General features: G+C 47.5%; 1 protein-coding gene and 1 long non-coding RNA gene across 2 annotated transcripts; one reads left to right on the top strand and one right to left on the bottom strand.

Annotated features, from left to right (window-relative positions):
- Positions 1-67,119: 67,119 nt before the first annotated feature.
- Positions 67,120-69,367, bottom strand: CHST2 (carbohydrate sulfotransferase 2). Its single transcript, XM_075338602.1, has one exon. It carries the CDS (start codon positions 68,876-68,878, stop codon positions 67,610-67,612), a length of 1,269 nt encoding a protein of 422 aa, XP_075194717.1. The 5' UTR covers positions 68,879-69,367; the 3' UTR covers positions 67,120-67,609.
- A 5,643-nt stretch (positions 69,368-75,010) lies between these two features.
- LOC142295499 (uncharacterized) lies at positions 75,011-140,977 on the top strand. Its single transcript, XR_012751474.1, has 3 exons — positions 75,011-75,114; positions 124,202-124,288; positions 140,443-140,977. It is a non-coding gene; the product is annotated as an uncharacterized LOC142295499 (long non-coding RNA).
- Positions 140,978-144,179: the final 3,202 nt, after the last annotated feature.

Below are 144,179 nucleotides of genomic sequence, written 5' to 3'. Positions count from 1 at the left end.
CATGGGTGTCACACAGTGCGTACGGATGTGACCCGTGTGCATCAGTGTGACACATACCGGAGAAAACTACATTTCTGTGAAATAAAATGAATTTCTATACTCACCTTCTCTAGCCTTGCTGTCTCTGGCGCTGCTATCATTTGCTTCCGACTCCCGTTTCATTATGCTCATCGCATATTCACTGCACCGAGGACCAGAAGCAGCAGCAGCAGGGAGTCAGCAGGGCCGGAGACCTTAGAGCGTAAGAAATTAGCAGTGCACCATGGACAGCAGCACCAGGAACAGGTGAGCATAAAGTTCTTGTTCTCCGTGTGTATTATCACAGATAGCACACGGAGAACACTCATGTGCCAAAATCATGGCACACAGAGGGCCATACACACCTTTTAAACGTCTGTGCAAAACGTGTGTAATTTTTTGCGGACATGTGAAAGAGGCCTAAAAAATAGAGGTTTCTGTGCCACAAAGATCAACACAACTAACTGATAGAGGTTCCTCTGCCACAAAGGTCAACACAACTAACTGATAGAGGTTCCTCTGCCACAAAGGTCAACACAATTAACTGTTAGTTGGGTTGACCTTTGTGGCAGAGGAACCTCTATCTGTTAGTTGTGTTAACCTTTCTGAGAGAGGAACCTCTATCTGTTAATGGAAAGGATACTCGATCACACCCGCTTACAATGTAAACTTACCTAAAATAATCTAACATCAAGTAAGGTTCTTGTGATCCAAAGCTTTGATAGGTTAAAAAAAATCTAAGTTTGTTTTTGGCATGAGTGAAGAAATTGAACCTGCATGAACATAAAAACAAAGCTCAATACGTATGGTACGTAGGCTAGAGTGAAGCCTTTGGCATCGATGTTGCAAGTCTGCAGTACTAACCGCTGAGCGAGCTATGAATAGTCCAGTAATGTGCGGCATCCCCACATGCTCTTGTGAATAAATATGGAGCTTAGTGCTTTGAAGCCTGAGAAGAAGTATAGTCACAGCTCTTTTATAGGTCTCCATTGTGGAATATCATGACAGTGAGTAAAAAGCAGTAAAATAAATCTATATTGATAAATGCTATGACTCAATGCCCAGCAAAAAATCCAGCTTTAGCTTAGCATTGTAATTACATTACACCAGATATCTTGCTGGCTGTATACAATACATGAATACACAATGAAGACAACAATGCTAAACAAGTATTTTCCATTCTGCACATCAGCCGGTCTACAGGGATAATCCCTTAATACTGTAGTTTTGCAAAGTTGTAGCCATAAGATAAACATTGTTATCACAACCAGCGGTAACATTACTGCCATTATTCACGCATGTTTTAGCATTTCTGAATATGCAGAAGTGGAGAAAAAAAATCACATCTGTTGTTCTGCTTTTCTCGCCAACTCAAACACAAATATCTTCTGGTGCTAATGAATTAACTTAGTCTAGAATTTCATTATTACAGATTTCAGCAGTAAAATGTAACGGTGCATTTAGATCAAAACAGCTCATGTAAATGCAAACGTTTGAGTCACTCGTTATAGGTGCAGGCACCAAGGGCTGCAAAAATAGCACAAAAATTATTTGTGGGAAATCAGGCAAAACAATGTTATTAAGACTGACTGGTGTCAGCCCTCACGTACCTGTGTTCCTGCATGGCCGAGAGTAAGGTTTCCCTAATTCCCTTCCAGTTTATGGCATGTTCAAGGCCATCATCGTGTGTGAGCACGCTACAGTTGTGTGATCTGTATCCTGAACTCGCCAACATCCTTTTGTGTGAATTATTTCACAGCAGATATGCAGCATAGTAGGTAGTTTTGAGGATTCCTACCATGCCCCCATTAAAGGGAACCTGTCAGGTGTAAGATGAACCACGAGCAGTTCTGGGTGCATATTGCTAATCCATGCCTAACTGTCCCTGTTTCTAGTAGCATAGATAAAGAGATCTTTAGAAAAAGTATTTCTAAAGATCTTTTATCGTATGCTAATGAGCGAGGGGACTAGTCCCAAGGGCGTTATACCCCCGGACTAGTCCTCCATCCTCTTAGCCCACAGGGACGTTCTAACATGCTATTCAATTCAGCATCATCAGCAGTGACGCGCGTACCTGTGTTCCAGTGACTGCGCTTCTGAATGCCCGGTACTTCCAGGCATGCACAGTACACCACTCTGAAGCCGCATGTCCAGAAGTGCCCGGCATTCAGAAGCACGGTCACAGCAAACACAGGTACGTACGTCACTGCTGGTGATGCTGAATTGAATAACATACTAACATGCTAAGAGAGCGGACTAGTCAGTGAACCTGTCAGTTGTAAAAGCACTATTAACCTGCAGATATGGGGTTAATCTGCAGGTTAATAGCTTTCTGAACCTGCCCAGCGTCTGCATATTGAACCCTATTGCTGGGAGGAAATTAACTTAATCCCTCCCAGAAGCATTCAGGTTTCATTCATGGAGCTTGCGTCGGCACAGGTTCAGTTTTTGCTCTGTGTATGGAGAGTGTCAGCTGTAACGACGCCCCTCGCACTGATTGACAGCTGGTTCTAATGCTGAGTGGCTGTCAGTCAGTGCAGGGGGTGGTTGCAGACGGCGATCTCCATATACAGTGCGGTGGCTGAACCCGCACCAGAGCCCAGGAGGAATAAAGTTTTTTTAACAGGATTCAATGTGTAGACACCAGGCAGGTTCTAATGCAATTAACCTGCAGATTAACCCTACATCTGCAGGTTAATAGCGTTGTTACACATGAACGGTTCCCTTTAAAGGGTAAATAAAAAGTGTTACCAACATTACATCCAATAGAATACAGGACTATTTACTGATCAATGGAGTCAAACTACTTAGACCCTGATAAATCTTAGGAATGAGGCTTTACAAAGACCCCTTTTGAATGGCGTAGTGGTCAAGTATGTGCACCTCTGCTCTCATCATTCTTTGTAGGATTGCCGGATGTAGCTGACCTCAGCTTCTTCCAGAGAGGGCCCTGCAGAGCCCCATACTCGGGATTGGTGGTGTCTCAGCAATCATTAAATTATCCCCTACACTGGCAGGTTTCCTGCCTCAACAAGTGCCCATTGATGATATAACAAGTCGATTGTTTCCTGTTTTATGGTGACAAATAATGATATGATCATTCGGTCCCATACAGATTGTATATTGGCAGCACCACTTACTCTTTACATGGCGGGGATATGCTGCATGTGACGGCTCATTTATTTAGCTGATTGCTGCCATATTTACATGGGACAATAATGAAGAAAAAAAAAGTTGTTACAGATGCTAATTCTGATTCAGCCCATGTAAAAAGGACTATTAGACGTCATGCATTAACACTTGACCAACTATAGATTTTAATCCACTAATTAATGCAGTCCACTAAAGCCTGCTTTACACCATACGATCCAGCATACGATATCGTATGCGATCGTACCCCACCCATCGTATGTGTGGGACGTTCAATTTGTTGAACGTGTCGCACAAGCGAATAACCCCCTGTCACACGTACTACTACTTACCCGTCCATACGATCTCGATGTGGGCGGTGAACATCCACTTCCTGAAGTGGGAGGGACGTTCGGCGTCACAGTGACGTCACGCGGCAGCTGGCCAATAGAAGCGGAGAGGCGGAGATGAGTGGGACGTAAACATCTCGCCCACCTCCTTCCTTCCGCATTGCCGGCGGGAGCCGCAGGACGTAGGTAAGACCTGTTCATCGTTCCCGGGGTGTCACACACTGCGATGTGTGCTACCCCGGGTACAATGAACAACCTCACGTTCAATTTTTAGGAATTGAACAACGTGCATGCGATGAACGTTTTACCGTTCAATCACACGTAGCTGTTACATGCTACAATGTACCTTACAATGCCGGATGTGCGTCACTTACGACGTAACCCCGCCGACACATCGTAAGATATATTGTAGCGTGTAAAGCGCCCTTAAGAAATGCAGATTCTACAACCGGAAAGAAGGATAGTGACAAAATGTCGGATTGTGATGGGATACGGACAATACAGGATAATGTATTAATTATATATCGCTTTCATATTTCCATAATATGAATTTTAAGAAATACTATTTGCCTAACAATTATGTTCATACACCCACAGAATAAATCGTTTTTGCAAGAAAATTCCTTATCCTGTTCCAATCCTTACCACGGTGAGTGGGCGCTGAGTGCACATTCGCATGTACCTGCTTGCTAGGCCAGGGAGGGTGGAAGAATTACAATGGGGCAATGTTGCTGATGTTGTTAGAGCACTGTGGTATTAAAGAGGAAATATTTATTTAATGACATAAAACAGAATCTGCGAAGGCAAAAAATTAGATATGAGGTTGTTTATTGTATCTGCTGATAAGTAGCATTTTTCCTAATTTTAAGTAGTTTCATATGAATTATTAATCGACTGAAATATTTTTCTTCTTTTCTAAACAAAATATCACTCTGCAATTCCCTTCATGCTAATTAATCAATTGTCAATTAACCCCTTCACCCCCCTGCCTGTTTTCACCTTCCTGACCAGAGCAAGTTTTACATTTCTGACCTGTGTCACTTTATGAAGTTATAACTCTAGAACGTTTCAACGGATCCCGGTGATTCTTAGGCTATGTGCACACGCTACGAATTTACCGCAGATTTGCCGAAGAAAATGTGTCTAACATTGGTGCAGTCATTCCCCAGCAAAACCTATGGGTATAAAAAAATGTTGTGCGCACACTGCGTTTTTTTATACCTGCGGATTTACCCGTGGAATTTCCGCTGCGGAATTAATGAGCATGTCACTTCTTTTCCGCAGGTACCTGCAATTTTTGCCATAGATAATGGTAAAAATCCGCAGGGACCAACCTGCAGAAAAAATGCGGCAAATCCGCACATGCCCTTAGAATGTTTTTTTCGTGACTCATTGTACTTTATGATAGTGATAAATTTAGAATTTTTTTTTATTTTTTGCATTTATTTGTGAAAATATCGGAAATTTGCTGAAAATGTTGCAATTTACAAACTTTGTACTTTTATACGCTTAAACCAGAGATTTATGTCACGCAAAATACTTAATAAATAACATTTCCACATGTCTACTTTACATCAGCATCATTTTTAAAACAATTTTTTTTGTGCTAGGAACTTAAAATGCTTAACCCCTTAACGACCGCGGGCAGTAAAGTTACGTTCTAGCGGTCACAGTGTTAATCCCGGGGTGATCTGCACACATGTCAGCTGATTTGTACAGCCAACATGTGCATCTAGCATCTAGCAGGCACGACCAGATCCGCGATCTGCCCGTACCTGTTAACCCCTTAACTGACGCTGTCAAAATGTAACAGCGCAATTATAATAGCGGTCGCGGTAGAAGTTTACTTACCACCCGACACCAGAAGTCACGTGACATGATCAGTGGATCCAATGGTTGTCATGGTAGCACAGGGTCATGTGATGACTCCTGTAGCTCACATGACTCCTGTCAGCAGCCAAGTACTGCAGATTACAAGAGATGAGCTTTTCTCCCGATCTGAGTGGTGCTACTCTGATTGGGAGAAAATAAGGAGCGATCAAACTGCTGATCCCTATAGCCCCCTAGGGGGACTATTAAAATAAAAAAAGTAAAAAAAAAAAAAAAAGGTTTTGAAAAATTAAAACAAATAAAAAACCTAAAAGTTCAAATCACCCCCTCTTTGCCCCATTGAAAATTTAAGGGTTAAAAAAATAAAAAATATACACACATTTAGTATCGCTGTGTTCAGAAATGCCCGATCTAATAAAACATGTAATCAATTAATCTGATCAGTAAACTGCGTAGTGGCAAAAAAATTCCAAATGCCAAAATTACATTTTTTTGGTTGCCACAAATTATGCGCAAAATTCAATAAGTGGCGATCAAAACGTAGCATTTGTGCAAATATGGTACCATTAAAAATGTCAGCTCGAGACGCAAAAAATAAGCCATCACTGAGCTATACATCCAGAAAAATGAGAATGCTACGTGTCACGGAAAATGAGGCAAAACATGCTCCACTTTTTTTGGACAAAATTCTGGTTATTTTTAACCCCCTTAGATAAAAGTAAACCTATACATGTTTTGTGTCTATAAACTCACACCAACCTGATGCATCACACCAACACATCAGTTATACCATATAGTGAACACAGTGAATGAAATATCTCAAAAACAATTGTGCAATTACAGTTTTAGCAATTTTCCACATTTTGAATTTTTTTGCTATTTTCCAGTACACTATATGATAAAACTCATCGTTTCTTTTAAAATTACAACTCGTTCCACAAAAAACATGCTCTCACATGGCTATATTGATGGAAAAAAAAAAGGTACGGCTCTGGGAAGAAGGGTGGTGAAAAAAAACGGAAAGCGCAAAATCGGCCAGTCAAGAAGGGGTTAAAGGGATCCTTTCAGGTGCAATATGCACCAAGAACCATGAGCAGTTTTCTAATCCCTGCCTAACCGTCCCTGTATCTAGTAGCATACATAAACAGAGGTTTAGAAAAAGTATTCCTGAAGATTCTTTAGAATATGCTAATGAGGCCAAAGACTAGTCACAAGGGTGTTACTTCCCTGGCTAGTTGGCCCCCTTAGCATGTAAGCACGCCTCTGTGGGCGTGCTTAAGCCTCTGTGGGCGTGCACAGCGTAAGAGGCATGGTTGCGTTCACCACTCTCCGTTGCCACTGCGCCTCAAACTGGTGAAGTGCGCATGACCGGAAGTCCGGGGACATACTGATCATGTGCACTGAGCCGAAATCCAGCGGTGGCAGCCGAGGGAAGCGCAACCATGCCTGATTGGTGTACCCTTGCTCAATATACAAGCATTGAGCAAAGCTGTGCCCCTCTATTCGGATTCTTCCCTGCAGTCTACATATCACATACGTGTGGCCACGTGACCAGCAATTCCGGCTATGATGCCAGTGAATCCTCAAAGCAGACAGTGCGGTGCATGTAACGATTCACAAGTCTTCAGTCACATAGAGTGACTGCAGACTTGTAGATTTAGAACGAACAACCCCTTTAAAGCGCACCAATCACCAGGATTTTCCTATATAACCTAAAGTCAGTGCTATACTAGCACTATCATGCTGATTCTATACATACATTTAGTTGTCAGCTAGGATGTAGTGTTTTAGAAACACAAGCAAGTAAAGTTTGTGAAATGTACAGCTTTCTGATTGGCAGCAGCTGCTGATCAGCTAATGCTGGGGTGGGTTTTCATAGTGATTCCTGCTCCCCTGTCTGTTGCTCCTCCCCATATCTGTTATTTATGCTAATTTTATTACAGAAGCGTTTTACTAAGTGGCTAGAAGGACTTTTGCTGATGTCATACCCATGTGACCAGAAGGGGTGGGGTCTCAGCCAACAGAAAAATAATGTTGCTTCCGGGTATCAACTATGTTGTCTGTTGCCAGCTGTTTTCTCCCGCACCTCTTTCATGTGAGCCACCACTGAAGGTATGTCATTTCCTGTTCAGTTTTTGACCACTCACCGTGTAACATACACCCACAGAGATTATTCTGTATTTTCACAGGCACATTCCGCATCCTCCATGTGGGCACTCACCCTTCCGTCACAATATTCCGTCACAATATCATATGGTATGTCAGGGATTAAGGTGGTCTGTCTTTTCCTTTTGGAGAGGCCTGTGTTGAATTTGTTATTTGCTATTTCTTCACCATAAAAACTATTTTTGACTTACCTGATGTAGAGATTCATATGCGATTTTAGTATCCCCTCTCTTTTGCATTGTATTAGAAGGGATTTTTTGTTTACTCCTCCACAAAAAATCATGATGTTTATCTGTTTCATATACCCATATGTGAAATGAGATTAATCTATGACCATTGTATTTATTTCTTACGACAAGATAATGAAACCACAGAGAGGAGATTGAATTCTTTCTACCCCAATAGGTGTTTTAACTAGACTGTAACCCCTTGGTAGGTGAATCTCCTTTCTCCTTGTATCACACACACACAGTGTCGGACTGGCTACTGGAGGCACCTCCAGTAATACCAGGCCTGGCTGCGGTTAGCCGGATTGAACTCCGGAGCTCTCACCTCAGCTCTGGAGTGCAGCCTGGACTGAACTCTGGGTTTTCAGGACTGAACCGCGAGTGTCGACTGATTCCCCTGCGATTGCGGTTCAGTTTATGTTCAGCTGCGGTCAGGCCAGGCTTAACTCCGGAGCTCAGGGGTGAGCTCCGGAGTTCAATGCAGGTAACCGCAGCCAGGCCTGGTATTACTGGCGTTTCCTCCGGTAGCCAGTCCGACACTGCACATAGACACAATCTATGGGCATCTAAAGGTGGTGTCACATATAGCGACGCAGCAGCGATCACGACCAGCGATCTGACCTTATCAGGATTGCTGCTGCGTCGTTACATGGTCGCTGGTGTGCTGTCAAACAGGCAGATCTCACCAGCGACCAGTGACCAGTCCCCAGCTAGCAGCGACGCGTGGAAGCGTAACTAAGGTAAATATCGGGTAACCAAGGAAAGCACTTCTCTTGGTTACCCGATATTTACCTTAGTTACTAGCGTCCGCCGCTCTCATGCTGCCAGTGCCGGCTCCCTGTTCCCTGCACTCCTAGCCAGAGTACACATCGGGTTAATTACCCGATGTGTACTCCAGCTACGTGTGCAGGGAGCAGGGAGCCGGCACTGGCAGCGTGAGAGCACACCGCTTAGCGCTGGCTCCCTGCACTCCTAGCCAGAGTGCACATCGGGTTAATTACCCGATGTGTACTCCAGCTACATATGCAGGGAGCAGGGAGCCGGCACTGGCAGCGTGAGAGCGGCGGATGCTAGTAACTAAGGTAAATATCGGATAACCAAGGAAAGGGCTTCTTGGTTACCCGATGTTTACCTTGGTTACAGCTTACCGCAGGCTGCCAGACGTCGGCTCCCTGCTCCCTGCTCGCTTCAGTTTGTCGCTCTCTCACTGTCACACACAGCGATGTGTGCTTCACAGCAGGAGAGCAACGTCCAAAACATGAAGCAAGACATTCAGCAACGACCGGCAACCTCACAGCAGGGGCCAGGTCGTTGCTGGATGTCACACACAGCGACAGCGATGGGACGTCGCTGCTACGTCACAGAAAATGGTGACTTAGCAGCGACGTCGTTGTCGTCGTCGCTATGTGTGACACCACCTTTAGTCCTTAATATTCCATATTCCTCTTTATAGGCCATTACTCGTTGGATCCGCAAATAAACAAGAGGAACCTGAATTGTACAGGCCACCAACATATATTGACGGCCGCAGCCCTGTATACATAGCCAAGCGACGATTACATAATGGACTACTGAGATCGATAGTTCCCTTTTTTATCTTAAAACCGTCACTCAGTAAACCGACTGATTAATTACAGACACATAACAAAGGTATGCCTATGGGGTGCTTCACACACAGCGAGCTCGCTGCCGAGATCGCTGCTGAGTCACGCTTTTTGTGACGCAGCAGTGACCTCATTAGCGATCTCACTGTGTGTGACACTGAGCAGCGATCTGGCCCCTGCTGCGAGATCGCTGCTCGTTACACACAGCCCTGGTTCGTTTTCTTCAAAGGCGCTCTCCCACTGTGACACACAGATCGCTGTGTGTGACAGCGAGAGAGCGACAAATGAAGCGAGCAGGGGAGCAGGAGCCGGCGTCTGGCAGCTGCGGTAAGCTGTAACCAGGGTAAATATCGGGTAACCAAGGTGGTTACCCGATATTTACCTTAGTTACCAGCTTCCGCAGCTCTCACGCTGCCTGTGCTGCCGGCTCCGGCTCTCTGCACATTTAGCTGCATTACACATGGGGTTAATTAACCCGATGTGTACTGTAGCTAGGAGAGCAAGGAGCCAGCGCTAAACAGTGTGCGCGGCTCCCTTCTCTCTGCACATGTAGCTGCATTACACATCGGGGTAATTAACCCGATGTGTACTGTAGCTAGGAGAGCAAAGCTAAGCGGTGTGCGCTGGTAACTAATGTAAACATCGGGTAACCATACCCGATGTTTACCTTAGTTACCAGTGTCCGCAGCTTCCAGACGCCGGCTCCGTGCAAGCGCAGCGTCGCTTGCACGTCGCTGCTGGCTGGGGGCTGGTCACTGGTCGCTGGTGAGATCTGCCTGTTTGACAGCTCACCAGCGACCATGTAGCGATGCAGCAGCGATCCTGACCAGGTCAGATCGCTGGTCGGATCGCTGCTGCATCGCTAAGTGTGAAGGCACCTTAAGTACCAACTATACAATCTAATGTAAAACTCACAGTATGGATCCCACAAAGTTATTCATTGTCTACATTTATTGTTCTATTTGCCAGCTCCATCATATATTTTAACAGATATTTGTTTATTAGGGAATTGGTCCTACACACTTATTCCAGTATATTCTATAAAAAAGGTACGCACCCCTAATTGGGAGATTATATACACATAGCAACAGCATGGCACACAGATATATAGTTTGTTTTTTTCATGATATCATACTTACCCTGTCATAAAGAAATTCCTTTTTTCCATTTGCCTTAGGCATGTAACAACGACATTCGTCTCATCCTATCACATGCAGACGGATTATCCCTTGCTTCTATAGGTACCTCCTATTTCTTCTTGTTGCCCTTTATTATCAATGTGTTCTTGTGTTCCCTTAGATTCCTACTCCATGGAAGAATCTGATATAACATTCTATCCAAGCATCACAAAATTGAAAAATGTATGTACCTGTATACATTTCATTTTTTACACAAGTGTTTTTCTTTTGGTAGAAGACAGTCCGTCATTGAATACTGCATCACGTCATTATTTCGTGATTTTTTTTATTTGTATGTTTAGTTAGGGTTGAAATGTTGGACTTTATTGAATCACATACCTATACACACACGCACAAAGAGACTTAAGTTTTGAGCATCACCAATCTCTTTACCTTTTTTTGAGTGACAAAGCTTCTTTTTAAATCCAATGAAATTGGTGGACTATTTGTGGAAGTGCTCATTGGAATGGGATCTCTTCCATCTCTGCTCAACATTCCTGGAAGCCCGCCTCAATCCTTTATCCAGGTTGGTGTGTCAGGGTTGCCTGTTTATTGTGCAAATTTTGATATGTGTGAGGTGGGTGGTAGATTAAAAAGCTGCAGCTATTGTGGTGTTACAGAAAGTGGCAGCAGCATCTGCATCATGTAAGGAACCTATGTCTGAAAGAGGGAGAAGATAATCAGAAAGTGTGTGTAAATCAAAGTATTTGAGATTTCTGCGAGGGTGTGTAAGTTTATGGAGTAGGGATTGTGCTCTTGGAACGGAGAGGGAAGAGAATGTAAGTAGGTTGTGGTCGGATGGGGAGAGGTGAGTTAGAGAGGTTAGATAGTGAACTGAGGCGGGTGAAGATGAGTTCCAATGTCTGGCCTCCCATGATGATAGTGGGGATGTCAGTGGAAAGGAAATGAAGTAGCCAGGTGATGAAGTAGATAAAAAACTGGTGGTGGCTCACTCTGGAGGGCGGTAAATGACAGCCGGTTGGAGGGGGAGTAGATGCGGACAGGGTGCACCTAAAAAGAAGGGAGAGTAACAGAGGCTAACAGTGGCATTGGAGTGAAGGAGCAGTTCTCTGACAGGAGAAAACAAACTCCTCCATCATATTTGTTGCTGGGGCGGGGTGTGTGAGAAAGATGGATTTCACCATATGGAAGTGCAGCTGGGGAGGTTGTGTCAGAGGGGGTGAGCCAGGTTTTGGAGATGCGGACAATGGAAAGTTTGTTAGTGATGAAAAAACATGGATGTATGAAAGTTTGTTGCAAACAGAGTGCGTTCTATAGAGCTCCTGTTAGAGGGACTGGGGAAGCAGGGGTTGGGTGAATGGGTATGAGGTTAGAAAGCGTGCGGCAATTTGTGATAGATCGCGGATGGGGGGTAGAAGTTACTGTGTGGATGTGGTGAGGAGGTGCCCAGATTTGGAGAGATATCACCAGCAATGAGGAGAAGCAGAGAGAGTGTTAGTAAGTGGGGGCAGGAGAGGGTATTGCAGACAGGGGCCGGGCCACTGCAGGGGCTGCTCGGACCCGGGTTCGTTACTGCGGCTCGAGTGGTAGCCGGACCCGATCTCGTACAGGCATCCATCCTCACAACCGTAGGAGGGAGGTATTTACAGGGGATTGATTTGTCAGTGACACCACCCGTGGGTTGCAGTGACAGTTGGTAGCACCACCACTGCCTGGTGATGGGACGCCCGGGGCCGATGGAGCGGGGCAGCAGGATGGAATCCCCTCCACGGGTAGAGGAGGTGTAGTCCCGGGGACCAGGTGAACGAGAGTTGTGGTTGCAGAGAGGGTCATGCAGGGTTGGACCGGGGATGGATGGTGTACTCACAGTTCCAAAGAATTGCACACAAAGTCCAGTGGTAAACCCAATTGCCAGTGACCGGTCGCCTCCGGCGTGTCTATTCGGGTCCCACACCCAGGTGTAGCAAGCAGGGGTCCCTTCCTCCTGCACTCAGTGTTTGTGTCTTCACTGGGACAATTCCGCTTGGAACGGGGAAGTCCACTCCCGGTACTGTGTATGTTGGGAGCTGTGGCCCGCAAAATCTGACCCTTGGGAGCTCTGTGGGTTCTGACGGACACCCTATCCCCCGCGTTTCGCTCTCTGGGCTTCTGTAGAACAAGGCCTGAAACCTCATCCCCGGCTGGTCAATTGACAAGGGGCTTGCAACCTTCCTTGCCTTAGGGTCCAGGTACCCTGACTGTGCACGGCCTCCGTACCGAATTCCCGCTGTCTGCACCGGCGGGCTACAACCCTGCCCTGGTCCACTCTAGGTCTCCTGTGACCGGATCTCTGTCGCCTGTGGTCCTGCTTGCCATCTGCCACCTAGTCCAGTAGTCCAGCGGCCCCAACCCCTGACTCCACTGCACTTCACACTCCTCCGCTGTCAACAGTCAGCACTGTTCTGTTGTGTTCCCGCCCCTGACACCTCAGGACCCCTAGGTGGGCGCTCCCATCCACATGGTCCCGCCCACTGGTGTGTCCCTATTGTCATGGGGGGGTGACTAGGCTTTACTGGCTGGTGTTGTGCACCTGGGTGTGGGTTTTGTAATGGACTGCCAAGGAGGATGCAGCTTTGTACCTGAGATATTTGTACAACCTCTGTGACTACCTGGTTTTGCCAGGGCGTCACAAGGGCATAAGATGTGCCAAACTGAGAGAGACATACCCAAAAAGTTTTGCAGCAGTAATTGCGCGAAAGGGGGTCTTACAAAATATTGACTCAAGCTAGCAGAATACAAATGCACATCATAATTTTCAGATTTATATTTTTAAACTATTGAGAAAACCATGTATAATTTCCTTTACACTTCATAAATACTTGATACTTTCTGCTGGTATATCAGATAAAATACATTTAAGTTTGAGGGTGTAATGTGACAAAAATGTGCAAAAGTTCCTGTTCTATGAATAGTTTTTCAAGTCACTGTAAAAACATCTTCAGTGACATGCAGCTGTTTCCACTGCACGTACTGTATATATTGGCAATCGATGTATTGGGGTGATCATGGGGGTTTCCTGCCTGTGGTTTCCTGCCACATTCTATACAGACATCAGATACATTTATGTATGTACATTCCACTCATATTTGGTTATGCATTTACACTCAATACAAAAGTATTCACAAGTCAGTATTCTTGAATTAAACGCTGGAAATGAGTTCAGACGGCTGCAGACACCTGTTAATCTACTTATTTTTAGATGAGCATCTGTTTTTTACATGTAATTTCTAAAATTGAGATTTCTCACATATATTTCAATCATTTTCAAATATGAGTGGCTTAGAAAATTTTCTTCACTTAAAAACTGGCTGGACGATTTACAACCATCATCATTTATTGGCACCTGTTTGCTAAGAAGTTTAAAGGGGGTTTTCGGCTTTTGTACTTAAGTTAGTGTTTGTTATGACTCAGGAATATTCCGATCACTAAAATATAGTCCCCCTAAAGCATATCCTAACTATTGGGGTGGCGTGATTAGTAGGCAAACTGCAGTTTGTCCCAATACTGGAACCCCCCAAGCAATCAAAGAAGTGTCTAATTTTGCTGTAGCACCCCCAGAGGTGACAATAATGTTTACACTTTTCTCATTGTGTACAATAGGCTGACATGGTAATAAACGTGTCAGGTCCTCCAGGGAAAGAAATGCACTTTATAGACACCTTTATCTCTGGTTAATATATAAGTTTTCTGAACTAGGGATGCCGCTTTATTTAACTGCTTATGGCCAAATGTTTGGTTTTTTTTCTTTATAACCACTCAGCCCTTTGAATGTAGCCCACAAATAGTGTAGCTCTGCTAATATTTATACGCTATATGGATAGCACGGCTGCCGCAGTACTAAGTGAATGAGTGTCATGTTATGCCAAGGCTATAACACACTTGTTTTACCAGTAAGTGCACATAGTAACATATTCTATTAATATTTTTTCCAGGGGACCATGGCTGCAGTTTTAATACAGGACCAGGTAAAGTAAAATAGATTTACAGTAAAGGGTTCTTCCAAATATGTAAGTTGTATACAAAGTCTAGTAATGTACACTGCTATTTCTGACTTCAGGGTAAAAATAATGATCGTTGGCACTGCTATATAGTTAATACAGAATATCAGCGAAGGCTTTGGCCTACAGTCCCCACAGCTACTCCTCATAACCACGCAGCCCTCTTTCTCCAAAATCATCTTCTCGGCCATTGTAAAAGCAAAACTTTCCTCTACTCTCCAGATTACATCTCACCACCTGTGCACTTGACATTTATCCTGAAAGATCTCATCCCAAACCTCACCTCAGTCTTCATCCCAAACTTAACTTATCTCTTCAACCTATCACTAACAATTGGTGTATTTCCCTCATGTTTTCAACCTGCCTCTGTCACACCCATCCTCAAAAAGCCTTCCCTAGACCCATCCTGTGTCTAGGTATCGCCCTGTATCACTTCATCCCTATGCCTCAAAACTACTAGAAACTACTAGAACAGCATGTCCATTTTGAACTGTCCTCCCACCTTTCCTCCCGCTCCCTTTTTGACCGGTTACAATCTGGTTTCAGGGTGCATCATTGAAACGAAAATGCCCAAACTAAAGTCACCTATGACCTACTAACTGCCAAAGCCAAGAGATATAACTCTGTCCTTTCCCTCCTAGACCTGTCCTCTGCCTTCGACACAGTGGATCTTTCCCTCCTACTACAGATTCTTTCATCTCTTGGCATCACAGACTTGGTCCTATCTTGGATCTTTTCATAATTGCTCACATACTACCTCCTTATCTCACCTTCTATATGTTTGTGTAATCCAAAGTTCAGTTGTTGGATCCCTGCTCTTCGCCAACTACACCTTCAGCCTGGGACAGCTCATAGAGCCCATGACTTTCGGTATCATCTCTATGCTGACGATATGCAGATCTACCTTTCTGGACCTGACATCACCTTTTTACTAACCAGAATCCCACAATGTCTGTTCGTTATTTTATCTTTCTTCTCTGATCGATTTCTAAAATTTAATCCCACAATGTCTGTCTGCTATTTTATCCACTGCTTGATTTCTAAAATTTAACATGGACAAAACAGAATTCATCATCTTTCCCCCATCTCACTCAACTCCCCCAACAGATTTATTCATCAACGTATATGGCTGATAACTCACCCCAGTCCAGCAAGCTTGCTGCCTGGGACTAACTCTTTACTCTGCTCTCTCTTACAAGCCCCATATCCAAGAACTTTCAACCTCCTGTTGACTCTGACTCAAAAATATTTCCCAGATCCGTATATTTTTTAACCAAGAATCTGCAAAAACACTAGCGCATGCCCTCATCACTACTGCATCCTCCTGCTCTGCGGCCTACCTTCTAAAGGCCCTGTCACACACAGAGATAAATCTTTGGCAGATCTGTGGTTGCAGTGAAATCATGGACATATTGTTCCATTTGTACAGAGCCACAAACCTGTCACTGATTGTCCACAATTTCACTGCAACCACAGATCTGCCGCAGAATTATCTCTGTATGTAACAGGGCCTTTACACTCTTGCACCCCTACAATCTATCCTAAACTCTGCTGTCCAACTAATCCACCTGTCCCAAAGCTATTCCTCTCCTCTCTGCTAATCCCTTCACTGGCTCTTCTATGCCCAAAAACTCCCGTTCAAAAATATAACCATGACATACAAAGCCATTTGCACCATGCCTCCTCCATACATCTGCCACCTAGTCGACTGTAGACTGTGAGCCCTCACAGGCAGGGTCCTCTCTCCTTCTGTAACAGTCAGTGACTTGTATTGTTACTGTGTATTGTATTTGTTTTTTATTATGTATACCATTTTCACATGTAAAGTGCCGTGGAATAAATGGTGTTATGATAATAATCTAGAGGCTGAAATTTTTAGCCATTCTTCTTTAAAAAATATCTCTAGCTGAGTGACATTGGAGGGAGAGTGCCTGTGAACAGCGATTTTGTAAATCTTGCCACCGATTCTCAATCAGATATAGATCTGAACTGTGACTGGGCCATTCAAACACATGAATAAGCTTTGATCTAAACCATTTCATTTTAGCTCTGACAGTATGGTAAGAGTCAATGTCCTGCTGTAAAGTGAACCTATGCACCAGTTTTATGTCTTTTACAGCCTATAACAAGTTGTCCTCCAGGTTTGCCCTTGTATTCAGTTCCATCCATCTTTCCATAAACACTGAACAGCTTCGCTATTCCTGCTGAAGAAAAACCTCCCCGTAGTATGATGTTGCCACCACCATGTTTGATGGTGGGGATGCTGTGTTTAGGGTAATGTGCAGTGTTAGTTTTCCACCTTACATAGCACTTTGCATTTAGCCCAAAAAGTTCTTCTTTGTTCTCATCTGACCAGAGCACCTTCTTCTACATGCTGTGTCCCCTACATGGCTTTTTCAAACAGCAAACAAGACTTCTTATGGCTTGCTTTAAAAATATGGTTTTCTTCTTTGCACTGCTCCATAAGAACCAGATTTGTGGTGTATACGATTAATAGTTATCCTGTCCTGTAGACAGATTCTCCCGTCTGAGCTGTGGATCTCTGCAGCTCCTCCAGAGTGACCATTGACCTCTTGGCTGCTTCTCTAATTAGTGTTTTCCTTGCTTGGGATGTCAGTTTAGGTGGATAGCCATGTCTTTGTAGGTTTGCAGTTGTGATATATTCTTTCCATTTTTGGATGATGGATTCAACAGTGCTCTGAGAGATGTTCAGAGCTCAGTCTATTTTTGATCACCTGAGCCTGCTTTACTCTTCTTCACAACTTTATCCCTGACCCGTCTGTTGTATTCCTTTGCTTTTATGATGCTGTTTAATCCCTAATGTTCTGAGGCAAACCTCTGAGGCCTTCACAGAACAGCTGTAGTTAAACTGACAATAATCACACACAGGTGGACTCAATTTACTAATTAGGTGACTTCTGGAGGCAATTGGTCATTCAGGATTTTATTTAGGGTGTTATCAGATTACAGGGGGCTAAATACAAACGCGTATAAACATTTAGAAAACCATGTATCATTTCCTTTCCTTTTCACAAATACTTACTACTTAGGGTTGGTATGTCACATAACATCCCTGTATAACATGAAAACAATGTGGAAAAGTTCACGAAAATCCGGAATCATGTGAACTGAGCCGAAATCCAGGACCTGGATGTGATGGTAGCAGAGAGGTGAGCGCGATCATCCACAGGGGCGTACTAACATGCTAAAAGGCCGACTAGCCAGGGGAAATCACGCCCTTGCGACTAGTCCCTGGCCTCATTAGCATACGATAAAAGATGTTTAGAAATACTTTTTCTAAAGATCCCTTTATCTATGCTAGTGTATACAGGGACGATTAGGCAGGGATTAGCAATATGCACCCAGAACTGCTCGTGGTCCTGGGTGCATATTGCACCTGACAGGTTCACTTTAATTTTAGGTGAAAACCAGTACAGCCTCTAAACTTCTAGTACAGCGTCCATGGGTGGTGTCTTTTAGTTGTCTGAGAAATCTTTATAACATATCTGGTTGCAAATATACAAAATAAGGATTCTCTCACTGCATAAAAAGGCAGATTTCAGGAATTAGGAATATGGGAAGTTTTGCAATTATGTCTGTAGATGAGGAGACTGACCATATTAATCAGCATGCTTTATTCAAAGGTAGTCATTTATTGCAAACCTCCAAACTTAAGAAATAAATTCAGGCATAGAGTAATTGTGACAAAACAACAAAGATTAGGCTCAAATTAAGGCAGTAAGCTCCAAGTTGTGTCCAAACTATACAGTATCTCCTCTCCATGTGTGTATGTTATGCTCTAGAATTGTGGCTCGTCTAATAGGCAGTATGTAGTAGATCTGGGATGTAGTTAGGGCAAATACGATATAAGGTCTGAGAAGTAGACACCATTGATGTAACCAAACATATATTAGTGTGTAGCCTGGGGAAGCAGTTATCCTGCAAGAGACTGAGGTCTAATTGGTAGCTAGACCTAGCCTGGAGACTGGAATGCTAGCCTTCGTCTGCCTAATTAGCAGCATTCGTTGAATAAGCTGCTGCCAAACAGACTGGGCACAGAATCTGACCCGCAGACATCACTTTACGCCTGTAATTAACCGTAACCTGTTTAAAATCTGTGTCTCATCTAACTATGTATCATGTCTTAATTGAGCTGCAACCATTTTGATTTGTGTCTAAAAGAAAAAAAATAAAAAGTGATCTTCCATGGTTTTTCTATTACATTCTGTTGAGGGATCTACACCTTAAGGCCCGTTTCACACGTCAGTGAAAAACACAGACGTTTTTCACTGGCGTGTAAAACACGCACATGTCCCTGTGTGTGCCGAAAATCACGGCACACGTGGGTTGTCTAAGTGCAATCCGGGCTCCGTTCTCCGTGGCCCATGATTGCACTTAGAGATTCACTCACCTGCGCCCGCTCCCGCTCTCCATGGTCCTGATCGCTCCTGCGGTGCAGCATCCGGCCGGCGCTGACCCCCGCAGCAGCTGCTTCCGGGTCGGCTGTGTCGCGCATAATGAATATGCGCGACAGTAATCAGCCGGCTCAGAAGGAGCAGGGAGAACGGGCTGCAGAGGACATCGCTGGACGCCGGGTGAGTTAAAATGTTTATTATTTTAAAAGCACGTTTTTTTCTGGCACGTGTTTCACGGACCACACCACTGCGTTGTCCGTGGAACATCAGTGATGCCAGAAAAAAATGGACATGTCTCCGTGCAGCAATCACGCACACGCGGGTACGCTGCACGGAGACACGTGCAGTGACAAATCACTGACGTGTGAGCAGACCCATTCATTAGAATGGGTCTGCGTATGTCAGTGATTCTGGTACGTTTAAAAAAAAGCACAAATGTACCAGAATCACTGACGTGTGAAAGGGGCCTTAGGGTGCTTTACACGCTGCGACATCGCTTACAATATATCGTCGGGGTCATGTCATTAGTGACGCACATCCGGCGCCATTAGCGACATCGCAGCGTGTGACACCAAGGAGCGACGATCAACGAACGCAAAAATGGCAAAAATCGTTGACACGTCGCTCCTTTTCATAATATCGTTGGTGGTGCATGCTGCTGGTTGTTCGTCGTTCCTGCGGCAGGACCACCGCAGGAACGACGAACATCTCCTTACCTGCGTCCACCGGCAACGAAGAAGGAAGGAGGTGGGCGGCATGTTCCGGCCGCTTATCTCCGCCCCTCCTCTGCTATTGGGCGGCCGCTTAGTGACGCCGCAGTGACGTCGCTATGACGTCGAACGCACCTCCCCCTTGAAGAAGGGATTGTTCGGCGGTCACAGCGACGTCGCTGAAAAGGTATGTGCATGTGACGCTGCCATAGCGAGAATGTTCGCTACAGCAGCGATCACAAAATGTTGCACGAACGACGGGGCGGGTGCTATCGTGCACGATATCGCTAGCGATGTCGCAGCATGTAAAGCACCCTTTACACTCCTCAACTACAGGGGACAAGATGGCCTCATTACTACAGGGGACAAGATGAGCATTAGGATGGGCACATTACTATAAGATGTTGGCCAAAATTACTATATGGTGCTGATTGTAAAATTACATTACCTACAAGAAAATGATACAGTGGAAAAAAAATAAAAAATAAAAGAACTCAAAAGAAAGCAAGAGATTATTTTTTTACCATTAAAAATGCTATTTTAGATATAAACAAAAATAAAAAAGTGCAGATTTGTTATAATAAACAAGGAAAAAAATATAGGAAAAAACATAAATCAAAGATGTATAGAAAAAATATGATATCACTAAAAATGTCACTTTGTCCTGCAAAGAATGCGGCCTCCCAAATCATTTTTGTTTCAATGTGCGGCCCTTATACTCGGCTGAGTTTGGGACCCCTGCTCTAGACTATACCTTCCAAAGGATTAAAGCTAAAATAGTCAATGTTCCTCGAAACAATAAATACTGATGACACAATGATTCTCCCACATTTCTATCCATTTCTTAACTCCTTGATCATCTGAGATTTCCAGAGGAGTGTCCATCTATTGATGTCGTTTTGTGAGAAGCTACTTGCCATCCTGACTGTCCATACATGTCTGGGCGAGTTGCCCTCCTCGGGAAGCCGTGTTTGCTAGGAAATTCTGCCAGACATCTTAGAAATTCTTAGGTTTATTATTTAGCACCAGTACTATAAAAGCAAATCTTTTTTTTCTATAGGAAGCCACAAGTGTATTTCAACCCAAGATGTAAAAATATTTCTGCAAAATCTTTCTAAATGAATAATCTATAATGGAATTTGTCAAAATTGCTGCTGAAAATCAACAACAAAAAATACACTATGCATACAAGCCTAATGCAAATAAAATGCTCCGGCGCCTGCTGTGTGATCAAGTGCAGGATTAGGTTTTGGGCTATTTCCCGCTGCTTTGCAGACACATTTGAATATTGGTTATTTATTTTAGCATGGAAATCTAATACAGAAATATTGAGAGAAGACCATACTCTATCTCTTCACAGCTGCAAACAAATTTTGTTCTCTGACCTTCCATGTCTTTCTAGGAAGGTGTGTGCCTGAAGCTTCATTATAGATGCCAGCTGCCTAAATTAAATAGAACACCAATAATCTCATTTTTTGAGGAGTATAAACTAGTATAGCATACCGTATAGTGGTTATTTTTATTTATGCATGTATCTCTCCTGAGGAACGCATTAGAAATATTTCTTAAAGGGCTGTTATGTTCATAGTTCTGGAGCACACCGCTCCTCTGCCTCCCGACTTCCTGCTTCCTGTTGGGCTATACGCTCCTGATAAGTCCCAGTTCACACCAGCGTCATAGCCAATTTGCCGTGTGCGTGCACCCATGCTACAGCATTAGAAAAATGCCGGGACACTGAAGATGGTCAGATCCAGAGATCCCGTCAGCTTCAGAGCAGGGCTTGCAACTTCTAAAGCTGCTTGCTTGCAAGCGCATGCTCCTTACTCAGGAAACTAGCCACCTCTGATAGACTTCAGCAGTGACTAGTTTACTGCGCATTGCCTAGGTTACCTTAGAGTTAAAAATCCCTACTTTCTTGAGAACAGAGAATTATTTTTCCAAGAACTTTGCAATGTGACCTATTTAATAAGTTGAGTAGAAAAACACCAAAAAAGTAAATATTCCAGCTTACCAATCTGTAGATCTAGATGTCCATTTGGGCCAGTGCACGGTGTCTGTGGTTGGCTTCCACAGGTGTAGCAATCATTGAAGGGAGGAAGGGGTAGAAACAAATCCAGCACTGATGTCCATAAAAAATTATTTTTCTTTATTTCAAATTCATCATAAAAATTAGAATGGATCAATCCTTCCAAAAGCCCTGATTACACCTTACGCGTTTCAGAGAAAATACTCCTTAATCATAGGCAAATGTAGAGAAATAAAATATGCAGTGGCTTAAATAAATCCCATGACCAGCCGGAACTACATAAATAAGTGCCATAAATTACATATCCATACTTAAGTGAACAAGTTAAAAAAAACACACATTTCAAGCGGACATTAGATTATACAAAAAATTACATACATCTAAATACATGTCAACATAGATTAATAGATATAAGACAAATCGGACCGATAATTCAAGCCATTAGGATAACGTTCCTTTAGTTTGAGTATCCAAAAAGCTTCCCTGGCCAAACCAAGGCTATGCCAGTCCCCTCCTCTGTAAGGCCTATTAACTCTTTCAACACCTTGTACTTTTATTGAACTTACATTCCCCTGATGCATATCTCTGAAATGTTTAGCGAGTCCTGAAGTAGTACGTCCCACCAGAGATTCTGCAGATGCGGAGGAAACATGTTCACTGATACGTTTCTTCAAAGTACGAATAGTGCACCCAATGTAATATTTACAGCAAGTATCACAACTAGCCATATATATTACATGTATCGTGTTTTGAGATGGGTGTACTTGATGCCAAATTGAGAGACTATATTCTGGTAGAGGATCCAATTTGTCCTATTTTACATGCTTTACCAAAGACCCACAAAGGGGTTTTTCCCCCACCAATGTGCCTGATAGTAGCGGAGATTGGGTCTCTGGGGGAAAAAACTATCAAATTGGTTAGATTATTATCTCTAGCCGATTGTAGCAAGGATTGTAGGATTAATTAAAGATACTAAGTCTCTTTTGGGGAATCTAAAGCAAATTAATTGGAATGATAGATCAAAGTGGATAACTTGGGGGGTGATGGATGGCAGCTTGAGATGGGACGGCTCCCCACAGGTAGAGCCTTCTCCCCGGGGCAGTGTGATAGTCTATGGGGGAGTGCAAGACACGAGCACAATAAACAAGCAGACTCACGGTTTTTGCAGTTTCTTTTGTCCTTTACTGATGATAGTATTCAGCAGAGTACTGTCCACGGAGTCTGTGCAGGGTTCAGGGTTTCTCCCACCCAGCCGCGCCGTTTTGGCTTCCTTTTCTGCACTGTGCTTGTGTGGCCCTGCTGCTGTGTAAACTAGGCAGCCGGCCCTGTTCTCCTCCCGGGTACTGACCTGACAGGCAACTTGAGTCCTTACTTGTATGTTCCTGAACTCTGCGGTGTTGCTGTGTCTGTGGTACAGATGAACAATGTGTAATTTTAACTTCTCCGGTGTTAGCTGTGCGGTGTGTAATCTACACAGCATCGGATCCGGTATCCGTTTTGTGTGCTCCACTGGGGTGAGTTCAGCAATACTCTGTCTCTCAGGTATGTTCCTCTGTGTTATTTGTCTCCTTTCCTCAGACCCTCGGCTTAGGCCTGGAATTGGTCAGCGGACCCCGTGGTGAGCTTGAGCCAGCTCCAACCTGCAGATCCTTCTTCCTCAGTCCTCCCAGGAACTGAACTGAACTGAATGACTGACCACTTCCTCTCCACACCAGAATATATAGGGAAGCAAGTTGGTCTCCCCCTTCTGGCCAGGAGGTGCTAGTACTGTGTGGGGAGTTAACCATTTGTGTTGTTACTGTGGCAACCCTGGGGTGCTACATATTTAATTTAGGCAGCTGGCAGCTATAATGAAGCTTCAGGCACACACCTTCCTAGAAAGACATGGAAGGTCAGAGAACAAAATTTGTTTGCAGCTGTGAAGAGATAGAGTATGGTCTTCTCTCAATATTTCTGTATTAGATTTCCATGCTAAAATAAATAACCAATATTCAAATGTGTCTGCAAAGCAGCGGGAAATAGCCCAAAACCTAATCCTGCACTTGATCACACAGCAGGCGCCGGAGCATTTTATTTGCATTAGGCTTGTATGCATAGTGTATTTTTTGTTGTTGGTTTTCAGCAGCAATTTTGACGAATTCCATTATGGATTATTCACTTAGAAAGATTTTGCAGAAATATTTTTACATCTTGGGTTGAAATACACTTGTGGCTTCCTATAGAAAAAAAAGATTTGCTTTTATAGTACTGGTGCTAAATAATAAACCTAAGAATTTCTAAGATGTCTGGCAGAATTTCCTTGCAAACACGGCTTCCCGAGGAGGACAACTCGCCCAGACATGTATGGACAGTCAGGATGGCAAGTAGCTTCTCACAAAATGACATCAATAGATGGACACTCATCTGGAAATCTCAGATGATCAAGGAGTTAAGAAATGGATAGAAATGTGGGAGAATCATTGTGTCATCAGTATTTATTGTTTCGAGGAACATTGACTATTTTAGCTTTAATCCTTTGGAAGGTATAGTCTAGAGCAGGGGTCTCAAACTCAGATGAGTATAAGGGCCGCACATTGAAACAAAAATTATTTGGGAGGCCGCATTCTTTGCAGGGCAAAGTGACATTTTTAGTGATATCATTTTTTTCTATACATCTTTGATTTATGTTTTTTTTCTATATTTTTTCCTTGTTTATTATAACAAATGTGCACTTTTTTATTTTTGTTTATATCTAAAATAACATTTTTAATGGTAAAAAAAATGTTCTTGCTTTCTTTTGAATTCTTTTATTTTTTTACTTTTTTTCCATTGTATCATTTTTTTGTAGGTAATGTAATTTTACAATCAGCACCATATAGTAATTTTGGCCAAATCTTATAGGAATGTTCTCATCCTAATGCTCATCTTATCCCCTGTAGTAATAATGAGGCCATCTTGTCCCCTGTAGTTGTGTGCTCATTCTTGTCCCCTGTAGTAATGTGACCCCTGTAATATGCCCATCCTTTTGCCCATCTTGTCCCTGTAGTAATGTGCCCTATCCTTGTCACCTGTAGCAATGTGCCCCATCCTTGTGCCCATCTTGTCACCTCTAGTAATGTGCCCATCCTTGTCCCCTGTAGTAATGTGCCCATCTTGTCCTCTGTAGTCATGTGCCCATCTTTTCTCTGTAGTAGTGTTCCCCATCCTTGTCCCTGTAGTAATGTGCCCCATCTGTGTCCCCTGTAGTAATGTGCCCCAACCTTGTCCCCTGTAGTAATGTGCACATACTTGTCCCCTGTAGAAATGTGCCACTCCTTGTCCCCTTGTAGTAATGTGACCATCCTTGTGCCCATCTTGTTCCCTGCATTGGGCTGCGCTCCTCACAGGGTATGCGTGCCTGCGGGCTGCAAAAAGCAACCTCAATAATAATAATAATAATAATAGTAATAATCATATTATTATGAGTAATGCAGAAAAGCAGCACATACAATCATATATAGGGACCACTATCTATGTTATAATTATTAGTGATGAGCGAGCATGCTTGTTACTACTCGGTACTCGCACGAGTATCACTGTACTCGGGCTACTCGGCGGGGACCGAGTAATCTCGCGATACTCGTGCTGTACTCGTGGTCTTCATCCCTGCATGTTGGCACTCTTTTGAGAGCCAGCCCTCATGCAGGGATTGGCTGGCAGACCACTGCAATGCCACAGCCCTGTTAGTTGTGGAATTGCAGTGATTGGCCGGCCTGCACAGCGTGACCGAGCCTTTATACCGGCGGGCGCGCTGTGCTCTGCTCACAGCCATCCAGACAGTCAGTGCAGGGAGAGTGTTGCTGCTTCAGGGAAAGGTTTGCGGCCCTTTATAGTTAGTTCCGGAGCAGGGCTGCAAACAGTGTGACCAGAAGTCCTTCTCAGGACTATTCTAGTTGTATACAGGCAGGCAGGGTATAGCCAGGTCGGAGTACAGTAGCAGAGTCCTTCTCAGGACTATTGTTGCTATATACAGGCAGGGTATAGCCAGGTCGGAATACAGGCTAGTGACCAGAAGAGTCCTTGTCAGGACTATTGTAGCAGTATACAGGCAGGCAGGCAGGCAGGGTATATAGCCATTCCTAGTGGTGACCGTATACCAGCCTTCATCATATCTGGGTCTGGTGTACACAGTCTAAAACAGTCCAGATAGTGTCAGACTTCTCAGTAATTGTCGCTCCTAAAAACCTGTTAGGTTCTTATTGCGTCCGTGCTTGCATTTAAAAACCGCACGTGTGTGCCTGTCGGTGGCAGCGTACAGGTGCACGTTTTTCACAAACTATTATATAACGCACAAGTCTAGTGAATAATACACGTCAGTCAGCAGTGTCTGATAGTGTCAGACTTCTCCGTAATTGTCGCTCCTAAAAACCTGTTAGGTTCTTATTGCGTCCGTGCTTGCATTTAAAAACCGCACGTGTGTGCCGGTCGGTGGCAGCGTACAGGTGCACGTTTTTCACAAACTATTATATAACGCACAAGTCTAGTGAATAATACACGTCAGTCAGCAGTGTCTGATAGTGTCAGACTTCTCAGTAATTGTCGCTCCTAAAAACCTGTTAGGTTCTTATTGCGTCCGTGCTTGCATTTAAAAACCGCACGTGTGTGCCTGTCGGTGGCAGCGTACAGGTGCACGTTTTGCACAAACTATTATATAACGCACAAGTCTAGTGAATAATACACGTCAGTCAGCAGTGTCTGATAGTGTCAGACTTCTCAGTAATTGTCGCTCCTAAAAACGTGTTAGGTTCTTATTGCGTCCGTGCTTGCATTTAAAAACCGCACGTGTGTGCCTGTCGGTGGCAGCGTCAGGCTCCATATTGTCCCTGGATAGAGATGTGCATGAGGGCCTCAAAACATTGTTCCCATTGCAAAGGAGCGGGTCTCCTGTCGTTGTAATGCCCATTCTGAAAGAATGGGCGAAAAAATTTACCACTGGGGGTATACCTGAAAAAACAGCCTAACTATTGTAACGGTCATCATGATGGCGCATGAGGAGAAGGAGGAGCAGTCCAGCGATTAGCCAAAGTCCAGAAGTGTGTTACCATGGGTGAGTGGAGGTACATGGCAAAATCCCGTTACAAACTTTAAATTCCGCTGTCATTTGCTGGTGGTGTGGTGAAGTCTGGCCCAATCCAACCCTTGTTCATCTTGATCAGAGTCAGCCTGTCAGCATTTACAGTTGACAGGCAGGTGCGTTTATCTGTAATGATTCCACCTGCGGCACTAAAAAAACGCTCTGACAAAACGCTAGCGGCAGGGCAGGCCAGGACTTCCAAGGCGTAGAGAGCCAATTCATGCCACGTGTCCAGCTTGGATACCCATTAATTGTAAGGCACAGAGGAATGTCGGAGTACAGTTGTTTGATCTGCAAGGTACTCCTTGAGCATCTGGGCAAACTTAGGATTTCTTGTGGTACTACCCCGCACCTCAGGGGCTGTGGTATGTGAGGGGCTGAGAAAACTGTCCCACATCTTAAAGACTGTTCCCCTACCTCTGGCGGATTGGACTTGTGCCCCTCTCGGCTGTACGCCTTGGTTGTCCACTGATTCCTGACCTATGCCGCTAGCGTTTTGTGAGGGGAATGCTTTGCCTACTTCCGTGACTATGGCCTTCTGGAACTGCTGCATTTTGCCTGACCTCTCCGCCTCGGGAATAAGAGACATAAAGTTCTCCTTTTAGCGTGGGTCTAACAGTGTTACCAACCAGTAATGATTGTCGGCCAAGATGTTCTTAACGCGAGGGTCACGAGACAGGCAGCTTACCATAAAGTCAGCCATGTGTGCCAGACTCTTAACAGCCATCACTTCAGTATCCTGACCAACACGATGACTGAACATGCTGTCCTCCTCCTCCTCCTCCTCCTCCTCCTCATCATCATCTACCCTGTCCTCTGGCCAGCCACGCTGAACCGAGGATATGACTGCATGTCATATCCTCAATGTGGCCAGAGAGTTGCTCCATGTCTTCATCCTCCTCCTCGTCATAGTCCTCCACTCCACGTTGTGATGAGACGAGGCTGGGCTGTGTGTTATCACCCACACCCACTACTGTTTCTTGCTCAAACTCATCGCGCTCCGCCTGCAATGCATCATGGTTGTTTTTTGAGCAGAGACCATTTTAGAAGGCAGAGAAGCGGTATGGTGACGCTAATAATGTCGTCATCGCCGCTCACCATCTTGGTGGAGTCCTCAAAGTTTTGGCGGATGGTACATAGGTCGGACATCCATCTCCACTCCTCAGGTGTTATGTGTGGAGTTTGACCCATTTCCCGACGGCTTAGGTGATGCAGGTACTCAACAACTGCCCTCTTCTGCTCACATATCCTGACCAACATGTGCAGAGTTGAATTCCAACGCGTGGGGACATCACACACCAGTCTGTGAGCTGGAAGATGCAAATGGCGCTGAAAGCCGGCAAGGCCGGCTGAAGCAGTAGGTGACTTTTGAAAATGTGCAGACAGGCGGCGAACGTTTACCAGCAGATCAGACAGCTCTGGGTATGACTTTAGAAACCGCTGAAACACGAGGTTGAGCACATGGGCCACGCATGGAACATGTGTCAGCTGGCCTCGCCTCAAAGCCGCCACCAGGTTCCGGCCAATTGTCACACACAACCTTTCCTGGCTTTAGGTTCAGAGGTGTGAGCCAGTGATCTGCCTGCTGTTTCAGAGCTGTCCACACCTCTTCTGCATTGTGGGGTTTGTCACCTATGCAGATTAGCTTCAGCACAGCCTGTTGCCGCTTCGCCGAGGCAGTGCTGCAGTGCTTCTGTGTCGCCCTGGACAAGCCAGGGGCCACAGAGCACAACACTTACACACCCCACACTCCCTGCAGGCATATCATAGTCAAAACACAAAATCCTTGTTGCCTTTCCCAGGGGCTGTTGTCGACACCAGGGGGTGGAGCCAGGCGGTTGGTCTCCACCCACCAAGGAGGAGGGAAAACACAGGCAGTGAGAGTTAAGCTAAGGAAGTGGAAGGAGGAAAGTAGTAGAGAGGAGAAAAGTGACAGCAAAGAGCCTGAAGTTGGTCCGGGTGTGTGGCCCGGACAGGACAGCAAGGTTGGCAGGATGTCGTGACCGTCTGCAGTGGAGGCCGATTGGAGTCTGCCGTAAGGACCGTGGACGGGTGGTGACCCGGCCGTACCGGACCGGTATACAAAGAGAAGCCAGCACCATTGGCAGGGGCCTTTCGGATCCCGGCAAGGCTTGGTGTCGCCGTGAATTTGCCAAATCCGTTAGTGAAGGGGACCTCAGGGTTTCCAAACAGCCAAGTCACGATAGAAGGCAACCGTCCAACCGTGAAGGGGAGACACCGCCACCGCCAAGGGCAACCGTCTCCCAGGGCCAGCGCCTGTGGGCAAAAGGGGCTCCTCCGGCCCATATCCAGGTCGGGGAGCGGGTTACCGGTGGGAAACCATCACTACCAACACTGAACTTAGGTGCAGGGAGAGACAGTCATCACTAACCTGCAGGGAGGAACAACCGCAGCCGTCCGAGGGACCCGTCCATCCAGCCACTTGTTTTACCGTGAACTGTGTCATCATCATTGGGCTGAGTGAGTACCTCCGTGCCGTGTGGCACAGCGCTGCCCCTGCGACCCTGCACCTCATCAGGTCCCGCAACCCGCCTGTCATCCATCTCTACCCCATCACCGGGCCCTGGGACAACCAACCCCCCTACCCACGGAGGGGAGAAATAACAACAAAGCTGCTCCCTGTCACAGGCTCCCGGGATCCCCGTCCAGAGCAGCGGTGGTGTCCACACAATCACCACAACCGTGGGTGGCATCACGGACAATATCCCCAAAACCCAAACGACCCCTTTTCACTCACGGGCGATGAGCGCCGCTCGAGTCCCCGGGATCCGGCCATCGCTCGAGCCACCGAGCAGCAGCAGCCGTAGAGCAGCGGCAGCCGGACCCGAGCAGTGGGAGAGCGCAGCGTCCCCTCCTCCGCCCGCGACACTTCCAGCTTGGGACTGGTGTGTAGGGTAAAGTGGATGAGGATGCGCAGGAGGAGGAGGAGGCTGAGGAGCATGACATTCCGGAGCTGTAGAGTGTGGGTGAAACCCTGACTGAGGTAGGGCCTGCAAAACTTGGTGTGTGAAGGATGTGTTCCGTCCCTCGCTCAGACTGGGTCCCAGCTTCCACAATATTAACCCAGTGTGACGTCAACAAGATGTAGCGGCCTTGCCCACATGCACTTGTCCACGTGTCTGTGGTTAGGTGGACTTTGGCTGAAACAGCGTTGTTCAGGGCACGTGTGATGTTTTGTGACACGTGGTTATGCAATGCGTGGACGGCACACAGGGAGAAATAGTGGTGGCTGGGGACCGAGTAATGTGGGACAGCTGCCACCATCAGGTCGCGGAATGCTTCTGTCTCAACCAGCCTAAAAGGCAACATTTCCAGCGCAAGCAGTCGCGAAATGTTAGCATTTAGAAGTGTGGCATGTGGGGCGTTGGCAGTGTATTTGCGCCTGCGTTCAAAGGTTTGCTGAATGGATAACTGAACGCTGCGCTGGGACAAGGACGTGCTTGATGATGGTGTTATTTCTGCGTGGGCAACTGCAGGTGCAGGGCCGGAGGAGGCTTGTTCGCGGGCAGCATGGACAGGGGATTGGCTCGCATGCACAACAAGCGAAGACGTAGCAGTGACATCAGCAAGCACTGCTCCTCGACTCTGTTGTACATCCCACAAAGTCGGGTGCTTGGCTGACATGTGCCTGATCATGCTGGTGGTGGTCAGGCTGCTAGTTTTGGTACCCCTGCTGATGCTGGCACGGCAGGTGTTGCAAATGGCCTTTTTAGAATCATTTGGAGCCAACTTAAAAAACTGCCAGACTCGGGAAGACCTAACATTTGTACAGGCACCTTGTGTCGTGTTGTTCCGGGGAACAGTTGCCTGACGTCTGCCTGGGGCCACCACCCTGCTTCTTACTGCCTGTTGGGATGCTACGCCTCCCTCCCCCTGTGCACTGCTGTCCTCTCTCTGCATATCCTCCTGCCAGGTTGGGTCAGTTACTGGATCATCCACCACGTCGTCTTCCTCTTCCGCACCCTGCTCCTCCTCCTGACTTCCTGACAATTGTGTCTCATCATCGTCCACCCCTTGTTGAGACACGTTGCCAACTTCGTGAGAACGTGGCTGCTCAAATATTTGGGCATCTGTACATACGATCTCCTCATGACCCACTTCAACATGAGCTGGCGAGAGGCCAGAATGTGCGAATTGAAACGTGAACAGCTCTTCCGAGTGTCCAAGTGTGGGATCATTAATGTCCGAGGACGTGTACTCAGCCTTGTGGTAGGAAGGAGGATCAGGTTCTGAAATGTGCGATGCAGTATCACGGCTACTGACACTTGACCGTGTGGAAGACAGAGTGTTTGTGGTGGTGCCAATCTGACTGGAAGCATTATCCGCTATCCAACTAACAACCTGTTGACACTGGTCTTGGTTCAAGAGCGGTGTACTGCTGCGGTCCCCAAGAATTTGGGACAGGACGTGCGAGCGACTAGATGTGGCCCTTTGTTGTGGCGAAATTAGAGCTTGCCCACGACCTCGGCCTCTGCCTGCACCACCATCACGTCCACTTCCTTGTTCCTTGCCAATGCCCTTGCGCATTTTGCAATGCTGTGCTGACGTGTATTCACTAGACTTGTGCGTTATATAATTGTGCTTCTTACTGCCTGTTGGGATGCTACGCCTCCCTCCCCCTGTGCACTGCTGTCCTCGCTCTGCATATCCTCCTGCCAGGTTGGGTCAGTTACTGGATCATCCACCACGTCGTCTTCCTCTTCCGCACCCTGCTCCTCCTCCTGACTTCCTGACAATTGTGTCTCATCATCGTCAACCCCTTGTTGAGACACGTTGCCAACTTTGTGAGAACGTGGCTGCTCAAATATTTGGGCATCTGTACATACAATCTCGTCATGGCCCACTTCATCAGGAGCTGGCGAGAGGCCAGAATGTGTCAATGGAAACGTGAACGAACAGCTCTTCCGAGTGTCCAAGTGTGGGATCAGTAATGTCCGTGGACGTGTACTCGGCCTGGTGGTAGGAAGGAGGTTCTGAAATGTGCGGTGCAGTATCACGGCTACTGACACTTGACCGTGTGGAAGACAGAGTGTTTGTGGTGGTGCCAATCTGACTGGAAGCATTATCCGCTATCCAACTAACAACCTGTTGACACTGGTCTTGGTTCAAGAGCGGTGTACTGCTGCGGTCCCCAAGAATTTGGGACAGGACGTGCGAGCGACTAGATGTGGCCCTTTGTTGTGGCGAAATTAGAGCTTGCACACGACCTCGGTCTCTGCCTGCACCACCATCACGTCCACTTTCTTGTTCGTTGACAACGCCCTTGCGCATTTTGCAATGCTGTGCTGATGTGTATTCACTAGACTTGTGCGTTATATCCAAGTTTTTGCAAAACGCACACAAGTGCAGCGGAAAGCTGCCACCAACAGGCACACACGTGCGGTTTTTAAATGCAAGCACGGAGGCACTAAGAACCTAACAGGTCTCTATCCAGGGACAACGTGGAGCCTCCCAATTTTTGGCTGCCCTGCCAAAGGGCTATACTACATTAGACCCACTTCCTTACAATGGGCACTTCAGGTTTACAGGCCCTCATGCACGTCTCTATCCAGGGATAACATGGAGCCTCCCAATTTTTGGCTGCCCTGCCAAAGGGCTATACTACAATAGACCCACTTCCTTACAATGGGCACTTCAGGTTTACAGGCCATCATGCACCTCTCTATCCAGGGACAACGTGGAGCCTCCCAATTTTTGGCTGCCCTGCCTAAGGGCTATACTATAATACACCCACTTCCTGACAATGGACACTTAATGTTTTGAGGCCCTCATGCATGTCTGTATGCAGGGGCATTGGTGAACCTCACAATTTTGGACTGCCCTGGCAAAGGAAAATACTACAAAGACTCACTTCCTCAAAATGGGCACATTAGACTCAGAGGCCTTTATGTACGTCTCTTCTCAGGGACATCGGAGTGCCACACAATGTTTTACGTAAAATCTTTCATGTATTAATCTCAAAAAGTAACATACATTAGCTCTATCTCACTATTGGGTATGTGCCCTTAACATTTCCGCCATGAAAATTCATTTTGGTGTCATTTTGGAAGGTTTTCTGGTGAGTCCGTAAAAATGGCGTAAAACGCGGACAAAATTGTTCACAGCTGTGACTTTTGAGTGATAAATGCTTCAAGGGGTCTTCCCCATGCTGTTGCCATGTCATTTGAGCACTCTTCTGAGACTTTTGTGCCATTTTTAGGGTTTCTACATGCTGCCGGGGGTCATTTCACAAAAATACTCGGGTCTCCCATAGGATAACATTGGGCTCGGTGCTCGGGCCGAGTACACGAGTATCTTGGGAAGCTCGGCCCGAGCCTCGAGCACCCAAGCTTTTTAGTACTCGCTCATCACTAATAATTATATCTAAAAAAGAGGTATTCAGGGTTAGCAAGTGAATACCTTGTGTGTTTAGTGGTGGACAGAATAAAAAGGATTTCATTGAGGATTGCAGCTTAGGGCTACGTTCCACAATGAGATTTTGGTGACTTTTTGATGTTACAGAATGTCTGCATCTATTATTTAACCCCTTCACCCCTGGCCGATTTTCTGTTTTTAGGGATTTTTTGCTCCCCTTCTTCCAAGAGCTGTATCTTTTTTTATTTTTCCGTCAATCTTGCCATATAAGGGCTTATTTTTTGTGGGATAAGTTGTACTTTTGTACTTTAAATGAAATTAGTTTTACCATACAGCTTACTGGAAAACAGCAAAAAAATTCTATGTGCGATAAAATTGCAAAAAAAGTGCGATTGTACAATTGATTTTGGGATACACCGTGTTCACTCTATAGTAAAACTGATAGGTCGGTGTCATGCCTCAGGTCGGTACAAGTTAGAAGATGCCAAACATGTATATGGTTACTTTTATCTACGGGGTTAAAAAAAATTCACAAGTTTGTCCACAAAAAGTGCGGCACTTTTTGCGTCATTTTCCAAAACGTAGTATTCTCATTTTTCAGGATCTGGGGCTCAGTGATGCCTTTTTTTTTTTTGCATCTCAAGCTGACGTTTTTAACTGTTTCATTTTTGCGCAGATGCTAAGTTTTGATCGCCTGTTATCGCATTTTGCTTAAAATTTGCAGTGACCAAAAAATGTAATTTTGACATTTGGAATTTTTTTGCCCTTACGCCGTTTACCGACCAGATTAATTGATTTTATATTTTGATAGATCGGGCATTTCTGAACGCGGTGATACCAAATTTGTGCATATTTTTTTAATTTTTTTAATCCATTAATTTTCAAGTGGGCGAATAGGGGTGATTTGAACTTTTAGGGTTTTTTTTAAATTTTTAAAAACTTTTTTAACTTTTATTTTAATTTTTTACTAGTCCCTTTAGGGGGCTATAAGAATCAGCCTGATCGCTTGTTCATTTCTGTAGATTAGAGCAGCATTTCTCTGATCTGCAGAAAAGTTGCTCTCCTCTCACACTTGGCCCTCTGCTGGCTGTAAGAGGAACTGATTCATGATAGCTACAGGTGTCATCACATGACCCTGTGCTACCATGGCAACCATCGACTCCACGTGATCACGTCACGACTTCTGATGACGCCGTGTACGTGAATGTTTACCGTGGCGCACTGTTACATGGCGCTGTCAGATTTTGACAGCAAGATGTAAGGGGTTAAAAGGCGCGAGTGGATCGCGGATCCACTTGTGCTTGGGTGGCACACGTCAGCTGTTCAAATTAGCTAACATGTGCAGGGAACGCCGCTGACTGCCCGCGGGGATTACAGTGACACGATCCATGACATAACCAGTATGTCATGTATCGTGAAGAGGTTTAAATTACCGTATTTTTCGCTTTATAAGACGCACTTTTCCTCCCCAAATTTTGGGAGGAAAATGGGGGGTGCGTCTTATAAAGCGGTAGCGGGGGGGGGGGGGGTCCTGTCTGAGGCGATCGGGCGGGTGCCTGTGGCTGCATGCAAGCGGCCGGGTACCTGTACTTGCATGCAGCGGCAGCCGGGTACCCGTGGCTGTGTACGGGCGGCAGCGGGTGCTGTGTGGGGTCGGCAGCCAGGTACCTGTGCTTGCATGCGGTGGCAGACGGGTACCCATGGCTGTGTGCGGGCGGCAGCCGGGTGCTGTGTGCGAGCGGCAGTCGGGTGCCCGTGCAGGTACCCGGCTGCCGCCCTCACACAGTCACCCATCTGCCGCCCGCACACAGCCATGGGTACCCGGCTGCCACCGCACGCAAGCACAGGTACCCGGCGGCTTGTACGCAGAGTGGGCGGGCAGCCTGCTGGCTGCCACTCTGTGCATGCGGGGCGGGCGGCTGTGCAGCTTACCAGTTGTCCGCGGTCCCACTTTCAAATGATGGCGCCGGTGGAGCTCTTGGATGAGAGCTCCATCTGCGCACGCGCTGCTCCGGGAGTCAGCGCGTGCGCAGATGGAGCCCTTGGATGAGAGCTCCATCTGCGCATGCGTCGCTCCGGGCGCCATTACTTGAATCGGGACCGCGGACACACTCCACCACTGAGCCGTCGCCGCCGCTCCCACCACTGAGCCGCCGCCGCTGCCACCACTGAACCGGGACCGCGGACACACGCCACCACTGAGCAGTCCCTGCCGCTGCCACCACTGAGCAGTTGCCGCCGCTCCCACCACTGAGCCGCTGCCACCACTGAACCGGGACCGCGGACACACGCCACCACTGAGCAGTCCCTGCCGCTGCCACCACTGAGCAGTTGCCGCCGCTCCCACCACTGAGCCGCCGCCGCTGCCACCACTGAACCGGGACCGCGGACACACGCCACCACTGAGCAGTCCCTGCCGCTGCCACCACTGAGCAGTTACCGCCGCTCCCACCACTGAGCCGTCGCCGCCACTCCCACCACTGAGCCGTCGCCGCCACTGCCACCACTGAACCGGGACCGCGGACACACTCCACCACTGAGCAGTCCCTGCCACCACTGAGCAGTCGCCGCCGCCGCTGCCACCACTGAACCGGGACCGCGGACACTCACTGCACCGGCCTGCTGCACGGCTCACACGCCACGGCTGCTGCCGCCACCACGGACCCCACGGATCCTGCCACCGCGGATGCCACCGCGCCTGCAACCACGGACGCCACGGCACCTGCAACCACGGACCCCGCTGCCACTGACCTGCCGCGCCTGCCAGCACAACCTGTGCCTCCTGTGACCCCGCTTCACCACCACTGCTGCCCCCCTCCGGTAAGAGAACACCGGAGTATAAGACGGACCCCATTTTTCTTTTTTTTACCTTTTTTTATGTCTAAGTTTGGGGTGCGTCTTATATTCCAGTGCGTCTTATAAAGCGAAAAATACGGTATGTTACTTGTACTTTTTCATTGCATTTTTGTGTTTTGTGTTTTTTTAACATGCATAATATTACGTTTTTTTGTCCTTTGTTAGGGTGACATGCTTTAAATAAAGCTGCTTTGTTTCTAATACTTTCTGGTATTTTGACATTCATAGCTGTGGATCACATGCTTTTTTGATGTGTTTCTGCAGCAGAAACAAACTAAAAATGTATCAAGCACAAGAATATGGCAGTGCTCATTGATCACTACTAGCTATGTGCTCTATATAGCAGAAGCAATCGGCAGATCACAGCCCCATGTGCCCTAAGGGGACTAGTAAATACATTAAAAAGTAAAAGAAAAAGATTAAAAAAAAAAATAATATATATATTATTATTATTATTTATTATTATAGCGCCATTTATTCCATGGCGCTTTACAAGTGAAAGAGGGTATACAAATAACAATCATTAACAGTACAAAACAGACTGGTATAGGAGGAGAGAGGACCCTGCCCACGAGGGCTCACAGTCTACAGGGAATGGGTGATGGTACAATAGGTGAGGACAGAGCTGGTTGCGCAGTGGTGTACTAGACTGAGGGCTATTGTAGGTTGCAGGCTTGTTGGAAGAGGTGGGTCTTGAGGTTCCTCTTGAAGCTTTCCACGGTAGGGGAGAGTCTGATATGCTGAGGTAGAGCGTTCCAGAGTATGGGGGGAGGCACGGGAGAAATCTTGTACACGATTGTGGGAAGAGGAGATAAGAGAGGAGTAGAGAAGGAGATCTTGTGAGGATCTGAGGTTGCGTGCAGGTAGGTACCGGGAGACTAGGTCACAGATGTAGGGAGGAGACAGGTTGTGGATGGCTTTGTATGTCATGGTTAATGTTTTGAACTGGAGTCGTTGGGCGATGAGAAGCCAGTGAAGGGATTGGCAGAGTGGCGAGGCTGGGGAATAGCGGGGGGAGAGGTGGATTAAGCGGGCCGCAGAGTTTAGGATAGATTGGAGGGATGCAAGAGTGTTGGAAGAGAGGCCAGAGAGCAGGAGGTTGCAGTAGTCGAGGCGGGAGATGATGAGGGCATGCACTAATGTAGTATATACAGTATACATACTGTGTGTATATTATATATATATATATATATATATATATATATACAGTGCCTACAAGTAGTATTCAACCCCCTGCAGATTTAGCAGGTTTACACATTCGGAATTAACTTGGCATTGTGACATTTGGACTGTAGATCAGCCTGGAAGTGTGAAATGCACTGCAGCAAAAAAGAATGTTATTTCTTTTTTTATTTTTTTTTTTTAAATTGTGAAAAGTTTATTCAGAGGGTCATTTATTATTCAACCCCTCAAACCACAAGAATTCTGTTTGGTTCCCCTAAAGTATTAAGAAGTATTTTATTTCACAAAGAACAATGAGCTTCACATGTTTGGATTAATTATCTCTTTTTCCAGCCTTTTCTGACTAATTAAGACCCTCCCCAAACTTGTGAACAGCACTCATACTTGGTCAACATGGGAAAGGCAAAGGAGCATTCCAAGGCCATCAGAGACAAGATCGTGGAGGGTCACAAGGCTGGCAAGGGGTACAAAACCCTTTCCAAGGAGTTGGGCCTACCTGTCTCCACTGTTGGGAGCATCATCCGGAAGTGGAAGGCTTATGGAACTACTGTTAGCCTTCCACGGCCTGGACAGCCTTTGAAAGTTTCCACCCGTGCCGAGGCCAGGCTTGTCCGAAGAGTCAAGGCTAACCCAAGGATAACAAGGAAGGAGCTCCGGGATGATCTCATGGCAGTGGGGACATTGGTTTCAGTCAATACCATAAGTAACGTACTCCACCGCAATGGTCTCCGTTCCAGACGAGCCCGTAAGGTACCTTTACTTTCAAAGTGTCATGTCAAGGCTCGTCTACAGTTTGCTCATGATCACTTGGAGGACTCTGAGACAGACTGGTTCAAGGTTCTCTGGTCTTATGAGACCAAGATCGAGATCTTTGGTGCCAACCACACACGTGACGTTTGGAGACTGGATGGCACTGCATACGACCCCAAGAATACCATCCCTACAGTCAAGCATGGTGGTGGCAGCATCATGCTGTGGGGCTGTTTCTCAGCCAAGGGGCCTGGCCATCTGGTCCGCATCCATGGGAAGATGGATAGCACGACCTACCTGGAGATTTTGGCCAAGAACCTCCGCTCCTCAATCAAGGATCTTAAGATGGGTCGTCATTTCATCTTCCAACAAGACAACGACCCAAAGCACACAGCCAAGAAAACCAAGGTCTGGTTCAAGAGGGAAAAAAATCAAGGTGTTGCAGTGGCCTAGTCAGTCTCCTGATCTTAACCCAATTGAAAACTTGTGGAAGGAGCTCAAGATTAAAGTCCACATGAGACACCCAAAGAACCTAGATAACTTGGAGAAGATCTGCATGGAGGAGTGGGCCAAGATAACTCCAGAGACCTGTGCCGGCCCGATCAGGTCTTATAAAAGATGATTATTAGCTGTAATTGCAAACAAGGGTTATTCCACAAAATATGAAACCTAGGGGTTGAATAATAATTGACCCACACTTTTATGTTGAAAATGTATTAACATTTAACTGAGCAACATAACTTGTTGGTTTGTAAGATTTATGCATCTGTTAATAAATCCTGCTCTTGTTTGAAGTTTGCAGGCTCTAACTTATATGCATCTTATCAAACCTGCTAAATCTGCAGGGGGTGAAGACTACTTGTAGGCACTGTATATACATATATATATATATATATATATATATATATATATATATATATATATATATATATATATATACATATACACACACACACTGTGTGTGTGTATATATATTTTATATATATATATATAAATATAAATATATATACATACACTGTTTATATATATATATATACAATATATATATATATATATATATAGATATATATATAGTGCCTTCCGAAAGTATTCGGCCCCCTTGAATTTATCAACCTTTTCCCACATTTCATGCTTCAAACATAAAGATAAAAATTTTAATGTTATGGTGAAGAATCAACAACAAGTGGGACACAATTGTGAAGTTGAACGAAATGTATTCCTCATTTTAAACTTTTTAAAAAAATAAAAACTGAAAATTGGGGCGTGCAATATTATTCAGCCCCTTTAAGTTAATGCTTTGTAGCGCCACCTTTTGCTGCGATTACAGTTGCAAGTTGTTTGGGCTATGTCTCTATCAGTTTTGCACATTGCGAGACTGAAATTCTTGCCCATTCTTCCTTTGCAAACAGCTTGAGCTGAGTGAGGTTGGATGGAGAGCGTTTGTGAACAGCAGTTTTCAGCTCTTTCCACAGATTCTCGATTGGATTCAGGACTGGACTTGGCCATTCTAACACCCAGATACATTTATTTGTGAACCATTCCATTGTAGATTTTGCTTTATGTTTGGGATCATTGTCTTGTTGGAAGACAAATCTCAGTTCAAGTCTCAAGTCTTTTGCAGACTCCAACAGGTTTTCTTCAAGAATGGTCCTGTATTTGGCTCCATGGGTGACTTCAACATCCACACTGACAACTGCCAGTCAGCAGCCTCCAAACGCCTGTCCCTCGCTTCGTCTTTTGGTCTAACTCAATTCTAGCAATGTTCCTGTTGTTTATGTGCCCCCTTTCTGACCAAAATAAAGACTTTATAAAGGGGTACCTTTTTGTATTCAGATCTTGATAATGGTACACGGGGGCGGGCTGTCTGGTGGCCGTTAGTCTGCCTCCTGACGCTTTAGGCCATCCCCCATCGCTCCATTCCATACTTCAGGACGCCGCCCACTGCGCCCGAGGTCCCGTGCACGTGAGGACTGCTGGTCACGTGTGTCGCAGGCATGAGACTATGGGCGGCGCTGTGATTGCATCGCAAGTGCCCGCCCATCATCTCGTGCCCGCCCTTTCCCCTCTGCCTCCAGCATTCTGCGCAGAACGTTCCAACGTCGTGTCATCTAGCCAGCGCTTGCGCAGAACGCTGGAGGCAGAGGGGAGAGTGTGGCCACGAGATGATGGGCGGGCACTTACGATACAATCACAGCACCGCCCATAACCTTGTGCCTGCGCACACGTGACCAGCAGTCCTCGCATGCACGGGACCTCGGACGCAGTGGGCGGCGTCCTGAAGTATGGAATGGAGCGATGGGGACGGCCTAAAGCGACAGGAGGCAGACTAACGGCCACCAGAGAGCCCGCCCCCATGTACCAGTATCAAGATCTGAATACAAAAAGGTACCCCTTTACAAAGTCTTTATTTTGGTAAGAAAGGGGGCACATAAACAACAGGAACATTGCTAGAATGCAGCCCAGGAGCTGCAGAGGGGGAAACGTTTAAGTTTCAAGCTAAATTTCTGATGACAGGTTCCCTTTAACGACTGGTACCTTCCCTTCTGCCTTTAAAACATGCATCAGTCACACCTATCTTAAAGAAACCTTCCTTCGAACCAACCTCTACTAACAGCTACCGCCCCATATCACTACTCCCGTTCACCTCAAAACTCCTGGAACAGCACGTCCATGCTGAACTTTCCTCCCACCTCTCATCTAACTCTTTCTTTGACAACCTACAGTCCGACTTCCGTCTTCATCATTCTACCGAAACTGCCCTGACTAAAATCACGAATGACTTATTGCCAAAGCTAACAAGCACTTCTCCATACTCCTACTTCTAGACCTGTCCTCAGCCTTCGATACTGTCGACCACTCCCTCCTATTACAGATTCTCTCTTCCCTTGGTGTCAGAGATCTCGCCCTCTCTTGGATCTCTTCATACCTTTCCAACCGCACTTTTAGTGTCTCCCACTCACACACAACCTCTTCATCCCGCCATCACTCTGTTGGCGTCCCTCAAGGCTCTGTCCTGGGACCCTTACTTTTTTCTATCTATACATTTGGCCTGGGACAACTCATAAAGTCCCATTGCTTCCAGTACCACCTATATGCCGATGACACTCAGATGTACCTCTCTGGCCCAGATGTCACATCTCTGCTGTCCAGAATCCCAAAGTGTCTATCTGCTATATCCTCCTTTTTCTCCTCTCACTTCCTAAAGCTCAATGTGGCCAAAACTGAACTAATCATCTTTCCTCCATCTCACCTACACTCTCCACCTGATCTATCTATTACAATAACTAACACCAGGCTCTCGCCAGTACCCAAAGTTCGCTGCCTCGGAGTGACCTTTGACTCTGCTTTGTCCTTTATACCACACATCCAATCCCTCACCACCTCCAGCTGTCTTCAACTCAAAAATATTTCCAGAATCCATCCTTTCCTCAACTCGCAATCTACAAAAATGCTAGTGCATGCCCTCATAATCTCCCGCCTCGATTACTGTAACATCCTCCTCTGTGGCCTCCCTGCTAACACGCTCCAGTCCATCCTTAATTCTGCTGCTCGACTGATCCACCTCTCTCCTCAATACCACCCCGCTTCTCCTCTCTGCAAGTCCCTCCACTGGCTCCCAATCTTCTAACTACTAACACTGACTTACAAAGCCATCCATAATCTGTCTCCTCCGTATACCTCTGAACTAATCTCCCACTACACTCCAACACTTCACCTCCGGTCCTCCCAAGATCTCCTTTTCTCCTCCTCTCTCATTCGCTCCTCACGTAACCGACTCAAAGACTTCTCCCGAACATCCCCAGTCTTCTGGAACTCGCTGCCTCAGCACATCAAACTATCTGCTACCCTTGCAAGCTTCTAACGGAACCTGAAAACCCATCTGTTCAGAAATGCCTATAATCTACAATGACCTCACTGCTTCACTACCGTGCGGAGCTGCCGCTCGACCACCGAGGGGAGCTGCCTCCTGGCCACCGTGCGGAGCTGCCACTCAATCTACACCCCACCTACTGTCTCCTCCCCAAAATCCTATAGAATGTAAGCCCACAAGGGTAGGGCCCTCTTCCCTCTGTACTAGTCTGTCTACTGTAACTTGTGTATGTATTCTGTATGTAACCCCTTCTCATGTACAGCACCATGGAATTAATGGTGCTCTATAAATAAATAATAACAATAATAATAAAAATAATAATAATAGTTTAAACGTAATAGTACCAAATACTAATGAAATTAATCTAAACTTTTGACTTTGCAGAAAGTAATAAAAATGCCTTAAAACATTCTCACTCGCTCATTATTCTGGCATTTGGCAAATATAAATAATATTGGTTCCTAATTGACCTAAAACGGGAAAGGTTTATTCTGATTTCATATCAGATAGTGAGAAAAACATGCAAAAGTGTCTTTTTAGATGTATGTAGTGTACGTAAACTTGTGCTTTAAACTGTATTTGGTATTGCCGAGTTCAAAAATGTCCGATCAAATAATAATCTGATTGGTAAATGATGCAACAGGAAAAACCAGAATTATATTTTTTTGGTCGCTGCAACATTGCAATAAAATTTAATATGATGTTAACAAAACATTATATCTTCGCCAAAATTGTATCAGTTATAACATCAAAAACTCAATGAAATCTCGTGACGTTGCCCTAAGCTGCAATCCTCAATGAAATCATTTTTATTCTGTCCACCACTAAATACTCAAGTTATTCACTTACTAACATGTTACTACCTGAATACTTCAGTTTCAGATATAATTACAATTATTATTCCTTACTCATAGACAGTGGTCCCTATATATGATGGTATGTGCTGCCTCTCTGCATTATTAATGGAGAATGCCTCATGTCATGTTTCTGCTTGTAATGCTCTATACCTACCAAAGGATGAAAGCTAAAAAAGTCAATGTTCCTCAAAACCAGACCTGGGCAAGGGGCGGCCCGCGGGCCGGATGCGGCCCGCCTACTGTCTGTGACCGGCCCGCCCGTCTTGCTGAGAGTTAGAGGCGTGTCCTGATCTATGCCTCAGCCTCGCTCACTGCCGGGAGCTGTGATTCCCGCAGTGCAGTGATAAGCAGCTGCCACGCCCCCACTCTGCAGGTCATGCCCCCTCTGGTTGCTGATCACACTCCTCGGATAGCTCCCTTGTCCCCTCCTCCTGCTTTGTCGATGCTGGCAGCGCCCCCTTTGCCTGCCCCTTCTACCCTGGGATCCTTACATGACCGGCTTATATCCACAGCGGCCACTTCAAAAAGTTTGGTCTACAAACTGAGGTAATGTGCACTTGTGCAGCAGTAGCAGCAGGGAGAGAGCAAAGTGGCTGCAGGAGGGGGGAGCAGGGGAGCAGCACTTGTGCCTTCTCAGGTCCCCCTGTGCCTGCAATAGAGGAAGCAGACACACAGGGGACTCAGAGAGCGCAGCCAGAGGAGCCCTCAGGCTCTGCTGCTGTGCTGCTTGCCTGTGCCCTCAGCGTCCCCAGGGCGAGTGTGCATGCCCCACTGGCCACCACTGTCAGTATGCATGCCCCACTAGCCACCACTGTGAGAGTGCATGCCCCACTACCACCACTGTGAGAGTGCATGCCCCACTAGCCACCACTGTCAGTATGCATGCCCCACTGACGACCACTGTCAGTATGCATGGCCCACTGACCACCACTGTCAGTATGCATGGCCCACTAGCCACCACTGTGAGAGTGCATGCCCCACTAGCCACCACTGTCAGTATGCATGCCCCACTAGCCACCACTGTCAGTATGCATTCCCCACTAGCCACCACTGTCAGTATGCATGCCCCACTAGCCACCTCTGTCAGTATGCATGCCCCACTGGCCACCACTGTCAGTATGCTTGCCCCACTGGCCACCACTGTCAGTATGCTTGCCCCACTGGCCACCACTGTCAGTATGCATGCTCCACTGGCCACCACTGTCAGTGTGCATGCTCCACTGGCCACCACTGTCAGTATGCATGCTCCACTGGCCACCAGGGCCAGTGTGTATGCTTCACAGTCCCCAGTAATGTCTGCCACTTACTGACCCCAGTAATGTGTATGCCCCTCGCTGACCCCAGTAATGTGTGTGCCCCCCCACCCCAGTAATGTCTATGCCCCCCCACTGACCCCAGTAATGTCTATGCCCCCCCACTGACCCCAGTAATGTCTGTGCCCCCCCACTGACCCCAGTAATGTCTGTGCCCCCCACATTTTCATTGAATCTTAATGTTGTTTAACTTACTGTTTGTTTATGAAGGGATAGTATATATACTATATACAGTATTGGGTAGAACTGAGCTAATTACCTTAGTCCAGCCCTCTAAAACCATCCCAATTTCTCATGCGGCCCCATGGGAAAATTAATTGCCCACCCCTGCTCAAAACACTACATACTGATGACAATGATTCTGCCACATTTCTATCCATTTCTTAACCCCTTGATTATCTGAGGATTTCCAGATGAGTGTCCATCTATTGATGCCGTTTTGTGAGAAGCTACTTGCCATCCTGACTGTCCATCCATGTCTGGGCGAGTTGCCCTCCTCGGGAAGCCGTGTTTGCAAAGAAATTCTACCAGACATCTTAGAAATTCTTAGGTTTATTATTTAGCATCAGTACTCTAAAAGCAAATCTTTTTTTTTTTTCTATCTTTATTTCTGCCTAGGATGTAAAAATATTTCTGCAAAATTTTTTTAACTTAATAATCCATAATGAATTGGTCAAAATTGCTGGTGTAAAACAACAGTCACTGAGCCCCAGAGGGGACCGTTACGGGTTGTGGAAAATGGCGACAAAGCGCCATTATTTTTATGAATTTATGAATTTGTTTTCACCAATTAAATACACGTTTGGTATCAACAAACTCATACTGACCTGGGGAATCATAATACCAGGTCACTTTTACCAGATAGTGAACATGGGAAATAAAAAACATAAAAAAAATATTGTGGAATCGTCCCTTTTTCAGTATCTGATTTTAATTCTAAAATATGTCTGGCTGTTTGGAAACCATGGTACGAATAGAAATGCAAAGGATTCACCAAGGGACAATCACTGAGGTTTAATAAGTAGACATGTTTTGCTTGTTTTGATTACATTTATCTCAGAAAATTCAAGGGTCATAGAGAATGGTGTAAAGAACAGGCGCACGCTATGTGAATGCTCTCCTGTTTTGTGGGAAACATGTGGCTGTTTGAGGTCACCCAGGATTATAGACAAAGGATTTGCTTTTTCTCCCAGAAACAGACATATTTTTCCCATGTGCTGTTGGTGTATTGCTGAAAATGAATGTCACTGAACTGCAATAGTAGATACGGCCCATTTTACAACCTTGCCAATCTCTTTACCATATTGCACTAAACTGCACTTACAGGTAGCGGGCATCATAGGAACTGACTACAACAAAACAAAATAATTGGAATTAAAAGGAGAACCTTTATTAGTACATGTATCAATATAGTTTATAAAGGGAATCCGTTACCAGGTTTTGCTAATTACTCTGAGAGCAGCATAACAGAGACTAGTGATGAGCAAGCACTACCATGCGCGGGCGCTCGGTACACTTATCGAGTAGTGAAGAGCGAGCACTACCATGCGCAGGTGCTCGGTACACTTATCGAGTAGTGAAGAGCGAGCACTACCATGCGCAGGTGCTCGGTACACTTATCGAGTAGTGAAGAGCGAGCACTACCATGCGCAGGTGCTCGGTACACTTATCGAGTAGTGAAGAGCGAGCGCTACCATGCGCAGGTGCTCGGTACATCTAAGGCTAGGTTCACATTTCCGTTGTTTTAAATCCGTCAGGTCTGTCAGCAACGGATCAGTTGTTTTTTAGATGTCAACTGACGCAATGGATGTGTTTTTCACAGGATTCCTTTCACAGGAATCCTGTGAAAAAACTGATCCATCGCGTCCGTTACATGGGTTCGTTTTTTGACGGATCAGTCATGATTCGTTTGTGTTTGGGACAGCCCAGTGGGTGTGCCAAACATGCTGGGCATGCTCTGTAGAGCATGACTGATGCGTTAATTTTGACGGCAAGAAAAACGTTACATTCTGCGTTGCTCCCACCCGGCGGTCAGTCACAAAACGACTGATCGTGACGCAGCGGATGCAACGCAAGGTCATCAGTCGCAATCCGCCACTAATACAAGTCTATGAGACACAACGGAATCCGCTAAACGGATGCCGTTGTTTACCAGAGCCGCGGATTGTGACTGATACAACAGAAATGTGAACCTAGCCTAACAAGTAGTAATGAGCGAGCACTACCATGCACGGGTGCTTGGTACACCTAATAGTAATGAGTGAGCACTACCATATTCAGGTGTTCAGTACTCGTTACAAGCCGTGACGAGCGAGCACTATGATGTTTCGATGATCAGTACTCCTAACTAGCAATTGGATACTCATACAGGCTCAACTTATGTGCTGAGTATAACGGAAGATCTTCCGGAAAAATTCTCGAGTTCCCTATTAACATCCATTATACTCTGGTATTCGAGCTGCACCAATCCGAGCATCTAACTGCTCGTTACAACTACCAAGAACCAGAGCATGTAATACTCGCTCATCACTAGTAGAGACTGAATCCAATGATGTATCACTTACTGGGCTGCTTGCTGTAATTTGAAAAAAATCAGGATAGTTAGCAACAGATTATCACTAACATACTAGTAATATAGCTGCTATGTAGTCCTCCACATATATTATCATACAATAATAATATTATATGGACGTATATTAGATGTATAGTTTTGTGAGTGCCAAGTATTTGTCTACTACTAATTATCGGGCGATATGTCGTCAGGGTCACGTCGTTAGTGACGCACATCCGGCATTGTCAGACATATAGTACCGTGTGACACCTCGGAACGACTGTGAACGAGCAAAAATACTCACCTTATCGTTGTTCGTTGACACGTCATTCATTTTCAAAAAGTCGGTCCTTCGTCTGTGCTCCGGTTGTTCATCGTTCCCGTGGCAGCACACATCGCTCCGTGTGACACCACGGGAACGACAAACACAGCTTACTTGCGTCCCGCCGGCAATGCGGAACAAAGGAGGTGGGCGGGATGTTACGTCCCGCTCATCTCCGCCCCTCCGCTTCTATTGGCCGGCTGCCGTGTGACGTCGCTGTGACGCCGAATGTCCCTCCCACTTCAGGAAGAGGATGTTCGCCGCCCACAGCGACGACGCCTGGGAGGTAAGTACGTGTGACGGGGGTTCACGACTTTGTGTGACATGGGCAACAAATTGCCCGTGACGCACAAACGACGGGGGCAGGTACGATCGCTCGTGCGCTCACACGATAGATCGTCCCGTGTGATGCCGGCATAACTGTAGGGAACACCAGTGAGGCTAAGACATCACTCATGTAGGAGTGTAAATTACTTTTTAAAAGGGAATCTGTCACCAGGTTTTTTCTACCTCGATCTTGGGCTCCACACAAGATCTCACCCTGTGGGGTCAAAATGATCACAAGAACGGTTAGGAAAAATTCCAGAACCACACGGGGGGACCTAGTGAATGATGTGCATAGAGCTGGGACCACCATAACAAAGGCTACCATCAGTAACACACTATGCCGCCAGGGCCTCAGATCATTTAGTGCCAGACGTGTTCCCCTGCTTAAGCCAGTACATGTCCGGGCTTGTCTGAAGTTTGTTAGAGAGCATTTGGATTATCCAGAAGAGTATTGGGAGGATGTCATATGGTCTGATGAAACCAAAGTAGAACTGTTTGGTAGAAACACAACTCGTCGTTTTTAGAGGAGACAGAATGCTGAATTGCATTCAAAGAACACCATACCTACTGTAAAGCATGGGGGTGGCAACATCATGCTTTGGGGCTGTTTCTCCGCAAAGGTACCAGGACGACTGATCCATGTACAGGAAAGAATGAATGGGGTCATGTATTGTGAGATTTTCAGTGCAAACCTTCTTCAATCAGCAATGGCATTGAAGATGAAATATGGCTGTCTTTCAGCATGATAATAATAACAAGCACACTACCAGGGAAACTAAAGCGTGGCTTCGTAAGAAGCATATGAAAGTCCTGGAGTGGCCTAGCCAGTCTCCAGAACTGAACCCCATAGAAAACTTTTGGAGGGAGTTGAAAGTTCGTGTTGCCTAGCGACAGGCCCAAAACATCACTGCTCTAGAGATCTGCATGGAGGAATGGGCCAACATACCACCAACAGTGTTTGCCAACCTTATGAAGACTTAAGGGTACTTTACACGCTGCGATATCGGTACCGATATTGCTAGCGAGCGTACCCGCCCCCGTCGGTTGTGCGTTACGGGCAAATTGCTGCCCGTGGCGCACAACATCGCTTACACCCGTCACACGGACTTACCTTCCCTGCGACGTCACTCTAGCCGGCGAGCCGCCTCCTTTCTAAGGGGGCGGTTCGTGCGGCGTCACAGCGATGTCACACGGCAGCCGTCCTATAGCAGAGGAGGGGCGGAGATGAGCGGCCGAAACATGCCACCCACCTCCTCCCTTATTGCCGGTGAACGCAGGTAAGGAGAGGTTCGTCGTTTCTGCGGTGTCACACATAGCGATGTGTGCTGCCGCAGGAACGACGAGCAATATCGTACCTGCAGCAGCGATATTTGGAAAAGGAGCAACGTGTCAATGAGCAACGATTTTTCACGTTTTTGCGCTCATTGATAGTCGCTCCTTGGTGTCACACGTTGCGATGACGGTAACGGCGCCGGATGTGCATCACTAACGACGTGACCCCGACGATATATGGTTAGCGACGTCGCAGCGTGTAAAGCACCCTTTACAGAAAACATTTGACCTCTGTCATTATTGAGATGAACTTTTGTTATTGACCAAATACTAATTTTCCACCATAATTTGCAAAAAAAAGAAAAATCTTGACAAGGTGATTTTCTGGATTTGTTTCCTCATCTTGTCTCTCATAGTTGTGGTCTATCTATGATGTCAATTACAGGCAGACCTCATCTTTTTAAGTGGGAGAACTTGCACTGGTCACTGAGCTGTGGCTGACTAAATACTTTTATTTTCCCCGTTGTGAGTCCGGTTCACTGCAGAAACAAATAAATAATAATAAAAATATATATGTATATATATATATATATATATATATATATATATATATATATATATATATTTGTACACACACACACATTTTTTTTTTTTTACAAACAACGTTTTTCATGTATGGGGAAAAAAAATCTGAAATGCAACACTCGCCTAAGGATTTCCATCCGCTGAGAGGCACCAAACCCACCACTTGGATCTCCTAAGATATGTTTTCTAGCAGCTCATGACTGAGGTGCCCAATTATACATCTAACAATACTAGATTAGTGAGTGCAGGAGATTATCTCAATGGGTGTAGAAGAGGGTTTGACGTTAAAGAAATAGAAAAGCCATTTCCTAGTCAAAACTACACTGTGAATTTGTACCTGGAAGGCAAAAAAATACAACAAATGCCCCATTCAGATTGCTAGGCTATATGCGACTGCTACATTTTTTGCCGCGTTTTTGGTGCAGTTTTTTTGTCCGCAAGTTCTGACTTTTGACTTCCCAGGGAAGTCTATGAGAATTCAAATTTGCTGTACGCACGTTGCAGTTTTTTTTGTCTGCAGTTTGTCAAAACCGTCTGGGAAAAAAAAGCAGCAGCATGTTCATTCTTTTTGCGTTCTGGTCACCCAATGAAATCAATGAGGGCATGAAAAATGCATGCTATCAAATTGGTGCGTTTTGCATGTGTTTTCCTTCGGTTTTTGTCACAAAAAAATGCAGGTCACCCACATTGTTCCAGGATAAATTCATTCCCTTTCTTTCTTTTTCTCTCTCCAAGCGCTTCATACTCACTGATCACCAGTACTGTTGTCCAGGGCCGCCATCAGGGCATTACTACTATGCCTGGTGTAGGGGGCCCGGTGAAGAGAGGGGGCCCGGCCACGCCCAGGGTAAATACTTATCTTTATTAAGGCCCAGGCAGGACGGGCCCCTTCTCTTCACCAGGCCCCAGTCACAGCAGCAGCAGAGGGGCCCCGCAGTGTCGCTTCACTACCAGACATGACTAATTTGTATGCGAAGGGGCGGCACATGCAAATTAGCCATGTTCTGGAGTGGAGGCAGGGTGATTGGAGCAGAGCAGGGCGCGTCATCGCTGGGCCGTGCAGCAAGGTAGTGAGGTCATCACTCTGAGACCTCATTACACTCCTGCAACAGCGGCTGAGGTGGCGAGGACGCGGCCGCCAGTGGGGACAGGTAAGCGCTGTGAGCTGAAGATGATCGCCGGGGGGCCCGCTGATCTCTGCTGGGGGGAGCCGCTGATCTCTGCCTGGGCCTGCTGATCTCTGCTGCTGGTGGGGGGGCGGCGATGATCTCCGCCCGGGCCCGCTGATATCTGCTGGGGGCAGCCACTGATCTCTAATGGGAGGGGCGCTGATCTCTAATGGGGGGAGCCGCTGATCTCTGAGGGGGTAGCCGCTGATCTCTGCTGGGGGGAGCCACTAATCTCTGCCTAGGCCTTCTGATCTCTGCTGGGGGGGGGCGCTGATCTCTGTCCGGGCCCGCTGATCTCTGATGGGGGGGGTAGGCACTGATCTCTGCCCGGGCCTGCAGATCCAGGAATTCCTAGTGGCGGCCCTGCTGTTGTCACACTGCTCCCGCAGCCTCTTATTCTTCTCCTGGAGCTACTCATTAGGCTCATACACATTCACTGCTTCCCCCGACTGCGGACATCTGTGATTGGTTGCAGTGAGATGCGGCCCCACGCTAAGTGACAGCTGTTTGACTGCAACCAATCCCAGCCGCTGGTGGGTGGGTCTATATCATAAAATGAGAAAAATGATGACTGTTGACTACCATCACTAATCTAGGACTTACTAGCAGCTATGAGCTGCTATTAACTCCTTATTACCCTGATTGCCACCGCACCAGGACTATCAGGAAAAGCTGGGTCCAGTGCCAGAATTGGCGCATCTTATTGAAGCGCCATTTCTGGGGCAGCTGTAGGCTGCTATTGTTAGGCTGGAAAGAGTCAAATAACGATGGTCCTTACACCCCCTAATAATATCAGTCCCCAGTTGTCTGCTGTACCTTAGCTGGTTTTAAAAAAAAAATGGGGGGACCCCACATCTTTTTTTAAATAAATAATTAAAAAAAAAAAACAAAAACGTGGGATCTGGGATCACATTTTTCATAACCAACTAAGGTACAGCAGACAGCTAATGGTTGCGGACCGCAGTTGCTGCTGTTCCTGTGCTAGATATGAAAAACTGGGGTAGAACTCACATCATGTTTTTTTCCCCAAAAAAACAAACAAAAAAACCCCAAACCAACAACTGGTAAAGCTAGCTAACCCTCTATCGAGCTATTTTTTCTTTCTATCCTTGCTATCTATCAATTATCTTATCCTACCATATTTTGTTTCTCCTTTAAAAAACAGATTAACAAAACTGTGGCAAAAACACACCATCATTACAAGCATTTTTTTTTTTACATTTCCAGGCTCTCTGTGACAAGGTGCAGTTTTGGTTGCAGCTTGCGAGCAGAAAAAACTGCGTGTCCATATAGCCTTAAGCTTCAGAAGTCCATACTTCATCAGGGGGATCTATGACAACAGGCAGATAACAACATGTCCCCAATCTGGGACCTGCAGTGATCAGCTCTTCTATTTGGGGAACTCTGGCAGCCATTGTCATTTCCCAGCAGTGCCCACCACAAGGAAAGCAAAGTATTACACAATAAATAATTACATCAATTAGTGGTCTGTGCAGCAAACAAGAGATGTTATTTCATATCCGCCCTCCCTCGGGCTAAGATGAGATCCTGAACCGAGGATTGCCTCCCAGAATACTTTAATAGGGTATATGGAAAGGAGTAAGCTAAACTTGGCAACTCCTTTAGGGTATGTGCGCACGTTGCTTTTTACCTGCTTTTTACCTGCTTTTTTGCTGCTTTTTCTTCTGCGCTGTTTAATGCCAAAATAGATGTGTTCTTCTATTCAAGCAAAGTCTATGGGAATTTGGGTTTCTTGTTCACACTATGTTGTTCAAAATGCTGCCTTTTTGTGGCAGAACTTTGGTCAAAAACTCAGCTTTTCAAAGAAGCAACATGTCAATTGTTTTTGCCATTTGGGTTTTGCACTGCAAAGCTGAGTTTTTGACCAAAGTTCTGCCACAAAAAGGCAGCATTTTGAACAACATAGTGTGAACAAGAAACCCAAATTCCCATAGACTTTGCTTGAATAGAAGAACACATCTATTTTGGCATTAAACAGCGCAGAAGAAAAAGCAGCAAAAAAGCAGGTAAAAAGCAACGTGCGCACATACCCTTAGGCCACGTGCACACTGAATATTTGATGAGTTTTTTACCTCAGTAATTGTAAGTCAAAACCAGAATGAACAGTCAGAGGAAAGTATAAGGCCAAGTTCACATTTCCGTTGTTTTGCAGTCAGTCACAATCCGTAGCCTTGAGGAATTACGGTATCCTGCAAAATATTTTGCAGAAATCCTGTTTTTCCCCATAGGCTTCTATTAGTGACGGATTGTGACTGATGATGCTGCGTTGCATCCGCTGCGTCGCGGTCAGTCGTTTTTTAACTGACCGCCGGGCGGGTGCAACGCAGCCTGTAACGTTTTTTGAGCAGCGCGATCCGTAGGATTTCGCTGTGCATGCGCTCTCTGGCTCCCCGCCCCCGTAACCAGGATAAACATCGGTTAACCAAGCAATGCGCTTTGGTTAGTTACTCGATATTTACAGTGGTTACGGGTGCAGGGAGCCCGCGCTTAGCGGTGTATGCTGGTAACCAAGATACATATCGGGTAACCAAGCAAAAAGTGCTTTGCTTTTAGTTACCCGATATTTACCCTGGATACAGTGTGCAAGGAGGCCGACACTTCCCCACTCGGCTCCGCCCCCTCCCGCACTCCGCATGTGTACACACACACACACACACACACACACACTTGTCCCCAGCCCTGCAGTCCCCGCGGCACTGACGTCCTCAGCTCCACAGCCCCGCTTGGCTCCGCCCCCTCCCGCACTCCGCATGTACACACGCATGTAGACACACACACCTGTCCCCAGCCATGCAGACCACGGCACTGATGTCCTCAGCTACGCCCCCCGAACTCCGCCCCCTGCACACAACGGAGTCCGACAAAGAAATTATTTTCTTTGTCACCGTTGTCATCCGTTGTACAACGCATCAGTCACATGGGTCAAGCAACGCATGTGACTGATGCAAAACAATGGAAGTGTGAACTTCGCCTAATAGAAACATGGGCACCACTTCTGCATTTATTACGCACTCCTGGATTTGGCTTACAAATTCTGAGGTAAAAAAAACCCTCACAAAATCCTGAACATGTGCACGTGGCCTTACGGTATGTGTATGGGTTGAGTATTCCCTGCATATTCTTCTGCATAAAACACATGCGGTTCTTGTGTATGTTAGGCCTCATTCACACATCCGTGTCTGCAGGACATGCGGTCTCTATTCACACATACTGGAGACACAGATTTACGCAGACCCATTAAAATCAATGTGCTTGATCACACGTACGTGTTTTGGATATGTCCATTTTCTGTCAGCAGCACAGGTGTCTGGTGTGATCCGTGTGACAAGTAGCAAAGAAAACACAGGTGCCATAAAAATAAAGACTTTTCTATACTTACCTGTCTCAGCTGCTGCTGTTTCTGCCTCCGCGCCTGCTCATTGTGCTCATGCATATTCACTGCTCTCAGCGCGAACCTGGAAATAAGAGCAGCGCCAGAGACAGCAGAGCCTACCACCTCATGTTGTCCATGTGCTATCCATATGTTACACCGATAGCACAGAGACAGCACTACTGAGCAAAACAGTGTTTTGCACGGATGTGTGAAGGAGGCCTTACGGTGAAAACCACTGACAGAATGGACATGCTGCAGACATGAATCTGCAAGGAAAAAAAAAACAAAAAAAAAAACAGGCACCTTTAGGATAAGTCATCGATTTCTGATGGATGTAGGTTTGACACTGGGTGCCCTTCCGATCATCTGTCCTTGGTGCTGGTGGCAGCAGCAAGGGTTGGGGCTGTTAGCGGCCGGATACTGCACATCCCCCTGCCATTTAAGTCAATAGAAAGCATATGTACAGTACTCTGCTGTTATCAGAAGACGGGGCAGCTCTGAAACTGAGCATTTCTGTCTGCCTGCTGCTGCCGGCAGCACCGGGGCCAGGGGTTCGGCAGGGGTGTAGAGTAGCGCAGCCCCACCGATTAGACTCTGATGAGCTATCCTGTAAAAGTAGTGGACAACCCCTTTAACAAATCTCACTTACTTTGCTGGTACTGTAAAACTCAGTATTTTTCCTCCGCAGAATGCAGCGTGTGAACAAGCACGTACACCTCCTTACAAGCAAGCATTGCACAGTATATCTATGCAGACAGCATTGTGAATTGGTGAATCAGATAGTATTTCCTCTGTGTAATGTTAAATTTACCATCGTCACATAGACCTGGAGCACTGGCATGAGAGTATCCCCAGATCATCCCAATTATCCAAGGTTTGCAGTGTAATGTTCTTGAGATGGGCAGCTTTCTACCTAACGGAGTCAATATTGGGTCTGAAGCAATACTGGTAGGTCTCAGGCGCTGCTGCCAATCATCCTGGGCTGGTGAAGTGTTAATAGACTTAGTCTCAAGTGCAGCTTTAGGGAACCAGTCTCCGGAAAAGGGTTAAATGAGGCCATGTTACCTATCTGTGCAGGAGATCTGGAACTCTGTAGCAGAACTCCAATCTCCATAAAACATATCAGGACAGACTTTTGGAAAATGGTTCAGACATTAACCTGCTCCAGTCTCGCAGTATGCTGGACCGCAAAAACTCAACAGATGACTGGACATTAAGGTACGGGACGCAGCGTCAGCAACATTACTGCAGATGCTAATGCTGCACAACATGGTGAGACCTTTGCTATGAATTAGGCTGCTTTCACACATCCAGTTTTTCCTGTGCGGCACAATCCTGCGCTTTGCAGAAAAAAAAAAACACAACCGGTTTTTTTTTTGCCGCCGGTTGTGGGTTTTTTGCATGGACTTTCATTAGTGCCGAATTGTGCCGCATCGGCTTGCGTTCGGTCCGTTTTTTTGCCACATGCGGGCAGATTTAGTCGATGCGGTGGCCGAATGGAACGTTGCCTGGCACGCTTTTTTGTCCGGCAAAAAAACCCGCATCGCGCCACATCCTGCCGATGCGGCGCAATTTGCAATGCATGCCTATAGACGCCGGATGAAGCGTTCTACGGCAAACACCGCATCCGGCCGCCGCATGCGTTTTTTTTCCACTGCGCATGCTCAGTAGCGTGCCGCAAGCGGCAAAAACCGGACGGGCCGCATGTCAAAAACTTATGCAAAGGATGAGGTTTTGTCGCCGCATCCGTTGCATAGGTTTTAGAGCCGGATTGGCCGACTCTGCTAAAACCGGAGGTGTGAAAGCAGCCTTACGCTGCAAATATCATACAGGTTTAAACCATACTTCACCGTGAATAGCCACATAAAGGGTGAGCTCAACTGAGCCCTCAGATCAATGTTAGTCAATGGCAGTGCAAGATGTGTGATTTATTTCCTATCTGCTTGGGTGAAAGAAAAAAAATATATAAAAAAATTGGAGGGGAAAATTAAATATACTGCTCAAAAAAAAAATAAAGGAAACACTTAAATAACAAAATGGTATTTTAGTGTTTCCTTTAATTTTTTTGAACAGTATTTATGCACTAGTATCCGTATGTCACGTCAGACTCGTCCATTGAAGTCTGTGGGTGATCAGAAAAAAAAAAAAGCGGATCCCACGCAGCATATATTTTTTATGGATACATTGCAATTCTTTCACAAAGGAAACGGTAAATGGTCTTTTCATTTATTACTATGGCTTCTGTAAAAAGAAAAAAAAAAAAAGGATTACATACAGAAGGCAAATGAGAGAAAAAAAATAAATTGTCTGAGTTTTCTAGATGACATCTCAGACAACTTTTTATATGCTAGTGTGAACCCAGCCAAAAAATTCACACGTCGTAAATGTCAAATCTGTAGCGTCACTCAGTTTACTCTGCGAAGTTCATAAAACTTCGTCCATGATACTGGTACTGTAAAACACTGCAGAGATTCCCACTGGAAAATCTGACGCATATCTGACAAATGTGAACAAGCCTTAAAAAGGGGGTTGTCCACTAACAGGACAATGCCTTCTGATTACACATTTCCCCCCAAAGTAAAATAAAAAAAGCTTATTGAGTATCACCTCAGCGACCAACATGGTTCCAGCGGTGCCGAGGCTTGCACGACGTCACACAAGCCCAGAGTCCAATCAGCGCCGGCTTCTGTCTCCCTGCCTTTATACACAGGAGAGATCAACAGGAAAAGAGCGTCAGCCGCAGCTTTCACTATTCGTTGATTAATGAGGGAGTGAAGGAACGGCATCTTCTAAGGAGCGATGAGTAAAATAAAAAAAAAAAAAAAAACCAACTCACAGCATTTTAAAAACACAAAAAAAACTGTAGCATGTAAACACTGACGCGTTTCTGGCGCACAAAAAAAAAAAAAAAAAAAAAAAAAGACACCCTTAGTCACAGGAAACTTTGACTAAGGGAGTCTTTCTGCGCCAGAAATGCGTCAGGTGTTAACTTGCTGCAGTTTTTTTTAGTGTTTTTAAAATGCTTTGAATAAAGATTTTTTTTTATTTTATTCACTCATTGGGATAGGTCGTTCCTTCACGCCTTCATTTCTACCTTTCTGGTCGACGCCTTACCAGAGGATCTGGCACCCATTTCCCATCTCATGGACTGAAACTGCTACATTCAGCGTGGTGAGCTTCCACTTTTTACTTCTGGTTTACTTGTTGATAAAGTTGTTTGTGCGAAGGTGAGGAGACAGAAGCCGCTGCTGATTGGATGAGGGACTCGCTTCACGTGAGCCCTGGCACCTCCACAATTGGCATTGCGCCAGCTGCGGAGCTGAGTACAAGAGCTTTTTTTTATTTTACCTGGGGGAAACGTGGAATCAGAAGGGGTTGTCCTAGTAGTGGGGCCCATTACTATGTATGGAGGACTATGGGGGGGGGCATTATTATGTAAGGAGGACTATGGGGGGGCATTATTATGTAAGGAGGACTATGGGGGGGGGCCCATTATTATGTAAGGAGGACTATGGGCGGGGCATTATTATGTAAGGAGGACTATGGGCGGGGCATTATTATGTAAGGAGGACTATGGGAGGCCCCATTATTATGTAAGGAGGACTATGGGGGGCCCCATTATTATGTAAGGAGGACTATGGGGGGCCCCATTATTATGCAAGTAGGACTATGGGGGGCCCATTATTATGTAAGGAGGACTATGGGGGGGGCCCATTATTATGTAAGGAGGACTATGGGGGGCATTATTATGTAAGGAGGACTATGGGCGGGGCATTATTATGTAAGGAGGACTATGGGCGGGGCATTATTATGTAAGGAGGACTATGGGAGGCCCCATTATTATGTAAGGAGGACTATGGGGGGCCACATTATTATGCAAGTAGGACTATGGGGGGCCCATTATTATGTAAGGAGGACTATGGGGGGCTCATTATTATGTAAGGGAGACTATGGGTGGGCATTATGTATGGAGGACTATGTGGGGGCCCATTATGTAAGGAAGACTATGGGGGGGGGGCATTATTATGTATGGAGGACTATGTGGGGCCAATGTAATTGCGAGTCCCACACAGTCCTCCATACAGAATAATTGGCCGCACACAGCACAGCATACAGACTAATTGGCCCCACATAGCCTTCCATACAAAATAATGGGCACTTGGCATCCTGGGTCAAATAAAAAGCAGGTGGTGGGCCAGAGTTTGACATATGTGGTCTAAGTGGTCAAGCCTCTAACTGCAGATAAATATATCCTATTGAGATTCTAATGCTTGAAAACAAATCCTCCTAGTGGCATCTTGAGATGGCAGAGTTGGAAAACTTGGTCTAGTCTGGACTGTAATTTACAGACGTGAAACTGTGTGCAGATCCGTATACCCGACCTCAGCGGATGGGTACAGGAACTAGTCTAATCTGTAATATGACCAGATTAAAGCAGGGTGTGAGTATTTTCACAAGAACCTGAAGTTAGAGTTGAGAATAACTAGGTGCACCAGCACACGGGCTAACATTTAGGCTATGTGCGCACTGGGAAATGGAATTTTCTTGAGAAAATTCCGCATGCTCTCAAAGATTACCGCACCCGCGGTAAAAAACCACCACCACCATTAACCCCTTGTATTACCCTGCTGCCACTGCTACACGGCGGCAGGAAGAGCCGGGGACACTCCGGTAGTGCCGCATAATGCATGCGACATTCCCGGGGCAGCTGCGGCTGATATTCCCGGCTGCGGGAGGTGGGAGTGAGGCGGGGGACATTAACCCTGCCCCTCTCCCTCTCCAGCCTGAGAATACCGGGCCGCCGCTGTGTGCTTACCTCGGCTGGAAGGTAAATATGCAGCGGAGCCCACGTTCTTTGTTTTCTACATTTCCGTTTTCTTTCTATGTGTGTTCTATGTGTCTGTGTTCTATGTCTGTGTGAGTGTGATCTGTGTGTGTGATGTGTCTGTGTGTGTGATGTGTGTGTGATGTGTCTGTGTGTGTGATGTGTGTGTGATGTGTCTGTGTGTGTGATGTGTGTGTGATGTGTCTGTGTGTGGGTGTGTGTGATGTGTGTGTGTGTGTGGGTGTGTGTGATGTGTCTGTGTGTGTGGGTGTCTGTGATGTGTGTGTTTACTCTGCTCCGCTTCCTCTTCCTGTAATGACATCACTTCCCTGCAAAACCGCAGACAGGCAATGTACATTACCGGAGGTAAACCGCAAAATACTGCAGGGAATAACGCAGGAAAACGCAATGAACCGCACAGAATTTGCTGCCTGCGTTATTCCCTGCGGGATTTCACGATTAACATTGGAGCCAATGTAGTGAAATCCCGCAGCGACGTGCGGAAAAGAAGTGACATGCAATTGTTTTTGCTGTGGGAATCCCACAGCAAAACATGCAGCTGTCAAATTCCGCCTAGTGTGCACAGGATTTTTTTTGCCCATAGGTTTTGCTGGTGATTCACTGCAGAGATGTTATGAACATTTTCTGCAGCGAAACATGCAGCAAAACCGCAAAAAATCTGCGGCAAAATCCGGTAAGTGCGCACATAGCCTAAGTGTGTATGCTATCCGGTTTACAGACAGTATATGGGCAAACCACCAGTGGACAGTCAGATAAATGTACTTTTGGTCCGAGACTTAGGAAAAAGCAACCAACCACTCAATGTATGACAATCCTATAATATAGCCACAATGTTGAATTCTGGTGCTGGCAAAAAGCATGCACTAACTGCAGATGTCCATACGTGTCACACATAGCGGCAGTAGAAGTGTGCACATACAACATTGTGAGCACCACAGAGCTATAGAAACTGCTCTGCTGCAACAATAAAGAGGCCGCGCACTGCATCTACATCACCATAGAGATCCGTCACGTCAAACAGAACTAATATTAGTGGGATCATATGCAACAATGTATTATAGCCTGCAGAGAAGCATCTATATATATAATTGCCTTATTCTGTCTGTCTGTCTGTCATGCTCCGAAATTGTGTCCTTACGGTGACACAAAGCTGATTGGCCGCTGGGCTCGCCATGGCCCCGCCCCCCCACACGGATTGGCCTCTCGCCCCGGCTCTCTGCAGGCCCCGCCCCCCTCACGCAATGCACGCTCGCTGTGGCCCAACTGACACGGGGCTCCGATTCCCAGGTGAGTACACACACATCAGATCACACTCACTCTCACACACACACCTCACACATCACATCCACACATCACAACATGCTGGGATATCTCTTGCTTCTACACCGGCTCCGTCAGGATCCCAGCAGCGCCAGACATAACCTTGCGATGCTGGGATCTTAACGGAGGCCGTGAAAGCTGGTAACCATTATACACATCGGGTAACTAAGGTCCCTTAGTTACCCGATGTGTATCATAGTTACCAGTGTACACCGGCTCACACTCACTCTCACACACACCTCACACACACATCACATCGCATCCACACATCAAGGTCCTGCAGCTGCGGAACATACATAACATAACAGCACACACACACACACAAATCAGATCACACTCACTCACACACACACATCACATCGCATCCAAATACTCACAACATCCTGGGATATCGCTTGCTTCTCGGCGGCGATATTGTGCTGTGAGCTTCCAGGACCTGACGGAGGATCACATGGCCAGAAGCATGTGATATCCCCGGATGTTGTGAGTATCAGCGCGTATGTGCAATATCGTCAGTGTCTGTGTGTGTGAGTGTATGCGATCGGGTGTGTGTGAGTGGATGCGATCGGTTGTGTGTGTGAGTGGATGCGATCGGTTGTGTGTGTGAGTGGATGCGATCGGGTGTGTGTGAGTGGATGCGATCGGTTGTGTGTGTGAGTGGATGCGATCGGTTGTGTGGGTGAGTGGATGCGATCGGTTGTGTGGGTGAGTGGATGCGATCGGTTGTGTGGGTGAGTGGATGCGATCGGTTGTGTGGGTGAGTGGATGCGATCGGTTGTGTGGGTGAGTGGATGCGATCGGTTGTGTGGGTGAGTGGATGCGATCGGTTGTGTGGGTGAGTGGATGCGATCGGTTGTGTGGGTGAGTGGATGCGATCGGTTGTGTGGGTGAGTGGATGCGATCGGGTGTGGGTGAGTGTCGGCAGAGGAGCACGGCGTGCTGGAGGAGGCTGGGAGCAGAGAGGCTGATCTTGGGGAAGGCTGGGAGGGGGAGGCTGATGCTGAGGGAGGCTGAAGGAGAGAGGCTGAGCAAACGTGCTCCATCCGCCATACTGCGCACTCCCCATCGTGCTGCATCCCCCATGCTGCGCACTCCCAAACGTGGTCCATCCGCCATGCTGCGCACTCCCAAACGTGGTCCATCCGCCATGCTGCGCACTCCCAAACGTGCTCCATCCGCCATACTGCGCACTCCCAAACGTGCTCCATCCGCCATACTGCGCACTCCCAAACGTGCTCCATCCGCCATACTGCGCACTCCCAAACGTGCTCCATCCGCCATACTGCGCACTCCCCATCGTGCACCATCCGGCATGCTGCGCACTCCCAAGCGGATGGAGCATGATGCGGGGTGCGCAGCATGGCGGATGGAGCACGTTTGGGAGTGCGCAGCATGGCGGATGGAGCACGTTTGGGAGTGCGCAGCATGACGGATGGAGCACGTTTGGGAGTGCGCAGCATGACGGATGGAGCACGTTTGGGAGTGCGCAGCATGACGGATGGAGCACGTTTGGGAGTGCGCAGCATGCCGGATGGTGCACGATGGGGAGTGCGCAGTATGGCGGATGGAGCACGTTTGGGAGTGCGCAGAATGGCGGATGGAGCACGTTTGGGAGTGCGCAGCATGGCGGATGGACCACGTTTGGGAGTGCGCAGCATGGCGGATGGACCACGTTTGGGAGTGCGCAGCATGGCGGATGGAGCACGTTTGGGAGTGCGCAGCATGGCGGATGGAGCACGTTTGGGAGTGCGCAGCATGGCGGATGGAGCACGTTTGGGAGTGCGCAGCATGGCGGATGGAGCACGTTTGGGAGTGCGCAGCATGCCGGATGGTGCACGATGGGGAGTGCGCAGTATGGCGGATGGAGCACGATGTGGAGTGCGCAGCATGGCGGATGGACCACGTTTGGGAGTGCGCAGCATGGCGGATGGACCACGTTTGGGAGTGCGCAGCATGGCGGATGGACCACGTTTGGGAGTGCGCAGCATGGCGGATGGAGCACGTTTGGGAGTGCGCAGCATGGCGGATGGAGCACGTTTGGGAGTGCGCAGCATGGCGGATGGAGCACGTTTGGGAGTGCGCAGCATGGCGGATGGAGCATGATAGGGGGTGTGCAGCATGGCGGATGGAGCACGTTTGGGAGTGCGCAGCATGGCGGATGGAGCACGTTTGGGAGTGTGCAGCATGGCGGATGGAGCACGATGGGGAGTGCGCAGCATGGCGGATGGAGCACGTTTGGGAGTGCGCAGCATGGGGGATGCAGCACGATGGGGAGTGCGCAGTATGGCGGATGGAGCACGTTTGGGAGTGCGCAGCATGGCGGATGGACCACGTTTGGGAGTGCGCAGCATGGCAGATGGAGCACGTTTGGGAGTGCGCAGCATGGGGGATGCAGCACGATGGGGGGTGCGCAGCATGGGGGATGGAGCACGATGGGAGGTGCACACCTCCCCCCAACACACACGCGCACTGCACAACACACACACCACTAGGAATCACAAACAACGCCCTACACAGACACCCACACACACACAGACAACGCTGCACACACAAATATACGCACATACTGCACAACACACACATTGCTCAAAACATACCTCCCCCCAAAACACACCACACCCACACAAACCGCACAACACACACACACAACGCTACAGACACACAGCGCTCCACAAACAACGCAACACACGCAACACACATACAACACCGCTCTCACCCCCCGCGACACTCAGAACATGTACAGCGCCCTACACAAACACTTGGTAACTACACACAACAACATCTATATATATATATATATATATATATATATATATATATATATATATATATATATATATATATATATATATATATATATATATATATATATATAACAAAAATCATACATGAACTACACAATACGTAAATTCTAGAATACCCGATGCGTAGAATCGGGCCACCTTCTAGTAGTTTATATTTATCTACACCGCAATGTCAGGCTGAAGAGGGACTGATGGAACTGGTCATACAAGGGCCACAAAAATCCATCTCATCTCACGTCTGGTTTTGGAATACAGTATTTGTAAGCAGATTTTTATATTTGCCTAAGGAAGCCAGTTAACGGAATACACATCCACAGCTACCGAGCCAAAACACAACCACAAGCAGTCTAAGGGTATGTGCACATATTTTTGCAGGGGGGGGGGGTAAGCAAATTAATCGCAGCCTTGCATTTTTCTGCCTTTTTGGTGAATAAACCTAAATTAAAAACATATACTAATAAATTAAACAAATAACACAATCTGTACCAAAAACTAACAAAAGCTAAAAATATGTAACAAAACCTGCCTGGCATTTACAGTTCTCATTGTTCTGGAATCCACCCTTGACTTTGGCTCAAAAAACTCAATCAAAACTGCTAGAAAAGTCAGCATGTGCGATTCAAGCCTACAAAAGACGTATAGTGCAAACAGGTCGGAACGGAACAGCGCAGTAGTGATGAGCGAGCACAACCATGCTCGGGTGCTCAGTATTTGTAACAAGCATGCTCGTACGGGGGTAGACTCATGTATAATGGAAGTCGCCGGGGGACTCGAGCATTTTTCCGAATTTTCTAGAGAAGTGCTAGAGATCCCCTTTAACCTCCATTACTCTGTTAAAGGGAACCTGTCCGCAGAATTTTCGCAATTAAACGAAAAGATTCCCCTTTAATTAAACGAAAAGAGGGAAACGCGCGGGCACGAGATTATGGGCGGGTACTTGGATGACGCTGCTGATGACAATCACAGCGCCGCCCATAATCTCGCACCTGCACAATCACCTCACCAGCGTTCACACTGCACAGTGCTGCCCCGCGATAGTGCCACTGCGCATGCGCGAGACATCGGGAGCACTGGGCGGCGTCCTCATGTACGGAAATGAGCAATGGGGGACGGCGTAAAGCATCAGGAGGCGAATAATGGATGCAAGACAGCCCGCCTCCGTGACCATAAAAAAAATATGTGCATACAAAAAGGTAAGACTTTATAAAGTATTTATTTAGGTCTCAAAGGGGGCACAATAACAACAGGAACCTTTCTAGAATGCAGCCCAGGAGCTGCAGAAGGGGAATCTTTAAGGTTTATTGCGAAATTTCTGCTGACAGGTTCCCTTTAATGAGTCAAGCCTGTCCGAGCATCAGACTGCTTGTTACGAGTACTGGGCACCCGAGCATGGTAGTACTCACTCATCACTACTAGTTACGAGTATAGAGCACCCGAGCATGGCAGTGCTCGCTCATCACCAGTTGTTACTAATACAGAGAACCAGAGCACGGTAATGCTCGCTCATCACTACTTGTTACGAGTACAGGTAGTCCACGACTTACGACGTTGATCCGTTCTTACGCGGCAGCGTAAACCGAATTTTGACGCAAGTTCATACAGTACTGTACCATAATAACAGTACTACACTTAGCCTATCCCTACACCAATTCTAACACAGTACCATAATCATCAATAAACACAGGTACTGTAAAATATTGTGCAGTACGTTTAATAAAGAAATACTGTACTGTAACTGCTGTAACAGTAATAAACAGTGTACAGTACTGTAATAAACAAAGATAATTCCAAAAAGAGAACAGGCTTATTGTTATGGCGTGCAGAAGAGCCGTTTTCCTGTGTAACCAGGTACAGTACTGCACTAATCTTCAGCTGCTGCACGTAGTTTGACTTACGTCGCAAAACCGCGTAAGTAGGAATGAAGCGTCGTATAACGCGTCGTAACCACGTAACTCGAGACCATCGTAACCCAAGGACTACCTGTACTTAGCACCTGAGAATGATAGTGCTCACTCATCGCTACTTGTTACGAGTACTGAGCACCGGAGCATGGTAGTGCTCACTCATCACTACTTGTTACGAGTACTGAACACCTGAGAATGGTAGTGCTCACTCATCACTACTTGTTACGAGTACTGAGCACCTGAGCATGGTAGTGCTCACTCATCACTACTTGTTACGAGTACTGAGCACCTGAGCATGGTAGTGCTCGCTCATCACTACTTGTTACGAGTACTGAGCACCAGAGCATGGTTGTGCTCACTCATCACTACTTGTTACGAGTACTGAGCACCAGAGCATGGTAGTGCTCACTCATCACTACTTGTTACGAGTACTGAGCACCTGAGCATGGTAGTGCTCACTCATCACTACTTGTTACGAGTACTGAGCACGGTAGTGCTCACTCATCACTACTTGTTACGAGTACTGAACACCTGAGAATGGTAGTGCTCACTCATCACTACTTGTTACGAGTACTGAACACCTGAGAATGGTAGTGCTCACTCATCACTACTTGTTACAAGTACTGAGCATCTGAGCATGGTAGTGCTCACTCATCACTACTTGTTACGAGTACTGAGCACCTGAGCATGGTAGTGCTCACTCATCACTACTTGTTACGAGTACTGAACACCTGAGAATGGTAGTGCTCACTCATCACTACTTGTTACAAGTACTGAGCATCTGAGCATGGTAGTGCTCACTCATCACTACTTGTTACGAGTACTGAGCACCTGAGCATGGTAGTGCTCACTCATCACTACTTGTTACGAGTACTGAGCACCTGAGCATGGTAGTGCTCGCTCATCACTACTTGTTACGAGTACTGAGCACCTGAGCATGGTAGTGCTCACTCATCACTACTTGTTACGAGTACTGAGCACCTGAGCATGGTAGTGCTCACTCATCACTACTTGTTACGAGTACTGAGCACGGTAGTGCTCACTCATCACTACTTGTTACGAGTACTGAACACCTGAGAATGGTAGTGCTCACTCATCGCTACTTGTTACGAGTACTGAGCACCTGAGCATGGTAGTGCTCACTCATCGCTACTTGTTACGAGTACTGAGCACGGTAGTGCTCACTCATCACTACTTGTTACGAGTACTGAACACCTGAGAATGGTAGTGCTCACTCATCACTACTTGTTACGAGTACTGAGCACCTGAGCATGGTAGTGCTCACTCATCACTACTTGTTACGAGTACTGCGCACAGTAGTGCTAGCTCATCACTACGCACCAGTACTATCACTTGTGTGAGAGCTCAATAATCCCTTACCACGGAAAAAGTTGTGGCGATCAAAGCGATTGTAATAATGTTACAAGGTTTACTGTGACTTCAGGTGATCAAATTTCTAAACTAACCACTTGCCATGTGCTTATAAAGATAAATGTTATAATGTCCTTTGCGCAGAGCATTTCATGACTACCTGGCCAAGTAAAATATTATCTTTGCATGACCATCAATTACAACAGACTCCACCAATAATTTGATGTTTAAGGGGTCTACAAGTCAAAGGACACAAGAATTCCTACCAACTGGGTCTTTATGTCTGATAAGTGGCAACACAGCAGAATCCAAGAGCCACTTATCACCTTCTTTCCTAAACATATGCCTTTAGCCTTACCATACATGATGGCCAGAAACTGCTCAGCCTGTCCCGGCTAGAGTATTCACAGTAATGGGAAGTCTGAATTCACGCCTGGATTCCACTTAAGGATTTACAGTAACATGTCTGGGAATAATATGGAGCAGGAAAGTGAGGAATAAAACGAGCGTGGTGCATCCTGGTCACCACTATGGACAGCACAGTATAGATCGGAATCTTGTCCAAAACCTAATAAAGAAATCTATACGTAAATCCATTATCCATGTTGGGTACCAGTAAAGCTTCCCGCAGACTGATATATTCCACACAGGATTACCAATAAAGAAAACAAGTCAGAACAATGAAACTGACGTTGTACAAGCTGGATCGATAGAAGACCAGTAAGGTAACCCCGAGCGTGCCGAACAAGCACAAAGCACACACATCGGATCATACCTGCCAATGCCTCAATGAATACAGATGCCACTTATGAAAATGATTGGGTACAGCAGCGATGGTCACTAACAACTGTCATTTTGGGGAAAATCTGGGACACGTTAACCCTCTCAGCACATGTAAACAGAAGGCAAAACACAAAGGTAAAATAGAGCAGCAGTTTATGTAATCTGTTCTCAATCTGTCAGGGCAGCAGTCGCATGGCATGTAGATCCAGCGAATAATGCCACGCAGACTGGCACCGACCCCCAGACGATACACGCTATGGTTACGTTGTTTTCATAACACGAACATATCAAAATTAAGGTCGGCTTCGCTTCATCTAACAGTTCATTGCACCAACATCAGTCGGCTCCGAGAAAGCAATTACTCTTACATGACTACATTTACTGTTCTTTGGAGTATTAATAAAAGGTAATAAACCATAATTTAGGGATAGGTTAAAGCCCAGAGATATCAGGAGTCTGAAGAACGCTCAGAATAAAGGGAACCAAACATGGAAACAATAAATCAAAGACACACAAGTCTCCGCTTTCCAAAAATCATAAATTATTGACTTTTATTTACAGTAACATTTGCGAGTTCTCCCCCGGATCACACAGTCCTGCAGACACCGCAGCTTCATGCAACGTGTGGTGCTCATATCAGACAACAGAGAAAGTGTTTACTGAAGGTAAAGACACCTGCAAACTATAAACCAAAGATGGGGGTCCGCAGCAGAAACAGCCTGGCAGCTGCCACAAGATCATCACCAAGGGATCATTATTTTATGGGCCACATACAGCAGACAACTCCACACATGGTCCTCAGGACCCTCCGCCTGAATATGTGACACGTCAGGGGGTCCTGAGGACACGTTAAATAGAATGCAAGCAACAAAGGTACCCAGAAGATACATTGTAGGAGAGAACCCATCATTTACCGTAAGGAAATACAGTAATGTACAGTAACAGACTTTTGGTACAGTAGTTGTCAGATATGGTTTCTGCAGGCAACATGTCAATCAATCCTATAGATTGTCTTCACAACATGGGCTTCCGAAGCAAGGACTTGGTAAAGTCTTTGATGTCTTGTTGACTGCTAATTGTCTGGTAACCCAAAAGGTCCATTGGGACCTGGCAATACTCCTCCACCTGCTTTATCTGCAGGAAGGTAAGTAATGTCCTCCAAGCACTGACGGCCTGGGTGGCATTGCGAGCAGATACCACAAATGGTTTAGACGAGTAGCCCGAGCCACTGGTCATGTTTAGGGAGAACTTCTCTATCTCAGGGCTTACAGACAGGTTAACAAATCCATACACCTGCCTTAGGGTCTTAATGGGATCCATAACCAGGTCCTCATAGCGAACTACCATGTAGTTACCCTTCAGCCAGCTCGGGGGGCTGAGCGCAGTCCTTAGGGTCTTGCCCATGCTGCTACATATTACCTCCATGGCACCTATGGCATGATAGTCAGAACCATCCTTCTTGTTAAGTTTGTGTCCAGGGTCTATGAAGGGAACCCTGCGAATCCTGGGGTCTCTGCTACGAACCACCTGAAGGCTCTCCCGAATCAATCCATGTCTGGACTTTATCCTGGAGTTGGCCACCGCCCGGGGGTCCCTAACTAAATGAATGACCTTCAGGTCCAAGGAAGGGTCCACCATCAGTGGGGCCAGCACGTTGATGTCAAAAATCCTCACCCCTTTAATGACTATGGTGTTGTATTTGTGGCACTCTTCCTCCAGCATGCTCAGGCTCTGCGGGGGGCATTTCTTGCACACTTTATCATCCACTAAGCCCACCACATCCTTTCTGTAGGCCGAACATATAGGGGAGGAGCAGATGACCTTGTTGGTGGAGGCCCCGAAGATGCCCAAGGTGCTGATGTTCTTGGCCCCCGCCGTGTTGTACAGCTGCAGGGCGGACAGGTCGCACCTGTAGAGGGCGCTCAGGAGGTCCCGGGCCGCCCCCTGCAGAGACATGGCATCCCCGGGGTACAGCTTCTGCCACACGTGCCACACCGGCTCATACAGGAAGAACACCTCGGGGTTCTGGTTGAAGAGCTCCCCGAAGAAGGAGGAGCCGGACCTCCAGGTGGTGAAGACGTAGACGAGCTGCCTCTTGCGCGGGGGGGACGGCCGGTACAGGTAGCGGATGTCGGAGCGGGTCTGGTAGGGGGTGAAGCGCACCTGGTCATTGCACTGCTGCGGCTCCTTGTGCCACTTGTCCAGCAGGTTGAGCATGGTGAGGACCAGCAGTAGGATGTAGCCCAGGCACAGGATCAGCGCCTTCCTGCGGAACACTTTCATCCTGGCCGCGGGGGGAGGGGGCGGCTGCAGGCGATTATCGCGGAGAACTGTTGCTCACGAATCCCCTCCGGCTGCAGCATGCGAGGCCATCAGGAAAGTTTGGGCACTTGAGTGTCATGTCAGCGGCGGCCGCTCCATGGCCCGTCCTCGGCAGTGCGCGGCCGATCGCGATCTGTCGTGACTGCATGCGGCGATTATGACGCACAATCTGCTCCTTCTGGAAGGAAATCCCACTAATCACCTTCCGGCCGGATGATGCAGGAACAGCGCAAAGTTCTCCTCAGACCCCTACAAGGCTGGGACATGGCATCGCCCGGGGACTGCTGCCCGCACCGCTATGTAAGGCTCCGGAGGATGCCATCAGTGCACGGAGGGGGAACCGTGCAGCCCTCCGCCTTATATAACGGCTCGGTCCTCCTGAGGGCTCCGGCAGCCGCTGTCTCCTCCGTGCAGTGGGCGCACAGACTGCTCGGCTCCAGCAGGACATGGGGATACAGATGCTTACATGCCTGCTGCAGGCGGCACGCCTATTGGCTGATAGCGCTGTCACTCCGGTAGCCACACCTCCTAGACTATAACGGCCACGCCCCCTCTCTGCAGCTCTGATGGAGCCGCCTCGGGAGCAGTGCGGGCAGATCGTGGGCTGCAGCGACCACAGCGAGCTCACAACATACCACTACAGATTGGGGGGATGTAGGGTTCAGGGTCCACATAGCCCTGTCACAGAGCAGGGGCTCATAGCCATTCCCACCAGATTTCACTATGTGGACTGTACGTGATTAAATAGATGGCTTAGACCTGATGAGATTGGTGTACTTGCTATAACGCTCCAATCCACAATGGCTGTACAATCCCTCTTCTCGGTGTGGGCTGGATGTGTTGTGTTGCCAAAGTGCACAGCGCCATCAGAGGTATACTGACTGCGACTGGGAAAAAGTGATTGGCGGTGTGGCCTATGGACATACCCTAATAATATATATAGTATAGATAATATCCTAAAGATAGGACATCAATATAAAAGTCCCAACAACCCCCTTAGGCTGCTTTCACACTTGCGTTGTGTGACGCATGTAACGGATGCGTTGCAAATAGTGTGCTAATAAAGGTAACGGATTCCTGTGAAAGAACGTTTTGCGTTTTTTGGGTTTTTTTGTTTTTATTTTTAATGTTTCGCCGGGAAAGGAGATTTGTGGTCGGGAGGAGAGAGAGAGAGCGAGGTGACCGCAAATCCCCTGAGTGACCGCAGTGAGCCGTGCGATCAGCGGTGCCGTCAGGTGACTCGCGGCCACAGCTGAAGTCCTCCACCTGAGAGCGGTGGCCGCGGGTCACCTGAATGAGGGCACAGCTGATCGCGCGGCTCACTTCAGTTGCTGCGTGGAGCTGACAGAGAGCGGCGGTGTTCTACGACCGCTTCTGTCAGCTTCATGTAGCAGAGCTGGATGAAGCTGACAGAGAGCGGTGGTGTTCTACGACCGCTTCTGTCAGCTTCATGTAGCAGAGCTGGATGCGTTGTGGGACATCGTATGGATTACGCTGGACTCGGAGGGGTATTTAGTGATTAATAAAATGGTGAAAGCGGGCGGGTTTTTTTGTCTTTTATTCCAAATAAAGGATTTTTTCGGGTGTTTGTGTTTATTTACTTTCACATACAGGTTAATCGTGGGGGAGTCTCATAGACGCCTGTCATGATCAACCTAGGACTTAGTGGCAGCTATGGGCTGCTGCCATTAACTCCTTATTACCCCGATTGCCACCGCACCAGGGCAATTCGGGATGAGCCAGGTAGAGTCCCGAGACTGTTGCATCCAATGGATGCGTCAATTCCGGGCGGCTGCTGGCTGATATTTTTAGACTGGGGGGCTCCCCATCCTGAGAATCCAATCCTTCAGCCGTGTGGCTTTATCTTGGCTGGTATCAAAATTAGGGAGGACCGCACGCCGTTTTTTTTAATTATTTATTTATTGTACTGCACTACATAGACCCGGCCACCGGCGGCTGTGATTGGTTGCAGTGAGACAGCTGTCACTCATCATGGGGGCAGGTCTGACTGCAACCAATCATAGGCCCCGGTGGGTGGGGGAAGCAGGGAATACGAGATGGAATAATGAGCGGCCGGCATTTTCAAAAGCAGGAGAAGCCGCCAGAGCAGTGTGACAGCTGTGTAGCGCCGCGTCGGTGATTGGTGAGTATGAGAGAGGGGGTGAGAGGGAGAGAGACCAACAGACGGAGAGATAGAGAGACCAGGAGTGATTTGAAACAATTTAGATCGTTCTGCTGGACATGCTGAGCATGCTCAGTAGATTGTGACGGAATCCGTCAGTGGATTCCACCGCTTAGTGCATTGCGGCGGAATACGCCACCATAGACAATTATTAGACACTTTGGCGGATTCTAACGGATAGCGGATTCTACGTTATTTTAACAACCCTAAAAACGCTACATGTAGCGTTCCCTCCGCCCGACGCTGCATCAAAATAACGACTCAGCGTCGTCCAGCGGATGCAACGCAGACACTTGCGTTACAGTGCGTCGTCAATACAAGTCTATGGAGAATAGCGCAGTGCGTTAACGGACTGCGCTATTCTCCATAGCGGCAGATTGCGCTGAACGCAAGTGTGAAAGCATCCGTAAAGGGAACCTGTCCGGTCCCCTCTGCCCTCCAGGCCAGCAGCATTCCTACCTGTATGCCCAAATTCCCTCCCTAACTATTCCTGTGTAACGCTATTCACTAATATGAATGTTTAAAATAAGGACTTCTAATCCTCGCTGTCCCTATGCTAATTAGGCCTGTAACTAGTCGCTGGGGTGTTCTTTCCTTGATTAGTTGGCCCTTTGTCCATGTTATCTTGGAAGTGATATGATTTCCACGAGACGGCGTCACCACCAGCTCCTCGCGCAGGCACGTAGCTCATTTTGGCCTTGTTAGTGCACCAATAAGAAGCCAGCTGTAAGCTCCCCTGCTTCATTAGGCGCACTGCGCATGACCGGACGTTCAGGAGACGGCTCACTTACACGTCTTCTGAAAAAGTGCTACATAAAAGTTCAAATGAACGAACTTACGCACTGCAATGTAAAAATTACTTTATTCAGTTGTGGTTAGTGACCTGGTCATTCCTTGGGGCTTCTGCTCGGAAGCCGCTCGAAATTTTATACCTACAAGTAAAAAGAATTGCTGACTAGCACAAAAACTGACCGAAAAGACGCTTCAGAAAAACTACGGGCGGCATTATCCTGAAGGGTGAATAACATACATTCTCAGTCAGAGCAATAAGACTTGGAGACCCTTGTAGTGACCTGGCAATCACAAGTCGCCCAGGATGCCGGCCTTCAAGTGCCATCTAATTAAGTTTGCACTGTCCTGGTCCAGCTGCCATTGTAGTACCAACATGGATGCCGAACCAGGGTCTGGCAAATTTTTTGGGTCAGCCTTATTACTTTTCCGCCTTATTCATCTCTTTCTAACTTTGACTTGAACCTACACCAAAAGCGCATGTGTCACTCCAGCCCACTGCGTTGTCTGACTGTTTTTCCACTACTTCTACACCCCTTCTCATTCCCCATGTTTGACCTCGCTAAGATATAAAAGCCCATACTCCCCGCCCGAACTGGCGCTGTTCCAGCTGTGCCAGTGCTCGCGTTCCTGGGGCTCACATGAGATTGTGACGTGACGCGAGCCCCACATCCAATCACCGCCGGCTTCTCTCTCCTCGCAATCCAATCACCGATGGCTTCTCTCTACCCGCATCCAATCACCGCTGGCTTCTCTCTGCCAACATCCAATCACTGCCGCCTTCTCTCTCCCTGCAACCAATCACCGCCGGCTTCTCTCTGTAACGCCTGCCTGGATCCACAGACTCAGACAGGCTGTAATGGACAGGCTAGAGGGAAGCCACTCGCTAAGCAGGACCGCCAGAACCCTGAAACCCTTTAACCCCTATACAGGGATTTGGAATTACACAGGGCCCTGGAGGTCACTACCTGTGGAAGGCTGCAGTCTGATGAGAGTAGTCGTCAGGCAGGGTTAAACCAGGAATTGCAAAACAGGGATAAAATCGTCAGGCAAAGACGTAATCAGAAACAAGCAGAGGTCAAAACCGGATCAGGCAGCGAGGTACAAAAACAGCAGGCAGGAGGGTAGTCAAGAAACAAGTGGTAATCAGCACACGAAATCACAGGACGAAACAGGAGCCAGAATTCTCAGAACTATCTCTGGCAGAGGTCAGAAGACAGGAGGGGAATTAAAAAGGGTGTGGTGTCTTCCCATAGGCTGTAGCTGAATGATGGTACCTCAGCTGGGAGACACCCGCCACCTACAGTCAGCCAGTAGCACTGCAGATCCCCAGGTCACCCAGACCAGTGGATGAACGGAGCCTGCACCCACCGGCGCCGCTGGCATCGACTCCTCTCCCATCACCAGCACCATCCACGGCAGGAACACGGCGTCACCTGGTGATCGGAGCAGAAGTCGATGGAGCGGACTCCGGTGGTGACGTAACACTCTCTCCCCGCATCCAATCACCGCCGGCTTCTCTCTCCCCGCATCCAATCACGCCAGCTTCTCCCATCCAATCACACCACCTTCTCCCATCCAATCACCGCTGGCTTCTCTCTCCTATTCAGTGATTGACAGTTTTCCCTGTATTATTGGGCATGCAGATATAGCTGTCAATCACTTGAATAGGACCGCCTCCTGCACTAACACAAAAAAAAAAAGGATTTCAATGAAGGAGATGCAAGTTGTAAGGAATCTTTCTAACAAATCTATATATACTGTAAAAGTCCTGATCCGCGCAGGTTCAAAAGAACCCAAACACCGACCCCGGAGTTCTGATGGAACAGACACGCTGTCACACAGGGTGGGGATGCAGTCTGACTGCAACCAACCAGAGACCCAGGGACTTCCTGTGGGCGGGGCAAGCAGTGCATGTGCATAAGGATAATGAGGGGCCCCGGAAGTAGAGTGAGTGGCTCGGACCCATTGTACAGTGGCACGGATACTTGTAAGTATGAAGCACTTGCTCCATCCCGCTATCCATTCTACTAGCATTTTTAATCGTCTGATTTAGGTCCCCATAGACTTATATGGGGTCTGGCGTCCAGACAGATATCTGGGATCAATACCAGGCCCGAACCAGGTTTTAATTTTAAACCCGGTTGGACCCACTGATCCCGGATATCTGCAGGTCTGCCCATCACCATCTCTATATCTTTCTGCACCACTTCTTTACTGTTCCATGATGTCCACACATCGGATTGCAGACACAACAGACAGGTTCCCTTTAAGGCTACTTTCACACATCCGGTTTGAGCACTGCGGCTCAATCCGGCTGTGAAACCTATGCAACGGATGTGGCGAAAACACTGCATCCTTTGCATAAGTTTTTAAATGCGGCCCGTCCGTTTTTTTCCGGTTGAGACACGCTACTGAGCATGCGCAGTGGAAGAAACCGCATGCGGCGGCCGGATGCGTTTTTTGCCGCATCCGGCGTTTATAGGCATGCATTGAAAAATGCGCCACAGCGGCGCAATAAAGTTTTTTTGCCGGAGCAAAAAACGTGCCAGGGAACATTCCATCCGGCCGCTGCATCGGCTAAATCTGCCGCATGCGGCAAAAACCGGACGGAACGCAAGCCCATGCGGCACAATGTGGCTGCAATGCAAGTCAATGCTGGAAAAACGAAACCTGCGGCAAAAAAAACGTTTTGTTTTTTCAGCAGAGCGCCGGATTGTGCCGCACTGCTACAGCCGGATGTGTGAAAGTAGCCTGAGGCATATCCTGGTGTTAGGTTGCTCATTTCTATGTGTTTTCTGTCCTCTCCATGAAGATGTGGTCACATGTCCATGATATCACCCATTTACTGTTTAACTACTGGATGGAGAAATAGCAGTGATCAATATGAAGTAGTTCGGACACATTTGGCATTGAATACGATGAAGAACTTTTGTTTTTAGTTATATTATAAAGTGATTGGGAAGTGGAGGATACAAATAGATTTTTTTTGTTTTTAAACCTTCCTTTTTCCAAAACGTTGATCTCAGAATGAAATCTGTGAATCCACATCTGTTTACTGTTCAGATTGTAATGAATTCATGCCGGCTAATGATTGGGATCATTTTTTATAGTTTATACACCAGGATGACGAGTGGAGAATACAGACGACACAAGGTCTCCAGGGCTCCGGTCCCAAGTGTTTGTCATGCTGGGATTGACATACGGTACACACGTGAAACACAAGGTAATTGGCATAATTAACATGCCGGGCAGTGTCCCATATGTCCTGGGGTTTGTATACGCCATATGTTATAGCATAGCATTAGTTTGGTGATGGTGCAGTGTTCTAGGTGCCTCTTAGGACTCTTATAGGAAAGTGTGCTGGGAGTAGAAATTCATTAGCCAGTGATGATACATTAAGACAAGGTAAAGAATGAATACAAGCCTAATGATTGTCACTACAGATCTCCTTAATTCCTTAAGGACAGGGTGATTTTTTTTTTCTATGCTTTTGTGTTTTCCTCCCCTTATTCCAGGAGATGAGTTGTACTACTTAGTGTGGTGGGCTAACAAAAAAAGTCCAATTCTCCAAATGTTTTTTGGGCTTTTTAATTATAGCATTGATTTTACGGTAAAAATGACCTAGCAGTATGATTCCCCAGGTCAGTACAATTACTCCGATACCAAACATGTATAGTGTTTGTTTTATTAAAGGGAACCTGTCACCAGTTTTTGGCCTATAAGCTGCAGCCACCACCAGTGGGCTCTTATATACAGCATTCTAACATGCTGTATATAAGAGCTCAGGACGCTGTGTAGAACATGAAAATTATTTTATAATACTTACCTAACGGTCACGCTGCGGTGACGGCTGGAGCCGTGTTAAGTTCGTGACACCACCCACGGGATGTGGTGAAGGTGGACACCACCGCTGCAGTTACGGGGCACCCGGGGGAGGTGTTGCGCAGCAAGTTGTTAACCCCTCTGTGGGCAGGGATGGTGGCCCCTGGACCTGTTGGGGGTGTTTGGCGGTGCAGGGAAATGGGCGACCAGAGGGTGCTGATATACTCACTATTAGTAAACACACGAGTCTCTGGTAAACCAAGGTGATGGTGGTTGGTGCCTGCAGCCGGCTGCGGTCTGGTCCCCAACACGGCTTGTGGTCTCTGTCTTTCTCCCACACCTGTGTTGGATGGTGGACTGCCTGTGCTTGCAACTTCAGGAGGCTGCTCCCGCCTTGTTGTTGCCTAAGGAGCCCTTTGCCCGCAGACGCTGGCCCGTGGGATCTCTGAGCCGTGGCGGTGGCCGTTTATCCCCCTCATTGGGCTGTTGCCTTCAGTCGGTACTTTGGGTTGGATAGGACCTCTAGTCCTGGCTGCAATCAGTTAATTAGCTAGCCCCCAGTAGCTTTTGGACCTAGCTTCAGGGTCTGAGTACCCCCCCTTTGTGCTCCGGTTTCCGAGTCGGTTCCCCGGGTCGGTACCGGCGGGCTACAACCCTGTCCCAGTCCACCTCGGTTCCACCGAGCCGTGTTCCTGGCTCCTGCAGACATAGACCGCCGTCTGCCTCCTAGCCAAAGGTACCAGGGCTCCTACCCCGTCACCTGCTCAAATTGGTTTCTCTCCTCTGCTGGAGCTGCACACAGCTCCAGCCCACACACCTCTCCAACTTGAACTCCACACTTGTTCTGACTACTCTTTACTTTCCCGCCCCAGGCTATGTGAGACTCCTCGGTTGGCGTCTTCCAACCGCCTGGTTCCACCCACTGGTGTGTCCATCAAGCTCTGAGGGGGTGACTAGGGTTTTAATCTTTGGCTGTATGTTATCTATGAAGGACAGGTGTAATGTGGGGCCCTATTTGTGACTACCTGGCCCGGCCAGGGCGTCACACTCCCCCTTGGTTAACCACAGACCGTCCGCGGGCTGTCCGACCACCACCGGTTTATTTTGCTTTTTGAACTGTAAAAGATAAAACACATGTACAATTATACTAACATATTTACATTCATGAAGGCTTTGTTTCATCTGTGATGGGAGGCATATTACTTAAACGTTACATAATCAAACATTTTTTTTTATTAACCGGAAACGGGATGGGACCGGGTCCTTTTCACTTTTGCCCACCCAAGCAAACCTAGCCCTGATGCTGCCTCTAAAAACCAGGTCAGCACCCCTTTTCCCCAGTCCAGGAAACAGGTTCGGGTCCGGGTGTTGCCCAACGAGCCGGGTAATAAGTTATTTACCCGGCAGTCTCTCTCAGAGGCCCCACGTCCAGGAGACCCCTGACCCGGAGGTTGGTCACCAGTTTCCATGGTGACGGGACCTTGGCCTACTCTGCCACAGGCCCTTCCTCCAACCAGCCTCTCCGGAGACTGCAGGACGGTGAAAACTGTGGTCTAGGGCTATTTACAATGCCCAAAAGTTTTTGGATTGGCCTGCAAGTTCTCGGCCATGTCATTTTGCATAAATGGGGTCAAACTAGAACGGGAAGTCAACAAGGTCCTAACGGGGATGGGCAAGAGGGTAGCCGGGAACTGCTACCACTTAACACTCTTCTTCATCGGGACTGTAGGGCTGGGGAGGGGAATGGGCGCGTCTTCGGGAACTATTGCTCACCCTCCTCTTGACGTCAAGGGCGAACCATCCCCTCTCCCCACAATGCCAGGTGTATGTTACCAACTCCCCGGGATCCAGGTCCTGGTCTGGGTGGCCAATAGGGAGGTGTGGGTAGACGTCCCTCCGGGACACGAAGATCTCTGTGTCTAGGTCCGGCTCGAAGATGAAACCCCATCCACGTTGGGGGTCGAAGTGCCGGACCTGGCCTTCGTGCATCGGGCCCCTTACCCGAAAGGTAGCATTGCGGAGGTTGTCCTTCTCCTGGATGGTCCGGGACAGCACCTCCGCCTTCCTCTTTTCGCAGGCAGCGATTTCCCGGCCCAGCTGGCGCTGCTGCCGCTCCCAGTACGGAGCGTCTGCCTGCTCCAGTTCGCTCTGCGTGGGGGTCGCATGGTAGTTCCCACGTGTCGGCTACGACCGACACCCTCTGCACTGGGAACCCCACTGTGTGGCGGCCTGCTCAGCTACCTGACAGCGGCAACCCCGCGGTGCCTCAGCCAAGGCCTGGGTTTTGGGAGCGGCCAGCTTTGCCCGCTGGGCCCACTTCCGGTCAGCAGCCACTTCCATCTTGGCTGGGCGGATTGCTGGGGCCTCTGTTGCCTGGGGCGCGGCCTCTTCCGGGACCGGCAGGTTCACATCGGGACAGGGCCGCAATCAGTTAATTAGCTAGCCCCCAGTAGCTTCTGGACCTAGCTTCAGGGTTTGAGTACCCCCCTTTGTGCTCCGGTTCCCGAGTCAGTTCCCCGGGTCGGTACCGACTTGCTACAACCCTGTCCCGGTCCACCTCGGTTCCACCGAGCCGTCTTCCCGGCTCCTGCAGACGGAGACCGCCATCTGCCTCCTAGCCAAAGGTACCAGGGCTCCTACCCCGGCACCTGCTCAAATTCGTTTCTCTCCTTTACTGCACACAGCTCCAGCCCAGCCCACACACCTCTCCAACTTGAACTCCACACTTGTTCTGACTACTCTTTACTTTCCTGCCCCATGCTATCTGAGACTCCTCGGTGGGCGTCTTCCAACCGCCTGGTTCCGCCCCTGGTGTGTCCATCAAGCCCTGAGGGGGTGACTAGGGTTTTAATGTTTGGCTGTATGTTACCTATGAGGGACAGGTGTAATGCAGGGCCCTATTTGTGACTACCTGGCCCGGCCAGGGCATCACAAATACATATACAAGTTACAGTAGACAGACTAGTACAGCGGGAAGAGGAGCCTGCCCTTGCAGGCTTACATTCTATAGGATTTTTGGGAGGAGACAATAGGTGGGGTGTAGGTTGGGCAGCAGCTCTGCACGATGGTCAGGCGGCAGCTCCGCGCGGTGGTCAGGCGGCAGCTCCGCACAGTGGTCAGGCGGCAGCTGTGGTGGTGGTGAAGCAGTGAGGTCATTGTAGATTATAGGCATTTCTAAACAGATGAGTTTTCAAGTTCCGTTTGAAGCTTGCAAGTGTAGCAGATAATCTGACGTGTTGAGGCAGCGAATTCCAGAAGACTGGGGATGCTCGGGAGACGTCTTGGAGGAGGTTGCATGAGGAGTGAATGAGAGAGGAGGAGAGAAGGAGATCTTGGGAGGACCGGAGGTGATGTGTTGGAGTGTAGTGGGAGATTAGTTCAGAGATATATACGGAGGAGACAGATTATGGATGGCTGTGTAGGTCAGTGTTAGTAGTTTGAATTGGATACGGTGGAGGATAGGGAGCCAGTGGAGGGATTTGCAGAGAGGAGAACCAGGGTGGTATTGAGGAGAGAGGTGGATCAGTCGGGCAGCAGAATTAAGGATGGACTGGAGAGGGGCAAGCGTGTTAGCAGGGAGGCCACAGAGGAGGATGTTGCATATAGGGAGATTCCTGTCAGTAACTTGCAGCGGGAGGAGAAATCCCGCTGGGGACCTGACTGTCTGATCAGTCTCCAGCGCAGCTTGGGCCACAGAAGATTTTACAGTATGTTTTTCACAGAAATATGGCAACGTTTCAGAATCAAACATACCTGGCTGAGATCATACAGTCTGACACATGCTGCCTGTGGATCGGGCACAATGGGTCAGCTGTCAGGGTCGCTTTAAAGGGATTCTCTCCTTTTGTGAAAGCAAGCAACTTTGCAATTTACCTCTTCATGTCTGTTCTCAAAAAAAATTTTAATTCTTTAATTTACAACCTCTTGTCAAGGTTACTGGACACCTCGGAGGTGGCTGGTTTCCTAGGCACAGATCATGTGTTGTAAATTTTGTTATATAGCTTGTAAGCACTGTCCTGTGGCTGGGCAAATCCCTGGATCCAGCCAGCTTCAGTGCCCCCAGCCAACGCGGCCAAAGAAAGGCTGTCTTTACTATTGGCAGTGGTGGGTGCAAATGTGGGGCCAGCAACACAGTGATGCCACCAGCCACAACTGTCAGTCATCTTCACCATCTGGCAAGAAGAAAACTGGGAAGCAGAAGAGCGCTCTGCACCTAAAATTCAAAAATAAAGTCAAAAGGCTTGTTTGCTGCTCTGAAACTTAATGTCGATAAGTCCTGCATGGGGTGCTAAAATAATAAAAATCTATGCTATCCTCCCCTCCCGGACCGGTGCTTCTCCTCAACATTCTCTACAGTGCCCACCCAGTGCATCGACATCTGGAGGAGGCATCACTGACCGCTGAAGACAATCAGCAGCCACTGATCAGCTGCAGCCTTCACACTTTGTCTGCGCCGGCTCAGACAGAATATGAAGGCTACAATGTGATATAAAAGTGTAGATCCAAGCAGTGTTAGGCCTCTTTCACACGTACGTGCCTCCGGTATGTGTATGGTCTGTTTCCTCACGTACCGGAGACACGTACACAAGTAGACCTATGTCTTCCTATGGTGCCGGACACACGTATGTATTTTCGCATGGATCGTGTGTCCGTTCCGTACATACGTGTGTCCGTGTGTTTCTCACGGCAACATGTCCGTTTTATCTCCGGCATCACGGGTGTCACACGGAACGCAAACAGGTCTCATGTAACACACACGGACCACACGGATGTGTTCCGTGTGACACGCACCGGAGAAAAGACATGTGTCTGAGAGAAAAAAAACAAAACATTACTCACCCTCTCCAGCCCTGCAGGCTCTGCCGCTGCTGTCTCTTGCTGCCGACCCCCGCTCATTATGCTCATTGAATATTCACTTCACTGCGCCCAGAAGCTGCAGCAGCAGGGAGTCGGCAGGACCGGAGACCAAAGATCAGCACCACGGACAGCGACGCCAGGGAGACGCCAGGGACAGGTGAGTAGAAAGTTCCCATTCTCCGTGTGTTATCACGGATAACACACAGAGAACACAAATGTGCCATAAACACGGCACACTGAGGGCAATACGCACCTCTGACACGTCCGTGAAAAACGTGCGTGATTTTCACGGATATGTGAAAGAGGCCTTATATTGTGTATCGGTCAGTGAGGATGCAGGGTTGAATCTGACAAACCAGGTTACACTCTGTTCACATCAACATTTGCTGACTTCATTCAGTATTCACACTTTAGAAAAAAAAAATCTATATGCATAAGTGCACACCCCCCCATTACCATCTGTTAGAAACACTTAAAGACACAGGCCCATAAGCTATTGGATGTTGTAAGCAACCTTTATTTTACATGATGGCCAGTAACTCATGCAACGTAGAAATTAAAGATGAAAAGTTGACACTTTAATTGAGGGGTTAAGACTCATCTGGATATTTCTTGAAGTCATGAGTGACAAGTACTTTCTGAGCCACAGGATAATGTCCACTATACTTTTTATATTCTTGCTAAAAAAACAATGCTAAAAAAAAAACCTGCATAAACCATACACGTCACCTAGTGTGTCAAAATATCTCACTTGTGGCCTACACCTGGCCCATAGAAATAGTGGAAACATAGGCAGGACATGTATGATTGACAAACATATCATGATGTTCTTCAGCACTGGAGTTGTGTATTTTATACCGTAGTAATGTGTCTCGGCTGCTGTAAACAACATAATATCTTGGATGCTGAAGAATATTTTAGAAAAAAATGCCGGCAGCATTTCATATCTATCATGAATACACGCAGTGTTACTCTTCTGAAATGGCAAAAAAATCAACTAAACTGGTATTATATGTGAATGAGATCCAGAGAACATTGAGTGTTAGGGATGGCCAGCAGGGGGCAGTGTCAATGTAGACAATAACAGAAAAATGAGTTTTCACAGTGAGGTAGCTTGTAATATAACTTTAAAGGTAATTTATCTCAGTTTGGTTTTTAAATGTTTATAATTCATGTTAAACATTTTACTAACAAATGTAGACATTTAAATGCAGTAACATTTTTTTTTAATTTTCTTACTTCGCGACACATGACGTACTGGGTACGTCATGGAGTGTCAGGTTAATCCCCGCTGACTGCCGTGGGCTGCCGACAGCGATCCCTGCACATGTCAGCTGATTTTAGCAGTTGACATGCGTGGCTATCGGGCACGAGTGGATCAACGTTCCACTCGCACCTGTTAACCCCGTGCATCTTGGTGTCAAAATGTGACAGTGAGATGAAACAACGCGCCACAGTAAGCATTCACTTACCCGGCGCCACTGGAAGTCACATGACGTGATCACGTGGATCCGATGGTTGTCATAATAGCACAGGGTCATGTGATGTAGTACTACTGTAGTGATCATGACTCACTTCCTATTACATCCGGCAGAGCGCCATGTGTGAGAGTAAGGCCTGTTTCACACATCAATGAAAAACACACATGTTTCACTGACGTGTTACAAAACGCATATGTCCCTCCATGAGCTGTGATTCACGGCACACGTATGTTGTCCATGTGCAATCCGTGAGACGTGATCAGTCATCCGTGATTGCACATGGCAATGAACTCACCTGTCCCCGCTTCTGCTGTCCAAGGTGCTAAGCTCTTTGGCTCTGCTGTTTCTGCCCCTGTTGCAGCTTCTTCCATGAATATGCATGAAAATAAGCAGCCAGCTGTGAAGCAGAGGCAGCAGAGGCCAGAGACAAGCAGCGCTAGAGAAGGTGAGTTAAAAATGCTTTTTATTTTCAATGTCCGTGTTTTTCTGGTACGTGTTTCATGGATCGCATCATAGTAAGGTCCATGAGACATCAGTGATGCCAGAAAAAAATGGACATATCTCCGTGCGGCAATCACGGACACGCGCGAAGGCCTCACGGAGACACGGTCAGTGAAAAATCACTGATGTGTGCGCAGACCCATTGATTTTAATGGGTCTGCATATGTCCGTGATTCTGGTACATATAAAAACTAGCACATACGTACCAGAATCACTGACATCTAAAAGAGGCCTAAACCAGCTTTTCTGCAGATCTCAGCTGTGCAGCTGTGATCTACAGAAAGGAACAAGCGGTCAGACTGCTGATCCTTGTAGCCCCCTAGGTGGACTAGTGAAATTTAAAAAAAAAAAAGTAAAAAAAAGTTTTAAAAAACTAAAAAAAAAAAAATGAAAAACCTAAAAGTTCAAATCACCCCCCATTTGAAAATTAAAGGGTTAAAAAAATTTAAAAACTACACACATTTGTTATCGCCGCTTGTTATACTTGTGATTTTTTTTAACCCCTTAGTTAAAAGTAAGCCTATACATGTTTGATGTCTATGAGCTCATAGCGGCCTGAGGCATCACACCAACACATCAGTTTTACCATATACTGAACACGGTGAATAAATATCTCTAAAACTTTCGGGCAGTCGCACTTTTTTTGCAATTTTTTCACATTTGGAATTTTTTTCCCGTTTTCCAGTACACTATATGGTAAAACTAATGGTTTCATTCAAACGTACAACAAAAAATAAGCTCTCATATGGCAAGATTGACAGAAAAATAAATTAGTTACGGCTCTCGGAGGAATGGGGCACATTGCTATAGGATGGGAACATAACTCCAGGATGGGCACATTACTACAGGATGGGCACATTACTACAGGATGGCCACATAACTACAAGATGGGCACATAACTACAGGATGGGCACATAACTACAAGATGGGCACATAACTACTGTATGGAGCACAAGAATGGGGCACATTCCTATAGGGTGGGCACATAACTACAGGATGGGCACATAACTACAGGATGGGCACATTACTACAGGATGGGGCACATTGCTACATGGTGGGCACATAACTACAGGATGGGGACATAACTACAGGATGGGCACATTACTACAGGATGGAGCACAAGGATGGGGCACATTCCTATAGGTTGGGCACATAACTACAGAATGGGCACATAACTACAGGATGGGCACATTACTACAGGATGGGGCACATTGCTAAAGGATGGGCACATAACTACAGGATGGGCACATAACTACAGGATGAGCACATTACTACAGGATGGGGCACATTGCTACAGGATGGGCACATAACTACAGGATGGGCACATAACTACAGGATGGAGAACAAGGATGGGGCACATTGCTACAGGGTGGGCACATAACTCCAGGATGCGCACATAACTCCAGGATGGGCACATTACTACAGGATGGACACTTAACTACAGGATGGGCACATTACTAGAGGATAGGCACATTACTACAGGATGGGCACATTACTACAGGATGGGCACATAACTACAGGATGGGCACATTACTACAGGATGGGGCACAAGGATGGGCACATAACTACAGGATGGAGAACAAGGATGGGGCACATTGCTACAGGGTGGGCACATAACTCCAGGATGGGCACATAACTCCAGGATGGGCACATTACTACAGGATGGACACTTAACTACAGGATGGGCACATTACTAGAGGATAGGCACATTACTACAGGATGGGCACATTACTACAGGATTGGGCACATTACTACAGGATGGGAACATTACTACAGGAGACAAAGATGGGGTATATTATATTTAATTGGTATCTATTCTTATTTTTGAAATTTACAAGTAGTTGCTACAATTTCCCACCCTAGGCTTATACTCGAGTCCATAAGTTTTCCGATTTTTTTTTGTGGCAAAATTAGGGGCCTTGGCTTATACTTGGGTCGGCTTATACTTCAGTACATACAGTATTTTTTTTTTTTGTTAGGAAGTTATAAGGGTTCAAAGTTTATCTGCAATTTCTAATTTTCTGGTTGGTTACAGCGCGATCCCTGCCGGAGCATGTTTTAGCGTGCTCTCAGAGTATGACAGCGAGATCTAAAGGCTCCGTTACACGGGACGATATATCTAACAATATGTCGGCGAGGTCACTGAGTTTGTGACGCACATCCGGCATCGTTAGCGATATCGTACCGTGTGACACCACTGAACGACTGTGAACGAGCAAAAATACTCACCTTATTGTTGCTCGTTGACACGTCAATCATTTTCTTAATATCGTCCCACTTTCTCTGCGCCGGTTGTTCATTGTTCCCGAGGCAGCACACATCACTCCGTGTGACACCACGGGAACGATGAACACAGCTTACCTGCGTCCCGCCGGCAATGCGGAAGGAAGGAGGTGGGCAGGATGTTATGTCCCGCTCATCTCCGCCCCTCCGCTTCTATTGGCCGGCCGCTGTATGACGTCGCTGTGACGCCGAACGTCCCTCCCCCTACAGGAAGAGGATGTTCACCGCCCACAGCGATGTCGTGCGGGAGGTAAGTACGTGTGACGGGGGTTACCGACTTTGTGCGACATGGGCAACAAATTGCCCGTAACGCCCAAACGATGGGGGCGGGTGCGATCACACATGCGATCGCACGATAAATCGACGTGTGTAACGGGGCCTTAAGGGGTTAACAGGCACCCGTGTCTGCTGACACGATCAGCAAACATGTGCGGGAATGACCTCGGGCTTGTGCAAGGGGAGGCGGCCTAGGATGTAGATGTACCTAGGTTGTGAAGGGGTTAAACAGCATGTATACATAATAAGGGGTACTTTGCACGTTGCGACATCGCTACTGCGATATCGTCGGGGTCAAATCAAAAGTGACGCACATCCGGCGCCGGTAACGACGTCGCAACATGTAAAGCCTAGATGCGCCGATAAACGATCGCAAAAGTGTCGTAAATCGGTGATCTGTGTAGCGTTGGTCATTTTCATAATGTCGCACCAATAGGAGATACGATGTTGTTCCTCATTCCTGCGGCAGCACATATCTCTGTGCGTGAAGTCGCAGGAGCGAGGAACATCTCCTTACCTGCCTCCACCGGCTATGCGGAAGAAGGAGGTGGGCGGGATGTTTACATCCCGCTCATCTCCGCCCCTCCGCTTCTATTGGCTGCCTGCCGTGTGACATCGCTGTGACACCGCACGACCCGCCCTTTAGGAAGGAGGCGGTTCGCCGGCCAGAGCAACATCGCAGGGCAGGTAAGTGCGTGTGAAGCTGCCGTAGCGATAATGGTGATGATACGGCAGCTATCACAAGATATCGCATGTGCGACGGGGGCAGGGACTATCGCGCTCGGCATCCCTAGCATCGGCTTGCGATGTCGTAGCATTCAAAGTACCCCTAAGACATCCTGTATATACCCTTCAAAAACATATAGAGAATGTACACTTTCCTATTGTAGTTAAACCCCAGAGAAGATTTATTTCAAGGTTCTCCATATTTGAATGTATTACAATCTCATTTTAGATCCTCTGTAAGTCTGGAGCATTAGTAACTCAATTCACAAGAATCGTAACAATCAAAACCAATTCCCACAATCACATTCTCTTCTCTGTTGATGTGAGTTTGATTGCATTATACAGGCTATAATTACTTTTCACTTTGTCTTAAACTCTCATATGCTGTAGACTTTCACAAAATTGGTTTTGGTCTCATATTAAATTTAGTTGTTTATTTGTATACTTGATGTGTTTTAATGTGACTTCCATACATTTGTGATGAGACTGATTACACCTCAGGACTCACTCAGGCGTCGGTGACTATTTCTCGTACGTAAAAATCTGCTTGATTGTCATCAGTGATTTGGATCACATTTTCATCAGTGTTTGGTCAGTGCCAGTTTTTACCATGTAAGATATTCATGTCATTATCTTGTAAGAAAAAAAATACTGATGGAATTTTCTCAAACTTCTATCAAACAGTCCGCGAAAAAGAGGAGGCGCATTGAGGCATCCAAGTGCTATCTGATATTTCTTTTCTTTACAAATCCATAGGCTTGCATTTTGTCTCAAATCAAAATTGGATGTTTCTATGTTTTAGTGCAGGCCGAGTGGCATAACAAGAGTTTGATGGGCCCCGGTGCAAAGTTTAGACCTGAGCACCCCCAACCGTACAGGATAATGACGCCAACACTCGGGTATGAGATAGTGATGCTGACACTTGACTCTTTCCCTCAGCACCCATCTTTCCAATGATCTTACATCCTATCAACAACCCAGCTTTCCTATGTTCTGATATCTATCTTGTCCTCAGCACGCAGCTTTCCCATGCTCTGGTATACATCTGTCACTCAGTACCCAGCTTTCCCATGATATCAGAGCATGGGAAAGCTGGGTGATGATGGAAAGCTGTATAGCAGAGCATGGAAAAGCTGGGTGCTGAGAAAAAGAACCTCTTTCCATCAGCACAAAACTTTCCCATCCCATGCTTTATCTGTCCCCCCTCGTATATAGCTCTCCAAATACTATAATGGCCCCTAGCCTTCAATACAGTATAATGGGTCCCAAATAAACCTTCATATATTAGAATGCACCCCCATAGTCCTCCATGTATTATGTAGTCCATGTATTCACATAGTCCTCCATATAGTATAGTGTAGCGCATAGTCCTCCATATAATGCACATCCCATAATCCTCCATATAATATAATACACATCCCACAGTCCTCCATATAATATAATACACATCCCACAGTCCTCCATATAATATAATACACATCCCACAGTCCTCCATATAATATAATACACATCCCACAGTCCTCCATTTAAGATAATTAGTATAATGCATATTCCATAATCCTTTAAATACTATTACATCTGGCACATTATATATACCAGCATGGGAGCCAGGCTAGGGGACATTATATGTACCAGGATAGGGCCCAGGCTGGAGGACATTATATATACCAGCATGGGAGCCAGGTTGGGGGACATTACATATACCTGCATGGAAGCCAGACTAGGGGATAATATATATATACCAGCAGGAGAGCCACAATAGAGGACATTATATACCAGCATGGGAGGCTGGGGGACATTATGTATACCAGCATGAGAGCCAGGATTTATTTATCTATAGGATATATAATGACCCCCAGCCTGGCTCCCATGCTGGTATATTTAATGTCCCTCAGCCTGGCTCCCATGCTGGTATATATGTCCCCTAGCCTGGGCCCTATCCTGGTTGCATCTGTGTGTGTATATATAATGTGTGTGTGCCCCTATACTGCATTAAAGAAAAAGAGAGAAAGACAACATTATACTCACTTACTCCAGGGTCCTGATGGCTCCAGCGCAGGCAGTTCACAACACTATCATTGCACGCACAAGACATCAAAGTCCCGGTGCTGTGTGATGATGTCACCACGCTGGGATTCTGATGTCATGCACTTGCACTCACAGCTGTCATCAGCAGCAGTGAAGGGAGATCTTGCCTCCTCAGCACTACCGCAGAGGTTTACTATATCGGCGTGCTGCACATGCTGGGGGTGTGCCGCCCCCGTGCCAGCAGCCGGCACTGCTCGGGCACAGACCTTCCGGTGGGTGGCTCGAGGGTCTCCGGACCCGGGGGTCTCGCGGACACACCGAATAAATGGGGGGGACATAGATGTACGGGCTAGGCCGTAGTAAGTTTGTGACGCCACCCACGGTGTGTGGTGAGGTGGAACTCCACCGCTGCTGTTATGGGGCACCCGGGGGAGATGTTGTGCAGCAAGTTGTTAACCCCTCTGTGGGCAGGGATGGTGGCCTCGGGACCCGGTAGCTCGGTGCAGGGGATAGCGACCGCAGGGAGTGTTGGTGTACTCACTGTTAATGAACCACACAAGTCTCTGGTAAACCAAGGTGATGGTGGCCGGTGCCGTGGCCGGTTGCATTCGGGTCGCCCACCCGGCTGGTGGTCTCTATCCTTTTCCTCTGCACTGTTTGTGTAAGGTGGACTTTCCTAGTGTGAAACTCAGCTGTCCGCTCCCAGCTGGATATGGCCTAAGGAGCTATGCCCGCAGACGCTGGCCCGTGGGATCTATGGGCCCTGGCGGTGACCTCTTATCCCTATCGGTGGGCTGTTGTCTTCTATGAGGGACTTTGGGTGGGACAGGACCTCTAGTCCTTGGCTTAATCGGTTAATTAACCAGTTCAACTTGTTTCCGGTCCTGGCTTCAGGGTCCGAGTACTCCCCTTTGTGCTCCGGTTTCCGGGTCGGTTCCCCGTGTCGGTACCGGCGGGCTCCAACCATGTCCCGGTCCACCTCGGTTCTGCCGAGCCGTCTTCCCGTCTCCTGCTGACGGAGACCACCGTCTGCCTCCTAGCCAGTGGCACCAGGGCTCCAACCCTGGCACCGTTCAACTTGAACTTTCCTGCTGGAGCTACACTTTGCTCCAGCCCACACTCCTCTCCAAACTGAACTTCAAACTTGGACTGCTCATTTTCCCGCCCCGAGCTGTCTGGACCCCTGGGTTAGTGACTTGCCCACCCTAGGGCCTTGGGTGACTCGGTGTCGGGCCGGACTAGTCCGGGGTAGTCAGCGGTGGCGGGGCCCGACTACGTGACCCTGGCGGAGTTAATTAATATGGCGGCTGTGGGGGTGATGATTATAATAAAGTTTATGAAAGATTCGTGACGCAACCTGTGGAAAATTGCAGCCCTTTAGGGCCGCAGCTGCTGGAAGGGACCTCCGGGGCTGATGTTATAGCAGTGGAGATGTTGCTTGCTCTCCACAGGTAGAGTGGGTACCCCGGGGCAACCTTTAGTACTTTGTAGGTTCTATGGTGTTGTGGATGCAGTGCAGGATAAAGCAGATGACACAGGGCTTGCAGTTAAGATCTTTACTCACTGTTTTGATCTTGGTGCTGCAGCAAACCGGTTGCCCACAGTATGCTGGGATCCACTGTCAGGGACCTCCGCCGATCCCGGGTAGTTCAAGGGCCAGTACCGGTGCACCCCTCTTTGTGTCCTTTCCTGACTGACTTCTTAGTCTTGACTGTTTTAGCTGAGCTGGTCTTGGCCTCCACCACAGGGCCTGTACAAAGGGGGTTAACCGCAGTTGTATCTTGCCCCCTTCACCGGGGATCTGTGGTGGGTTGTGGCCCTGTGCGCTTGCAACCACCCCCGGGCCTTCGGTGTCACTTTTGAGGAATTGTCTTTCTTCCCTCTGTCTGGGGACCGTCCCTGAATGCAGCCAGATTCCTCCACCCGATCTTTCAGTGGAACAGGCCACGAGCCAATATGCCCTTCCGTGGCCCTGGGATCCCTTCTTTCTCGGTGTGACCTGGGCCTAACTAGACCCCAGGATCTCCACCAGGAACTTCCTTCTGTCACTTTCTCTTCAGACTTTACTCCTTCACTCTCCTGAGGTAACTACCTCCCTCTCCTTCTCCCTCTGTCTCTTGTCTAACTGACCTTGAACTTCCTAGTTCCCTTCTTTTCTCTCAGTTTCTGACTCCTCCCAACACACCCACTGACTAGGCCCCACCCACACTATTGGGACCAGAAATGGGACTTACGGCCCCATGAATACATCTATGGGGGTTGCTGCCACTATCCCTGACCCAGTGTATACCTACCAATTGGTGTGTGCAAGTTTAGTCTGTGGACCGGTAGGTGACCCCATTCTTACCCAGGATGGGATATCACACCCCTGGCTGAGGTGCAATATCTCTGTGGCGTCGGAAGCCTCAGGGGCGCCACACTGGCGCATCCCAACCGCCTGGTCATGCCCACTGTAATGTCTATCTTTCCCTAAGGGGGGGTGACTAGGGTTTCTGGTTGGCTGTGTGTTTCCTAGTGAGGGAACGGTGTAATGCGGGGGCCTATTTGTGACTACCTGGTTTTGCCAGGGCGTCACATTCCCCATTGGTTAAATTCAGACCGTCCGCGGGCTGTCCGACCACCACCATTTATTGAACTGGAAAAGATAAAAAGATGAACAGTTTACAAGTATAATAACATATTTACAATCAAGCATATTTTGTTTTCTTCCCTTACGGGAGGCATGCTACTTTAACGTTGCACATATAAAACCGGGACGGGACGGACCGGGTCCTTCTCACCTCACCCACCCAAAACAACCTAGCCCTGATGCCACCTCTAAAACACAGGTTGACACCCCTTGCCCAAGTCCAGGGTAGGTCTGGGTGTTGCCCAAACGGGCCGGGTAAAAAGTTCCTTACCCGGCAGTCCTTTTCCAAGGGCCCCACGTCCAGGGGACCCCTGACCCGGAGGGTAGTCACCGGTTTTGCTGGTTACAGGGCCTCAGCCAGCTCCAGTGCAGGCCCATTCTCCAACCAGCCTCTCCAGAGACTGCGGCATGGTGAGAAGGTTGGTCAATTGTAACATTTAAACTCCGCTGCCGGAACCGCCTCCTCTTGCAGCTTTCCCACAGACCACCACCGGACAACACGAGTCCCCAATGCCACCTTTACTCACAGGCGGCACTGTCCAAAACACTCCATCTTCAGCTGCCGGCGGTGCGGGTACGACTGCTGCTCCGGAACGGGCTCCATCCTCCACCTGGGGCTCCGAGCCCAGATGGCCTCTTTACTTGGAACTTGCAGGGGTGAAGTCGTTCAACAAGAACGGAGCGCTGTGTCATTTAACTCTTTAAATACTCTTCCACCCCCCACCTGCGGTGCAGATGGCCTCCTCCAGGAACGCGAGGACGTTCAACAGGGGTGACAGTCCATAAACATCAAACTTACAACTTTAAAACTTGTAGCGGGCTCCGGCCCCTTCAAGGCCGGGCATTCCCGGGGCACGCACTGGCAAAGTGCCCTGGCAGCTCACAGTGCCGGCAGATTGGCACTATCACACCCCCTCCGGCAGTCGGAGCCTCATCCACGGAGGTGGATTCCGCATCAGCCTCATACGCCTCTGGCATACAGTACGTACGGGTCGACAGAGACATCCGATATCCATTCCCACCACATCGCGGGATATACGCTGCTAGCGAGGCGTCGACTTCGGGGCTGCTGTCATCTGTCTCCTCTGATTCCGAACTGGCGGTCAAGGGGTCTTCTGAGCTGGGCACCATTCCCGCTGCGGCCAGGCGGACTGCCGGAGCCGACATCCTTCCTGTGGCAGGCAGGTCACCGCCAGCTGCTACACGGGGAGTCACTACCGGAGCCCAGGGGTCCGCCGCTCCTGCGACCGGAGCGGGTGCTGCAGCTTCCTTACCGACTGCTTCACTCACAGGTGCAGCCACTCTAGCAGTCGGCGCGAGGCCGGCATCAGGTTTAGGAGCAGACATCTTCCCGCTGCTCCCTCTTGGTCTTTTGCCGGCACTTCTTTCTGCAGCCTGTTAGTTTCGTTTTTCGACTTCCGGCTCACTTTTCGGCCGCGTTCCCAGGGGGCGGGGCTTCGGCTTTTGCGCCCTTTTCTCGGGGTAAAAGACGCTGGGCTGTAGTTTTCGCGCCCAAAATTGTGGCAAGATGGCGACTTCTGAAAATTTTTGCAACGGATCACCGCTGACTGTCCAATACAAGGCGCACTTCCACAAGGTAAGTGGATGGGTAAGTATCCTGTTCGAGACGCTCAGCTTCGGGGTGTGCCGCCCCCGTGCCAGCAGCCGGCGCTGCTCGGGCCCGGACCTTCCGGTGGGTGGCTCGAGGGTCTCTGGACCCGGGGGTCTCGCGGACACGCCAAATAAATGGAGGGGACGTAGATGTACGGGCTAGTCCGTAGTAAGTTCGTGACGCCACCCACGGTGTGTGGTGAGGTGGGACACCACTGCTGCTGTTATGGGGCACCCGGGGGAGATGTTGTGCAGCAAGTTTTTAACCCCTCCGTGGGCAGGGATGGTGGCCCCGGGGCCTGGTGGCTCAGTGCAGGGGATAGCGACCGCAGGGAGTGTTGGTGTACTCACTATTAATGAACCACACAAGTCTCTGGGAAACCAAGATGATGGTGGCCGGTGCCGTGGCCGGTTGCATTCGGGTCCCCCACCCGGCTGGTGGTCTCTATCCTTTTCCTCTGCACTGTTTGTGTAAGGTGGACTTTCCTAGTGTGAAACTCAGGAGTCCGCTCCCAGCTGGATGTGGCCTAAGGAGCCGTGCCCGCAGACGCTGGCCCATGGGATCTATGGGCCCTGGCGGTGACTTCTTATCCCTATCGGTGGGCTGTTGTCTTCTATGAGGGACTTTGGGTGGAACAGGACCTCTAGTCCTGGCCTCAATCGGTTAATTAACCAGTTCAGCTTGTTTCCAGTCCTGGCTTCAGGGTCCGAGTACCCCCCTTGTGCTCCGGTTTCCGGGTCGGTTCCCTGTGTCGGTACCGGCAGGCTACAACCCTGACCCGGTCCACCTCTGTTCTGCCGAGCCGTCTTCCCGTCTCGTGCTGACCGAGACCACTGTCTGCCTCCTAGCCAGTGGCACCAGAGCTCCAACCCTGGCACCGTTCAACTTGAACTTTCCTGCTGGAGCTACACTTAGCTCCAGCCCACACTCCTCTCCAAACTGAACTTCAAACTTGGACTGCTCGTTTTCCCACCCCGGGCTGTCTGGACCTGTGCGCGTCCCAACCGCCTGGTCACGCCCACTGGTATGTCTATCTTTCCCTTAGGGAGGGTGACTAGGGTATCTGGTTGGCTCTATGTTTCCTAATGAGGGAACGGTGTAATGCGGGGGCCTATTTGTGACTACCTGGTTTTGCCAGGGTGTCACAATATAGTTAACAGCAGCATAGCTCCGGGTGGGCCCCCTCTGAGCACGGGGCCCGGGGAGGCCACATATTCTGCCCCAGCCCCTGGTAGCTATGTTACTGATTGAAACTAAAGGAACAGTGCAGCTCCTCTCTCACTGAGAGCAGCCAACTCTTTCTCTACAGAGCGGGCGCCGGGCCCCCAAAACTTGCCGGGCCAGGTTGCAGTGGCAACCTCTGCGACCGCGGTTGCTATGCTCTTGTGCAGGCCACTCGGTCTGCAAAATTGCTTGTACATGTGAACAGGTCCGTAGCTTCTAATGAGTACAAGTTCTGTCTGAAAAGTATGGATTATGTTCATATGAGAAAACTAACATCTGAATGAGGCTTAATTATTATTATTATTTATTATTATAGCACCATCAATTCAATGGCGCTTTACATGTGAAAGGGGTATACATAATAGGGACAAGTACAATAATCATAAAGAATACAAGGCACAGACTGGTATGGAGGATAGAGGTCCCTGCCCGCGAGAGCTCACAGTCTACAAGGGATAGGTGAGGATACAGTAGGTTAGGGTAGAACTGGTTGTGCGGCGCTATATTAGTCTGAGGGTTGTGGCAGGTTGTAGGCTTGTCGGAAGAGGTGGTTCTTCAGGTTCCTTTTGAAGCTTGTCAAGGTAGGCGAGAGTCTGATGTGTTGTGGCAGAACATTCCAGAGTATGGGGGAGGCAAGGGAGAAATCTTGGATGCAATGGTGGGAAGAGGAGATGAGAGGGGAGTAGAGAAGGAGATCTTGTAAGCATCGAAGGTTACGTGCAGGGAAGTACCGGGAGACTAGGTCACAGATGTAGGGAGTAGACAGGTTGTGGATAGCTTTGTATGTCATGGTTAGTGTTTTGAACTGGAGTCATTGGGCAATGGGAAGCCAGTGAAGGGATTGGCAGAGAGGAGAGGTCGGGGAGTAGCGGGGGAGGGAGGGGGATGGTGGATTAGCCGGGCAGCATAGTTTAGAATAGATTGTAGGGGTGCGAGACTGTTAGAAGGGAGGCCACAGAGCAGGAAGTTGCAATAATCCAGGCGGGAGATAATAAGGGCATGTACTAGGGTTTTTGCAGCTTCTTGGGAAAGGAATGTAAAGATCCGGGTAATATTTTTGAGTTGGAGGCGGCAGGAGGTGAAGAGGGCTTGGATGTGTGGCTTGAAAGAGAGATCAGAGTCTAGAATTACTCTCAGGCAGCGAGCACAATGCACTGGAGAAAGTGAGCAGCTATTGATGGATTGATGGATTGATGGATATGTCAGGTGGGGGGGTTAAGTGAGGAGGAGGAAAGACAATGAATTCTGTTTTGTCCATGTTCAGTTTTAGGAATCGAGCAGAGAAAAAGGATAAAATAGCAGACAGACATTGTGGGATTCTGGTTAGTAGGGAGGTGATGTCAGGTCCAGAGAGATAGATCTGCGTATCATCAGTGTTGAGATAATACTGAAAGCTATGGGACTCTATGAGCTGTCCCAGGCCGAAGGTGTAAATGGAGAACAGCAGGGGTCCAAGAACTGAACCTTGGGGGACCCCGACAGATATGGGGCGATATGAGGAAGTGGTGTGAGAGTGGGAGATACTGAAAGTTCGGTAGGTTAAGTATGAGGAGATCCAAGATAGCGCCAAGTCTGTGATGCCCAGAGGCGAGAGAATTTGTAGTAGAAGGGAGTGGTCTACTGTGTCAAAGGCAGAGGACAGGTCCAGGAGGAGGAGGACAGAGTAGTGTCGCTTGGCTTTTGTGGTGAGTAGGTCGTTAGTGACTTTGGTCAGGGCAGTTTCAGTGGAGTGATGGGGTCGGAAGCCAGATTGTCAAAGAGAGAGCAGGAAGAGAGGTGTGAGGACAGTTCAAGATGGACATGCTGTTCCAGTAGTTTTGAGGCACAGGAGAGAAGTGATATGGGGCAATAGTTTGACACAGAGGAAGGGTCAAGGGAGGGCTTTTTGAGGATGGGTAAGATGGAGGCATATTTAAAGCATGAAGGGAATACACCATTTGTTAGTGATAGGTTGAAGAGATGGGTTAGGGTCGGGAGGAAGACTGTGGTTAGATTGAGGATGAGGTGGGATGGGAGTGGATCAAGCAGGCAGGTTGTGAGATGTGATCTTGAGAGTAGAGTGGAAAGATGATCTTCTGTCATGGTGGAGAAGCTGGATTTGGAGGATGAAGGCTGAGTAGTTGTGAGGAGTGGCTGTGGTGATTGTGGGCCAAAGCTTGCTCTGATGTTGTCAATCTTCTGCTTGAAGAAAGAGGCAAAGTCTTCAGCTGAGATGATTAGAGAGGGAGGTGGTGCCGGGGGACGAAGGAGAAAGTTGAAATTATTGAATAGATGTTTAGGGTTGTGGGATAGAGAGGATATGAGGGATGAGAAGTAGGTTTGTTTTGCAGCAGTGAGTTCAGACTTGAAAGTGCTGAGAGCTTGTTTGTATGTAACGAAGTGCTCAGTGGAATGAGACCTCTTCCATCTGCGCTCAGCAATTCTGGAAACCCGTCTCAATTCTTTAGTCTGACTTATATGCCAGGGTTGCCTGTTGATTGTGCGGGTTTTAGTGTGTGTGAGAGGGGCAGCTGCTTCGAGAGCTGCAGAGATGGTGGTGTTATATAAAGTGGCAGCAGCATCTGCATTGTGTGAAGAAGCAATGTCTGCAAGAGGGAAAAGAGACTGAGAAAGTGAGTGTAAGTCAAGGTGATTGAGATTTCTGTGGGGGTGTGAAAGTTTGTGGAGGTGGGGTTGTGTACTTGGAGAAGAGAGGGAAGAGAATGTGAGTAGGTTGTGGTCAGACAGGGGGAGAGGCGCGTTAGAGAGGTTAGATAGGGAACAGAGGCGAGTGAAGATGAGGTCCAGCGTGTGGCCATCTTTGTGAGTAGTTGCAGAGGACCATTGAGTGAGGCCAAAGAAGAAAGCGAGTGTTAGAAGTTTAGAGACAGATGTGTGAGAAGTGTCAATGGGGATGTTAAAGTCACCCATGATGATGGTGGGGATGTCGGTGGAAGGGAAATGTAGTAGCCAGGTGGTGAAATGGTCAAAAAAGGCAGTGGCTGGCCCTAGGGGGCGATAAATGACAGCCAGTTGGAGGTTGGAAGGGGAGTAGATTTGTACGGCGTGCACCTCAAAAGAGGGGAGAGTAACAGAGGGTGGTAGTGGAATTGCTGTAAAGGAGCATTGGTCGAACAGGAGAAAACCAACTCCTCCACCATGCTTGTGACTGGGGCGGGGGTGTGAGAGAGTTGGAGACCACCATAAGAAAGTGCAGCAGGATACGCAGTGTCAGTGGGGGTGAGTCAGGTTTCTGTGATGCCGAAGAAAGAAAGTTTATTAGTGATGAAATGATCATGGATGTAGGAACGTTTATTGCAGACAGAGCGAGCGCTCCACACAGCTCCTGTTAGTGGGACTGGGGGAGCGTGGGCTGGGTGAATGGGTATAAGGTTAGAAGGGTTACGGAAATTAGTGTTAGAGTGTGGATGGCAGTTAGATCTGACAATGGGGATGTGGTGAGGTGGTTCCAGTCCCTTCTGGCCTAATTCTGGCCTAATTCATTTTCTGCACAGTTATAGATCCACACGCCGACAATGTCTAGGCCGACAATTCGAAGAGCTTATTATAAACTCTATAGGCCGGATGCAGACAAGCATTTTTTTTATTAAGTTAAATAATAAGTGCATACAAAACTAATGCCAAGTGGACGGTGTCCATGTAACATCTGTTTTTTTCTTAATACACCCATCAAGTCAGTTTAAATAATGCCCATATGAGCTTACCTCATCAATTTACATTGGTACAGGTGTTGTCAGTTTTGTGTATGAACATAAAATATACTTGTCTGAATGTGCCCTTTATGGCGCAGCCAGATTGCCGTATAACTTGGATGAAGATCTCATCTCAATTCTCAGACTGGCCGGTGGCTCTCCTGACCTGAGCGTGACAGTATGTATTTAAAGGTAGGCATCACACTGGCGTCAGGAGAGCCAACGGCCAGTCCCAGCATTATGATGCAATCATTGTCTGAGGTATATGGCCGTCTGACTGCACCCTTAGACCTCTTTCAAAAATCCGTGCAACAAGGTCCGTGCACAAACCAGAATGCACAGACTGTCCGCGGCTCTCCTGACCCGAGCGTGGCAGTATTTATTTCAATGCAGCTGTCATGCTCGTGTCTGGAGAACCACCGGCCATTCTGAGCATTGCAATGTGATGCATGGTCTGGCTGCTGCTCTCTTCGCCAGAGCGGGATAGTTTCATATATTTCTATCAGGCTGTCACAGTCAGATCAGGGGACCCCCGGCCAGTCTGTTGCATTGTGGTTAGAGCACACACTGGCCAGGGGTCTCCTGGGCCGAGCGTGACAGCCTCATAGAAATATTTGAAGCTGTCAGACTCTGGTCAGGAGAGCTGCTGCCAGTCCGTGCATTCTGGACCCTGTTGCATAAATGTCTGAAATAGCCCTAAGGCCCGTTTCACACATCAGTGAAAAACACTGACGTTCTTCACTGACGTGTAAAACACGCACGTCCCTCCGTGTTCCGTGATTCACGGCACACGTGGGTTGTCCATGTGCAATCCATGATCCGTGATTGCATATGGACATTACTCACCAACCTTCACTACTGCTGTCCATGGTGCTGGACTCCTCGGCTCTGCAGCGTCCGCCTACCTCTCTCAGCAGCTACTTCCGGGTCAGCTGTTCCTGCTTTCATGTATATTCATGAGCCGGGCAGGAGCTGCAGAGAGCGGAGGCTGCACAGCGTGTCGCTGGCAAGGTGAGTGGAAAATGTTTATTATTTTATATGTCAGTGTTTTTCAGGTACGTGTTTCACGGATCACACACAGATCACACCATAGTGTGGTCCGTGAGTCATCAGTGATGCCAGAAAAAAACAGACTTGTCTCCGTGCAGAATCACGGACACGCGTGTACGCTGCACGGAGAAACGTTCAGTGAAAAATCACTGATGTGTGAGCAGACCCATTGATTATAATGGGTCTGCGTATGTCAGTGATTCTGGTACGTATAAAAAAAAGCACAAACGTACCAGAATCACTGACGTGGGAAGGGGGCCTGATGGAGAGTATCAGACAGTGGAAACATCCTGAGTCCAATGCTACATGGCAATGATGTTATGCAGCTGGGACAATTGTTGCTATATTTGTTAACCACAGCACCAGCGGAACCACAGCCCTGCATTGTGACAGGATTCTCAAAGTAAGTACAGCAGCCTCATCAAGTCTAAAGGCCTTTTTACACGCAGCAACATCGCTAACAATATATCGTTGGGGTCACGTAATTCGTGACGCACATCCGGCCTCGTTAGCGACGTTGTTGCGTGTGACACGAGCGACCGCTAACGATCACAAAAACTCACCAAATCTTTGATCGTTGACACGTTGTTCATTTCCCAAATAGCGTTGCTCGTTTGGGACGCAGGTTGTTCGTCGTTCCTGAGGCAGCACACATCGCTACGTGTGACACCCCAGGAACAACGAACAACAGCGTGCCTGCGTCCTCCAGCAATGAGGTGGGAGTGACGATCCTGCGGCTCCTCTCTGCCCCTCCGCTTCAATTGGTCTTCTACTGGGTGACGTCGCTGTAATGCCGCACGAACCGCCCACTTAGAAAAGAGGTTGTTCGCCGGCCACAGCGACGTCGTTAGGCAGGTAAGTACGTGTAACGTGTACCTCCGATATTGTTTGCCACGGGCAGCAATTTGCCTGTGACGCACAAACGACTGGTGACAAATCCTCTTTAAGAAGGCCTTTCACAATATACAAGTTTGCTGACTGAACAACCATCTAATGTGTACGAGTTTCCTGACTTCACCCCACCATTTCCGATTGCTGATGTTAAAAGGGCATTCCCATCTCCAAGATCCTATCCCAATATGTAGTAGATATAAAAATAATAGTAATAATAATAATAATAATATCAAGCACCTCCAATTAGAAACGTAGTATAGTTCTTCTGATTCACTATGTAGCTTACCTCATGTTCAGAGCATTGCAGGACCTTAGGTATCCATGGTTAAACCAGGCATAAAGTCACAGTTAGTTAGTAGTGATCATAACCATGGATACCAAAGGTCCTGCAATGCCCTGCACATGAGATAAGCAACATAGTGAATCAGAAGACCTATACTACATTTCTAATTAGACGTATGTTATGCTGCTGCCAGAGTGACATGACAGCGGTTTCAGGCTCTTGTACACAAAGATGGGATTCAAATTTCTAACAAGTTTCCTGTTTGTTTTTTGAAACCACATCCATTTGAATGTAAAACCCATGTTGTTAGCCACACACATTTTCACTTTTCTCACTCCCCAAAAATTAGCTAAAAGTAAAAGCACTTTCCCCTTCTTGCCCTACCCCTACCTTCATTTATAATCTCATTGGCCTCCTGTCACATGCTTGTTGTTCCAGTCACTGTCAGTCACTTCTTAGTATGGTGAATAGTGTTAAAGTTTTTTTCTACAAGTTATTAAAATTAGTATCCTCAAAAGTAAAATATAATACAGCAGATGAATGTCCCCTAACTGTCCCCTTCATTAATTATATACCCCATTTGCCTCCGTAAGCTAATAATCTACGTTCTTCATTCTGGCCCCCATACAGTAATTGTCACCCATCCTGGCTCCTTCTTATAATAATGTCCCCCATTTTGTAATAATGGCATATGTTCTGGCCCCTTCATGTAATAATTTCCTCCATCCTTGCCCCTTCCTGGTATAATGTCCTCCCATCCTGGGACCCTTCATGTAATAATTTCCTCCTACCTTGGCCCCTTCCTGGTTAATGTCCTACATCCTGGGACTCTATCTCTAATATTGTTCTCCATCGTGGCCCCTTTCTGTAATAATGCCCCTTTATTTAATTATGTCCTCTCCTCTGTCCTGAACCCCTTTAATTAATTATGTCCGCTCCTCTGTCTTGGGCCCCTTTCCTTAATAATGTTCCCCATCTTGGGCTCCTTCTTGTTATAATGTCCCCCACCCTGTGTTCTTCCTGCAATATCCCCAATCATGAGCCCCACTCTTGGCTGTTGCTGTAATAATGTCCCTCTTTTATTTACTAATTTTCCTCTCCCCGGCCTCTTTATTTAATAATGTCCTCCATCCTGGACCTCTTTATTTTGACCCCCACATTTTGACCCCCATGTCCCCCATCCTGCAGCTCTTCTGCAACACAGAAAAAGAAATCTTTTCCCCTGTCCGTGCTCTCATGTCCTCTTGCTGCTTCAAATGTAGCAAGCACGGGGCGATGCATGGCATTGATGGCATACATGCGCCAGCGTCAGTTGCCAGACATTTTAACTATTGTGGTGCAGGAATCTGGTGGTTTTGTGCACCGCAATATATTTCAACTGAATGTGTGTCCAAAGGCACACATTCAGTTGAAAGCAGCACTGTGACCAGTCGACCCCCAGTCTTCAGCACCGGATCGGGGCTCTGCTTCTTTCTGGCTCGACAAACCAGCTATAGTTTTAACAACTGGTTCCACCATTCCTCATAAGAACCGTCTGAATTCCAACCCTACTTGTAAACTGGCCAGTGATTGAGCTGATAATCATTCATGTGAACATTTGTTCTCAAACGTAACGCGTCTGCCAATTAAAAAGCAAACAGAAACATGCTTTTGCCATCTGATCTTCTCTTGAAGATTTTAAAATCCTTGTGAGCCGCAAATTGTACCATGATATGTGCTGCCAACAATGGCACGAGAAATCATTCGGCCACATACAGGGCTGAGGATTGCTGGATAGATTCCTCCAGAAAACTTGTGAATGACTTGACAGCCAGACGTTTCCATTCACCTTGTCTAGAGGTCATTTCCTACATATCTGACACTGGCAGCGGTGATTGGACAGTTTGAGGCTATGTGTCGACGTTGCTTTTTACCTGCTTTTTACCTGCTTTTTTGCTGCTTTTTCAACTGCAGCGTTTAATGCCAAAATGGTTGTGTTCTGCTTTTCAAGCAAAGTCTATGGGAATTTGGGTTTCTTGTCTGCACTATGCTGTTCAAAAAGGTGCCTTTTTCTGGCAGAAATTTGGGCAAAAACTCTGCTTTGCAGTTCAAAACGCAAATGGCAAAAACAATTGACATGTGAATTGTTTTTGCCATTTGGGTTTTGCACTACAAAGCAGAGTTTTTGCCCAAATTTCTGCCACAAAAAGGCAGCATTTTGAACAGCATAGTGCGGACAAGAAACCCAAATTCCCATAGACTTTGCTTGAAAAGCAGAACACAACCATTTTGGCATTAAACGCTGCAGTTGAAAAAGCAGCAAAAAAGCAGGTAAAAAGCAGGTAAAAAGAAACGTGCGGACATAGCCTTAGGCTATAGGGACACACCCCATCTGTCAAAATTGGCAACACCCACTTGTCAATTTCTTTATAAATATCTAGCAGAGATACAGTTCAGTGAAGAGTTGTAAGAAAAAAAAACCTATAGAATTGTTAATTGTGGGGTACAAAGATTTTTGCTAACAGGTCCTCTTTAATTAAAGGGATTGTGGTGTTGCAAAATGCCTGGAAATGTTTTCAAATAATAAAATAACCCTTACGCACTTCTTTAATCCCTCTAAACTCCATTGTCATTGCCCCTGCAGTCGCAGCTCGTCGGCCAGCATTATATGACCGATTGATGTGACCTTTCACTGCAAGACACAAGGGGGTCTCCTGAGCAGCAGTAACACGGGAGGGGGATTAGGTTTGTAAGGCCCTGTGCGCACACTGCGTTTTTACCCGCGTTTTTTTGCGTTTTTGCTGCAGAAATTTCTTGAGAAAATGCTTGTAACCTTTCTGCAGATATTCCCCAGCAAAACCTATGGAAAAAAAATAGCTGTGCGCACACTGCGTTTATTTCTCAAGAAAATTCTTTCTGCAGAATTTCTTGAGAAAAAGAATGATCACGTCACTTCTTTTCTGCAGCTACCTGCGTTTTTTGCCATAGATAACCAAACTGCAGAAAAAAACACATCAAAAACACACAAAACGCATGCATTATTGGTGCGTTTTTTTAACACAAGTGCGCTAATCTTTCAGACTCTCAAGAAATTTCTTGACAAAAATCCTTTTTCTAGTACGCACAGGGCCTTAAGGGGGCTTTACACGCTACGATATCATTAATGTTTTATCGTCGGGGTCACGTTGTTAGTGACGCACATCCGGCGTCATTAACGATATCGTAGCGTGTGACACTGACCAGCGACCTTAAGCGACCTCAAAAATGGTGAAAATCGTTCACCATGGAGAGGTCGTCCCAAAACCAAAAATCGGTAATGGTTGATTATCGTTGTGGTTCGTCGCTCCTGCGGCAGCACACATCGCTGTGTGTGACACCGCAGGAGCGAGGAACATCTACTTACCTGCCACCGGCCGCAATGCGGAAGGATGGAGGTGGGCGGGATGTTACGTCCCGCTCATCTCCGCCCCTCCATTTTGATTGGCCGGCCGCTTAGTGACGTCGCGGTGACGTCGCTGTGATGCCGAACGTCCCTCCCCCTTGAGGGAGGGATTGTTCAGCAGTAACAGCGACGACGACGACCAGGTAAGTGCGTGTGACGCTGCTGCAGCGATAATGTTCACTGCGGCAGCGATCACTCGAAATCGCATACACGACGGGAGCGGATGCTTTTGCGTACGATATCGCTAGCAATTGCTAGCGATTTCGTAGCGTGTAAAGCCCGCTTTAGAGTTCCTTTAGCATTTTAGAAGTATTCCTCATGTTTGACAACTTTTAAAAAATCATCAAAATAAAACATTTTTAGGCTGTGTGCGCACGTTGCGTAATTGCATGCATTTACGCTGTGTCTAGCACTGCAGCGTAAATGCATGCGTCCTGAGTCCCCAGCACAATCTATGAAGATTGTGCATAATTCATCCGCACGTTGCGTTTGAGAGCGCAGCGATATGGATGCTGAAATTTTGATCCAAATCACTGCGTTCAGAAATGCAGCATGTCAATTATTCCGTGCACTTTGGATGCTGCTCCCACTCTGTCTATGGGGCTGCAGCATCCCGAGCGCATGAAATCGGTATCTATTCTGCAGACATACTGCATCCATTATGCAGTGTTTCTGCAGCGATTTGAATCGAACATTGGCTGTCAAATCGCTGCAGAATTTTCTGCAGTGACACGAGGCCAATTTATAGTTAATCAGTGGCCGCACCTCACAACATTGTCAACTGATCCACTCACACTTTTGTATTTCCACTATGAGCATGGCTTCAATTTTTTATTTTATCCCAAGGCCCCCCCCCCCCTACCATTCTTAAAAAAAAAAAAATGGCCAGAAAACATAAAGTGGACTTTTTGAATAGCTAAAAAAAATGTCAGGTACTTTTTTTTCTTATTGTGAGGCTTCAGTGTTTTGTTGTTTTTTTGTCTTTTGTTTTTTTAAATCCACCCTATGGATTAAAACGTATATACCTGTTTATTTGGTGCTAATTGTTTTTGTCTTTACAAGGGGGCGTGGCTCATAGAATTCCTTGGGGGGGTGCCTTTAGGAAGAATGCCCCTTTGCTAAACATCATAAAAACTAGCACTCAATAAAAAGGCTCATGTCTCTGAAACTGTATGGGTGGATTAAAGAAAAAAAAAAAGACCGGAATAAAATAAGCGCAAATACTGGTCCCTTTTGGCCTTTGGATGGGTCTTTTTACTTAATTCTTCATATATTCTGCTGACTGTGGAGGAAACACAAGGTACTCAGTGTGCATTTTTTGTTTAGCTCCAAGCAGCGGCTTTTCAGAAAGGGAACAGATACATTACTGTGATGCTTTGAATATTTGCCATGATGTTAGTATAGAAGTATGCTATGACGTTCCCCAGGTGACATCTCTGAGTGCTCAGGGATGAATATTACCCTCTTGGTTCATGCTGACGCATGCTGGGATCCTGATATAAATAATTACAGACTTGTGTCTTTTGTGCTGTGTAAATGCCTACTTTCTAGTAAACTACTTTCTTTACTTTATCAGTTTTGACTTTTTCAGTCAAGTGCATCGAACACTTGCAATAACAGTATGTTAAGTTCTGATAATGGTTTCTCAGTAGGGGGACAGTGCTACCATGAAGGGCGGCACAGGGGCTCAGTGGTTAGCACTGCAGTTTTGCAGCGCTTGTGTGGCGCCCCGGAGCATGTCAGGGTGCCACATGGAACTGCACCACCTCCCAAGGGATGCAGGGGCTACCCTCCCTTGGTTCCAGGTTCCACCCTATGGTATTGCTAGCAACCGCATTCAAATCCCAATTCACACACACACCAGGACTAGACAGACAAACCAGTGGGTAGGTCTGGAGGGCAAAGGGACGCCCATCTAGGGGTTAAGCAGACTGGTGGGAGGTGACAGAGCAGTCGGCTCCAGGGGAGCAAAGGGAGAGGAAGTGAAGTAGAAACTCTCAATGGGAGAGGGAACCGGTGGTTGGAGCTCCCAGGAAAAGTGAAGTAGTAGCCCTAATAGTGCGAGGGGCTGGGGAGTTCAAGCTCCCGAGAGGTTGGACGAGATTGGGACACAGCACAGCAATACTATTGGAAGCGGATACCTGGACGTGCTCCCCCTTGCGAGCATCAGTGGTGCACTGGGACTTTTGGTTCACCTGCAGCGTGTGTGTGTAATGACTTTACAAAACATCATCCAGCACCACGACTACCAGCAGTGAGTACCCTGCTCCCTTCCTCCCAACCTCTCAAACCTGCCTCACCATCCAGAGTCCCAGGGACTCCCCTACCCATTGAGGGAAACTCTATCTGGCTGCCCCACTCCATCTCCCCCGGGTACTCCCATCGGCTACGGCGGTACTCCCCTTACCGCACACCATGGGTGGCGTCACAAACTAGTATCCCCCTGTAAATACCCCCTCTTTTTGCATTTGAAGTGGCCATAAGCCCCCGGGTCCGGAGACCCTCGAGCCATAACAGCAGCAACGCCCTGGATCCAAGCGGTTCGACCGCTGCAGGGGCGGCACACTGGGGTCCTGGGTTTAAATCCCACCAAGGACAACATCTGCAAGCAGTTAGTATGTTCTCCCCATTTTTGCGTGGGTTTCCTCCGGGTACTCTGGTTTCCTCCCACACTCCAAAAACATACTGATAGGGAATTTAGACTGTGAGCCCCAATGGGGACAGTGTTGCCAATGTTTGTAAAGCGCTGTGGAATTATTGGTGCTATATAAGTGAATATACATTATTATTATATCCGGCCATAGTGGAATGGCGTCAGTAACCTTACATGACCTCACTGCTCTTGCTGGCTATCATGGTTGCAGAGAGCAGTTTCCCACAACCAATGAGATCATGTAAGGTTACTGACATTAATGCGCCTGTGGGAAAATCCAAGGCTGACACTGGCTGGCAGTAACCTATAGACCCTCAGTCGGAGAACTTTCTCAGAATGAGACTCCATAGGAATTGATGGGCATCGTGGGGCATTACCTGTTGTATTATCGTCAGAAATTCCAGGATTTTGTAATTTAATAAATTGGTGAATGAGGGTGTGTGGGGGAGTCTTTATTCCAATAGTGTTTTTTCCTGTGTTTTGTTTTTTATAACCATTCCCTTACTGGGTTAGTAATAAGGGGTGTCTGATAGACTCCTCTCCATTACTAACCTCTGGGCTTGATGTCAGCTGTCAATTTGCAGTTGGCATCAACCCCATTACCTATTACACCTATTGCCACCACACAAGGGCGGTCGGGAAGAGCTGGTTAAAGGGACAGATTTGGTACATCTAATGGATGCACCATTTCTGTGCCACTTGCAAGCTGCTATTTTCCAGCTGGGAAGGGCTCTTCCTACCCTGGTAATACCAGCTCCCAGCTTTTTTCTTTACCTTGGCTAGTTATCAAAAATGAGGGGACCCCATGCCGTTTTCTTAATTAATTATTTATTTATATTTTTAAAAAACATGGGATCGCCTCTATTTTTGATAACCAGTCAAGATAAAGCAGCCTATAGCTGTTTGTTTTACTGGTGCTTGTTATCAAAAATAGGGCTGCAGCCCACGTCATTTTTATTTTTATTTTTTTTTTTGTTCAAGTGGTGCCCCGGCCAATCACAGTCATGCCAATACTTGACATGGCTGTGATGGGGCCAGAAGAGCCCACACCGGAAAAGCTTGCTGATTGGCTATAACAATCTATATTCGGATGACAAACCCAGTCAGGAACAAGACATACAGTTAGAAGTCCATGTTTGGGGTTCAGCACCGGACTCTAGGTGTTCAGTATGGACTTTACAGTTCGGGTTTGCTCATCCCTATTTCTCACAGATGCTGTCCTAGAAAAATATATTAAAATATATTTTTTATTGCTGTGGTTCAACTTTGTTTTAGTACTATGTTTATGAACCAGAAAGATCAGATAGATTAGTGCTCTCTGTCACAAACAAGGGTAAACTTACCACAAAGACTATATATGCAGATTTTTGAGTTACTAGTACTATTGTAATCTACTCAATTATTAATAATTATATTCTTTACTGGATACAAATACATTTTAATAACTAATATTCTCATATATATGTTCACACCCAATGATGTCAGCAAGGAGAACAAATGCAAAAAGGCCCCCTTGGTGCTGCACTTTACGGTGTGACCAGAGATGAATATGTCCAGATGTTAGAAAATACTAACAGAGCCAGTAGTTGTGAGTTACACCCCATGTTATATTATCCTCCAGGGTACAATGTGATGGCCTAGAAGTTTTCTTTGGTTTGTCTAAAGCACATCTGCACTTGGTACATTTATATTCTGATTCATTTTCTGCGCTAATGAAAAATGTAGCCACATTTTACCCCACAAATACAGGTATCCACTACCTTTATGAGATCAGGTCTTAGGGGTACTTTGCACACTACGATATCTCAGGTGCGATGTCGGTGGGGTCAAATCGAAATTGACGCACATCCGGCGTCGCTGTCGATATCGTAGTGTGTAAATCCTTTATGATACGATTAACGAGCGCAAAAGCGTCGTAATCGTATAATCGGTGTAGTGTCCGACATTTCTATAATGTAGCTGCAGCGACGGTACGATGTTGTTCCTCGTTCCCCTGCGGCAGCACACATCGCTGTGTGAGAAGCCGCAGGAGCGAGGAACATCTCCTACCTGCGTCACCACGGCTCACGCCAGCTATGCAGAAGGACGGAGGTGGGCGGGATGTTTACGTCCCGCTCATCTCCGCCCCTCCGCTCCTATTGGTCGCCTGCCGTGTGACGTCGCAGTGACGCCGCACGACCCACCCCCTTAGTAAGGAGGCGGTTCACCGGCCAGAGCGACGTCGCAGGGCAGGTGAGTGCATGTGAAGCTGCTGTCGCGGGCGGGGAGGAGGGTGTCAGCACACTACGCTCACCCCTTCTGCTCGGGTCCGGCGGCTGCTGCTCAGTGGTGGCTCGAGCCGTGGGCCGGATCCCGGGGGTTTCTCGAGCGGCACTCCTCGCCCGTGAGTGAAAGGGGTTTGTTGGGTGTGGGGATAATTTATTGTCCGTGACGCCACCCACGGTTGTGGTGATTTCACCACCGCTGCTCAATATGGGGATCCCGGGGATGGTGATGCGGAGCAGCCAGGTGTTGTGTTGCCCCTCCGTGGGTAGGGGTTGGTGATCCCGGGGCCCGGTGATGGCTTGGGAGGTGCAGGGCCTGGTGGGCGCAGGGACGCGGGGGCAGCGCTGTGCCTTGCGGCACTGTGGTACTCACTCAGCCTGAGACGTTGACACAGTTTGTACGGTAAACCAAACGGCTGGTAAGACGGTCCCACGGACGGCTGCACTTGCTCTCCCAGTAGGTGACGGTGATGTCCCTCTTCCTTGCACCTTTGTTTACTTGTTGGTTGCGATGGGTCCCCACCGGTAACCCGCTCCCCGGCTTCAAGCTGGACCGGGGGAGCTCTACTCTTTGCCCGCAGGCGCTGGCCCTGAGAAACTGGTGCCCTGGCGGTGGCGGTGTCTCTCCTACTCTGGTTGGGCTGTTGCCTTCAATCGGGACTTGGTTGTTGGGGGATCTACGTCCCCTTCACTGACGGATTTGGCAAATTCTGGCGACTCCTAGCCTTGCCGGGGTCCGAGAGGCCCCTGCCCTGGTGCTGACTGTCCTTCGGAACACTGCTCCAGACCGTCGGGCCACTACCCGTCCGCGGTCCTTCCAGGAACTTCCAAACGGTCCCCCTCCAGACAGTCACCGCCGTTGCTGACCTTGCTGACCTGTCCTGCACACAGCTGGACTACTTCAGGCTTTCTCTCTGTCACCACTCTTGCTTTCCTCCTTTACCACTTTACTTCCTTAACTCATCTTAGCTGTTTACTCCTTCACTCCCCTAGCTTATCTCCCTGGTTTCTCCTGCCTCCAGAGCTGTGAACTCCTCGGTGGGCGGAGCCAACCACCTGGCCCACCCCCTGGTGTGTATCATCAGCCTCTGGAGGAAGGCAACAAGGATTTTTGGTTAGCTTTGTTGTTCCTAACTGGGATGTAGGGTGTGGTGGTGTGTTACCTGTGTCCCCTGGCTTGCCCAGGGCGACACATTCCCCCTTAGCAAAATGCAGACCGTCCGCGGGCTGCCGTCCAACACCGGTTTTATTTTTCTGTAAAAGATAACATGGTAAAATAATAACATATGTACATTTTTAATAAATCTTCCCTTAACGGGAGGCACATTTCTTAAACGTTGCATAACGGTTTACGGTTACGGTTTCCGCTCTCTCCCACCCAAGCAACCTGGCCCTGATGCTGCCCCTAAAACCCAGGCAGCACCCCTTGACCCACAGTCCAGCACACGGTACCCGAGCGGGATCTGTCCTTCCCCTCCAGAGGGTAGCCACCGGTTCCTTTGGTGGCTGGGCCCCAGCCTGCTCTGCTGAGGGCCCTCCCTCCAACCTGCCTCTCCGGAGGCGGCATTGCGGAAACGGTAACGGCAAACAACATATTTACAAGCCACTTAACGTTTGTGGGTGCCCTGCAAGTTCACGGGCTTGTCCATGGATAGTTCCCATGCAAAACTTTTTAAACGGTCCCTACGGGGACAACGGTGCCGGCTCCAGCCGGTTGCAAATCACAAAGCAAATCAGGTTAAATTTCGGTAATCATTTTCATCTTATCATTCTTTCAAACTTTTCAAACAAACAACCACTCTTTACATTCCCTGACCCCGTTTACTCATAGAACGGTCTCCCTGTACCTAAGTGGAGGTCTACCTAGGTTGGAACGGGTGGACCTTCGGGGACCGGTGTCAGTGGTGCTAGACAGTGGGGTAGAGGAAACAATCGGTTCCTCCTCCCTGCTATAGTGTGGGGCAGGCGGAGGTGTAGGGGAGCTGAGTACAGGTTCATCCCTGGGCACTGGCACTGGTTCTGGCTCACGGTTAACCACTTCCACTACTTCTTCATCCACGGGTTGTGGGAACAGTATCACTGGAAGAATCACCGCGCCGTTCTGTGTAGGCCAGTTTGCTGGGAAGTCACCCATTACAGTGTGGATTACCTCTGCCGCTTTCTCTGCTGGTGGAGGAACCGGTACTTCAGCGTCTGCCTTCAACGCTGGGGGGCACCTTTTTAGATGGTCCTGGGAAACTGGCCAGGGTGCCCCCTTGGTCACGACTGATCTGGTAGGCCTTCCCATCTCCCCATTCTGTGGGTTGTATGACGTAAGGGACTTGCTCCCACTGATCATCCAGCTTGTGGGCCTTCCTCTTCCGTTTCAGCACTACATCTCCTGGCTGGAAAGGACCCGCGGACGCCTTCTGATTGAACCGGTGCTCCTGCTGTTCTCGACTTCGACTGAGGTTCTTCTCCACATACTCCTGGATTTGCCGGTATTGTGCTCTCCTCCGACTTTCCCACTCCGCCGTCGAAGAGAGCGCTTCTGGGGCCTCCAACCCCATCTCCAGATCCACCGGCAGGCGGCCAGGCCGAGCCCTCATCAGATACGCTGGGGTGCACTTCGTCGAGCTAGAGGGGATATTATTGTACATGTCGACCAAGTCGGGTAACTTTTCCGGCCACAGGTTCCGTTCTTCCAGCGGTAGCGTCTTGAGAAGCCCCAGGACCAAGTGGTTCATTTTCTCGCACATGCCGTTGGTTTGGGCGTGGTACGGAGTGGTCCGGATTTTCTTGCAGCCGTACAACTGGCAGAATTCGTGGAACACCTCTGCTTCGAAGGCCGGGCCTTGGTCAGTCAGCACCTTTTCGGGGTACCCATGGGGTCGGCAAAAATAAGCCTGGAACGCTCGAGCAGCAGTTCGACCAGTCAGGTCCTTAACGGGGACTACCACCATAAATCTTGAGTAGTGATCTACAATGGTCAATGCGTAGGTGTACCCACTTCGGCTAGGGGTGAGCTTGACATGGTCTAGGGCGACCAACTCCAGCGGCTGATGGGTGACTATTGGATGTAAGGGTGCCCTCTGGCTAGTCTCGTCCTTTCTTCTCAGCGTACAAGGACCGCACTCTCGGCACCAGGCTTCCACCGATTCACGCATCCCACTCCAATAGAACCGCTCCCTCAACAGCATCTCCAGCTTCTTCCACCCGAAGTAGCCAGCACCATCATGGTATGCCCGCAGGACAGTAGCGACGTCAGCTTGAGGAATGACCAACTGGCATATTTTCTCATGGGTCTTCGGGTTGATCAGTTCACGGTACAGCCTCCCTTGGTGTAGGTAAAGCCGTTTCCGTTCCTTCCACAAGCGTTGGGCTTCGGCTGGAGCGGCAGGGTCTATTCCCGTAGCACCTTGTTCCACCAGAGTCTTGACAAGGCGAACAGCCGGCGCTTGGTCCTGAGCTTCCTGCCACTCTTGACTGGGCCGTGGGTCCAGATCCACTCGTTGCTGATGTACTTGTACCCTCTCAGTAGGCGGCTGGTGAAACGCAGGCAACTCGATCTCCTCGAGGTCGTCATCCTCGCACCCCTCTTCTGACAAATGGGGCATTCGAGAGAGTGCATCAGCATTTATGTTGACGCGACCGGCTCGGTACTTTATGGTGAAATCATAGTTGGCTAGCCGGGCTACCCACCGCTGCTCCAGCGCGCCCAACTTGGCCGTGTTCAGGTGAGTCAGCGGATTGTTGTCCGTAAACGCGGTGAACATTGCTGCAGCCAAGTAGTGGCGGAACCGCTCCGTGATAGCCCACACCAACGCCAATAGCTCGAGCTTGAAAGAGCTGTAGTTCTCAGGGTTCCTTTCGGTCGGCCGGAGTTTTCGGCTAGCATAGGCAACAACCTTCTCCCATCCATCCTGGACCTGGGATAGGACCGCTCCTAGCCCCACGTTACTGGCGTCCGTGTGGAGGATGAACGGGCGCCCATAATCAGGGTACGCCAGGACCTCTTCTCCGGTCAAGGCCGCCTTCAACTGGCAAAAGGACTCTTCATGCTTGTCCTCCCACGACAGTGGGGCTCCAATGGGTCTACCACCTTTGGTCTGTCCCACGAGGAGGTCTTGCATGGGGGCAGCCATCTTCGTGTACCCCTTTATAAAGCGCCGATAGTACCCCACCAGACCCAGAAACTGCCTTACTTCCCTCACTGTAGTTGGTCTCGGCCAGCTCTGGATGGCAGTAATCTTCTCAGGGTCGGGGGCGACACCATCCGCACTCACCACATGCCCTAGATACTGCACCCTGGGTTTCAGCAGGTGGCATTTAGAGGGCTTCAATTTCATCCCGTACTTGACAAGGGACGCGAACACCTCGGCCAGGTGCTCCAGATGGGCCTCATATGTCTGGGAATAAACAATCACATCATCCAAGTACAACAGGACGGTCTTGAAGTTTAAATGTCCCAGACAGCACTCCATCAGCCGTTGGAAGGTTCCGGGGGCATTGCACAGCCCAAACGGCATGCTATTGAATTCGCAGAGCCCCATCGGGGTGGTGAAGGCGGTCTTCTCCCGGTCCTCTGAGACCACGGCCACTTGCCAGTATCCGCTGGTAAGGTCAAGGGTCGAGAAGTAGTTTGCAGTTCTCAGTGCAGCCAAAGACTCTTCAATACGAGGTAATGGATAGGCATCTTTATGGGTTATCTGGTTGATCTTCCGGTAGTCCACACACATCCGCATGGTACCATCCTTCTTCTTGACCAGTACCAACGGAGCGGCCCAGGGACTACAGCTGTCCCGAATAACCCCTGCCTCCTTCATATTCCTCAACATATCTTTGGCACACTGGTAATGTGCAGGGGGAATAGGTCTATACCTCTCTTTGATAGGGGGATGTTCACCAGTGGGGTTGTGGTGTTGGACCCCCTTGATCTGCCCAAAGTCTAGGGGGTTCTTACTGAAAACCTGTTCGTACTCCTGCACCACCCTGTATACCCCTGCCCTGTGATGTGTAGGGGTATCATCAGTGCCTACATGTAGCGGTTGATGCCACTCCTTTGTCTCCCCCTGGGGTGGGGAAATGCTGGTGGTAGGTGGGAGTGTGGATGGACTGGCTTCATGGATAGTGTGAGGGTCCAGGGTGAGCAGCTTGGCAATGGTGGCATACCGGGGAAGCCTGACTTCTTCCTCCCCACAGTTCAGCACTCTCACAGGCACTCTCCCTTTCTTCACATCCACCACCCCTCGGGCGGCCATTACAGTGGGCCAGTGCTCAGAAGGCATGGGCTCCATCATCGCAGGGTAGTCACGCCCCTGAGGCCCTACTGCTGCCCTACACCAGATCATCATCTCACTCCTAGGGGGCACAGTCAATGGAGCAACATCCATCACTCTCACTCCACCAATCTCCCCTCCTGTTGAGCTTACATGCTGGCGGTACATCAGGGCTCGGATCTCACGCTGCACAGCCCTCTGCCGGCTCCCTGCCGCTGTGGCGGCCAGCTGCTGTAATAGGGTTAACACATCAGCCATGCAGTGCTCCGTCACATTGGTTCCCAGCACTATTTTCGGGTTATGATCACTGGGTTCATTCATGATCACAATCATACCCTGGTGTTGCAGTTCAGCTTGCCCCACTGTCATAGCCACTTGTTTATACCCCACCTGGGTCAATGGAAGTCCATTAGCAGCAATCAACGTTATACTATTGTCTGGGGGCGCCAGCTGGTCTATGGCCCAATACCGCTGGTACAACGTGTACGGTATGGTAGTTACCTGTGATCCAGTGTCCAAGAGAGCCATCACTGGTATGCCGTCTACGGCCAGGCCATGGGGATGATGGGGCGGGCCCCGATATATCGGTCCCGCCAGTACGGGGGGCCACGATGTTCTACTCCTGAGGATTGGCCCGGGGCCCCAGGGGTTGCTCGTTTAACGGGCACTGTCGGAAGTAATGACCCGGCTTACGGCACTTGTAGCAGATTGGGGGTCTGCTCCGCGGGTGGTTAGCACTTTTCCGCTGCATCCAGGGAACATCCTCGGGACTGTCAGCAAGCTGTATCTGTGCTGGAGGCTGAGATCTGGTCAGAGGTTGTAGTGCAGCAAGGATTTTGGCAAGGTCTCCGTCCATGCGACGGACCTGGGCTGCCAGTTCTTCCACTGTGCTGCTCGGGGCTGCAGGTGTTGGAGAGATAGATTTGGCTGAGGCCGCCATAACGGGAGCCGTCTCGACGGGCCACGGGGCGGGTTCCAGAACTTCGGCAGCTGGGGGCTGTAGTGCTTTAATGGCCCGCTCCTTTAACACAGCAAAGTCCACATCAGGGTGTTCCAGGGCCCACAGCCGGAGTTGTTTGCGATCCTCAGGGGACCTCATCCCCTGCGCAAATTGCTCCACTAACATCTTGTTGCTGTCCGCCTCATTAATAGGGTTCGCCCGCTTCAGCGTGCGGAGGGCGGTCTGCAGACGTAGAGCATAGTCCCGAATGCTATCCCCAGCTCGTTGCCGGCACTGGTAAAACTGCATCCTCAGCTCCGCTTCAGTCCGGGTCTCGAAGGCAGTCTGTAGCTTCTCAAAGATGGTGGCTACAGAGAGCCGGTCCCCCTCGGCCCAGGTCTCCGCCTCCTGCTCCGCCGCACCGGTTAACTGGCCTAGCACTATCGCTGCACGTTGCTTATCAGTCAGGGGGTACAGCTCTAGCAACGGGTTAAGCTTTTTCCGGAAGGCCTGTAGGGCATCCGGTTTCCCGTCATACTGCGGTAGCCAGGCAGCTCCGGGCGCATAGGGCACGGCATGACCTGAGCGAGCGCGGGGGCCGCGGCACCTCCCGCCGGTACGGCCGGGACCTGGGCAGGTCCATTCCCATCCGCGGGTGCCGCTGCGGCTGCGACCACCGCTCCTCCAGCGGCTCCGTCGGGCGCAGACATCTTGTTTCCGTCCCCCTTAGCTCTTTCCGGCCCCTCCTTTCTCGGGGCGGGGTTTTGGCCTTCGCGCCTCTACTACTCGAGAAGACGCTCGAGTGGGAACTTTTCGCGCCAAAGATGGCGGCTTCTGAAATTTTCCTGCCGGATACTTCCGGCGGTAACAAGGCGCACCTCTACCAGACGGCAGAGCGGTAAGATCCTGTTCGTGACGCCAAGTTGTCGCGGGCGGGGAGGAGGGTGTCAGCACACTACGCTCACCCCTTCTGCTCGGGTCCGGCGGCTGCTGCTCAGTGGTGGCTCGAGCCGTTGGCTGGATCCCGGGGGTTTCTCGAGCGGCACTCCTCGCCCGTGAGTGAAAGGGGTTTGTTGGGTGTGGGGATAATTTATTGTCCGTGACGCCACCCACGGTTGTGGTGATTTCACCACCGCTGCTCAATATGGGGATCCCGGGGATGGTGATGCGGAGCAGCCAGGTGTTGTGTTGCCCTTCCGTGGGTAGGGGTTGGTGATCCCGGGGCCCGGTGATGGCTTGGGAGGTGCAGGGCCTGGTGGGCGCAGGGACGCGGGGGCAGCGCTGTGCCTTGCGGCACTGTGGTACTCACTCAGCCTGAGACGTTGACACAGTTTGTACGGTAAACCAAACGGCTGGTAAGACGGTCCCACGGACGGCTGCACTTGCTCTCCCAGTAGGTGACGGTGATGTCCCTCTTCCTTGCACCTTTGTTTACTTGTTGGTTGCGATGGGTCCCCACCGGTAACCCGCTCCCCGGCTTCAAGCTGGACCGGGGGAGCTCTAATCTTTGCCCGCAGGCGCTGGCCCTGAGAAACTGGTGCCCTGGCGGTGGCGGTGTCTCTCCTACTCTGGTTGGGCTGTTGCCTTCAATCGGGACTTGGTTGTTGGGGGATCTACGTCCCCTTCACTGACGGATTTGGCAAATTCTGGCGACTCCTAGCCTTGCCGGGGTCCGAGAGGCCCCTGCCCTGGTGCTGACTGTCCTTCGGAACACTGCTCCAGACCGCCGGGCCACTACCCGTCCGCGGTCCTTCCAGGAACTTCCAAACGGTCCCCCTCCAGACAGTCACCGCCGTTGCTGACCTTGCTGACCTGTCCTGCACACAGCTGGACTACTTCAGGCTTTCTCTCTGTCACCACTCTTGCTTTCCTCCTTTACCACTTTACTTCCTTAACTCATCTTAGCTGTTTACTCCTTCACTCCCCTAGCTTATCTCCCTGGTTTCTCCCGCCTCCAGAGCTGTGAGCTTCTCGGTGGGCGGAGCCAACCGCCTGGCCCACCCCCTGGTGTGTATCATCAGCCTCTGGAGGAAGGCAACAAGGATTTTTGGTTAGCTTTGGTGTTCCTAACTGGGATGTAGGTTGTGGTGGTGTGTGACCTGTGTCCCCTGGCTTGCCCAGGGCGACACACTGCCGTAGCGATAATGTTTGCTACGCCAGCAATCACAAGATATCGCTGCTGCGACTGGGGCGGGGACTATCGCGCTCGGCATCGCAAGCATCGGCTTGCGATGTCGTAGTGTGCAAAGTACCCCTTAGTGCTGGGACTCACATTTTCCATGTGATAGTAGTGTTTGATTTGCAGGTAGTCAGTCTTTGAAATTTCTGTCCACCTAGAAGATAGGTAGTGGTCTCTGGTCAGTGATGCATTTGTTGATGCTGATGTGTATGCATGAACGACCCATGATCACAGGTCTAGATCTGCAGATCCTTAAGTCACTAAAGTATTTTTCTATTTAAATTTATTTTTTTTTATCACTGGAACATTCAGTAATGTGCCTAGGCAGTCTGTACACCCATCCCCTAGGGTTGCTGTAGCATGGACAACCCTTACTGAGAGACGTGTACCCTGAGCAGGAGAGAGGGCTGTATTGAGAGAGGCCATATTTCGAGACATTTTGCCACATTTAGTCAGTAAGTAACCGTAGTGACTAGTGACCTGGACAGAGTTCTTGGGGACTACCAGGTTTAACTGAAAAGACAGGGTCCATGTGTGTCTTGATAAAGTTGTTTTGGTCCTCTTCCAAAATTCTTTTACGTATACCATCTAACTGGTTGCAAAGAAACCTCCACTACATTTATCCTGACTGTTTGATTGATGTGCACTGCACTTTGTTTGACATGTGCATTGGGGTGAGCCTTTGTGGGTCAGATCCTCGGTATATATTCCTCCTCCTGCATCTTGTATTGCATGCCCCCTTTTCCTTATTTAAATATCGCGCCATACTGCTGTTGCTGCTGTTGGCGTCCAATAGAACGCAGGAGGTAGGAACATACACAGAGAACCTGACCCACAAAGTCTTGCCCACAATGCACACGTCAATCAAAGTGCAGTGCATTTCTACAACTCAGCAATCAAGCATCCGATCTTTCAACAAAGGATATGCCTGGATTCAGCATCAAAGTGTCAGCATGGCACTACCTTTACTTCATATAGCAAAATCCTGGTGGGTGGTTCCCTTTAACAGAAGTTCCAATCACTGACGCCGGCAAAGGAGTGTTCAGGAAGAGATTGGGTGAAAATTAAATTTTTCATTAAAGGAGTTGTCCGACATTAGCTTACCAAAAAATGTTGAGTTTATCTGTGCTGTATTGTCATATAAAACACCCCTACATTGTTATTTTTTGTTTTCTAACTTTTGTTCCTCTTGAATTATGACTTTATTCTCTGCAGCTCTTTGTTTACATTTAGCTCCAGCAAACTGACCACTTCCTGTGCTAAACCTCCCAGTCACAGCTGGCACTGCCCGGCCTCAGTGTCCAGCCCCACCCCAGTGTCCAGCCTCGCCCCCTGCCAGCCCCGCCCTCTGCACACACATTCCATGTCAGTATTCTGCCCCAGCACTGACCTGTTATCACTCTAGCAATGGAAATAACAGCCCCACATCGGGCTCTGCATCCCACACACACACACACACACATCGGGCTCTGCGCCCCACACCACATCAGGCTCTGCAACCCTCCCCCCATACACACACACACACACACACACACACATCGGGCTCTGCACCCCACATCAGGATCTGCAACCCTCCCCCCATACACACACACACACGGCGCTCTGTATCGACCCCCCCATCGTTCTTCACCGCCGTCCCCCCTCTCACCATCGTTCTGTACCGAACCCTACCCCCATAAGGAAAACATGTAGGCTACATTCACATGACCATTCCGTTTTTGCGGTCCATTTTTTTCACGGATGCATCCGTGTGTCATCCGTGTGCCTTTCGAAGCAGCAAGAAAGATATAGATGAGTAGATATAGAGATGAATAGATAGATAGATATAGAGACAGAGAGATAGAGGGATGAATGAATGAATAGAGGGAGGGATAGATAGATAGATAGATAGATAGATAGATGAGAAAGACATATATAATGTCCCACTCCCCTACATTTTGTAATTTTGCACCTTTGGTGCCTTTCATGTGGCACTAAGGGGTGCTTAGCCTTGTATTTAGCCAAAAAATAAATAAATAATTTTAAAAAAGACTACGTGGGGTTCTCCCTATTTTTGATAGCCAGCTAGGGTAAAACAGATGGCTGCAGCCTGCAAACCACAGCTGGCAGCTTCACCTTGGCTGGTAATCAAAAACAGAGGGCACCCCATGCTGTTATTTAAAATTAAATAATTTAAAACAAAAAACGTGGGGTCCCCCCCAAATTGGATCCCCAGTCAAGGTAAAGCGGACAGCTGTGGTCTGGTATTCACAGACTAGGGAGGTCCACGGTTATTGGACACTCCCCAGCCTAAATATAGCAGGCCACAGCCGCCCCAGTAGTGGCGCATCCATTGGATGTGCCAATCCTGGCGCTTTGCCCCAACTCATCCCATTTCCCTGATGCGGTGGCAAACGGGGTAATATATGGGGTTGATGCCAGATGTGTAATGCCACCTGGCATCAAGCCCTGGGGTTAGTGATGTCACGACGTCTATCAGATACCTGACATCACCAACCCAGTCAGTAATAAAAAAAAAAATAGACAACAAAAAAAGTTTTAATTGAAAAAACACTCCCCAAAACATTCCCTCTTTCACCACTTTATTGAAAAGAACAATCAAATCCGGGTGTGACGTAATCCAATAAGGGTGTCCCACGACAATCCATACCATAGTCAATGTCCCCGTCAATGAAGAACAGAATGTTCACCATTGGCTGGGAGAGTCGTGCAGTGACCTGAGCTAACAACAATGGGTCAGCGCAGGTCACTGCAGGGGATGACGAGCGCTGCTGTCAGGAGGTTAGATGAGATCATTACCTGCAGTGACGTCAGCGCTGTCACAGACTTCTCCGCCCGCCGCATTCTCAGCAGTATTGCCCGTGACGTCACCGCTAGTCACAGTCTCGGGCCGCCCGCGAGACATGACGTAAGAACGCTCGGGCATAGAAGGCAGTGACAGCGCTGACGTCAGGAGATCGTCACAGCAGGTAATGATCTCATCTGACCTCCTGATGGCAGCGCTCGTCATCCCCGCGGCTGCCAGCACTGCAGGGTGAGAAGCTGCTGACACTGCAGTGCGGACAGACACTGACACGTTGTAGTATGAGCAGCCGCGGGGCTGGCAGTGAGCGGGACACAGACTGATGCATAGACACAGATGACACATGATGACACAGACAGCGTGCACGGGGGAGGGGGGGAGACAGTCCCCTGGGCGTTGGGCAGTAAACATGATAAAGCACTGGGGACACAGCGCTGACAGTGTATCTGAAAGCAAGTGGGCAACTTTCTTGTTCCTTGCCTTATTGAACTGGACACTAAATCGGCTGGAATTCAGGGCGCACGTAGCTGGGCACAGGAGGCGGGAGAGGGAGACTACGGAGTGTGTGGGAGGGGGCGGGAGAAGTGGAGGGCGGGTACTCATCACACTATACCTGCCCACTAAGCAGCAGGGTGGTAACAAGCTGTTCCCAGATTTGCATGTCAACATAGTCCTGCCCATGTTGACATGAAATGACCGGAAGCAGCAAAATCGCGGCAGGAGCGGTCACATGACCGCTCTGAGCCGGGGGAGAGGGGCTGACAGCAGGGCAGGTAAGTGGTCACTATCTACTTACCTGCCCCAATGTAGCCCAATAGTGAAATTAAAAAAAAAAGTCAAAATAAGCTGGATAACCCCTTTAACAGAAGTTCCAATCACTGACGCCGGCAGAGGGGTGGGCGGGATTATGAGCAGGAAGAGGGGTGAATATTTATTCCATTAACCAGCTGGCATGTGACTATAAACTTCGGGGCTTATAGCAACACAATGAGGCAATAAAACGTCCGCAAGTTGTGCAAGGCCTATTTCAGGATACTATTAGTATGATGATTCACAACTAGAGTTTCTTTTTGGACTAGGACTTATATTTTAAGCAAACTCCAAAAAGGTTGAAAAATCCTGCTGGGCCTTATTTTCAGGATAGGTATTTTTTTCAGGGCAAACACAGTAACTTCCATGCTAAGTCATACCTCCCAACCGTCCCAGATTCTGCAGGCACTGCCACGATTTTAGAGGTGTGTCCCGCAGCCCGCGGCTCACAGCTGATGTCCAGGCTCCTCCCCTCAGTGCAGTGAATAAATTAAATTAAATTATCATCAGCTCTGGATTTTCAGGGCAGCCAGGACTCGAACCTGTGGAACTGTGAGTTCATTGTTTCAAAGGCAGCAGCTCTACCACTGAGCTACTGCCTATATTGAAACCCATAGGAAGATTTTGTTGTCTTGACCTCTATACTGCAGGTGAGACACCAGAAGCAGATTATTCAGCTGCAAAGATGGATGGAGGGATGGATGAATGGAGGGATGAATGGAGGGATAAAGGGAGGGATAGAGGGAGGGATGGATGGTTGATAGTAGGATGGAGGGATAGAGGGAGGGATGGATGGATGATAGAGGGATAGAGGTAGGGATAGAGGGATGGATGGATGATAGAGGGATGAATGGAGGGATAGAGGGAAGGATGGATGGATGATAGAGGGATGAATGGATGATAGTTGGATGGATGTTTGATAGAGGGATGGATGATAGAGGGATATATAGATACATGACAGATAATAGATTCATACATGATAGATAGTTAGATAGAATCATCGATATATAGAGGGATAGATAGATAGATAGATAGAATCCTAGATAGATAGATAGATAGATAGATAGAATCCTAGATAGATAGATAGCTAGATAGAATTATAGATAGATAGATAGAATCATAGAAAGATAGATAGAATCCTAGATAGATAGATAGCTAGATAGAATCATAGAAAGATAGATAGAATCATAGATAGATAGAATCCTAGATAGATAGATAGATAGATAGAATCATAGATAGATAGAATCCTAGATAGATAGAATTATAGATAGATAGATAGAATCATAGATAGATAGATAGAATGATAGATAGATAGATAGATAGAATGATAGATAGATAGAATTATAGATAGATAGATAGATAGATAGATAGATAGATAGATAGATATAATCATAGATCGATAGATAGAATCATAGATAGATAGATAGATAGATAGAATCCTAGATAGAAAAAATCCTAGATAGATAGATAGATAGATAGATAGATAGAATCCTAGATAGATGGATACATAGATAGATAGAATCCTAGATAGATAGATAGATAGAATCCTAGATAGATAGATAGATAGATAGATAGATAGAAAGAATCCTAGATAGATAGAATCCTAGATAGACAGGGGGATAGACAGACAGACAGATAGATAGATAGATAGATAGAGGGATAGATATAGATAGATAGATAAATAAATACTGTATCTCAATGTAGGTGAAGGAAAGAGTCAGATTAATTTGTTCCCATAAAACTACTATAAAGAAATAAGGAAAAAAATACAAAAATATTTTTTTTCTTATCTTCACCACCTTGGATTCAAACCAGCAATGTTCAAAACTTGTGTCCAGCAGCCTCCTAGCTTTCCTAGCTGCTCTAGCTCTTGAGCCACTAGGATTGATGTCAGAGGGAGGATTTTACATAAGCAGATGACACAGGACACAGCTCCATTGTACACAGCAGTGTCTCTATCTCCTGTATTCTGGAGAGAGAGGAAAAGAGGATTTTTTTTCTTCTAATAAAATTACTAAAAATAATAAAAAAAAAATAGAATAATGTAATTTTATTACAGTTTTTTATAAAATAATAAACATCACAAATCAGCAAATAACATGGACATATTTGGTGTCCCTGTAATCGTAATGACCTGAACAACACAGCGATCAGGTTATTTATGGGGATCGGTAAATGGCGGGAAAAAATGGCGCAATTTATTATTTTTCTTTATTAAAACCCATTAAAAATGTAATAAAAATGTATCACTGAGGCCGTGTTCACACATAGCGTAAATGCTGCATTTTTTTCTGCAGGTGTCCGCGCCACGAGCGCAATAACAATCTCCTCTGATTATTGCGTGTTTGCGGTATTTTTTATGCATTGTCGCCTTATTTGATACATGTTTGTTGCTGATGTGAATCCTGAAGCTTATAAAGAAAGAAACACCAAATCCTCACAGTTCAGCGGCGTCTTTCCACGCACCAGGGGCGGGGATTCCATGACGTCTCATCCACTTTGCTTGGACCATTAGTCCATGTTCACATGTAGTGTAAATGCTGCATTTTTTTCTGCTGTTTTTTTGCACATTTATTCTGCTGTGTTTAATTGTCCAAGTAAAGTGGATGTGATTCCATGAGAAGACGCTGCTGAATCCTGCGGTTTTGTTTTTTTCTTTCTCTGGAGGTTTCTATGTGGAGCTTAAAAAAATGCAGGAAAAAGCTTCTCTGTACAATAAAAACACTTAAAAACGCAGATTCACATCTGAACCAAAAACGCATTAAATAATGGAGAAAAGGCAGAAAAAATGCAGCAAAAATGGAAAAAACAGAGAAGATAGTTACTGTGTAGTTTGGTGTAGACAGAAACAAAAAGAAACAGAATTTATGCAACCTGTGACCACGGCCTTATAGGCACAAATAAGTAACATGTCATATAGTGACACATAGAAATATAAAAAAATTCTGACTGCTATGAATATGAATGAACAGTCCGGGACATCTGCTGAATGACCCTTACTGCCAAATGGGTGTGGCTAGGGGGTGTGGCTATGGGCGTGGTCAAAATTTGCCGCATACTTTATCCCTCTTTCCTTTCCTGAAAAGTTGGGAGGTATGGCTAAGTACCATTGTTTGTAATTAAGCTTTGTCTCACCAAGAGTAAAGTGTGAATTATTTAGCACCAGGACAAAGTCTGTCACTGCTTCTGCTCCTGATCAGACCTAGTCTGGTTTACCCCCTCCCACCAGGGAAGGACAGGGCAGGAGTGTAATGTTAAACACAGATGTAGACAGTCAAGAAAAAAACAAGACTGACACACTGCACACACACACACACACACACACACTCTAAGAGAGTCAGGCGGAAAATAAGAGTAGGAAGGAAACAACCATAGACAACTTGGGTAATCTACACAACCAAACAAAGCAGCAAGAGCACCAGAAAGTCTGGGACACCACACTAGACCAACTAAGACAAGCTATACTGTCATATGAAAAAGTTTGGGCACCCCTATTAATGTTAACATTTTTTCTTTATAACAATTTGGGTTTTTTCAACAACTATTTCAGTTTCATATATCTAATAACTGATGGACTGAGTAATATTTGTGGGTTGAAATGAGGTTTATTGTACTAACAGAAAATGTGCCATCCGCATTTAAACAAAATTTGACTGGTGCAAAAGTATGGGCACCTCAACATAAAAGTGACATTAATATTTTGTAGATCCTCCTTTTGCAAAAATAACAGCCTCTAGTCGCTTCCTGTAGCTTTTAATGAGTTCCTGGATCCTGGATGAAGGTATATTTGACCATTCCTGTTTACAAAACAATTTGTGGGGGGCGTGGCCGAGCCGAGCGGCCAATACGACGGTTGTCACTGTAATGACGTCATTTTGGAGCAAGACAGACACAGACAGACAGAATAAGGCAATTATATATATAGATAAGGGAGTTGTGGGCCCATCATAATGTGTATAAGGGAGCTGTAAGACAATTGTACTGTGTATAGGGAAGCTGTAGTCTACTGTGTATAGGGGTGCTGTGGGCCCATAATACCGTGTTTAAGGGAGCTGTTACCAGTCCACATTATACTGTGTATAGGGGAGCTGTAGTCTATTATACTGTGTGTAGGGGAGATGTGGGACCGTTATACTGTGTAGAGAGGATCTGTGGGCCCATTATACTGGGTTTAAGGGTACTGTACATGGGGGACTCAGGTGACATTATTAATTCTTAAGTGGGTACTTAAGAAGCTTATTTATTGTTATAGGAGCCCTCAGGGTATTGTGACAGTTAAAGGTGCATTATTACTTTCTAGGGGCAAAATGTGAACACAGTTTTCAGGGCACTTGCACAAGGTATTGATATTTTCTAGGGGGAGGGGGCAATATTTACTCTAAAGGGCACAAATGAAACATTTTACTTTGTTATGGACACAGTAGTGACATTACTATGTGGGGCAGTATTAGGAGTACTGTTATTGTATCAAACAGCAAATGCAGTAATAGGGACACATATACCGTAGTAGCAGCATCTCAGCATTGGCGTATCTGTAGAATGAGGATATTGTGCAGGTTGGGAATAGATGGGACGGTGCTGAAAATGTGAGAAGTCAAATGTGTCTTTGTTGTAATCTCTGCAGAAGAGTCATGGCTGGAGATGTCGTCATAGCGGTCTGGGCCAGATGGAAAAGATGGGAAAAGTGAACGACTTCATCAGAATATCAAATGTAAGTCACTAGCTGTAACTGAACTGATCTACAGAACCGGTATCTACCACTATATAGTTGTGAGAGGGTGTGAGTGTATTAGTGACCTTTATCCACTGTGAAATACTGCAAAACACTTATTTACTATTCATTGTATGCATTGTTACTGACCAGCCACAAGAGGCCGTTGTTTTACATCTGCATTCGACTGTTTGGTTACTATAGCAACATCTTAACGGACTTCTTCACTGGACTTGGAGAGCTGAGGAGGTGCTGTGTGTGAGCTGCAGGGAAAGTGAGAGGTGTGTATAACAAAAAGGCGCCACTGCAGAAACACTTAAGTGACTTGGGAGAAGATTTGTGTTAGACTTTAGCGAGGAGGATCGCGACGCATGTGAGAATCCTGTGCCGGAGATTCACTATTCTGCAGTTGCTGGTAATTCTGGTTCACTGTCAAAGTATCTCCAAGGCTCTTATTATGGCAGCTAGACATCATAGTACCCGGGTACGGTAGGCTGGGCCCAGGACTGTGTGCACCCTACACTTTATGTTTTGGTACCAAAACACCTATCCCTTCTGGTTCCACACAGTAAGACATGCCGACTCTGCTGTGTCAGTTTACAGTTACATTTAAAATCTTAAAGGGACAGCGCCACACGTTTGCATTGACTGTTGCTCTATAATATTTCTAAGGCCCGTTTCACACGTCAGTGAAAAACAGTGACGTTCTTCATTGACGTGTAAAACATGCCCATGTCCCTCCGTGTGCCGTGATTCACGGCACACGTGGGTTGTCTAAGTGCAATCCGGGCTCCATTCTCCGTGGCCCGTGATTGCACCTAGAAATCAACTCACCTGTGCCCGCTCCCGCTGTCCTTAGTGCTGATCGCTCCCGCGGTGCAGCATCCGGCCGGCGCTGACCCTCGCAGCAGCTGCTTTCGGGTCGGCTGTGATGTGCATCATGAATATGCGCGACAGTAATGAGCCGGCTCAGAAGCAGCAGGCAGAACGGGCTGCAGAGAGCGTCGCTGGAGCCGGGTCAGTAAAAATGCTTTTTATTTTAGAAGCACGTTTTTTTCTGGCACGTGTTTCACGGATCACACCATAGTGTGGTCCGTGGGACATCCGTGATGCCAGAAAAAATGGACATGTCTCCATGCGGCAATCACGGACACGCGTGCACGCTGCACGGAGACAGGTTCAGTGGAAAATCATTGATGTGTGAGCAGACCCATTCATTATAATGGGTCTGCGTATGTCAGGGATTCTGGTACGTAGAAAAAAAAAAGCACAAACGTACCAGAATCACTGACGTGTGAAAGGGGTCTAACACTGTGTTGCTGAGCTGTGTGGTTTGCCTTCCCACTTTTACTATCTGCCTTCTCTGAGAGGCTTCAGCAATTAGGGGTATTCAGGGGGTTTATGGGATTTGTTTATGTTTAGGTGGATAAATTGTAAGCTCCTGTGCTGCATCACTCTTAGGGCGTGTTCACACACATACAATTACTCCTGCTTCCCAGATGGACTACTAGGTATTAGGCAACTGTTCAGAGATTCCCTTGGTCAGGCAAAGGTTGGTGAGAATGCGACATAAATCGCTGTTATAGCAGGCGCACCACAGAGGTGTCGGCCCCTGTTTTATGTATGCCTTTATGATGTTGTAAAGTAAAGCAATCATTTATCAATCCAACTGCCTAGAGTCGCTTTCCTGGTGCGTGGTTTGGCTGTATACTGGGAAGCCCACCTTGTACACTACTTACATTTGGCGTAGTCGGCAGGATACAGCAACTGCCATGGACCGGAACGTAGAGGCACCAGTAGCTCTGCACCAGGTGCCAATTTAACTGACACCCCAGGTATTAGCTCAGACAGGGTACATTCCCATGGGAGAACTGTTGCAACATCTGCCATAAATGTCATGGCACAAATATGACGTTGCAGGACTGGACTGAAAGGTGTGGAGCGTAGTTAAGATGTGCAACCTGACCCCCGAGCTGGGTTCCAAGTTAGCATTAAATACCTTAGAGGGTGATGTTGGACGGACTGTAATGGTACGGCCTGAGTCTGAGAAGGACACCCTAGAAAAAATATTCACTCTGTTGGAAGGAACTCAAGGAGGGCAAACCAAAGTAACACAACTGTGAAGCTGTTTTTTTTAATCGATCATAGCGGGAGGGCGAAACCTTAATGCAGTACTTTACTGCCCTGCAATGAAGTACAACGGCGAGATCCAAGGGCCAGTGGAGCCTTCTGGGAGGTGGACTGGCTTCTTCGGGATCAGTTCATTGCATGGTTAGCCAACACATTTTTACAGGACAAGCTGCAGGAAATGACCTGGACAATGGCTGACCTCACATTCTAAAAGGTTTACCTGGCTGCTGTAGAGAGAGAAGAGGAACCCAGGCCTATGGGAGCTAGTACCGTAAGTGGTAAAGAAGGGGTAGGACCTGATATCCCTATATATGAGGTGGAACCAGTGGGAACTGGGGGTCCGACCATAAATCTCCATCGTAACATGCTTCGAAGGTGTCAATTTAAGGGTCCTGCACCTGCAGAGGTAACACCTAACTCTAACGTGGTGGGAGTGGAACTCCTGGTGGATGCTGCCTGGTGGGTTGTACCCACTCCTCCACAGGCTGAAAGCCCCATGACCACTGTGGTCTTGTCTCCCAGAGAAATTGTTATACCACCCGCGGTTCTCCCAACAGATAATGTCCCAGAGCAGGTGGATGTTCCACCTCTGCAAAGGACCACTCGGTCTTCAGCGAATGTTGCTCCACAGCGCTATGCACAGCATGAGTTCATTTGGAGAGGTGTGTCAGGGGCACCAACCTCAAGTGAGGTGGCATGTGAGAGGGTGTGTGTGTATTAGTGACCTTTATCCACTGGGAAATGCTGCAAATTATTTACTGTTCATTGTATGCATTGTTACTTACCAGCCACAAGAGGCCGCTATTTTGTATCTGCATTCAACTGTTTGGTTACTATAGCAACATCTCAACAGACTTCTTGACTGGACTTGGAGGGCTGAGGAGGTGCTGTGTGTGATCTGAAGGAAAAGTGAGAGGTGTTCGAACGGAATGAGCCGCCGCAGAAACACTTAAGTGAATTGTGAGAAGATTCGTGTTGGAGTTTAGCAAGGAGGACCATGACGCGTGTGAGCAGCATCCTGTGCCGGAGATTCACTATTCTGCAGTTGCTGGTTCACTGGGAGAGGATCTCTAAAGGCCACTTTACACACAGAGATAAATCTGCGACAGATCTGTGGTTGCAGTGAAATTGTGGACAATCAGTGCCAGGTTTTTGGCTGTGTACAAATTGAACAATATGTCCATGATTTCACTGCAACCACAGATCTGCCAAAGATTTATCTCTGTGTGTAAAGTGGCCTTTAGTCTCTGGTTATGGCAACTGGACACCATAGTATCCGGGTACAGGTCTGCGTGCATGCAACACTTTATGTTTTGGTACCAAAACACCTATCTGTTCTGGTTGGGCCGACTACATACACACAGTAAGACTTGCCCACTCTGCTGTGTCAGTTTACAGTTACATTTAAAATTTTAAAGGGACAGCGCCACACGTTTGCATTGACTGTTGCTCTGTAATATTTCCAACACTGTGTTGCTGAGCTGTGTGGTTTGTCTTCCCATTTTTTTCTATCTGCCTTCTCTGTGAGGCTTCAGCAATTAAGGGTGTTTAGGGGGTTTATGGGATTTGTTTATGTGTGAGTGGATAAGTTGTGAACTCTTGTGCTGCACCACTTGTAGGGCGTGTTCACACACATACAATTACTCCTGCTTCCCAGAGGGATTACTAGGTATTAGGCAACAGTTCAGACAGTTCCTTGGTTATGCAAAGGTTGGTGAGAAGGCGACATAAATCGCCGTTACCGGTGGCGCAGCACAGGGGTGTCGGCCTTAGGCATTGTATTTATATTGTTCTGTTTTCTGGATGCCTTTCTGTTTTTGTAAAGTAAAGCAACCATTCATCAATCCAACTGCCTAGAGTCGTTTCCTGGTGCGTGGTGTTGCTGTCTACTGGGAAGCCTACCTTGTACACAACTTACATAGTCACCACATAGCGGTAATATCAGTGTTATCATATCATACAGAGTAACTCCGTTTATTTAACTTATTATGTAGAGTTGAATACACTGTGTGCAGAAATATTAGGCAAATTAGTATTTTGATCACATGATAATTTTTATACATGTTTTCCTACTCCAAGCTGTATAGGCTTGAGAGCTAGCTACCAATTAAGTAAGTCAGTTGATGTGCATCTCTGTAATGAGGAGGGGTGTGGTGTAATGACATCAACACCCTATATAAGGTGTGCTTAATTATTAGGCAACTTCCTTTCCTTTGCCAAAATGGGTCAGAAGAGAGATCTGACAGGCTCTGAAAAGTCCCAAATTGTGAGATGTCTTGCAGAGGGATGCAGCAGTCTTGAAATTGCCAAACTTTTGAAGTGTGATCACTGAACGATCAAGCGTTTCATGGCAAATAGCCAATAGGGTCGCAAGAAGCGTGTTGGGCAAAAAAGGCGCAAAATAACTGACCATGAATTAAGGAAAATCAAGCGTGAAGCTGCCAAGATGCTATTTGCCACCAGTTTGGCCATATTTCAGAGCTGCAACATTACTGGAGTATCAAAAAGCACAAGGTGTTCCATACTCAGGGACATGGCCAAGGTAAGGAAGGCTGAAAAATGACCACCTTTGAACAAGAAACATAAGATAAAACGTCAAGACTGGGTCAAGAAATATATTAAGACTGCTTTTTCAAAGGACTGATGAAATGAGAGTGACTCTTGATGGGCCAGATGGATGGGCCAGAGGCTGGATCAGTAAAGGGCAGAGAGCTCCACTCCGACTCAGACGCCAGCAAGGTGGAGGTGGGGTACTGGTATGGGCTGGTATCATCAAAGATGAACTTGTGGGACCTTTTCGGGTTGAGGATGGAGTGAAGCTCAACTCCCAGACCTACTGCCAGTTTCTGGAAAACAACTTCTTCAAGCAGTGGTACAGGAAGAAGTCGGTATCATTCAAGAAAAACATGATTTTCATGCAGGACAATGCTCCATCACATGCATCCAACTACTCCACACCGTGGCTGGCCAGTAAAGGTCTAAAAGATGAAAAAATAACCCCCTTGTTCACCTGATGTGAACCCCATAGAGAACCAGTGGTCTCTCATAAAATGTAAGATCTACTGGGAGGGTAAACAGTACACCTCTCGGAACAGTGTCCGGGAGGCTGTGGTGGCAGCTGCACGCAATGTTGATCGCAAACAGATCAAGCAACTTACAGAATCTATGGATGGTAGGCTGTTGAGTGTCATCATAAAGAAAGGTGGCTATATTGGTCACTAAGTTTTTGGGGTTTTGTTTTTGCATGTCAGAAATATTTATTTCTAAATTTTGTGCAGTTATATTGCTTTACCTGGTGAAAATAAACAAGTGAGATGGGAATATATTTGTTTTTTATTAAGTTGCCTAATAATTCTGCACAGTAAGGGGTACTTTACACGTTGCGACATCGCTAGGATCGGCTAGCGATGTCGAGCTCGATAGTACCCGCCCCCGTCGCACATGCGATATGTGGTGGCTTTGACTGCCAAACTATCCCTCCTTCAAGAGGGAAGTGCAGCGACGTCACCGCGACGCCACTAATCGGCCGGCCAATAGAAGCGGAAGGGCGGAGATGAGCAGGACATAACATCCCGCTCACCTTCTCCCTTCCGCATTGCCGTCGGGACGCAGGTAAGGAGATGTTTGTCGCTCCTGCGGGTTTACATACAACGATGTGTGCTGCCGCAGGAGCGACAAACAACATCGTACCTGCGGTCGACTCGACATTATGAAAATGACTGACGATACACAGATCACCGATTTTCGACGCTTTTGCGATCGTTTATCAGTGCATCTAGGATTTACATGTCGCGATGTCATTACCGGCGCCGGATGTGCGTCACTAACGACGTGACCCCGATGATATTTTGGAAGCAATGTCGCAACATGTAAAGCCTCCCTAATAGTTACCTGCAAAAACAGATATCCTCCTAAGATAGCCAAATCTAAAAAAAACCCACTCCAAATTCCAAAAATATTAAGCTTTGATATTTATGAGTCTTTTTGTTTGATTGAGAACATAGTTGTTGATCAATAATAAAAAAAATCCTCTAAAATACAACTTGCCTAATAATTCTGCACACAGTGTATGTGAACTGTGAAATGATATTTAAAGGTGAATGTATGCCTAAAATGGATACTATCGCACACAGTTATATATGTTTATTCATATAAAAGAGTGACAGCATTGATGTAACGTGACATTGTATGTGGATTAGTTGTAAAGGTCTTTAAATATAAAAATGCATGTTGGGTATGTAAGATTCTGTTTTCTATAGGTTTTTGTCTTTATACTACCATGACTAATCAGTCATGAACAATCTGCTTTTCATTATGCATTGCACCTGACCTGGGGGCCGGTTTGCAATTTTTTGAAAGGTTTCTGCTGTCCCTTCTGGCTTTCATAATTCACAGTCTTTCTATCTTCCCTTTAGAGGGTGGTTGTCCACAATACATTCTAAGAATAAATACCATTCTGAAATAAATGCACAATAATGAAATAGGGGAAATGAGCCAACAGAAAAATAGTATTTCAGTAAAGAAGGCTTTCTTCAAATCTTAATTTTGTGTTTAAAGGCAATCTGTTGGGAAGTTTTTGCTATGTAATCTGAGAACATCATGATGAAGTGGCTGAGAGCCTGATTCCAGCGAGGTGTCACTTTATGGCCTGGATGTTACTATTTCAGTAAAATAATGGTTTTATCAGCAGGAGATTATCACTGCAGGACTCAGTGTCTTGTAACTCCTGGTTAACTACTCTGTGTAACCTCACCCCCACCACTGATTAGCAGATTTTTGTGTCTACTGTACATTGTCAGAAATATGCTAATCAGTGGTGTGGGCAGGATTATACAGGGCTCAGAACTGCTAAGCTTGTATCAGAGAAAACAGTGATTGTATCAAAATGACAGCATACAGACCAGCAAGTGACATATTGCTGAAATCAGGGTTCTCAGGAATGTACAGTGCTGGCCAAAAGTATTGGCACCCCTGCAATTCTGTCAGATAATACTCAGTTTCTTCTTGAAAATGATTGCACTCACAAATTCTTTGGTATTATTATCTTCATCTAATTTGTCTTCAATGAAAAAAAAAAAAAATTGTCATAAAGCCAAATTGGATATAATTCCACACCAAACATAAAAAAGGGGGTGGACAAAAGTATTGGCACTGTTTGAAAAATCATGTGATGCTTCTCTAATTTGTGTAATTAACAGCACCTGTAACTTACCTGTGGCACCTAACAGGTGTTGGCAATAACTAAATCACACTTGCAGCCAGTTGACATGGATTAAAGTTGCTCAACCCCTGTCCTGTGTCCTTGTGTGTACCACATTGAGGATGGAGAAAAGAAGGAAGACCAAAGAACTGTCTGAGGACTTGAGAATCCAAATTGTGAGGAAGCATGAGCAATCTCAAGACTACACGTCCATCTCCAAAGACCTTAAAATTCCTTTGTCTACGGTGCACAGTGTCATCAAGAAGTTTAAAGCCCATGGCACTGTGGCTAACCTCCCTAGATGTGGAAGGAAAAGAAAAATTGACAAGAGATTTCAACGCAAGATTGTGCGGATGGTGGATAAAGAACCTCGATTAACATCCAAACAAGTTCAAGCTGCCCTGCAGTCCGAGGGTACAACAGTGTCAACCCGTACTATCCGTCGGCGTCTGAATGAAAAGGGACTGTATGGTGGGATACCCAGGAAGACCCCACTTCTTACCCCGAGACATAAAAAAGCCAGGCTGGAGTTTGCCAAAACTTACATGAGAAAGCCTAAAACGTTTTGGAAGAATGTTTTTTGGTCAGATGAGACAAAAGTAGAGCTTTTTGGGAAAAGCCATCAACATAGAGTTTACAGGAAAAAAAAGAGGCATTCAAAGAAAAGAACACTGTCCCTACAGTCAACCATGGCGGAGGTTCCCTGATGTTTTGGGGTTGTTTTGCTGCCTCTGGCACTGGACTGCTTGACCGTGTGCATGGCATTATGAAGTCTGAAGACTACCAACAAATTTTGCAGCATAATGTAGGGCCCAGTGTGAGAAAGCTGGGTCTTCCTCAGAGGTCATGGGTCTTCTAGCAGGACAGTGACCCAAAACACACTTCAAAAAGCATTAGAAAATGGTTTGATAGAAAGCACTGGAGACTACTACACTGTGTTCCAAATTATTATGCAAAAAGAGTTTAGGAGTGATAAGGTCAGTAATTTTTGTGTGTCATTTAAACTCATTGCTGGTGATGTGTGTCAGGGCTCTTTATATCACTGAAAGCAATTGCAGATGCCTGTGTAAATTAGTTTGGAAGGTGTGTCCAAATAAAGGCAAGACTACTTAAGAAGGCTGTTCCACATTATTAAGCAGCCTACATTTTTTGCCAAAATGGGAAAGAAAAAGGATGTGTCGGCTGCTGAGAAGCAACAAATTGTGGAGTATTTAGGTCAAGGCATGACTACCAACAACATTGCCAAGACACTTCATCGTGATCATCGCACAATCAAGTATGTAGCTGATTCACAGCACACACGTGTGCGTGCTGATAACGAAAAATTGAGGACTCTTTCCAACAGGCAATTGTGTCAGGGAAAAAGAGCAGCTGCTAAAATGCCTTGTCATAGAGCAGACAAGTTTTTGAAGCTGATGATGCCTTCAACGTCCCCAGAACAAGAAGATGCGGGGTCCTTCAGAGGTTTGCAGCTGTGCGTAAGCCATCCTGTCGACCACCTCTATCCACTGCACACAAGCAGAAATTGTCCAGTGGGCCAAATGATACATGAAGACTGAGTTCCAAACTGTTTTGTTCACCGATGAGTGCCGTGCAACGTTCGATGGTCCGGATGGATGGAGTGGAGGATGGCTGGTTGATGGACACCCCATGAAAACACAGCTAAGGAGGAGGTGGAGTAATGTTTTGAGCTGGAATCATGGGGAGAGAGATTGTTGGCCCCTTTAGGATCCCTGAAGGGGTAAAGATGAACTCCATAATCTATGTGGAGTTTCTAAAACAGCATTTCCTGCCATGGCTCAGGAGGAAGAACCGTGCATTCCACAGCAAGATCATCTTCATGCATGATAATGCACCGTCTCATGCTGCAAATAACACATCTGCATCTCTGGCTGCTATGGGCATACAAGAGGACAAACTTATGGTGTGGCCACCATCTTCCTCTGACCTCAACCCCATTGAGAACCTCTGGAGCATCATCAAAGGAGTGTCTATGATGGCGGGAGGCAGTTCACATCTAAGCAACAGCTCTGGGAGGGTATTCTGTCCACATGCAAAACAATTGAAGCACAAACCATCCAAAAAATGACAAATTCAATGGACGAGAGAGTTCAGAAGCTTCTTTCAAACAAGGGGTCCTATGTGCAAATGTAACATCACCTAGAATTAAGTTTTGACTTGAAAACTGTTTGATGTCATTTTGTAATAAGCTGATAAAGCTTATAATTTCACAATTGACCATTTTTTTTTCAAAGTAAAAATAAAAAGGTTGAAAACTCTGCTGTGCATAATAATTTGGAACATGCATTTTTAAAACTATACTGTTTTCATAGGCAGTTTGATCAAAAACATTTCAATTATACTCGAATAGTAGATGACTGGAAAATAACAATGACTGCAATTCATAAAGTTAATTTAGGAAAATATGAAAAAATATTTTTTGCATAATAATTTGGAACACAGTGTAAAATGGCCAGCAATGAGTTGAGACCTGAATCCCATAGAACACTTGTGGAGAGATCTCAAAATGGCAGTTTGGAGAAGGCACCATTCAAACCTCAGGGACCTGGAGCAGTTTGCCAAAGAAGAATGGTCTACAATTCCAGCAGAGCATTGTAAGAAACTCATTGATGGTTACCGGAAGCGGTTGTTCGCAGTTATTTTGGCTAAAGGTTGTACAACCAAGTATTGAGCGGGCTTTACACGCTACGATATTGCTAGCAATTGATCAATGATTTGATTTTTGTGTCATTCTCTTTTGTGTGTTTTCATTACAAGCAAAATAAATGAAGATAATAATACCAAAGAATTTGTGATTGCAATCATTTTCAAGAAGAAACTGAGTATTATCTGACAGAATTGCAGGGGTGCCAATACTTTTGGCCAGCACTGTAAATACTGGTGGCAGATTATTTTTAATCTGTTGTACCACAGAAACCACCGCACCAAATAAATAGTTTTCACTTACAGTTGGGTAAATTGGGTTCTGTAAGCAGAGGCCAATGAGCTTGATTTTTCCTGACAAAATCTAAGGCTGATGTGAATAGCGCTTTATAAATACAAACCTGAAAAAGTAAAGTATAAGTTGATAGTTTGTAGCAAAATAACTTAAAACCATATTTTCCTGACTATAAGACAAAATTTTTTAACAAGATAACATATTGCTAAAAAATGTATGTGCGTCTTATACTCCGCAGTCAGTAAGGTGAGCAGTGCCTGATCTCCTGGACTGCTTCCTTAAATCATGGAGGAGAGGCTTCATAAGTGATGTCCTCCTATCGCTGAGATAACTTAAAGGGAACCTGTCACCAGTTTTTCGGTCTATAAGCTGCGGCCACCACCAGTGGGCTCATATATACAGTATTCTAACATGCTGTATATAAGAGTCCAAGCCGCTGTGTAGAATGTAAAAAACACTTTATAATACTCAGCTAACGGTCATGCTGCGGTGGAGTCTAGTCAGATGGGCGTCCCCGTTCTCCGATGCCGGGGTCTCCTCTTCCGGCCATCTTCATCCTCCTATTAAAGTCTGTGTGCATGATGCATCCTACGTCATACACACTCGCTGGTCCCGCGCAGGTGCACTACAATACTTTGATCTTCCCTGCTCAGGATGATTTGCCTGCGCAAGACCTCAATGCCGGTGAGTGTGGATGACGTAGGACATGTCATGCACCCCGGCTACAGAAGAAGGACGACAAAGATGGCCGAAAGAAGCGGCGCCGGCACCAGACAACAGAAACTCCCATCTGACTAGAATCCACTGCAGCGCAACCGTTAGGTGAGTATTATAAAGTGTTATTTATATTTACACAGCATCTGCTCTTATATACAGCATGTTAGAATGCTGTATATAAGGGCCCACTGGTGGTGGCCGCAGCTTATAGGCCAAAAAACCGATGACAGGTTCCCTTTAAGTGGAGGCATAGTGTTCCCTGTTAGGAGAGACTGAGCCAATGTTGCTGGCAGGTGATGGAAAGCTTGTGTCCACATGAATTACTACAATGATGGATCTTTCGTGCACAAACCGAAGAAAACTAAAATTATCACATGTAGATGGAAAGTTGATTTACATTTAGCAGAAGAGCCTCTGTCTTCCAGACAAAAGCCGATCTCCTGCATTTCCACTCTTTATCTATGCAACATATGTGATGCCATCCTTGTTTGCCCACATTTATTTGTGATCATGAAGGGCACAGAACATCGGTGTAGCACAGCACAGCTTGATATGCAACCTGCAATAGGCATCCTTATAAGTAGTTTGGCTATTAGAGTTAGTTTTACTTAAAGGGAACCTGTCAGGTGCAGTATGCACCAAGAGACACCATCATTTCTGCGTGCATATTGCTAATCCCTGCCTAACTGTCCCTGTATAAATTAGCATAGATAAAGAGATCTTTAGAAAAACTATTTCTAAAGTCTTTTATAATATGGTAATGAGGACAGGGACTAGTCGCAAGGGCGTTATTTCCTTGCCTAGTCGATCCCTTAGCATGTTAGCACGCCCCTGTGAGCGTTCTAACATGCTAAAGAATGTGCAGCATCAGAGGCATGGTCGCGCTCACTGCTCTCTGCTGACACCGCACCTTACGCTGGATTTCGGCTCAGTGGGCATGATCAGAAATCCCGGACTTCCAGTTGTGGCACCTCTGAGGCTCAGTCGCCACAGGGTATTGCATCTGATTTAAGGTGCAATGCTTATTCCGAGTAAGAGGAGATTAATCACTAGTGTTTTTCACTTACTCAACATCCAGCCAGTTAGTCAGCCAGTTACACAACTCAGGAAGCCAGACAGCCTGGGAAATTCTCGGTTTCTGGGACAATTACTAGTGAGTCATCAGGAAGGTGGGGGCTGCAATGAGGGAGTAAGGAACACAGACATTTTCACTTTAGAATAGTCTGAGACTCTGAACAACACAGTTGTAGAAGAGAGTGCTTGAGAGTTCCTGCTAGAACTGGGCAGAATGGAAAAGGGCAAGAGGCAACCGGTGGAGCTATTGAGACAGAGGAGAAAATGGTAGTTGGAGGTCGAGCCTAACCGTTCCCACAGTGTCAGCGAAAGCAGGGTGCAGAGCCATAGGGTGGGACATATTCCACGTTGGACCACCAGAATCTGCAGGGGATGGGGATTCAAAGTCCCATCACCCACAACCCACTTTCCTGGAGCACAGTGAAACATAGGGTCTAGGGTCAAGATCATGGTCGGGCCCCATGGCGGATCCACGCCACCTGCATACGGGATGGGACACTTTAAAAGAACACCGTTGTCCCCAAGTTGCTTCAATCCATGGGGATCCACAAGTAAGTGCAGAGGAGGAAGGTCTCACACTCCACAGACACCGGTGATTGCTTCTGCTTTACCCGGGACCGGCTGGAGCCCATCGCGGCGGAGAGTGGCACCACCGGGGCATCTTACGAACTATGAGTAAAAAGAACTTAGAACCGCAGCCCCAATGTCATCCTTGTCATTGCCGGCGTCACCGCCCTGCGCTTTGGCGCCACTAGTCGTCCCCACGGCCCTCATCTTCCTGGGGCCCGCTCCGCCTTTGGGGAGCAGAACCATCTTGACTGCGGCATCACCGTCCGCCCCAGAGGACATCTCCGGCAGCTAATTCCCGGCCGCATACCACAGGTGGTGTAGTCACTTCCAACATCCACTTCCTACCCCCATTTATTGTAGACATCTCGGGAAACGAAACCAGGCAGGCCGCCACGACTACACGACCAGCATCGGTCTGCCGATGAGTAACAGGTATGAGACCGACCCCCTGCTCCCTGGGTGCCACACAGTCATGCGTACTATGAAGCCGAGTGTACGCATCCAGGCTTTAAACTGGTATAGTGCACATGACCGGAAGTCTGGGGATGTTCTGATCGTGTGCACTGAGCCAAAAAACAGCAGTGGCAGCAGAGGTGAGAGCGACCATGCCTCTGATGCTGTGCATTCATTAGGATATTAGTGTAGTATACCACGGGGCCTTAGGGTACTCGTCACCGGGCCAGCGGTTCCTTGGGGTAGCTGTGACTGGCCTGACCTGGCTCCGTGACCCCGTCGGCTACATGTTAAAGAAAAACAGCAAACAAACAGTACAGATGGGGATGGAATGAGGGTGACGGGCCCCTGGGAAGCGTGTCACCGGTTGCAGCGGTGACTGTGATCTTGGCCTCCTCCACCGCCGACTCTTCCTGTGACTAGTCCTCTCCCAGGGGCAGTACTGGATGGGGAATGGGGATGCTTTGCAGCGCCACCTGCGGTATGCGACCAGGAACTAGCCGCCGCCGCTACACAGTCTCTCTCTGGGGCAGCTGTTATGTGCAGCCAGGATGGTATCGCTGCACGGATAGAGCGGGGTATCCCGGGAGGTGAGAATTGGGGCAGCAGTCCACAGGAGCGGCGGAGCGCAGGGCTGCGGCAGGTAGTCACAGAGTCACCAGGTGAGGTGCGGGTTCCAGTCACTTTATTTACTGGCTCAGGTGGTATCTCATCCTTGGTGCTGGTTCTCGCCATCAGAGACTCCGGTTGCTTCCCAGGCATGTCAGAGGCTGGATCCGGTTTGGTAATCTGTGGCCTTTCTCCTCCATGCACAACTTTGTACTTTCCCCCGGTCCTGGCCCGTACAGGCCGGCAGCCTGGGTCTCTCGTGGGTCGGACCTCTGTCCCATCTCCCCCTTCTTCCTCTCTGCTGCCGCGCTGCGACCACCCTAACTGAGGCTCTGTACATCTCCTTTGCTCAGTCCTGTGCTCTGGCGACTGCTCCTCTTTTAGTCCACGTTTACAAGTGCTGGGTCCTGTCTCTCTAGGTGTTACTGGCCCCAGCTTGGTTGTGCTGTCTGTTTGGTGTTACATCCAGACAGCTCTGTTCTGCCTCCCTGAAGGCCTGACAGCCTCCCCTTCAGGGAGCTGCACATTGTGCGTCTGCTCTGTCTCGTATCCAAGCTTGTTCTGGCTAAAAGTGAAACTACAATGTTCTCTACTCCTTACTGCTCATGCCCCCACTTTTACAAGGTGCTATGGCAACCACTCTTGACCTAATTAGTGGAGGCCACCTGGCGCCTGCCTGGAACTGTGTGTTTGTAGAAACATTGTTAACCCTTTCCTAGTGACTGCTTCTCCATGCTGTATGGTGGTGTGAGGTGTGTGAAAACTTACCAGATTAACATCTTCCTGCCCGGGGAGAATATAATGATATACCCTGTAGTGACCAGTCTCAGGGGCGCTACATTAGCACGCCCACAGGAGCATGCTTACATGTTAAGGTGGCCGACTAGTCAAGGGAACTAATGCCCAGGGAACTAGTCCCTGCGCTCATTACTATATCATATGGGATCTTTAGAAATACTTTTTCTAAAGACCTCTTTATCTATGCTAGTGTATGCAAGAACAGTTAGGCAGGGATTTGCAATATGCACCCAGAACTGCTTGTGGTTCTGGGTGCATATTGCACCTGACAGGTTCACTTTAAGTGTACAGCCGGCTAAATTGTGCAAAACGAGTTTACAGTGCCTTGTGAAAGTACTCACCCCTTTGGCATTTTTCGTGTTTTGCTACCTCACAACCTGGAATTTCACAGGTTTTTTTAGGGTTTGCACCAGTTCATGTAAAGAACATGTCTGCAACTGTGAACATTTGTTTTTATTTTTATTTTGAAGCAAACAAGTGGAAATAGGACAAAATAACTGAAAACGTAAGTGTGCATAACTATTCACCTCCCACAAAGTCAGTACTTTGTAGAACCTCCTTTTGCAGCAATTACTAGCGCCAGAAATGTTTAGGTGCTTCATAGCAAAAGGGATGAATACATATGCACATGCCAATTTTTGTTTATTTTATCCCATAAATTTAATTTTGCCTATATTAGTCTTACTTTACTTCCCTAATTGAGAATATTTAGTGCTCATGTATTACACAGAAATCGGATTACAAAAATATTTAAACACGGATTGTAATGTCACAAGATAGGTAAAAGGCCAAAAGGGTGAATACTTTTCCAAGGCACTGTAAGGGGTACTTTGCACATTGCGACATTGCTACTGCGATCTCGTCGGGGTCAAATCGAAAGTGACGCACATCCGGCGCTAGTAACGATGTCGCAACGTGTAAAGCCTAGATGCACCGATAAACGATCGCAAAAGCGTCGTAAATCGGTGATCTGTGTAGTGTCGGTCATTTTCATAATTTTGCTGCAGCGACAGGTACAATGTTGTTCCTCGTTCTTGCGCCAGCACACATCGCTTTGTATAAAGCCGCAGGAGCAAGGAACTTCTCCTTACCTGCGTCCCGCCTGCAATGAGGAAGGAAGGAGGTGGGCGGGATGTTTATATCTCGCTCATCTCCGCCCCTCCGCTTCTATTGGCCACCTGCCGTGTGACGTCGCTGTGACGCCGCACGACCCGCCCCCTTAGGAAGGAGGCGGGTCGCCGGCCAGTGTGACGTCGCAGGGCAGGTAAGTCTGTGTGAAGCTGCCGTAGCGATAATGTTCGCTACGCCAGCTATCACAAGATATCGCTGCTGCGACGGGGCGGGGACTATCGCGCTCGGCATCGCTACAATCGGGTAGCAATGTTGTAGTGTGCAAAGTACCCCTTAGTGTAATAAAAGACATTACACATGTAAGACACCAGGTACATAGTTGATTCTGCAATACATGCAATTGTGCTCTTTATGAACTTTGATAGAAAACAACCAAAATAAACTGTATGGACTTTTGCTATGTCACTGTTTGGGACAGTATGTAATACCCTCTATTTTTGGGTTACAACTCTCCTGATAAGCTTTTGTCACTTTGGAATAATTCATTACCCTCTCCCACCTCTTCTACCCTAGAGCACCAAGAAATGAGCACAGATTTAGACAACCAAGGTTACCGACATTACCTCCTGCACAATCCACAGACTTCATCCTTTAGCAGGATTGTATTCAAGCACCAGTCGAGTTCCCCCTAAGCACAACAGCATGGAGCAAAACTGCCAGGACACAGGTACAGCCAGCTGTGTTAATTTGTCATCTCACAAACCCACTAATGTAGAACTCAGTGTGCTTTGCAGAGGTCTTACATTTTACGAAACCTCTAGACAAAGCAGAACCTGTAGTGCCATGGAACAATACTTCAGAAGTCTGAGACTGAAGGATTTCTTTGATGATAAAGACTTGAAGCAGCCAAAAACAAGTCAGACTAGACAACAAGAAAAATATCTGACTGGACACCACCTCCTCCTGGATGCAACACCATTTTGGACCAATATATTGACTCATTTAGTGACACTGTAATCGTACTTACCTGAAGAGTAAAGCTCTCATCACTTTTATGACTCTGTGAATGGTGTTAAAAAAAAAATCCTGAATTACTGTTTCTTCAATATTCTGCCTCACAAAAAGCGGAATAGAAAGCGATCAAAAAATATTAAGTGGCCCAAAATTGTACCAATAAAAACTCCAACTAATCCTGAAAAAAAAACAAGTCCTCACATGACTCTGTCAGCAGAAAAATAAAAAAACTATAGCCTTCAAAATTCAGTAATGCAAAAAAACCTTTAATTTGTAAAAAAGCATTTTTTTAGCGTAGTAGTAGCCAAACCTAAAAATCTATATAAATCTGGTATCGCTGTAGTCATACTGACCTGACGAATAAAGCTACCAAATCACGTATACCGCACAATACACTTATATTGGGCAAGGCTGCGCCACTTAGACGGGTTCTACAAGGGGCTGCTGATAAGTCTTTTTCTTTAACCAGAAAGAAACGAGATAAGATGATGAAACTTTACATTTATTCCACATACTCTCCACTGAAGTCAACACACTTCTTATATTGGTATTCCAAGTTCTGTAAGGCTAGCAAAAAGAGGGATTTCGGTTGTGCCTCAAACCAGGTATCCGTAGCAGCCATGGCATCAGAAATGGTGTGAAATTTGGTACTCTTGAGGTGTTTCTTCAGGTTTGGAAACAAATGATAGTCGGAGGGAGTTAGATTTGGTGAATAATGTGGGTGGTTAACCAACTGGAAACCCAGATCTGCCAGTTTTGACGTGATTGCTTGTGCAGTGTGAGCGGAGGCGTTGGCTTGCAGGAACAAGATTCCTTTGGACAGCTTGCCGCGCCTTTTGGCCTTCAGAGCTGCCTTCAATTGGTCGAAAAGTTCAATGTAATACCTTGCATTGATGGTGGAAGCCTTTTTGAAGGTAGACTACTAGCAGCACGCCCTCCTTATCCCAAAACACAGACGCTATCACCTTAGTAGCTGATTTTTGTACCCTGAACTTCTTTGGATGAGGAGAACCACTGTGCCTCCACTCTTTTGACTGCTTCATGTTTTCAGGGTCATACAAATAACTCAAGGTCTCATCCATAGTAACCAGTCGATCCAGATAGTTCTTATCAGTGCGGAAATGCTGACAAATGGACCGGGAAGTTTTCACTCGCATGCTTCTCTGATCTGTTGTCGAACATTTGGGGACCCACTTTGCAGATGGTTTCCTCATGTCTAATTGTTCATGGATAATGACACAAACAGGTTCACAGGAAATCCCAATGATGTCTGCTATTGCTTTAGCTGAAATTCATCGATTCTCAAGTATGAGGTTGTGCACAGCATCGACGATCTCCGGAACATCACCCACTCTCGGTCGTCCAAGACGTTCCTCATCATTGGTGCTGAAGTGGCCCATTTTAAATTTGGCAACCTTGTTTTTAACTGTGGAATATGAAGGGCACTGATCTCCCAATGTCTGCGACATATCACCATGAATATCCTTCGTGGACTTTCCTTGCAGAAACAAGAATTTTACCACTCTCTGCTCTCAGTTGCTGTGAATATCGCATTAGACTCCGCCATTTTGTTTTCGCTCGTGCGTAGAACACTGTTGCCAGAAGCAGCAAACACAAAATTTTGAAAACATATATTAGACACATAAGGCTTTCATGTGATGTAACATTCGTTACCATAGAAACAAAAAAAATCACAAAAAGCCAAAGACTTATCAGCAGCCCCTCGTAGCATGTTGCATACTTGACCACTGGCGCAGACACCGGCGAATCCTCACAGTGCACAGTGTGTGCGTTGGTAGGATTCACAAGTCTGCAGTCACATAAAGTAACTGTAGATTTGTCATTCTACATCTGATAACCCCTTTAATATTTGCTGAAAAAAATCTACTTTTAAATATGCAAAAGAGGGGGCTTTGATGCACCCTTGGTCTGGCATATGCTTTGTGCACCCTTATATTTGCATATGAAAGCCAGTCCCTTGTCTTGATTGACAGCTCTTACTTAAAAAGAGCTGTAGCAGTAAGGCTATGTACCCACGTTGCGTTGTGTCCCTGCAGAAATTTCTACAGCGATTTGAACAGCACACGTGCGCTTCAAATCGCTGCAGAAACACTGCGTAATGAATGCAGTGAAAAGCCGATTTCATGCGCTCTGGATGCAACCCCCACCATAGACAGAGCGGGGGCTGCATTCAAACAGCACGGAATAAGTGACATGTTGCTTTTTAGAACGCAGCGATTTGGCAGCATGCAAATTGCTGCATTCTAAAACGCAACGTGCGCATGGATTATGCACAATCTACATAGATTGTGCTGGGGACGCAGGACGCATGCAGTTACGCTGCAATGCAATACGCAGCGTAACTGCACGCAAATACGCAACGTGGGCACAGAGCCTTAAACCACTTTGTGTTTAGAGCTTGCGATAAGAATTGACACTGAATGAGCACAGCAGCCCACTCCAAGTCCCAGCGTGGGTGTGTACAATGTGGCTGTAGGCGCAAACTGACACTGTATTCCTGCCTGCCTGTGGTCGCCACTTGATGTCCCTGAAGAGTAGTAAGCAAATTGCTTCAATAAGGAGGTGAGGACCTATTGATGTGGGGACATGCTGTCTGCTCATTCCTCCTCTTAACTGGAGCTGTTCAAAGGGCAGTAATAAACAGACCAGTACCAGGTGTCAGAACATTGTGTGCACCCACACTGATCAGTTGGAGCACGGTGCTGGGTTCATCCAAGTGCACAAGCGCGGACTTGCAAGCTGATTTTAGACCGCACTCACGTTTACCAATGGAGCACTGTCAATAAAGACAAAAGACCGGCTTTAATATACAAATACAAGGGCATAATGGTGCACCAAAGCAAAGACCACACCAATGATGCACCGAAGCGCCTCATTTGCATATTAAATAAAAGTAGATTTTTCTGCTTTTATTAAAGAACCACTAATTTTTGTCCTCCTAAACCTGTGTGAATGTTAGTGTAGTGTAATGTCTGTGTGATAATACACTCACCGATCGCTGTTTTCTCATGTGCCTGACTCCTTAATGACTTCACATCAGCAGCTCGTCTCTGTAGACTTCCCTTTACTCTGGTCTGCTGAGCACACCTCAACATGGTGCCCTGAAAAATAACATTGTCATTATCATGTTCCTGAATAAAAATAACCACCAATGTTGTGCCTCTGAAAAAAAAAATTGCTGCTCCTCACTGTACTCCATGCAAAGAAATATTACTCCACACTGTCCCTCCTACGGTGCATGGCCTCCACGCTATGCTCTTCTATAAAATATTCCC

This window comes from Anomaloglossus baeobatrachus, chromosome 3 (assembly GCF_048569485.1).
Source record: "Anomaloglossus baeobatrachus isolate aAnoBae1 chromosome 3, aAnoBae1.hap1, whole genome shotgun sequence".
Classification (NCBI taxonomy): Eukaryota; Metazoa; Chordata; class Amphibia; order Anura; family Aromobatidae; genus Anomaloglossus; species Anomaloglossus baeobatrachus.
Note: the sequence above shows the minus strand (reverse complement) of the source record. Positions and strands in the feature narration are given on the sequence as shown.

Coding starts and splice junctions, on each gene's coding strand:
- CHST2 (XM_075338602.1), bottom strand. CDS start 68,878: ATGAAAGTGTTCCGCAGGAAGGCGCTGATCCTGTGCCTGGGCTACATC.